Here is a 144179-nt window from a genome sequence, read left to right on the forward strand (position 1 = left end):
GAAACTGAATTTAGGGTTTTTTTTAATATCCCCCTCCCTCCTCTGTAGTGCAGTAGAGTAGGAGGAACAGTAAGATATTTATCTGTAGGTAAAATGAAATGGGCTTTTCAGACTGCTCAGTCCACCCTAGATGCGGCTTGATTTAAGGTGTCATAAATGATGAAGCAGCACAATCCAGCACTGCAGGAAATGGGGGTGTAAGTTTTTTTCAGAATGACTCAACTCTTCTGTTGTCATCAGCTCAGCAGTGACAGAAAGTGGAACTAGATGGGGCTTGAGTGGGATGGAAATAAATTGGATGAAGAATGTGGCAGTGTCTCAGTTAATCAGTGCCTTGCATGGAAAATGTCTTGCAAGACTAGTGTGGCTATTGTCATCTGGTGGGACATTTTCATCTCTGCTGGGCAGACCAAGACCACCACGTAGAGCAAGCGAGTTTGTGGACGCTTAAGAGACAGGATTAGCTGTTGGCCACCAGCTGACTCCTTATGGTCTCCGAGAAGTGAATTCTTTGTTAATACCTTAAAGCCACTGAGTAAAGTTTCCCCAAGAGTCCCTACAATTTGGTTGGGAAGATACGTCGGTTTATCCATCTCCTTGTTGGGTTTTCCCTTTCCTACCCCCCACCACTATGGAGGTGAGGAGGAGAAGGGGCAGAGGTAGGGGAGCATCTGCTAAGGTGACTTGGTGGTGTGTCAGGTGAAGGAGTGAGGCACAAGCATGCAGCTGATTTCATCTTCATAGATGGATGGTTTCTGATTTCCCTGAATGCCATCACTGCAGCCTTGCTGAGGCTTATTACTGGATTGCCTTTCCCAAGTCAGAGCCAGTCTCCTGTGCATTGTTGACTAGGACTAGTCATACTCATATGGTATATCTGTCTTGCTGTTGATGGCAGTGATTAGTGGAGAATAAAGTAACATGAGGAGTTCTTGCCTCACAAGGGAAGTATATGGATCTGTCATGTCAAGCCTGCTGGAGATGCTGTGCCTGTATTTTTTTCCATTAAAAATGTTGTGCTTTGCTGAAGTGAAAATACTGCCAAGAGTACTGACTTCAGTTAAGTTTCTCTGGGTGAAGAGTTCTTTGCGAAGGCCTTTTTCTTTGTTTGTTTGGGTTGGGTTTTTTGTTTGAGAGTTCCGTGGTGGGTTTTTTTGCTTGTTTTTTAGGTTTTTTTTATTCTACTATAGAAAGTTTCAGTTATTGTAGAGGTCTCCGTGATAGCATGATGGTACAGATACTGTGTAACTTCAGTGCACATTAAAATTATAGAATTTTGCAGAAAAATAAAGCAAACGAGATGACCCCAAACTGGACCTTTGACATACAAAATCAGTGAAAAAGTGTTTCTTCCATTTTGCAGGAGTTATCAAAATTAATTTTGTGCTGACATCTGAAAGAGTGAAACCATTTCACTTCTCTTCGCTGCCCCTCATGCTAACTGAAGTCCTTGGGCAGATTACTGTGGTGAGCTTTTCATTGCAGTCCCTGGTACCAAGTCTGAAGAGAACACATATGAGAAGACTCATTTTGAGATGTATCTGGAGTGCGAAGGCTCAGCCTGACTCTCCCATCTGGCTAGCAGAGCAGATCCGTGCCTGAGCAGGAGCCTCTGCTAGAAGCTGGGAAACCAGACCCAAAGCCCCACGTGTAAGGGTTGAGTTAGGAGGTCAGTGTCACCTTTCTGAGGCAGAGAACAGCTTCCTAATTGAGTATGAGTAATCACTTTAATAACAAAGAACAGCACCAGGCCCTCTGTGTGAGCCAGATATATTTACAGAATAAGTCGTGGAGATTTTTTTATTACATGGTATTGACGTAGTTTTTCTTTCTTTGTTGGGACTCCAATGACTACAAGTCTAACCACTGCAGCGTCACGGGGAGAGGCAAAAGGGAAGGAAGATCCAATTCCAAAATCCATTATGGAAAAACTGACAAAAGCTAAATAACGTCATTGGTTTAGTGTCCGTTCATTATATGCTACATCATATGGGGAAAGACGAAAGTACTAACAGCCCTTAAAACACCTCAGGTCTCCTGTACGGGGGGGGACGTTTCTGATCCTGGAAAGCTGTGGAGTGTGACGCTTTAAATGCATTCCTGTTCAGACCCAATGTTGCTTCTTTCTCTATTTGTGGGGAAAAATATAACATGTTTGTGGGGAAAAAAAAATGCTTTCAGGGCTGCAGAGCTTAGGAATATGTAAAGAATTATAAGAAAAAATGAATTGTATGTGAGGTGCAATATAAGAAGTGTGGTCGCTGGGTGTCACACAGTGTATGGGATGGCTGCCGGCAACACACCTAACAGCGCAGTGAGATGTAGCTGGGTGTTCGTATACAAAATTCCTAGTTTATCAAAATCCTTAAAACCTTCATTTTTTCCTATTTGGTACCAAAAATGTTATTTCTACTGTATAAATAAATGCAAAACAAGTGAAGAAAATACTGATGGAAGCAAAGACGTTTTCCTGTGTTATTAAGCGTGTCACACTTGCTGCGACTGAAGGAACACTAATGCCGGTGCCTACGTAGAAAAGTACATTTTGATGAATAAGTGAGAACAATTCTGATTGTACTGGGATTGTGAGTTTTGCTTGTTTTAGGAAGTTTCCCAAGGTACCTCTTCAACCCTAATACTGAAGGGAGCATGGGGGACTGGGACAGTGCGTCTGGGTGATGTTTTTTCTGTCTTCTCTTATTCCTACCCTCCGCTCTTGCTGGCTCCCACACACACTTTTTCCTTGTAATTCAGAACTGTAACAGGCATGAACTGCAGCAAAGCAGTTTCATAACTTCCCACTGTAGCAATAAGTACTAAAGCCTCTCTTCTTCTGCATAGCAAAGGAACAATTTCCCCCAAACCAGTGTTAACAAAATTTGACCAGATTTTCCTTGTGGCATATCTGTGCAATCTCAACACTAAGATCAGTTTAATATCTGTATCTTATGTCCAGGGGCTGCTTCTGCCCTGCTCCGAATCCTCTTGGTGTGGTTCGGTCACCCTCTTTGTGCCTCCACAGTAAACCGAGATGACAACTTGCTTTTGAAGGATGCTGTAAGGCAGAATTAACAAGTGCTCACTAACTGTGCTGGCAGGCAGAGGAGATGGGTCAAGATCTCATGTGTTTCGACTGCAGTTTGTAGAGTCTTCTCTTTGGTTCATATTTATCCTTCTTAAAATGACATGACAGGGAGGAATGGGTGCCTGTCCCCATTGAAACAAAGCACCGTTTCAGACCTATTCTAATGTATTTGTGTCTGAATCAACTGAAATTAATTTAACCTCTATGCCAAACAAATGAATGATTTGAAGTAAGTGGTTACTTAAACCTCTTTGGAGACGAAATAATTAGGTGTCTTTTTGTCCATTTGAGCTCAGAGACTATTGGTTGTATTTTTACATCTCCAAGGCCATCTTCCAGGATATTCTTCCTGCATCTTTGATAGGCAGCCATCTCAGCAGCTTGCGAGGCATTTTGTTCTATGGAAGAACTACAGAGCAGGAGCACAGGAGAGCTTTTTTTCCCCCCCAAATTAAAATTGGAGGTCAGGTCTTGAGGACACAGAGGTGACTTGATCAGAAACTCTAGACCTCTCACCCTTACGTTTGCAAAATACAGCAGTAGTCTTTAAGTGACCAGATTCCAGAGTGCCCTGGCTATAGGGCTTAGGCTTAGGCTTAGGCTATAAATAGGCTATAAATAGGGGCCAAATTCTGAAGGTTTCCACCCTCGGATAAAAACACCCTTTTGACTCGAGTAAGTTTTGCTTGCAAAACTATGTATAGTCTATACCTACTGAAGTACTAATTCTGGTAAACACTGAGCCAGACCTGGGTAGCGGGTGTTCATTTGCAGTGCAAACCTGGCATTGTATCTAGGAAGTCTGAGTCAGTATTATTACAGTCTTTTCTTTGAAGTCAAGTAACCACAACGGCATTATTTGCATTTGAGTTATTATTAATAGCGCCGTGGTGTGGCATTATCCTTGGCTCTCTAGGGACATAACACAAGGGGCAGTCAACAGTCTGAAGTGCTCAGAAACTTTTTCCACTGGATTAGCAGCAGCAAATACACAAACTCTTTATTAAGATGGTGCATTCATTTCTTTGGAGTCATGATGGAATTTTGATAGAATCAAAAATCCCATTAATATTTATATGACTTAGGGTTACTGGGAGTAAGTACATTTATTTTAACTTGAGCTGCAAATCATTTAGTTCTTAGTAATTACAGTACTGCTATTAAGTATTCATAAGGCTGTACAATATAGTGTCACAGGAAACCTATTTTAATTTAGCGGTAAGTCAATGTTTTAATTTTGTGTAAAAACAGAAACTGATTTACCAAGCGTTCTTGCTTGTGTTTTCCCAGCCAGGTTTTGCAAGCCGCCTTCAGTTGATTGCATTTAAACTACTTTTTTGTAGCTTTGAAAGTTTGGAAGTTACCATGAAAAGTCTTAGGTCCAGCACAGTTTACATGTGTGCATGCTGTCGCATGTAATTTTGAATGTAAGCATAGGCTGGAAGAGGTCACTTACATCACAGGGCTCAGCTCCTCGGTATCACCAGAATTGCAACATAACATATTTTCATAAACTTCATAAAAAGTTGGTCTTGGAGAACAAGTCTCAAGAATGGTACCTGTATTAGTAATTTATGTTGCTTGTACTTATTTCTAGAAATAAGACTATTTCAGCTGTGAGAGTCTTTGACAAAATATGTAGATGAATTTCTCTGAGGTCATTGGGAGTTTCACTTGCAGAAGAACAGGGCAGATTGACCTGTGCTATTTTTGTGTGTGCCCCTTTCCACACCAGCACCCAGAGCTCACTGGGTATAGCATGGTATGCTTGCTGTGTGCGCTGGTATAATGCTTTGGGTTCGTGCCTTTTGAAATTATTTCCCTACTAACTCATTTGTGGTAATTAGCGGGAAGAAACTTACCATTTGAGGAGGCACTACACAGAATGGGATTTTTCCACAAGTGACACAAGATGTCTGCAGAGGACTGTGACAGATACAGTCGTATATGTGATCTGTATCCTGTGCATTGGTTCTTACGACTTCTGCCTATGCAGCTTTTCCTCACCCCTATGGAAACTGAGTATTTGGCCAGAAGAGCCTTTTCTCTCTGTCAGTGTAGCAGTCCTTACAGTTTTTTACTACGTTGCTACAGTTGAAACAATCCTCCAGGAATCGAAATCCAAGAAGTGCCCAGGAGAAGTGATGATCACAGAGTGGATTAAAGGTTGATCTTAGCTTCCAGGTGAAGACCTGCCTTTGCTCATAAAAGGAGGCATTTTTGTTGTTATTTTCATTAGAGCCAGTGTTTCCCTGGGACCTTGAAGCTCTCTGTTAGCCCTAGGTTGTGCGTGAATGGGTGGTGTATACACAACTACAAAGGGTTGTCTATCACTTCAGCTTGATTTCATGCCTCCAGGCATGCACCTTAGTGTTGTGAGATACAAATATCGCAGGGTAGATAACAGAAAATTGTGTTATGACAGCTCTATGCAATGGTATGACTTCATTTTGACATGTCTACGTAACTTCTGTTTTCAAGAGAAGCCAGGCCAGAGGGGCAAAATGCAGCGTATGGGTGTCTTCACTGGGGTAAATGTGCACCTGTGAGAGATCCTGTAACTTACAGCTGTCCTTTCTAACTCTCTCCACTACAGGCCGAGGTCTCCTGTATGGACATTGAACTCCCAGCTACCTATGCCTATTGCCTGTGATGGAAGAACTTGATGTTAATGTGAGGTAGGATAAACTACACGGCTCCTCCTATCCCACATCTCACCCAGCTGGTGAGCTGCAGGGGGACAGCGGCCGTACGGTGTGTTTGCAAAGCTGCAGGATGGTGTTTTCTGTTTGCCAGCAGATGAAGGTCTCTGCTCATGCAGCAATGCCTGGTTTGGGGTTTCCTGGAGCTTCTGTGAGGATGTAGTGTTGCCCTGTTATTTGTGTAAATGTCAGATATGGCATAGCCGAGTCAAGGACTTCCTTGCAGTAGGATGGACAGGGACCTGTCAAAGACCAGGCACAAGCCCATCTGTGCCTGCTGAAAGTCTGATCCTAGGTTTTTTCTTTTTGGTGGAACGGTCTAAAAATTTACAACCTCAACTCTGCTGCCTTATACTGGGGCAAGCAACAGAATGACATCTGTGAAGTCATTTCAAACCCCTGGGCATACTACTGATATCAGTGAGAGACGAATTTCAGTATGGATCATTTTCATCCTGAAAGTGTGATGCCAACATAAATTGTTCAAAAAGCCTGGAGATCGTGTTTACAGCTGTCCCCGGGACACAAGGCTGGCATCAGCTCTGCCATTCTCTCTCAGGTGTGATCTGCAGGGTCTTTCTGTAGGACTAGGATTTGTCCCTTTTGTTTCTTGGCTTTTTGACTGGCCAGGCTGCCAGTGATGCTGAACTGTGTGTGGAGCTGAACTGAGATCCACCAAACCCACTTCACACAAGGACATCAACTTCTGACCAAACCCGTGTTGCTGGCCCGGACGCAGGAGGAAGCAATATTCCAGTTGCAATGAGGGGTGTATGTTTCCACAAAGGGTTTTCTTAAAATCCACTCAGGGAGTATCTTTTTGATGTCTCAGGTTTTTATTTCGGGAGGTAATTCTTCACCCTTCCCCTGCCTGGACACTCAAGTGGCAAGTAGATGGGGAAATGTCTTGGAGAAAATTGCTCTGATAGAGACAGATCAAATGTATGTACTCTGGTCTTCGGGGAAACCTTTCCCTAAGGAGTTACTGAACAGAGATCAGGAGGAAATGCAGTACAGAAAAGGGGAGAACAGGGTCTTACACCTCAAAGGGGATCCTGTCGTGCCACCCTGTCGTCACAGCTTTCTAGCTCTTGGGCTTTCAGGTTGGGATGTGCCCCTGTGCAAGCCACAACCCACTCTCTCCAGTTGCATGCACAGGGCGAGATAATACATTTTCAAAGACAATTTCTGCTCTCAATGAGCCTCATCAAAATGCTATACTATCAGAGAGAACATCTCTGGTCTTCATTTACCTACTCAAGTGTCAGGAAAGTCACCAGCAACTCCAGGTTGCTTCTTTAATGCACACTTAACAGGTCGCATTTATAATGCGGTAATCAATGCTGAGAGGTAATGTGTTTTGCTTAATGAAATTTGTCTTGCCTTTTTAATACCAGAAGTGTAGTTAAATGCGTAGGCTACTGCTGTTGCTCTGTAAAGGGAATTAAGGTGCTGACACTAGGCAATTTTCCCTACAATCCTTTCCTTCCTCTGAAGACACTAGGAAAAAATCTTCTGTTTCTCACTATGGTGAAAAAAAATTCCCCACTATACATTTCATCATTCATAGAAGGAAAATCTGCCAGTTCATAAATCCCAAGGGGCACAGAGAAACTGGCTCAGCGAGTGCTCAAACCACAAGTGCCTGGGCACAGGGAAGCTATACTGGGAGGGAAGTGTGACATTATATTTAGCTTACCCATATATTTTTTTCAGTAACGTGCTATTTACCACTGGTGGAGACAGACACTGAGTAGGTCTGACCAAGCATGGATGTTTTGAAGTGATCTGTTGGAGTTTTGTCATTCACTATTTGTAGGAACCAACAGATCATTATCTGTTTATTCCTATTTTTGAATTTTACTATAATTCCAACCAGCCCTAATCCTGGTCCAAAAAAAACCCAGCCAAAACCCCACGCTTCCCCCACCCCCCAAAACCCAAACCCAAATAAAACTGATTCCTATGAGAATTAGGCTTTCTCTTCCTACTTGAGATACTTTCCAACATGCAATGTAGCCTGAATGCAATGGGAGGAAGGGGGTCTGTGCGCTCAGGGGGTGCTGGAGCATGGGCAGAACTGGGGGGTCTCCTTTGGTCAGCTTGCTGCAGAAAATGCCCATTGCACAGGCCTGGGGAAAGGTTTTTTTGGAAAGAGTCCCTCAAGAGACTGCTTTCTCCTGGAGACTGGTTAGTGTGGCCGGCTGGTGTGGTCTGACCCTGGCAGGGCAGTGGAAGGATCTCTGAGGGGGAATTCTCATTTGGTGAATTATTTCACCTGGCTTCCCATTTAGATGTTAAAAGAGGCAACACAAGGTATTCCTGGGGGTCTGATGAATGAAAATCTATGGGAATTTGAAAGCTCTCCTGAATCAATATTGATTCACCGTTCCCCAGCTGTTTTGATCAAACACTGTGGTCAGATCTCACTTCGTTATACTTCAAGAATGATTTTATTCTTTTGTTCCTAGGGGCTCTTTGTGAGCTGGACAAAGGCAGCCCTTCATTTTGTGTGATTGGCTGCATAAACAGACTTTGTGGTAGGCACATGATTTTATTTTGACTCCACACTCTTCCAAACCATGAATTTTTGGTTTTGAGAGCTTTGCTTGTCAGCTACCAGTAAGTAGCTAATGTTTCTGCTTTATCTGCCCTGATTTCAGCCTTTTTGCTGAGATGTGAAATACTGAATGTTTTCTGTTGAAGCCAGGGGTTTCCACGTGTTGTTTTCCAGAGCTGCACATGGTGAGCCTGAGAGGTGGGAGCACTTGGTTCCCCCCTCCCCATCCCTGCGGGGCTCAGGGATGCTCCAGTGGGAAGTCTGCACGAGAAGGGGAGCAAAGCTTGGGGAAATGGTGGATGCTTTGACAACATGGGGACAACAGCGGGATGGGAGGAGAGAGGGAGAGGTTGACTTTGTTTAGAGCTGAGCCCTGTGGAAACTGCGTGTTGCTCTTTGGTTCAGAGCAACAAGTGCCGCAGTTGTCCCGCTCCAGCCAGCGGGAACGGCTGTGGGCGCAGGGCTCCTGCCCTCCATGGGTTTTGATGAGGTGCCCCGAGTGATGAGCGGCTTTACATCTCTGTAGTTACCTGAAGCACTGCAGGCAGATTCAACTGTACAAATGTTTTATTTCTGTGTAAAAATTAGGTTATGAATTTTACAAAGGCTGCAGTGTGAGTTTAGAGAGACATTCCTGGAAATTTTAGACAGTCTGCTTTGGGACTTGTATTTATCACAGCCGAGGGGGGTGGCAAACCTAATTTTCTCTAATTCTAGAGTAGAAAAATAAATGACCTCTCAAGTATTTCCGATTTATATTTTATAGAATTTTTTAATTTCATGTGGCTTGGTGATTGTTATTGGACACATTTATTATAGGCAGTAGGTTAATGAGATACTGTCAAGTGGTTTGGAGTGAAAACTCGAACCCTTGAATTGGTTAGAGTATGGGGAAAAAAAGCTGTTCCCTTTATTCTCTTCATTTCCAACAACTTTTTAAAAATGTTAGTTGGGCACACTACAAACGAGAGTACGGCGGTCCTTCCCCCTGACCCGCTCTGGCACAGCAGGCTGTTTGCTGCTGATGCCCTCCGGCCAAAGGGCGGGAGCTCCTGCAAATGCCTTCACCGCTACCCTCAGCGGCACAAACCTCTCCCTCCATCTGAAGGTTGTGACGTGCCACTTTGAATCTTCTGTTTGGAGCCAGAGCTGGCGCAAGGGTTTTAGCAAGCAGGCTGCTGCCCTGCCTGCTCATGACAAGGTGTTTGCCCATGGTTCTTGTAAATTTGTACAAACCTTCAAAACATGTTTGCGCTTCTCTTTTTCAGTTTCTCTGGGTTTTGGTGCGTTAGACAATTTCACTTTCATACAAACACAATGATCTTGACAGCCTTGGAGAAAGTGGAAAAAGGCTGAATCTCTTTGGGCACAAAAGGAAAATATGCACAGAGATGGCTTTGCTCCAGTTTGTTTTACTGTGCCTATGCTTGCATTTCGGTGCAGAACAGCAGTAAGGTGAATCCCCTGGTCATCCCCACACACGGTGTATCAGTGCTGATCACATAGTACTTAGCAAGGGGAATTGTGAACCTCATTCCTCTTGGAAGACATTAAACCATCCGCTCTGCACCACGCACTCTGCAGTCCACAATGAGGACTAAAGATTTTGAAGCATGGGCTCAAATCATGAAGCTTCCACACTCAGGCGTGGTGGGGACACTCAGGCAGGGCGACTGGGCTAAATCTAATCCAAAATATCCCCCCATGTCCTGCATAGAGTGGAGATGTAGGGGCCACAGTACCAACTGCTTTGATCTGCTCCCGGTGTGCCAAATTACCAGCTAAAATAGACATAGTTTGTGTGTGCAGAAGTCACCCGAGAGTCCATGGACTCTTGTTTTTCTGTGTACAGACCAGGCAGTTGGCTCTTACAGGGTGTGGGTAGGTACATAATAACTCTGCCCATGAAAACTGTGAGAGGAGCTTCCGTGTACCAAGAATGGCACCCGCAGACCTCTCTGAGCAATCTGGAGAGGCCCGAACATGGAGGACTCTGCTTCTCTTGGGCACTTGCCAATGTAGGTTGCAAATGTGCCGTGCATAGGGAGTGAGCAATGGGCTTATTAAAGACTACTAAAGCCTTCCTAAACCTATGGTAAGACTTCCATCATCTCACTACAGAGCCTTCCCTGTAGCCAGGAATGAAGTAAAGCTTTCCATCAGCATGCCAGTCCCTCTATCTTATAGCAGCTAAATCTGACTCCTTTACGTTGCTGGGAGCACAGGTGACTCAAATCTATGCCAGTTCTGAATGGTGTGGTTGGCCATTCTTGTGCATTTTCCCTTCTTTGAGCTCTAGCACTCATTTTTCATTTGTTCATCCCATTGCTATGGGTGCTGCATGGCAAGCCCAGCATTTCTAGCTGACCAGGCACCACAGATGACTCTTCGTGATGCAGCTCTGCAAATCTCCCACCACCCTAGAGCTGCAGGATGCTCAAATGCTTTATTCCCTTAACTGCTTGGAGATGCTCTGCTGACACAGTTTGAAAATCATTGGCTCGAGCTTTTTGAAAGAGCTTTTGGCACAAGCAGGTTCTAGTGTGGTTTACAGCAGTGCAACAGGTTGGGGAGTTGCAGTTACTAATGAGAGGCAATCTCAAAAGCTGCAAACTGATTTTTCATGTTCTGGCTGATGTTTCCATTGGGCAAGCACCCTACTATTGCATCCTAAATATTGACTACAGAATTGTGTTTCAGGCAGCTTTTTAAATATTTCTGTTAGCATTTTAATCCAAGAGGCTGTGCTTTGGGCTTTGAGAACTGGGTTGTTTTCCAGTTCTCCCACCAAACTCTTTGTAGGTCCTTGGGCAAATCTTCAAGACTGATTGATTCTCCCCACTGTGACAACTGGAGTCCCATACAAGCTCCAGCACTAGCAGCCCTTGTTGCTCTTCAAAACCATAGCTGGGAGGGAAGAAGTGGAAGAGCCGCTGCCTGGCATTTACAGCCAGGACCGGGCGAGTAGAGCTGTGGTTCCGCTGGCCGGAGTTCTTCTCATGCTCTTGGGCAACAAGGAGAAATCTCTGCTATTTGAATAGGTGCTTCTGGGTGTGGTCAGAGCTGTTCTGTGTACTTCATGCTGTATAAAGGTTTCTTGCTTCCTCAGGTCTTGGGAGAGGCTGTTATGCTCTTGAGAAATAAGCTTTTGAAAAAAAACCATGAGCATGTTCAGTGCAAGTAAATAGCTTTTATATAAGCTTTTTTATTGTAGCTGTTGGTGAAGGCAGACTCCCTTTGCTAAATCAACTATGGAGAAACAATGTATTATTTGAGTTTGTCACAACAGTAATTGCTTCTTATTTTTAAGCTGAGCCCCCAAAACAGCTGAATTTTAGATTGATGTTAATTGCTTCCAAACTTGGCTTTATCAGCTTTAGTTTTCTCAGTTTGTTGCTGAAGGTATTTTTGTGGCTTGAAGTACTCTGAAAAACGCAGAGCCCTCCAGCAGTACTGTGTGGGGTTCATTAATCTTGTCTTGAGTTTGAGAAATGAGAAGCAAGGTGAGGGAACAAGGAATCAAATTGGTTGAATTAGTTGTGTTTGTTTAGAAGCAAAGAAAATATTCCATTATTTAAGCCAGCTGCTGTTCCCAAAGTCCCCATACAGAGGCATAGTGAACGTTATTTCTGACAACAGACCTTCTCGATGATATGCCCTCTTGAGTCAAGTTGTGTGTCTGAGTGAGTCCCAAATCTGGAGCCTTGCTGTGTTGGCCCAAGAGGCTCCTTCGTCCATGGACCTCAAGAAGCGGTGCTGTTGATGGCTGGCTGTAAGATGGGTTCGTTACCTAAAGCTGACACACTGGCAGGATGGCTGACTGCAAAAAGAGGCAGAGAAGGTCTTAGGTCTCCTCTCCCCATCCAAACCTGGGGGGAAGCAGGGGCAATAGTCAGTAGTGGGAGAGAGAGGGACCCAAAGGGCTCCATCCCCAGAGCCCCAGCAGTAGCTAAGGGATGTCCTAGGAGAGGAGTCGGTGCGTGCCCTCGGTCCCTGTGCTCCCCTTGCTTAGGACACTGGCAGCCAGCAGTGAGGACTGAGGGGGCCAAGAACTGAGCTGTGAGGCAGGACAGGCAGAAAACTGGGCTGAAAGCTGGAGGTGGCAAGGGGGAGGCTGTGCTGAGTGGTTGGAACAAAACAAGCATCTGATTTAATGACTCGAAGTGTAGAAAACGGAAGGGTTTTAGGGAAGAGCTTGTGTGCTCTGAGTGCCCTGTCAGTGGGGATTCGTGGAAAGCAAACAGCTTAAGATTCCTCCGGCAGGTTGCAATATAAGTGTTTATTCTTATGTATACACAAGCTCTTTTCAGAACCTCTCCAGCTTCTACACTTTGAGTCATTAAATCATTGTTTATCTCAAGTTCTTTGATCACATTTCTGTTTAGGTGAGAAATACCAGGCTAAAATGTCATTTAACAGGCCAGAATCAGCCTAGAGCACTCTTCTTTTCCTAGTCCCCTTTCTAAGGGAAGATCAGCTCTAATCCTCCTGTAATACCTGCAGCATCCATCCAGAAAGGTATTTGCTCATGCATTTCTGTGGAGACAGACATACTGATTGAGAAGATTTCTACAGAGCCCTGTCTTCTCCACCTGCGTCCTCCAGGCAGGAACGGTGCAGCGATCAGAGGAGCACGTACATGGGAGCTGAGTGTTTTCATCCCTTGGTATGCAAGTGATACAGCGTCCTGTTCCGCTTGCTGAGCTGATGTGGATGAGTGCACTTTCTCCTGAGGATAATGGCAGGCAGAACACACAGTGCCAGAAAAGAGCAAAGTAAAACCCTACAGGCAAAACTTAACAGTATTGATTTACATCAGCTGTAGATATGACCATATATAAGCTGTGCTGTTGAACAAAATGAACCATTTTATAGGAAGCCATTTGAAAGATGGCCGGTTGCTGGTTTGGTAGGGTTTAGCCTCTGCGTGCTTGGGGGTGATGGGGTGGTCGGGCACAGCAGGGGCACCTAGGAAGGAGCCCACAAGCTGGGAGCACTGAAATGCATGGGGCACTTCTGAATCTGCAGCCGTAGACTTCACAGAGCATTTCCCATCTGCCGACACCGGGTGCAAGAAGAGGGGTGAAGCAGGAGGGCACAGGGAAACAAGGCATGGTGTAGAGGTTCGCTTTCCTATTTTTGTGCTACCAACCAAAAATCCTCGGTAGCCAAAGAAGCCCGGCAAAAGTAGTTCTCACTGCCAAATGCTCTCTGCAGCCCACTCAGCAGGAGTGATAGCTGTTATCAGTCTGGGTGCTTTTCGTATTGTTCAACTTTTTTCTCAGTTTCTAGGGAAACACTTTATAGCACTGTATTTATCGGAATGTCTTTCCAAACACCTCCGCCAACACTTAATTAATGGAATTTTTAAGCCTGGCTCCAGCCTCTGCAAATTAGTCGTGTGCTCCCTCACAGCAGCTGGGGAGCACGTGAGGCATACGTACTCCTCAAATAAGTTAGAGGGTGCAGAGGCAGAGGGGCAGCTCCACCATTTGTCTGTGCGTGCTGAGCCCCGCCTGGGAGGTAAGGCCCTCATGCACTTCTGCAATGTTTCACTCTGCTTTTATTAGTGTGCCCTGAGGACTCTGCACAGATGACAATGCCCTTGGCAAAGAGCTGGGCCATAAAAATTAACTTTTTGGTGTCTTTCAGCACATCCTTTCTTTAGCTTCAGTGTCTCTGCACAGAGTGGTAGACCTGGAAGAGGCTGTGGAAGGCTGTTAAAACAGCTCCAAAGCCTGGGATATCCTGGGGCAGACCTGGCTCCAGGGCTTGGCAAAAATGGGCAACTTGCCCTAGAAAGCAGCAGATTGCCCGGAGCAGGAAAATGGGCTGGACCTTGTTGCCAGCTTGTGCCCATGACGGCTGCCTGGAAGGGCAAGGCTGGCAGCTGCGGCACCAAGGGCTTTCCAGGACACCCTCCTTGACTTTTCAGGGCTGAGCCTCAGCATTAGGCTGGCAAAATTCAATTTGTCTCTTTGTTTGGGATTTCTTGAGCCAGCCGTGCTCAGAGGGTGTGAGTAAGGAAGCTGGGAGGGGGTATTAGGGTGTCTTAAGAGACAGGACTGCTGCAAAACTGGAGCTGTGGGGGAGACACGGGACCGGATTAGCTGTGTAAGGCTTAATAGGGCACCGTGAGTCGTATCGACAGAGCTGTGTTTCCTTATAGAACAGACATGATGTTGTGTCTGAGAACCAAAGGGTATTGGCTGTAGGTGGAAATCTAATGGCTTTTGCTCTCCTTTCAGTGAGTTAAAATTCCCTGAGTTGCTTTTGGAGAAGTGCAGAAAGAGAGTCCCGAGGTCCTGGGCAGACATTTCTTCTGGGAATGCTGTTTTGGGAATAAGGATGCGATACTGAGAGCTGCAGTGGGCTGTTATCTACTCCAGATCCTGCCTTAATAGTTTGTGCAGCTGCAGAACGAGCCATTCACTGCTTGGGAAAGAGCATTTCTACTATCTCAGATATGAAAGATGCCGCAGCAAAACATTCTGTGCTATTTGCTTGGCCATGTGTCTAGGACTTGGTATCGGGTAGTATAAATGACTGTTGATAGACTATTACCCTGGAGCAGAGTGCATCTACGATGAAGATAAGAAATGTGCTCCTTTTCTTACCCAGTTCAGTCTTTCCACTGTTTATTTTGCCCTTACTGTACTGTGGAAATGAATCACCAATGATGTGACCCCCTGGTGTGGCAAACAGTCAGAGGTCTGAACCTCAGTGGCTGGCTGAGCTTACTTTTCCTTGCTTTTCCAATGCTCCCAAGGCTTTGATGCACCCAGTATCTGCTTGTTCCTTCGCTATGTGACTTTCCCAGCCCAAGCGCCCTCCCTGTGGGAACACTGGGTCACTGCTTCAGCAGGTACCAGCTAGAGGTAAAAGCAGACTCCAGTGGTTATAGTGCTGGGCAAGAGCATGTCCTGGTGACTCCGAGTTCTTTTAAAAGAAGTTTGTTCCAGATGTCAAATGTGTGTGAACAGTTTACTTCACTTAGTCACCAGTTCCTTAGCCTAATCTGGAAAATCATCCAAGCTCCCAGTTGTCTCCTAGAGCTCAGATGATTTTTTTTTTTCCATCTTTGGATCTCCAGAATTATATCTATTGGCATTTAAGTTCTGTTCAACTTTGTCTTAAAGGCCAGGAACCGAAAATACAAAGTCTACTTGTTTCCAAAGCCTCCTTTCCCCAGTGAGACCACAGGGCTGTGGTGATGGGCCAGCTCATTGCTCACTGTCAGCAGAGTAGTCTGGAGGCCTGTCCCGGGCTTGCTCTTCTCATGAACTTCCTGAGAGCTCTGAGGACTTACCTGAGAACAGGCTGTTGTCTACTCAGCGGGGAGTGTAACAGGAGAATTAAAAAATCCAGCAAAAGAAGGTAGGCAGGAAGAACCTCGTTCATGTTAATTTAGTCAAGAAGTTCTTGGGACTGAGAGCTGGATGGTGAGGAAGCTGCCCAAGAGCTGTAACATGTTTCTGAGCAGACTCAAACGGGGACTTGGGTATTTGGAGGACTAGGGCAAGTAGAGGATGTCACAGGAGTCCAGACAGATTTTGAGTTACTCTGTGGAAAGGAGACGGTGGGAGGCATGGGCCATTCCCTTTGCAGCCTCTGCCAGAGAAGCTTTTCTGGGGCTTGTGCACCAAGATACAAACCTCCTCTTTGCTGGTAGACATCCCTGGAAAATTAATAGACTGCATTACTTCTTTGGGAATTAAACTGCTTTTGTGGTATTTTGGGCCATTCTAGAGTGGAAGAATGCATATTTTTTTTTTCTCCATTCCCGAGCAGCTGGAATAGATTTGGTCCCATTACTGCCATTATTTGCAATTTCCATTTTTATGGGCCATAATAGGGATGTGATTCTCAGGCAGAGCTGGCAGCTACAATGAAACATGGGGGTTTTATTTCTTGCAATTCAGCTACTGTTCAGTATGCTTTCCTGAGCCCAGCAGATCTGGGTCTACTCCAATGCAGGCACCTAGTGTTCTCGTACTGCTTATACTTTTCCCTGTACGCCACGTTCAGAGCCCTTGTTGATGCTGTCCCCTTGCAGCAACATGAGGATCTGTTTAGAATTACTCTTGGTGACACACTGTAAACCAGATATTTTCACTGGAGCTCAAAGCTGTAAACTGGTTCAGCTAACAGTGTCCCTCACCTGAAGTACCTGTTGAAGTTAGTAACAAAGTTTAAATGGACAGAAAAATTAATCACAAACCAAACTAGCTTTCTGTACTCATCCTCAGTTAAAATGCACTTGCACCAGCTTTCCAGAGGTGTCACTAATTAAGGTTTTCAGTGCTTTGTGATTCGCAGGTGCTATTGCGTTTCCAACAGCCTTGCAGACCCCTAAGCAGAGAATATAAGCCCAAAGGGAAGATGCTTCCCTGGTTACCCCCGGATGAGCAGCGAATCTGCCGACCCTGTGTTGGGAGCCAGTTGCCCTGCTCTGACATGGAACAAATTACCCACAAAAACAAATGGTTGTTGTAGTCTGTTGTCTTTTTTTTGAGCCGTGTGCCTCTATGCTTGGCCGGTCCCTCCTCTGACACTTAAGAGCATTGTGTTTGCAGTGTCATTTTCTAGGTGTATCTAAGATGCTGGGTGCAGGCACCTTTCCTCTTTCTTCTTCGCTCGTCTCAAAACTTTACAAACAGGGCTGCATGACACAGCTGACATGCCCAGCCTTTCTTCCTCCACAGGCTTTTAAACCCTCAAACTGACCCTGTGTTTCTGCTCTATTTTATCAAATCTCAGCTCTCCAGGCCATTGCTTGTTTCCAAGTCTGTCTGGGCAGTAGGTTTTATTTCCAATAGGGCTCTTAGCATGTCTTCCATTTTGATATGCAGCTTCATGGCTTATTCTCTGGTCTAAAGAACTTATCTGATGGTGCTGACCCTTGAACCAGGACACCATAAGCAGTATCATTGCGGTGCCACTGGCTTTATCTCTCTGTTTTCCCTTTGAGCTTTTCTTTTCTTCTTTTTTCCCCTCACAGTTCTTGGACCAGTTTCCTCGGTCAGTGGCAAGGAAAATAATAGACCTGTGGTACCCAGCACATTAGGGTGTAATTTGTTTGCAAGTGGTCAGTTATCAAACTGAAAGAGTTTTTTAAAATCAGCCTGCACTGAGATAGCTGGGAGAGTCAGTGGCTAGCTCCCAGCTGTGGATCAAACTTGAAGTTCATAGAACCTGTGAGTGGAGAATCCATACCTGATGCCACCAAGAAACCTGTAGGTCATTTCACTCATTTGTGGGGAAGAAGGTCTCTCCCTTCGCATTGCTCTCTTCTCCAGGAATGGCTGTTTCTAGGGATCTTTGTCAAGGGCTTCTGCAGACGAGCACGGTGAGACATTCCTCCTGGAAGCTCTTGCACTTGGTAGCCGAAGGAACTCACAGCTGAACAAACACTTCCAGAGCTACTTAGGCTGGCCTCAGAGAAATGTGCTAGTAGTGACTCCTGGGTGGGATCTGGGTTGCGTCTGAGCTGAGTGTCTGCAGTTACCATCTACAAAGCAGTCCCAGCTGTTTGTTTTTCCTCTGTCCTGGTGCTTGCCCAGGTTGACATCCTCTCTTGTTTATTTGAAGTGAAAAATATGATGAGACTTTTGTGGAGAGTATTCAGAACATGCACTTAGCTGGGGTCATAGAAGGAGGTTTCAATAAAACAAGAAATTTAAGTGCTCTGTTCTTGAATCAAGGACTTTCCATGTCCTTGCTTAGAAAGAGCACCTATCTGGAGCCTAAATACATGAGTGAGGTTCATACAAAATGGCCTGATGAACACGTACTCTGGGGGTGGAAGGTTTCTGGCTGCCACCTCTGGAATTAGCTTTACTAAACTTTGGACTTTATGGTAGACCTCAAATTGAGGTAGCAGAGCTGGAAATGCATGACATCTCAAAGATGACTTGTGTCCTGCTTGACTGATGTGTTTTGTGTCAGGGTACAGCAAACTGGTTGGGCAGTTCAGAAATTGTGGCACTGGAGAAGGGACTAAGGAGACACACCATTCCCTGGGGACATGAGGCAATCACTCAGTCAAATACTTGAAGGGTCACACACCCTGGGAGCTGAAGAGATGACCTCCACCATCCTGTGCCTTAAAAAAACCTCATTGGGACATACAGTCCTATGTTGTCTTAAAAAAAGAAGCAAAAGTACCTCTTGCTATTGTCGGGTAATGAGTGAGCTGGGAAGTGGTTTCGTGTGGCTCAGAGCCACACGGGGTGCCTGGGGGGTGTCTCAAATAAAATGCATTCCAGAAATCAATGTATTATCTTGTCTGTGCCAAGTCTTCCATTAGCAGGGGTAACAAGAAGAAACTCTTTCATTCCTCTAGATTCTTGAAACTGGGAAACTATCCAGGAAATATTAGAAGTTAGACAGCCAATAGCTGTATTTGTCTTTTATTGTCCAGGGTGTAAACAAGCAGTGGGAAAAGTACACAGCCTGGATATTTTAATATACAGCCCGATGCCAGGAGTCTTCCACTGGTCTTGACTGAATGCTTCTCATTTAACAATATTTCCCTTACTGCAAATATTGCTTGCAAAAGCAGAGCAGGACCTTCATGCTTATTGATTTGAAAGCCTTCCAACTTCCAGGCTTTCGGCAAAGACGGGAACACAGGTTTTCCCTGGTTTGAAAATGAGAACTCAGTAGGGGAATGCCAATAAAGACTAAGAACTACCATTACGGTGTTTTGATAAAGAGTTATCTTTGGGGAAACAAATGTGTGGGGTAAGGGCAGGAATTACTTTTTGGTTTTACGGGAAAGGTTATAATAAGACAGGAAAATAAATGCTTTTAGCCCAGGAGCAGCAGCTCACCCTTGAAGAGTAGTGGGCTCTGCTCGATCAGTCTCAGTGCACCCCAGTTTTGCACCTGGTTATTGCAGGAGGCGTCACACAGATTTCTGTGAGAAATCTGGGCACTCAGAGTATGTTTAGCGTGAAAGTGCAGAGATAAAGCTTGACATAGTTGTACATGTATGTGTAATGGTGATGTTGCTTATGTCTCTGTAAGGTAAAACTCTTGTACAATAACTGAATTACAAACATTCTTGTTCGAAAGTACATACAAGACTCTGTCTTCCACATTCTATAAAAGTGGAAGTGAAATGAATGATAATTAATGGGAATGCTGCTGGGAAAGAAGGTGCTTCATTAAACAGATCTCCTGAGCATAGCTATGTTGTATTTGTCACTTGAACATACAGCCTGCTCTGTTTAAGACTTCCGTATGACATGAGATAGGCAAGAGCCACTTATCTGGAAAATAGAGGATAATCGCATTATTAATATGAAACATAAACCAAAAGTCAGGTTTGGTTTTGTGCTCCTTTCATCATCTTCTGTTCTTCATTAAACTGACATGTAGTTTGGTAGATGCAGTGGGCTTACTTCTCAGAAGCAATTCTAATTAGGAACTGGTCAAGACATTTCTGATTAAAGGCACGTTTGATGTTTGGTTTTATTCAGCATTTACAAAGGAGTAATGATTGTTACAACATCTCTGCTGCACTTTGTGTGTGCCTAAATTCCTTCCTCTGCCTAAGCCAGAGATTTGGTTTTTTCATGGTTGTAGAGCATTTGGTAACCTTATTAAAATAAGTAGACCCTGCATATCCAAAAAGTATTGTTATGTTTATGTGAAAATAAAAGGGGAATATTCAGCATGTGAAGGGGGCGTTGGGAGTGAAATTTAAAGACTTGAAAGTATATTATAAGGAACAAAACATAGTGCCAAGGTCTTGCAAACTTGCAAAAGGTAGACGTGTAGGATTGCAATTTGTGATTGCACAGGGCTTTGCACAAGAGCTCTCCTGTGGTAGTTGTTAGTGGATCCCAAACAAAGTAACTGCAGCAGCTGCCCTTCCTCCATGTAAATACCGTGATCTTAATCTAATGCTAATTTCATAAGTTAATTTTAGCTTATATTTTAGCTGACAGTCTAATGGTTTTTAAGGATTGTACTTACATGCATCAGCCCTGCAGCAACATCCGTTCATATGTGGGTGTAAATTATGTAACACTTGATCTGCTGCCTGGGAAAGAGCAGAGCCAGGGTTTCATCCTTCATTGTATGAAAAGTAGAGATGGACGTGGCTGCTAGTAGAGATGGACTCCCAGCTAACTTCCCTGGAAGGGGAGAGACCCTAAGGCTGAGGCGGTGCCCGGGGACTCACTGGGTCTGGGTTTGTTTCCTACCTCTGGTCGCACATTTCCCTTATAACTGTGCAAGCTGCTGTCTCTCTCCCGAGGTCTCAGACCTTCATCTTTATGAAGATCATGGTAAAGGATCACATTGCTCAGCATCAGTTTTCAGCCACAGATCTGATTTCCATCCAGAAAAGGCAGGAACTTCTGCTGGTGTAAGTTAAGGAAATTGCATGGACCAGCAGAAAGCTCATTTCTTCTGGGTTTGTTAGTTGGACCCCTTGTGCCTTGCCTGTCAGCCCAAGGCTGGGCAGTCTCAAAGCCCAAAGTGGGTGCAGTGCTGGAGCCATTGCTCTGGCCCCGATGTCTCCGGAGGTCCCGCAGCGTCTGGCAGCTCCAGCACGCACCCGCTCCCACAGGGGAGCACGCTCCTGGCACGTCCTGATTGACTGCGCAGCCCACACATGGCAATTTTTAAAACATTTAAATCGCCTGTCTTCTTTGCTTCATCTTGACAATTGATTTTGATCAGTATTATCAGCTGCTTAAAACACTTAATTCTCTGAAGCACTATAGCATTCAGCCTACAGGAGATATGTGGAGCGGAGGTGCAGGATCAGTGATGTTATCAGGAGTTTTGTTCAGGAGGAGGTGGTCTGAAGTTCTCCTTTCATTGTTCATGGTCCTACTTGAGCTGCTGCTGTTTGCAGTAGTGTGGTGTCTTTTCAGCTGTGCACCATCAGTGGAAGCAAGTTACTTGCAGAACGTTTCTGAGGTTCAAACCAGCATAAAAGGAGAAAACCTCATCCCTTCCCACCCGCCCCACCACCGCAATTTATTTGGTTAAAAAAAAAAGCACTCAAATAAACTAATCATATGACTGAGTTATTTTGATAGGTGGCATGCTGTTTATTTCTGGCTTGTCAATACTTTAATTAATTTCAATCTGTTTCTAAAACAGAAGTGAAGTACGTAATTGATTTGAATCTGTTAGAAGTTGTCCTGCCATCTGCGCAGTCTGAAGCGAAGCAGCACAGGCAGTGTGGCATTTAAAGGCATTAAAAGAAATTGTATGTTTCTGGATTAATGCTGACTTCTGATTAATATTTTTAGGTGGCAGTAGAAAAGAATATGGTAACAGCTGGAAAGCCATAGATCAAATAATATCTTCCCTATTGTCATATTTCTATACTGAGACACATGTTGTTAGGTTAACTCATAAAATAACATATCTTGATTTTTAAGTGTTTAACAGTCAGCCTCTGATTTTATGCCTAGGAATAATCAAGGGAGTAGAAGGGAGGAGAGGCAAATGACAGCTTATTTGTAGTTAAAGACCTACATGAAATATCATGCCAGCTGGAGTTACAGAGTAAAAAGCCATGGCTTGGTTGAAAACAAAGCAGACCAACTCCTCCACATATTCCCCATACACTTTGAGGCCATTGTTAAATCAAGAAGAAAGCTGTTTTCTAGGCTTCCCTGGTAAAACTCACTGCTGTGAGCTTTTTTTCTTCAGTGAGAATTGCACACGTCCTTGTTATGAAGTGGTCACTGTGGTCCCTGGCTGCCTCCAGGAGATGCTCCAGGTTACCTCTGCAAGCAGAGTTATGCCTCTCCAGTTTGGAAATGGGCCATCCAGCCTCCTTTTTATCAGCTACCCTCCTCTGTCCCCAAAAGAAGAGTCTTATTTATTCAACCCTTACTCTCTTTTCCATCTCTCTTACTCCCGCAGGAGTGTCTGTGCAGTGCCCAAGGTGCTCTCAGCACTGAGCTATTTATTAGTGATTTTTTTCCCACTGCAGTGGCGGGGAGGTCAGGGTGTGACATGTGTAAGGAAAACCAGAGGAGCAGTGTGCGTGGTCTTACCAACATGACCGATCTATGCAGTTTAATTGCTGCATAAAATATGCAAAAGCACTTGAGGTCATTTAGAAAAGTTGGGGTGTTTACAGGAAAGTAGAAATTGAGCTTGAAAAAATAATTACACTTCCTTTGCTTCACATTAATGACTCTACAGAAGAGCCTTTTAAGTGTGTCCATATATGGGTTTTAAGCATTCATTCCACATCAGTATTTCACCTTTTTCCTTAAGTGATTTCTATATTCCTACTAACCAACAATCATTTTGTCTGAATCTCATTTCCTCATAATAGCAAACCCATCAATCTCTGCTTTATTAAACAGGGAAGCATGCTTGGAAGCCAGAGCACTCAGATTTGATCAAAGATGTTATGCAAACCATTGATTTTAATTTACGGCAATATCCACTTCTTCCATTATTAACAGCTTTGAATTACTGAGACTGAATAATTAACAAATATTCCTATTTGATGATAGATTATTCAAAAGGCAGAATTACAGAAATGTAGCCCAGATGAATATCCTTCCTGCACCCCCAGTGATGCATATCCCTATTTAATGTTCCCCATGGGAGCAATACAACACGGCACGAGAGGAATACTCTTTGGAGAGATCTTCCAAACGCTTCTGAAACTATTATCACAGCAAATGCTCCATAGACAAGTGTGCCAGTGTGTGTTTCTGACCGGCCTGTCTCCGTTCAGAGCCCGGGGCTGTGGCCAGCCAAGTCAAATGGTGCAGACCAGGATGCCGGCACCTTCGGGGCAGGGTTGCCTGCGTACACCGATGGGAAGTGTGGGCTTCAAACATTGCTCTGCTTCCTGGCTGAAGCTGAAGCATCCCTCCGTCTTCAAGCAGGGCAACATCTGGTGAAATGTGGCTCAATGCTGGCCTCCTTTGGCATTTCCAGAGATTGTTTTGATGAATAAAACTCAAAATCTCTGTGCACCAAAGACGACCTGTGGTGGGGAATTCTCTTCAGTGTCTGTTCACTTGCACAGCTCTCTGCAGCTGATGAGGCTGGAGGGGGTGGAGTTCTCTGTCCTGGGCAATAAGCTTGTTCCCTCAGGAGGACGTCTGGGAGCACAGAGCAGATCTAAGTCTTCACCTACTATTATGGTCCCTGTCCTTCTTCACAAACCAAAATGAGAGGAAAACATCTGGGATTCTTACACAAGAAGACGGCCAATACCTGCCTTGCAAGGACAAATTTTTCCCTTCCACCCAAACCCACACCCCTGCACTCCGGGTGTCATTGCTTAGCAAAACCCAGCTGAAACTCAGTGTCAGTCTTCTGCCCCAAAACACCAAACTTGGCCAGTTGTAACTTCAGTGTTAAAACTCCGACAGCTGCAAGGAAGTTATACCTTCAATGCAGAAAATTCTGCTGCGAAGGAAGAGCATAGAGGTGTCTCCAGCTATTTCTGTCCTAGCTGCACGGTGAAAATCATCATTTCTCTCCACCTCCAGAGCCCTTTTCTCTGGCATCCTGCAAGGTCCCTCCTCCACCCTGTCCTGCAGAAACTCCTGTGCCCATCCCAAGGGGAGCAGTGTGCACTGAGCAGTCAGCAGCACACCGGGGCACCCAGCTTGCCCCTACTGCGCTACCTCGCCCAGCTCTGCGGCACGTGGATGCTGTCACCGCCGGGGAGGGAGCAGCAGAGGGTATGCCTTGACAGAAGGGATGCGGCGCTCCTGAGGAGCGGAGGTGATGTGAAGAGCCTGCTCTGGTGCCTGGGGACAGGGCCATCCTTTTGGTGGCAATAGCAGGTGTCAGCCTTGACATTTGTTGGGGTTTCCCGTATAGGCACAGCAGCTTTCCAGCGCGAGGTGAGCGGGCAGTTAAGTTCACTCATGCACTTATTACATGTTGTCTTGATTATTGTGAAATGTTTATGTCCAAGTATAAACCCACTGCCATTAGGATCAGCGCAGCTCATTCAAGGAGCAGTTCAAATCAAAACGCCTCACTCCTCCTCTCTACCTCCCTCCATGGGATGAGACCTCAGGGCATCCTGATACCCAGTGCCTCTTGCTGGGCAGCACAGCCGCCAGCCTGAGAGCCAGTGTCCTTGCTGCAGGGAGGGGACAGGGATCTCTCAGCAGGCAGCCTCAAAACCCTGTGACTTCCCCGTAAAAAGAGCCAGCAGGCTCGGTCACCAGCCCCCCTCCCAAGGCATTGCATGTTGGAGTAAGAAGCCCCATCCGTGGCCCATGGCCAGCTCACCCCCTTGCAGGGCTCGGGGACGAGGATGGTGTCTCTCCCCCTCTGTAGATGCTGCAGAGTGCAGATTCAAGGTGCTCAAATAACGCAGTGATGAGAATTGTTTAGGAACAGCAGATGGGCAAAGCTAGATAAGACAAAATATAAATCTAACTCTCTGCCTGGCTTTGTATAAACTAAACCATCATCATCCTCTTTACCGCTGTTCCATCACGTATGTGCTGCCATGCTGGCTTGGGAAGAAAAGGAACATCTTTTGTATGGTGCTATTCAGTGTAGTTTGACATTTTGTTTCACAGACGCAGCCACAGAGCAATGTTAGCCTATTGTGAAGGCTTATTTAGACAGGTACAATTACAGTTTGGCAGTGAAGGTGCCTTTGATCTCAGCATCCCCATTGTTCCTGAGGCTTTTCATCCCACCCAGTACCCAGCTAGAAGGCCTGGGGCTGAGACCAGCCTTTGAAGTTGTTTCTTTTCCATTTCCCTTTAGTTTTCATGGTGTCTTCTTCTGCTGACGAACATTATTAATGAAGGCTCTGGCATTCGGTTGTGCACAAAATACTGATGCTTGGCAAGTGTCTGACCTTCCCCAGCTGTGCAGCAGCTGTCTGCAGGAGGAGGCAAGGATGGGCCCAGGGCACTCTGTGCGGCTCCAGCAGAGGAGAATCGCCTTGTGCATCCCGCTGTGCGTGGTGTCTACGGGGAAGGACCTGCTCCTGGCTGCTCATCCTTTTCCAAAGCACTTTACTGCAGTGCAGGTTCATGTGTCAGCAGCTCCCAGCTTTCTGCCTCCCAAAATCTCCAGCACAGGACTTTGCTACTGGGGAAACTGAGGTCATCAAGATGGATGGGAGAGGGGGAGAGTGATTTCTAGATGCAGGGAAGGCATGACATCCTTTTCTAGGAGCAGCCATGTGGCCAGTGACCAGTTCTGTAGAGTGGCTTGGGATTTTAGTGTTAGGGTAAGGAATTAGATGCCAGTTGCCTTTAGTTTTGAGGAACAAGTCTCTGCGTGCAATTTGGGGTGGTCAGTGGTGATCGAGAAGCACAGAAACTGATGCTTGATGCTTGCTTGATTTTGTGTTTAACATGTTACTATGAGACCAAGGAGGAAGTCTGCCCAGAGATAGCGTTCACCATGTACTGAGAGTTCGAAAGACAGGCCAGAGAGAGGGAAGGCAAAGGAATCCACCAAGAGCTATTAAACACAAGCCCACTGTGGCACAGACCTTTGTGTCATGAGAGAGCATGCAAGGGAGGCACTGCTGTATGCATGTGGGCATTTTGTCTGCTACAGGCCATGAGGCAGATCCTTTTGATCAATAGGGATTTTCTTCTGCCAGATGGGAGGAAGTATGACTGGACCAATGTAGGGAAATTGCAGGCAACAACTGCAGTGTAATTGCAAGAACCGCAGACACAAAACTCACTCGTTACAAGAGCTGTCCAAGAACTAATGACCCAAGGCATCAGGAAGCAATGCTCTCCAATAAAAACTGGGAAAGCCACATTTAGTTCAGACAGAGCCTTGTCAACATTTCTGAATGTGCTGAAGGATTTGTCCGGAGCTACCAGTTTCCTGGAGCCTTAATTGCCCTCACTGAAGTTATGCTAAGTTCAGTAGATAACTCTTTCTAATTAAGTGCAACTCTTTCAGATGCTGAATAAAACCACATCTTGACTTTGCCTTTCTCCTATTTTAGCATCTATAATTGGCTTGCACAAAAATAAGTGTCTTGCTAGATGCAAACCCATGGCTCCATCTGACCCCTTCAGCATAACACCAGAGACCTTCCTCCATTAAGCAGGAGTGGATTTACTGACAGCACTGAAAACCGGCAGGGCAACAGAAGCAGTCACGCCTTTGCCTTTGCCTCTGGGCTGGGATCATTCATTCCCACACAAGACAAAACCCGCTTCCTTACTGGGTACCCTTCGCCCTGAGCCACCTGTACCCCCTCTCCTGGTACCCTGCTACCCCAACAACCCACCTCCAGAAGGACACATGCCCTGGCAGTGCTCTGGGACTTTTTGCCTGAAAACCTTGTAGGGAGGTGGGATACACCCAACTATCCACTCTACGTGACATTTATTAATCTCTTAGTTTTAATACAGAAGATTATCTGGAATTAAACGCTACCTGTGCTCTCACAGGTGAGAAAGCACTGCTTGGCATATGGACATACATCTATGAAGCTAGGATATGCAGTTGCCTTGGACCTCTTATTATAGCCATATAAGCCACTTGTTTTTGAGGCTGCTTATATCTGTCTAGTGCTGTGGTTTTCTATGAAATTAGTGTGAGGCCAGGGCATCTCCTTTCCTCTTCCTTATTTGATCCTAAACATCCTCAACCATCTGGATGAACCTATACCCAGTGATGTATTTCCTTGTAAAACATTAAAAATCAAGGAATTCCTGAGATATTGTTCATACTCAACATGAAGAGTCCAACTTCAGCAGGCTGCCATCTGACCCACTGGTGCGTCTGGCAGTGGGCAAAAAAGTCATACTCAAAGTGGCTTCGCCTTTAGGGACAAAAATGGAGATTGTGATTCAGCGGATGTTCCGCAATGCAGGCTCAGGGTGAAGTCAGTCGCTAGAAGCTTATTAAAATGGCCCAGGTAGTGGTGACAGGACTTCAGCAGTCTCTAATCTTTTTTAGCTTTGTCAAAATCAGGAGAATTCAGTGAGATAAGGTGTAAAAGTCTGGAACGTATTTAGTAAATAGAAAATTACCCCAGAGGAAGTCAAAGTAAAACAGAATAACAGTTCAATTTTTCAATTACCTGAACAATCTCACAGAATTAATCCTGGGTGCTGAATACCAGCTCCATACGCTGTGAAGAAATTCCCCTGCTGAATTAGTGTCAAGTGCTGCTGTTAATGCCAGTTTATTTCTAGCCACACTTGATAACATGAACAAACACCCGTTCTCACCCGTGTAATGTAATAGGAAAAGTTACAAAAGCAAGCGAAGTTTTAGGACGCATTTTGTTCTGCATACGTAATTAGAAATAGCTTTAAAGGAAAAGTTGCTCAAAATCTTGTAATAAAACCAATTTCATTTTGAACAGTATTTATTGTGTGCTGTGTATTACCTTCCTGCTTTGCAGGCTCCAAAAAAAACATCAACAACTTTTTTTGAAACATTTAACAAGATATTTGTAGAAATGCAGACTTAAAATACGTCCAGCATTGTGTTTTCATGTTATCCTTCCTTCTTCTCTTCTTTCTCTTAATTAACTGAAAGAAATTATTGATGTCAGGGTAGGGGATAATCAGGCACTTCCGTTTAAAAAATTTTTATTTTCTTATCCCTAATTCTGGAAAATTTACCAAGTGAAAAAGAAAAACAAATATGCCAGACTACATTTTGTTCTGTGGCACAGAGTGAAGGGAAGAGAGAACAAGGGAAAAGATTATGTAGAAGATTTCAACATTTGAGATGTAAAACGCTCATCTTGAGGAAAACCTTGGGAAAAAATCGAAAAACGGAAGGAAAGAAAACCAAAATACTTCTGCATAGAAAATAACATTATTTATTGAGGTGAAAAGTGAATGAAAACATTTTCATCCAGAGGCTCTGAATTGGAAGGGACTTTCAGAAGTCAGGCACAGCGCACTCCGGCTCTCTGCCGTACGTGTCGGCTTCTCCGCCCCTGGGAGCCATGGGCGGCCGCTGGCGTTGCGGGTATCCTCCGCCTGTAGCCGTTCTGCTGGTGGACACATGCCTCGCAGCTTTCCCCATAAATATGGAACGGTCTTTGTGAAATGTGCCAAGGTCTTGGTGGGAAGGCTGCCTCGCTGCAACGGGCGTGGGGATGCTGATCTCACACTTGCCAAACCTTGGTGCTGCCGGGCGATCCCCTCCCGGCGCTGCTGCAGCTTCTTTTCTTTTCTTTTCTTTTCTTTTTTTTTTTCTTTGGTCTGCTCCCCAGTTCGACTGAGGGCTTTGGCGTAGCGGAGAAGATCGTGCTGCTCACCTTCATCTCCGCCGTTATACTGATGGCCATCCTGGGGAACCTGCTGGTGATGGTGGCCGTGTGCCGGGACAGGCAGCTCAGGTGAGCCCACCCAGCCGGCCACCGCCGGCCCTTCCGCGGGGAGGCAGAGGGGAAAATCCCCACCTAAAAAGCCCTGAGCCCGCAGCTGAGGGCATAAACCGCTGTGATGAAGGGTGTCTTGGGCCATGCATTGCACCACGGCGACGGCAGACTCTCACACTGGCCTCAGTGCATCCCCACTCAGATTTACACCGTGGTGGTGGGATCTGTTTAGTATCCGTCCCCTACATTTTCAGCATTCTTGGTTTTAAAAACCAGATAAATTGGTGAAAAACAGAACCAAGCAGCAATTCCCTGGAGAAGCAGGTTGGCCTCTACCCCTTTTCCATCTCAAATTTCCTAACAAGCCCATCAGAAAATCACGCAGATCACGGTCCCGTTACAGGTGCGCAGCGCTGCTGCAGCTTGGCAAATGCTGCCGGTGATTTGGGGGGGTCACAGTCAAAACTCCTGTCTCAAGGCTTGCTGCTGCCCCTGGGAGCTGTCAGACCTGCCTCAGGAGCAGAGTGAGAGATTCAGCAGCCTCTATTCATATGCTGCGTGGGATTTTTAATGGATTTAATTCTATTTTACTGTTATGATTTAAAAAGTACTCCGCAAGTTAAAATTACAGCTTCAGTCTAGATTCTTCTTAGTGCTTTCTGGAAGGATTTTCTCAATTTACAAGTTAAAACAAAGTCTCCGTCCTCCACCCCAAACTCTCCAATGCAAGCTGTGAGGCTGAGCCAGATGCAGAGGCCTGTGAGCATCTGTTTGCCTCTTCTGTGTGAGCAGAAAGATGTGTTTGTGCAGAGAACACGGTGGATATTTAGCTGTAAAAACCAGGAACAAGCTAGGGGTGACCATATAAAGTGAGGAGTACGTTAGCGAGGACCTTTCAGTGTGATGCAGCAAATCAGACCCAACCACAAGCTGAAAACTCTGTCCACGTGTAGAGGATGCTGCACTGAAATTATTCCCCCCTAATTTTGTGATCTGTCTTGCAGGAAAATCAAGACCAATTATTTCATTGTTTCCCTTGCCTTTGCGGACCTGCTGGTGTCAGTGCTGGTGATGCCATTTGGAGCCATTGAGTTGGTTCAGGACAACTGGATCTACGGAGAGATGTTCTGCCTGGTCCGAACGTCCCTCGATGTCCTGCTCACCACAGCGTCAATCCTGCACCTGTGCTGCATCTCGCTGGACAGGTATGTACAGAAGAGCATAGGGAATAATTATAGTTGCTTTAAGGTTCCTCAGTGTTGTTGCTCATCAGCAGTAGCCAAAACGCAAATATGAACCTGCTGGGAACTGTAGAGTGATAAATCTCTCTCAGTCGCTGATTCTGGAGGGAGCTCTCTGAATCCTCATCAGTGTAGAACAACTTTGAAAGGAATGAGATTTATATTGACAGAGCAAGCCAGGTTTTCAGCTGCTTTGCGGCACAGCTCTGTTTGCATTACTGATCAGACGCGGCACAGTTTCTTCTTTCAAGTATGGACAAGACACCTTAAACACGTATCCAAAGGGAAGACCTGCAGCTGTCGCAGACGGAGGTGCATCGCGCGCAGGACGTTGTTTTAGCAGGGACATTGCTCTCTGTTACGACGTCAGGCGTTGCTCACTGCCAGGGGCTGCAGGGGGGGCTTGGCTGGTGCCAGGCTTGATGTGTTGTGCTGAGCCCCGTCTTCCCAGGGCTGAAACACTACATTATCTGCCTTTCTCTCTCTTGTCAAAAAAATACTTGACATATCTTTCAAGTGCTATCAGAACTGCTCTTCCTGCTGCTAGCAGCCACACAGGCAGATGAAAACTGATATTACTAAATGACACATTTTGGCATAGATTACTAGATTACATGGAGAAAGAGCAAAAAGAGCAACCCTCCCATATTTTATGGGCTGTTCGTCCAAGGCATCCATTTGCACATCTCCACTAGTGACTGCTAGCAAGGAGGCAAATAAAGCTGGTGAAAAGGGTGCATAGGCTTTGTGGGAGATCCTAAAAACTTTCTTTTCTTTCAAACTTTTCTTGCAAAATTAAAATTAAACAAAAATCCTAAATAATTTATGGCAAACAGTTCTCTTTTACTCTTGTCTGCAGTTTTTCAGCATAAATGTCAGATCTTTCCATACAGAATAGCAAGAATTTTTCACAGGATAAATACTTAGAAGAAAACATTTTGACCGGCTATTCTAATAAGCAATATTTAGAGCTTTCATGTGAGTTCTGTGCAGATATTTCAATACTTTTAAAAATACTATTACTTAGTATTACTAATATGGCCAAAATAACCATAATCATTCTTGTCATCACAACAATTGATATTTAAATAGCATCTTTCATCCAAAGAGTCTGTACCCAGCCAGACTGCAAAAGGTACTTCACAGAATCACAGTGAAGTACTTGATTAACTTCTCCATTGATGGGCAGCACTCCTTTTTTGTGGGAGAGAGGGGCACCAGCACATGCAGTATTGTATCCAGAGAGAAGCTGATGTGCAACAGCTACAGCACATTTCCTTATCTGGGAGTTTAGATGGCTGGAACACAAATGGGAAGCTCATTATCTTAAAAACGTTGACAAATTGCCACTTTGAGCCAATTAGCAGTAAAGCAGATGTTAGGCACTGCGCTGTGAATGTGGCCGTGTTATATAAAATGTTGGGGTTTGATTCTCCAGGCTCTTAATTAAACACAGGGGGTCATGTAGAGAAGGGGACAGGAAGGGAAGATATTGTTTCCCCCACCTCCCCTTCACCCCCAATCTCTGACACCTGCAGGGGGTGGGGAACCCCGGTGTGGGGTGCACAGAAGGGAAACTCCCCCCTCTCTCCTGCCTATGCCACCCTTTGCCATGTCATGAGATCTTGCTCCTGCTGTCTGTCCCCGTCGGTCCCCATGCTCCCGGGACAGCCTTGGCTGGGGGCGGCGAAGGGGTTGAGGGCAGCCTTGGGACTATGACTGTCGAAATGCGTGGCTCAGAGTTAATTTTTTAGGGATACAGAACAGAGATCACAGTTTTGTAAAGATTTTCTTTATGTAAACAGCCCTGAGGCAAAGTTTGCGAACACCCAGCTCAGTAGAAGGAACTGGAAATGGAAAAAAACCCCAAGCAAACAAAAACACCCTAAAATGAGATGGATTAGATTATTCTGTACTAAATGAAACATTCAAAGCAGAGTGTGAACACCTGGAGAGGACTACAGCTCTGCTCTTCCTTCTGTGCTCTTTTATTCTCTAGCCCAGGGAGTCTTGAATTTTCTCTGCCAGATGCAGAGCTGCCGTAGCAAAGGGTGAGCGTCGCTGCCTACAGTAACGCATAGCTGGTCCCCCTTGTTGTGGACAGAGGGAAATGGGGAGCTGAGCCCGGGGACCCCCACTCCATCCCCCCATCCCAAGCCAATGCTTTAATCACTAGAATACTACACAGAAGAGGAAAACGGCTGTCTTGAAAGAAAGCAGGAGCTGTAGCCGTGTTTTGGAGGAGACTAATTCTCTAAGCTTGTTCCATGTGTGTTCTGAGAAGGTTTTGGGAAGGGGAAGCACCCCCTGCACTGGGGTCTGAGGGTGATGGGCACTGCACTTGAATGAGTCCCATATCAGCATCATTCCATTTAAGTGGCTTGGCCTTTTGTGATAAAATTATCCTGCTTTTAAAGATTTCTGCTTGCGGAGTGTGTATTTGAACCTGTTGCTTGTCCAGAAACATTCTTCCTATTTCTTCAGAATTAGAAAGATTCTTTAGAGTAGAAAGAAAAACAGACACACGCTGGCTAAAAAAAACCAACATCCCCCAATCTTGGTGCCAAACTGATTGGAAAAAAGTACTTATGGCTCTGAATTTGAAGGAGCTGGAGATCATCTTAAGTGTCACAGCAAAAATTTTTTTTTTAGAAAATGCCTGTAAACTTCTTCCTCGTGAATGCCCCGACAGAGAGAAATCCCCCAGTATTTGCCATCCCCCCAGTATTTGCCATCCCCCCAGTATTGGCCATGTTAGACTGATCAGCAGTCAAATTGCTTGAAAAGAAGCCGAGGGTGAATTCATCACTGAGTGATGGGTGTGCTGAAAACTTCTGCAAGCTCAGGGGTGAGGGAGCAGAGCGGCACTGTCTGGGATACAGAAACACAGCGGCAATTTTTGACAGCTGACAAACCTGAAATTGCCAGATGTCAGGGAATTATTTCAGGACACACAAATGCTCTTTCTCTTCCGCATGTGATTACCGTACATGTGCTGTTCTTTGGTCTCGGGCAGAGCAAGGGGAAGTGAAAAGGTTCTTCAAGGTGGTGGCTGGACGCAGCCTGACATGGATAATTATCGCAGCCTTTATCGTTTGCTTGATGCTTTCATGCCGAAGAATGACGCCTCTGCAGACTAGTTGCAGAGCTGATCTAAATTTTAGGTAATTCTCCGGTACTGTGTTTTTCTTGTTTCTCTTCTCAAAATGGCTTTATTGAGTGCTTGTTAGAGCAATGACCACCACAGACAACACCATTAGCAGAGCACTAACAGCAACATCCCCGAGACAGGCTGCTCCTCTCCAAAGGCACTTGAATTTGCTATAGAAACTTTTCTCTACCGTCTAATCTCTGCAGGGCATATAGAGCTCTCCTAGCCATTCAGTTTTGCTGTAGAAGTTCATCTTGGGTGCTATTTTGACTCCATGGGTAATCATTTGGACCTTTCCCACTGATATGCAAAAAGCCAGGATTTCATATTAGACGTTTCAAAAGGTATATTTCTTCTCCCAGTACAAGAAGGCACAATTATGACTGTGTTTGCTGACCATGTCAGCTGAAAGAGAAAACCCAAGATCTCTCTGTTTCATGTGAAGAGGAGAATCCCAAGTCAACTGTGTGGCTTTTATCACTTTCTGTTTGATCAGACTCCGCAGTATGAATCTGATTGAGTCCCAAGACTACGGGCTCCTGGGTTCTCCCAGGACCAAATGTCAAGTTCAGACTACCCACCATGGTACTTGAGAGAGACCAAGGTGCCTCCCGTAGCACTGGACTAGCTCTCCTGAACTGCTGTAAATGAAAATATTATGGAGGTGAGTCAGTCCCTAGTCATCTTCCTCTCTTAAAGCTGTATTTCTTCCTGTGATTGATTGACTGATTAACATGATTTTCAAAACGCAACTTAAAACGCACCGGTAGGGTACAGTAGCTGTTGCTGAAGTTGCTTAACATCCACCTGGACATCATCCTTGAGCACAGAAACAGTCCTAACCAGACCAGGAATTTCTGTGCTAATTCATGAGCTCTTTTGTGTCCCAAACAGTCTATTAAAAAGACTTTCTTTCTTCCTGAATTACCACTGTGTATGTTATTTTACATTTCTGCAGTGCTTGCTCACTGGCGTGGTCTGGCAGCCTGCTTAGGTAAATCAGAAGACATGTTGTATGAAAGAATTGCTTTCCACCACACAAGCAGCAGACCTTCATGCCTGCAGATACAAAACCCGATACCCCTTACCTGTCAACACTGTCAGGTCTAAACATTGACAAAGACCAAGGACGTTAATTTTTTTTCCTATTGGGCCTGTTTAATAAACCGTTTTCTGACTGAAGTGAAACATGAGGTCTTTCCCTCCATCTCTCAGAGGAGGCATTTGGGTGGAGGAAGACAAGGAGAGCATAGACATTTTGATTTTGGCCCCTACCACATCCCTAAGGACGTGCCATGGTCTCTTCCTTGCTGCATTGTGGGGGTATCACGCTTATGCCATGTCCTGCTGCAGGTCACCTGGAGCTAGTGACACTTTGCTCCTGTGTCCTTTTCACAGAGATTAATTCACTTTTGCTGCCATGAAGTTGGCTGCTATTCCAAACCTCCTCGGCAAGCAGGACAAGAGGGATTTTCAACACAGCTTGGGTGGAGTGGTGGATACAGAATAATAAATCCATTTTCTGTACGAAAAGAAGGCTAAACCCCACCTTTTAGATCTGCCTTTTTCTCTTTCCCAATGTGCCAGCCCCTTGCTGTGACTGTCCTGGGAGCATCACTTCCAGGTGTGGTTTGGTTTGTGATCATCCTGAGAAAGGCAAGGAGAAAATTTGGACCTCACTTCCCATCCGTGCTAGAGATGAAAAGTGAAAATATCCAGAATTCAGTCACATTTCAATAGCTACGAGTACAAAAATTTTCTAAATTCCACCTATTTCTTGAGCACTTTGCCAGTTTTTAAAATCCTCTTTCTTTCACGCACTGAACTCAAAAAGTTGTGCTGTTTGTAGTGCATATTAGTTAAAATGTGGGTACCTGACAGCGCAGTCTAATAGGGATTAATGACCTGACAGGGTAACCATCCTCTAACCCAAACGAGCAGTGTACCCAACACGTGCTGTTCACAGCAAGGATTTAACAGGCTAGCAAAGCCTCCTAATTTCCAGCTGCTGCACCAAATTTTCCTTTTGGGACTTGGACTACAGGCTTTCAAACCATATCTTGTCCTGCGCAAACATTAGTTGAAATTTGAAAAGACTTCCAGAGTTTATTTTTTGCGGTATTCTGCAGTCATCTCCAAGCAACTTTCAGGTCAGCTCAAAATACTCACTCTGATGTAAGAGCAACACATCTTTCTTTTCCCCTCTTGTCTGCAAAGCCTCAGACCTAGGCTTTAAAGGTTGCTGGCAGAAACTTGCATTTCTGTGACAATTTTTGTTTGGTTTGGGGCTGTTTTTTTCCGCAGTGAGAACTGACTCCCAAACAGTGTTAAGAGGTCGGCATAGATGGGGAGATAGTGGAGGATGGCCCTGAGGAGATCAGAGCAGGTAGATGGATGCCTGGGTTTCTGTGCAGGGAAGGGTGACGCAGCCCATCGTGGAGCTGTTCTCCGTCACCAGGGCTTCACCCGTCCTGACGGTTGGGTTGGCCGAGCACTGACAGCACTGCTTCCTTCACAGTGTTTTATTTAATTTTTGCTAGCTGTTGCCCTTCTGTTCATTCACACTCTATGGGAGTATGCTTTTTCTAGCTGGTGTTTTTTCTGTGATTCATATATTTCCTGCCTTCTGTTTTATTTCATGGCATACAACTGTGGGATTTTTAAAGAAACTGGGTGGTTAATCTAATCCTCAGGACTCAGTGTGGAAAGTCATTCTGTTCAACATTCTCAGAAAGTGTTGCTTGCAAAGACTTTTATCTGATAATATCTTGTATCTATTTCCATTACTGCCTCTGAGAAAAAAAAAAAAAAAAGCGTTCAGGCTTTAATTCTCAAAGGCATTTGAGAAAATCTGGAGAAATTGCCACAGGATAAACTGATCTTACTGGTTGGACACAGGGAGCAAAGTACTGCAGAGACTTAGAGACACTCTCAGTCTCATCTGAAAAAGTGTTTTTCCAAGGTATCAGAGGTACCTCAGGGCTCACTGAACCCAAATTTTGCTGTCACTGGGTTATGCTTTTTCATCACCTCTTTGGTATTCTAATGTAAAAGAAAGATTTAGCCTTGAATTATTTATTTATTGCAAGTTTTATGCATAGCTATCCATTCTTTGTGCCTATGCGATAAAAATAATTGCACTGCATATAAATAGAGCAAGCGGCTATGATAGAGTCTCCAAATACAGTTAACCTGTCAGGAAAGGCAATTTTCTTCTCCAATATTTGCAGTACAATTTGCAATACAATTACTTCTCAAAGTCTTGGGGGAAAAAAAAAACAACAGAGAAACAAATCGGTCCTAAAAGTCTGTATGTCTGTATTCTTGGGCTTGCACATCTGGCACCTCTGCTCTTCATGCAGCCAGAGCATCCTGCACCCTCTCCCTGCTCCATCCAGCTCTCCTGGCTGCATCCCACCCCGTGAAGCTTTCCTCCAAGCCTACGTCTCTGCTGTGCACTAGGCACACTGTTTGCCTGGCGTGTTCGAAACATTTGCAGATTTGCTATGTAGCATGCAACAAAACAGACCTAACTCTGTGTTTGTATATTCAACGCTAATCTTACTGGAATTCAAACATACCACATAATCACTGCTAAATAAAGGCTAAAGCAAAGCAGATGTATCCAAAGAGTGTTGGAGCACCAGAGTGACAGATGCTCGTTGCACCATTTACAAACATTAATTAACATTAATGTACTGTTCAGACATCAAATTAGCACAATCCCTTGAGAGAGATGATGTTTTAGAGATTCCCAAACCCCAGTGCTCTGCAGTGACAGTCCGTCTGCAGCAGAACCCTCTCCCTGTGCGGGGCGGGAGGGCACGCGGGTGCCAGAGCCCGTGCCGGGGGCACAGGAGGGACTTGCTTCAGGTGGTCACCGGTTCTGCCCGCCCTGCCCGCTGCCCCGTGCTTCGGGATGCTGCATGGCATCGCTCTCCGTGCTCGCCTCTTTTGCACGGTGTTACAGCCTACGCAGCCGAGGCGCAGGGGGAACCACTAGCTCGCCAAGGGATGCTTGGGCCACGGTGGGGCTCGAGGTCAGGGGCATGATGTCTTTCTCAAGGGTGGGGAGAAAGCAGCTGTGCACAGCTGTGCTCTGCGAAACTTCTGCTGCCTGGCCAGGGGCGGGGGAGGTTATCAGTGGGGGGACTTATTAGGTTTTAAATAGCTATCAGTAAGTAATGACTAGGCAGTCAGCAGTCTGATTATATGGCACAAATTCCAGCTATAGTTTTGAATCAGGCCATAAATCCCCCCTGCCCTTTTCAGCTGGAAAGGCGTCTGATCTTGTACAGCTCCTGGGTGCTTAGGTGGAGGAACAGAGAGGCAGCACGGAGAGGGGCTGAGCAAGGGCAAATGAGACCATCCACGAGGGCTGAAAGATGCGACACGTAACTGCGGAGTTATCCCTGTCAGCACTCGGCTCTGCAAGAAAACTAACACGGGATTTGCAGAATTCAGGTCCGAGAGCATTAAGAAAAATAATGGAGCAGATGGTCATGGCACAGCCCGAGGGATGCACTGTCCTTTATTAATTTTTACAAACCCTCTAGAAATATGGTAATTTATTTTGCCACTGTTGCTGCCAATAACCCCCCACACACACCAGCCCACACGGGGACCATGAAGAAGTCCTCTATCTCCATTTGGCAACATACGTTTGTTTGTATTACTAGCTAAATTTATCCAGTTCCAATTAACTGCTCTCTTTAGCATTTTTCTCAGTGTAATTATCTCAACACCAGCAGGCCGTTGTTTTTCTAATAAGAATTTAATTTTGTTAGATATAATCATTTTAGGACTTTTTTTTCTGGACCAGCAATGCATAACTTTGTTTTATTTGGCACAGTCAGAGACCATAGCTTATTTGCTCAGTGGGAAAAAGGAAAAGAGAAAGACCTGTTCTCTCTCAAAAAAAGTAAAAATCTCGTTATGTGTAGGCCAGAATCTGGTTTCACTGAAATACCGGCAAAGCCAGTAGCGCTGTTTTAATTTTACACGGGCACAAATAAATTGAGATCCTGGCTCCTTAGATTTCGTCACTTGGCCAGGGTTCAGCAGAAGACTCTGGCCAAGTCTGGGTTAACTGAGGGAGAGGAGGAGTGTGCAAAACCACGCTCAGATTGGGGTTTTGTGGAGCGCAGCAGCATAGGGCTCCAAAAAGACAAAGAAGGGGATTTTCCAAACTAGCCAAATCCTTATACATAACTCGTGTCCTGCGAAGAGGACAAGCTTCTGAAATAAATGTCCTTGTTGCCCGCAAGAGTTTGCCGTCAATACAGTTCGGTATCTCCAGCCCCCGGGAGCCCCTCTGCCGGGCTCAGCCTCCTCCCGGGGGTCGGGTTGGGAGCAGAGTCCCTGTGGCGGCAGCTAGCAGAGCCTGGCTCTCTCCTGTTGCGTTTCTTCGGCCTCTATTTCCTCAGGAAATGAGATACGAATCATTCACACTTTGGTGTTTAAGGCATGGTTCAACAGACACGTACAGGTACAGAGCCTGTGTGGATATGGTTGTTGCACCCTAACTTCAGGAGACAGCTAGGAGCACCCACAGTTTTCCCACCCTCTTGTCTTCTTTTTTATAGGTTCTTTAAGGGGGGGGTAAAAAAATTATTCAGTATTAGTATTCAGTAAATTTTCCTCAGCTCATTTTGGCCCCAGTGATAATAAAACATATGGTATGTATATAATTTTATACATGCACATGACACCAAATGGTTTTAAATGTGGGCCACCCCCAGAACCAGTCTGTTTAGTAAAGGTGGGTGTGTATTTGTCTGTCTGTGATATCTAAGGAGCTTCTTTCAGGGTAGTGTCCACATATCCGTAGCTCAAATAAAACTGTATTGCAAACCAGGGGAATATTTTAATTTTTCTCCAAGGGCAGGGAATTATCTAATGCAGCTAAGTAATTACATTTCTGTAATGTCCAGAAGGCAAGGCAACAGCAGCGGTGTGGTTAGAGCATCACTGATCCTGAGGCAGGAGCTGCCGACTCCAGGACTGCTCTCTGGAGATGTGCCCAGGGCAGCTTTTACACCACCATGGGCTTGAGGAGGCGCTTGGATGTCCAGGCTGATGGGTGGCCAGATGGGCTGGCTGCTGTGTCACTGCTTCCTTCTCTTTAAGCACAGAAATGTGTATGTTAACGTTACCAGCCCAGCTGGTTATCTAGATTCTTGGACTCTTGATTTCAGTCTTGACCACAGATCCCGCTCACAACTGGAGTCTCATCGTGTTGATGCTTGATGAGTATGCAGATAGTCACTACCATAAATAGCCGTTCTTGCCATGGACCACAGCTAAATTATGTTGCTATCAGATCTAGGTTGTGTTGAAATGCAATGCTGTTTCTCCACTTTCCTTTCTGGTCTCCAGGAACCTAGAAGCTATAAACTTGTAATAACTACAGGTGTCATCACTTAGAAGTTGATGTGCTTTTCAAGAATTGGGGTTTTTTAATTTTTTTTCCTGGAGGAAAGGCAGTGTATGATACAAGGAGTGTGCATACATGTGTGTGCATGTATGTGTAGGATTTTTCATACAGGCAAAATGGCAACAGCAAAGACCCATGATGTATAACACTTAAATTTCCATGAAAGCCTTGACCCAGCACAGCAGATTCAGCGTTCAGTCGTACAAGGCAAGAATATAACTGAGGTTCATTTTCTGTCTATTTTCTCTTTGGCTTCACAGCTTCCCTCTTATCTGCCATCTCCTGTCTTCACATACACACAAGTTTAACATTAGGCAAGCTGTCCATGATCCTGCTGCTGAGGAATGTGATATTACGTCTTCTCTATCCGAAGTGCTGAAGGCTATTAGGCACAAACATGCTGCTGGTGTACAGTCCATCAGGCATTTTTATCTGCTTTCTGGTTTTACATGTAGCACTGACTGTAAAGAGGAGCTCACCGGCAGGTAAAGCACAAGTCCTGTCAGGAAAGGATAAAACATTTTGCTCTTACAGCTCATGGACACTGTGTATATGAGGCTTCTTCATGTGACTGTGGCAGCTCCTGCTGCTGATGAATGTAGGAATATGGAGGAAAAATTGCTCCACAGAGTGGGGCACTGAATCACTGAACCTTGAGCGTCTTTTATAGCTTTCGTGAACATAATAGAGGTGCACCTGCATCCCCTCAGAGATGCTGGGAGAGTGTTGGTAACATATGAGGTCCACTTCTGGGAACTGGTCCACTTGGCACTAGTCGGTCCTCCCCACAACCATATCACTGGAACTTCCACTGGAAGACCAGGGAGTATCACATTCATGTTCCTCAAGACAGAGTCTGGCCAGCGCAGTGTTCCTCGGAGCCACCAAGTGACACCGGGCAGGTCACAAATCCTCAGTAGCTGGATGTTTCTGCAGTGGCCATAACAGCTATGGATTTGTTCATTTGAGCCATCTGTAAAATGTTAGCACTTGATTCATTCATGTGGCAAATGTCTGATATGGGGAGGGAAAAGTATTATAATAACCTCTGCTTTATGGAGCTACTTGGAAGATCTACAGCTCCAGGAAGGGACTCTTGTATTTCCCCTTCAGCGAAGAATGTCATAACAGAGGCGGAGGAGAGGATGTGTTTCGCATCATCTGCTCTGCTTTAGGTAACGGGGAAGTTAACATTTTCAAGAAACTGCAGAAACATGGATCTTGGCTGATAATAGTCAGAATTAATATTTAATTAAACTTGGACATGGTATTAATCATGTGTATGTATTACATTTTGTATTCATCCATCACACTGTCATACCAGTACAGAATAGATATTCCTTATGAGCACAGGAAAACAGCTCTGGCTTGAAAGGAAGCAGAAATGTAGAATAAGAAAATGTCTTTATTTCAGCTTTTGACTCAAACTATTGATAATCTTAGAGATATAATTACTTTTCTCTCAGTGAATAAATAGCTGCTTAAATGCCCAAACCATCACATACATCAAATCACCAGCTACTGCAAATATTGGTGTGACTTCAATGACTTCTGTTAACATACCCAGATTTCTATTATCTGACTCTCTGGGCCATTGAATGGAAATCCTGCTGAGCTATGGAAAAGTGGATGATGTGCTTCTCTGCCTCCCTCGCCATCAGCAAAAATTGTCACCCACACTCTGATTGCAGAACCTTGTAACCGATAACGCTGTAGGGCAGGAGGAACCCAGCTCGACTTTCTGAACACAAGAGAAGTCACGGTAGCAGCAGTTAGCAAAAAATATATATATATATAATCTTTTGACATGTAAGTGGAGGAAAATTGCTGCTGAATCACTGGAAGGGAAGAAATATGAAAGCTTAAGATGTCATTTTTACAGGCATAATTTTTACTCTAATGGCCTTTAATAGCATGTACAAGTCAGTGTAATGCTGTCAGCTGCAGCAGAGATAGAAGTACAGAAATGTAATAAACTGCTTGGAAGAATTATTTTCCTGCTGTAGTTAATTAGCAATGTATCGTGGTTTTCCTTTTCTGTTTGTTTATTCAACTTGTGAAGTGGTAGCTGGTGTCTTGGCGGTTCTTTCCCATTTATTTACTGAATTTCTTCTTTTGCCCTTTCTGCAAATAAATGTAGTCTGTTGTGACTTGCAGTAACTTGCCATCAGGCATGTCACAGGAATCCTTTGATGTCCAGCACAGGGTACCACTTTCCAGTAGGTGCCTCTCAGATAGTAAACAATTAAATATGACAGATATATCTCCCGTGTGTTCAGGGTCAGAAGAGCAGTTGCACGTAATGACAAGAGAAGCCTCATCTGTCCTAATAAACAGTCAAAAACGTTACCGCAAATACCTGTTTGAATTCAAAGGTCAGTTTTTTTCCTGGGGGAAGGAAGTCTGGAGAGCAGGGGGAAATCCAGACGCAGTAAGCTCTAGCAACACAGGACAAGGTTACACAAAACACAATGTGGCTGTCATGAGGAGGGTAGTTATCCTAGGAAGAAAGAAAATATTTGTTCTATCCTCTGAAATCATTAAGATACTGAAATCGGACGATGACGATCCTCATTGTCTGATAGACTCAGAAAAATGTAGGTTGGAAAGGACCTCTGGAGGTCTCTGATCCAGCCTTCCTCTCAGAACAGGACCAAACTCAAACTTAAATCTATCTTCCTTTAATTAGGTCACTCAGGGCCTTACCCACTTGAGTTTTGCATGGCTTTGAGGCTGGATACCCTTGCTTGTTCAACTCGTAATCCAATGAAGGCACGCTCCAAAACTAAGTAAATCCTGTTTCTGTGAAATATTCAGCTTCTCCTTCCTCGTGGGAGGGATGTGAGGGCTGTGTTAGCAGGGACAGGAATCAGACCCACTGACTGCCATCGCTGGTAGCATGAGCTCAACCCAATGCTCTACAAGAACAGTTACTGTCAAATATGCCATTTCTTTGAAAGTGAAACTTTTCAGAGGAATGGGCTGATTTTTCATGCACACACGAAACCAGAAGAGAATGTAGAAATTATCAAATTGAAATAGTTGAATGCTTGTTTCAACATTTTTCCCCTGTGACATTTTGAATCTTGTTTCAAAGAGACTTTTAAAAAATGTTTTCTTTTGACACTTTGATATTATTTCAACCCTTTGTGTGGAATATATCAGCTGATTTTATCAAAATAAAGCAATTCAGTTGACTCCACGTGACTTTTAAAAAAAAGTCTCAAGAAAATTTGCAAATTCTTAGGTTTTTGTGCCTGTTTAGCACAAAACTTTTGGTTTGCACTGAAATCTTGATGAAATAAATTGTGCACCTCAAGGACATCTCTCTAATACATACACATAAACTGTGGGTATGTGTGCATTCACATGTGGCTTATTTTAACGTGCTGAAGGCATCTCAGGTTAGTGGTCCAGCTTTAGTGTGTGTTTGCTAATTTAATGTCTCTAATTCATGGGTCTACTGCCCTCATAAAGTCAACTTGTATAGGCATTCAGTAGTGAGGCGCTCTCTACATACACATCATGCCTTGATGTGGGGCTTGACTCAAAAAAATCTCTGACAGAGGTCATTCATTCCCTTTATAAATAGTTTTTGAAACTGTGGCCACTTCTTCAATGCGGTGCTCATATCCTATGGGGCACCATATTGCATAATTTCTGTGCTGACCAAATCTGGAAACCACATCTACTAGATGATCATTGTTAATTTACTAAGAAAATACATTTATCAGGCACATAGCTGCATTACATATTTCATTATTTAGAACAGCTGAGAATTTATGGGCACTTCTTGTGTCTCTGGACCCCAGCTCCCTGCAGCAGTGTTGGGACATCAGTCTCTACAACGTGTGCTGAAATCCAAAACTCTAAAGGTCAAAACCATTTCACTGGGAACCTGAGGCAGACTGTCAGGTCAGGACCACCAAAAATCTGCAGTAGGATGATATGGGTGCTGCTCTGCTATGCCTATGGGCATATATTAATTTCAGAGCAAAGAGATTTCCAGTTTTAGGTTTGATACACCTTCCTGATGTAGAAATCTGCTAGCAGGTGGGTAGCCCAGGGACCAAACAGACAGAAGAGTAGATTTTGTATCTCTTTGAGAAGACATTTTCAGTTCATAGCTAGTTGGGTTTTTTAAGAGCAGGGACCTGTTGTGCTTTGAATATGTTGGATGGATCAGGAGGAGAAAGGAGAGCGCAGGGCATGTCCCCTTGATGGTGAAAAGACTAGAAGCCCCATGCAGACATTTGCCCTGTCCTTGTGGCAAAAGGTTAAAGCCCAGCCAGAAAGAGTCTGATTCCTGGGAGGTAGAAAGGGAGCTTGGTTATGGAAAAACACACTTAATTTTACTGACATTTTCACAGCTTTGAAACGCTTTGTTAATTTGCAATAACAGATTTTGCAATCTTGTCAAAATAAATGTCCATTGCAATTAGGAAAACCCCAACATTTACTCAGTTATGGCTAAATGGAAGGAAGGTGGATTCATTCATCATGGTAAGGAGGGTGCAGACAGCTTTGTGACTAAGTGCGGAGGGAGAGGAGGGCCGAGTATGAAGTCACTCCCTTGCTCTGCGACCTCAGACAAACCACAGCATTAGCCTGTGCCTCATTTTCCCTAGCTGGAAAACAGAAAACACCGGCGTTCCCCTGCAAGGCACTATGAAACCTTATTTACTCATGCTGTGAAAATATCCTGAACTCCTTGTGTGAGAGGCAGTCAATGGAAATAGGCTATAGACTCGTTTTTTTCTCTATTTTGAAAGGCAGGAGAAACAAGCTGGAGAAAATGCTTTACGGTTTTGGTTTTTTAAGACCTAGAAGTCTCCTTTGATGACGGTTGTTCTCTCACTTTTCTCCGTGCAGGTACTATGCTATCTGCTGCCAGCCTCTGGTTTACAGGAATAAGATGACTCCATTGCGCATCGCTGTAATGCTTGGAGGGTGCTGGGTAATCCCGACATTTATTTCTTTCCTCCCTATCATGCAAGGCTGGAATAGCATTGGCATCATTGATCTGGTGAGTAGCTAAGGAGATACACCAACCTGGTATCAAATATATTCGGTGCTGTATATTCTTCTTTAAAAAGCAATATTCAGAGAAAAGAAGGCAAGAGAGGCTGAAGGAGAGGCTTCTTGTTATCGATGCACAGGGGCTGCTGAATTTCTGGAGCGTGTCTTTAAGGGGGTTTGAAGCAACTCTGTCCTGGAAGGACTGTCACAAAGACAGTGGTGGCTGTAGGAGGGGATTTTGCCTAAGTCTACTAGTCAGTTCAGTGAGTAGTCCTTTGAAAACACACCAAGCCCCAGCTGGCTCCCGACAGGCACCTCGGGAGACCTCAGTTCCCCTTGGCCTCTGCAGCTCTCGGGGAGTGCTGGCCTCTGCCGGTTGAGCGCTTGGCCCTTCCTTGCTGTGCTAGTGATGTTTAGAGAGCCGGGAAACCCGGACCTCCCCAGAAAGGATGGTGTTTTGGGTCAGTCCCATCAATATCCCCTGTCTTGGTGTGAGCCTTGAAGGTGGGGGAGAAGATGGAAGTTCCCCCATGCAAGTCATTTCAGCAGGAGTCAGTTTTCCCCACCGCAGTCTGGCTTCACTTGCAGGATCCCGTTTGCAGGGCAAGGGGTTAAGAGCTGCAAATCTGCTCTCCTTCCAATCTGGAGACGCAGGAATTAAAAAATGGCAAACTGTGAAAACACCTTGTTTAGAAGAGCTTGTTTAAAGAGATGTGGCATCTTCTATGCCAAGTCTCAGTCAAGGAGATATGAATACTTTTTGGCTCATGGAAAATAACCGATGCAAGCTGCCAAGCATCTAGATGAGGCGATAAAGCCAAAATTGCTTCCAGACAAGCACCTTTAGAACATACAGCTGGTAGAAAAGGGAGGTGCATTTTGTTTATTTAACAAACCATGTCAGGTATCTGATTTCTTCCACTGATTTTTTGCCCCCACCTTTTCAGAAAAGACTTGACACCCAGCTGTCTGTACCAGTCTTTCTAAACACCAGTGCAAGCCCTTCCCTTCCTTGTAACTTGATGGCGTTCACCATGCAGATTTCAGTAGCTGCATGCTGAGAGGTAGTGCAAGGTGCAAACATCACCTAGTGAGAATGCTTCACTGTTTATTTTAGAGGTAAACTTCCTTACTGGCCCAATTTACGAATTATTAAATAAATAAATTAAATACCTAAATTCAAATTAATAAATTTAAATAAATAATTTAAATAATACATAATTTTGATATTATAGTTTTAAACAGGAGACAGGGTTATTGTCTTGTTGGAATAAGCACCAGAAATTATGGGCCTGATGGATGTGCAGTGACATTGTTTTGTAGCAATAGTAGCCTCAGGGAAATCCTGTCTGTCCCAGTTATGCCCCCTGCTCCTCAAACTCGCATGCAAGACCCCTTTCTTCCTCTGCTGTCTCCGTTTCCATCACAAGTCGTTGACCACATCTCAACCTACAGACTCAGCAGACTTCTCCTGCCCAGGCTGCTGCCCACAGCCCCTGTGCCTGGGAAGCTCAGTGTCATCCCCAGCCTGGAGCTGTCCCCCAGATGCTGCAGCCCAGTCCCTTCCCAGTCCATCTGGCCTCTGTGGGACTCGGTTGGGTGAAACTTGTGCATTGTTGGTGTAAAACCTGTTGAAGAGAGCAGTGAGCACTGCAAAAAAGCGTGGCATAAAGTGAAGTTATTCCCCTTTGCTGTGTCCGAACGGGGAAGTTAGGCTGATTTTCACTGGCCAGGTTGAGGCATGCTGTAGGATGCTGGAGCTGCAACGTGGGCTGGTCCTGTGGACCTGGGGAGCAGCAGGTCCGGAGAGCCCATGGTGTGAGCAGAGGCAGCAGAGGCAGCAGTGGGTGAGGCAGGGACCGCGGATGGGAGAGGGGAGGGAGGAGAGAGAATTGGAAACTGGTGGTGAGGTGTCCTGGCAAACAGACTGCTGGTATCGGAGGAGCAGTGCTGAACTTCTTTCCTTCTCTGTCCTTGTCCTTCCTCCCCCTGCCCCAGATTCAGCAAAGGCAGTTCAACAAGGCTTCCAACTCCACTTACTGCATATTCATGGTCAACAAGCCATACGCCATTACCTGCTCCGTGGTGGCCTTCTACATTCCCTTCCTCCTGATGGTGCTGGCCTACTACCGCATCTATATCACGGCCAGGGAGCACGCCCGCCAGATCCGGCTGCTGCAGCGGGCCGGGGCCCCCGCCGACGGCCGTCAGCACCACCCGGACCAGCACAGCACACACCGCATGAAGACTGAGACCAAAGCTGCCAAGACCCTGTGCATCATCATGGGGTGCTTCTGCCTGTGCTGGGCCCCCTTCTTTATCACAAATGTAGTGGACCCTTTCATAAACTATACGGTGCCGGGGAAGCTGTGGACAGCTTTCCTGTGGCTGGGCTACATCAATTCAGGGCTGAACCCTTTCCTCTACGCCTTCCTGAACAAATCTTTCAGACGTGCCTTCCTCATTATCCTGTGCTGTGGTGATGAGCGATACCGAAGGCCTTCCATCTTGGGGCAGACGGTCCCCTGTTCCACCACCACAATAAATGGATCGACTCATGTACTAAGGTGAGTGTTTCTCAGATGCTGCAAAATGCCTGGAGTCACTAGAAAGAATACTTCTCTAGAGTTTTCATAACGGATTGGTTTCACTTTGCATTTTAAATGTCTGATGGATTAACTGTTTAAAAAGGGAGGGGGCAAGAGAAGCGTCCAGAAATCCTCCGGGTCCTCAAAAAAACTGCATTTGTAGATAACAGATAAGTGTTGGCATGCGCAGCTTCTCCAGAGGCGCGTTCAGAAAAGAGCTGGGATAATGCAGAAGCAGCGTATGCATTTTGGCAAGCCCTGCTGTTTGGTCTGAGGGGAACAACTTGACCCCATGGGGAACACCTTGAGGGAGGCTGCCTGCTCCGTCTTCTCTACCAAAGGGATCATGACCCTCATTGCCCCTTCTCAGGGTCTGCCTTTGTAGCTCCACCAGCCACTGCTGCATCTTCCAAACTAATGAAAGGCAGAGGATGAACTTCCCCAAACGCCTTGACCCTGCTGGGGCACTTCAATGGCTCTCTGGGAGGAGGGATACTTGCTATTGTGTTTTAGCAGCTCAGAAAATGCTGGGGTGTCTGCCTTTTACTGTAACCCAGTCAAAGCCTACCCCTGTGCATGGCAGCGGCACCCAGTTCTGCAGGAGTCCCGGGAGCTGAGCGTGCCTCACACGGGCTACAGGACGTAGTCCTGCTGGTTGACAGTTTGGGGTCCCAGTGAATTTGAACCCCACACCTCACCCTTCACCGAGTACCACAATGTGTTCATTGCAAGAGGGAGCGTGTGGGCTGTGCACAGAGGGGTTTGGAGGGCTCTGTGGTATGAGGCACCCTCTGCGGTCTTCCCCGCACCAGGCGGAGAGGTGGGAGGCAGAGCATGGGAGGAAGGCAGGGAAGAACAATCATCTCCCCTAATATCAGAACAAACTGCAATCTCTGAAAAAAACCATAGGTGTTTCTATGCAACTGTCTAGAGGAGATTCGGTTCTTCTGGTAGATGCCTTCATGGCTCTTCACATGCAGATGAGGACTTGGTAATCATATTTGTGTTCAGAGCTGAACCCATCCGGAGACTAAATCAGACACTGAGCACTTCCCAGCTGAGTCTGAACTGCTGGTTTGCCCCAAGCTCCCTTCTGTAATGGTCTCTGAAGTTTTGGAAAGAATCCTGAGATGTATGATGGATGGGAGACGGGGCAGGGCTTGTCACAACCTTGAGACAGACCTCTCAAGCTTTTTAAGTCATGAAGGACATTACAATATATTTATCTTCTGCTGATTAAAAACTGTTTGGGGGCTATGGTTCCAGAGCCCTCTGCCTGTGATGGATGTGTGCCATGCTCAGCCTGTATTTCTATTGGGACTGTGCTCCCGGGGACAAACCAGATGCAAGCCAGATGGTTAGGAGGATTGAGAGGGCAGCTCTTGCTGGACACAGCTCACCAGCTGGGGAGCTGCAGGGCCAAACGCTGGAAAGGTGTCCCTGCGCAGGGAGAAGGGGAGGGAGGGCTCCCTCCCATCCCTGGTTAACCAGGGCGGCTCTGTGCTCTCACCACAGGACCAGCCTGGTGGCCTAAACACAAAGAAAGAGAGTGTGGCATCTATTTTGGCTAGTAAGCAAAGCAACAAGATACCTTTTGTTAAGTATACAAGGCAGAGAGACGACGGGGAGCCTCTCTTAGGTGTGGGTTTGAGATGTGGAAGGCAGGGAGCACGTCAGCCCAGAAGGGGAATTGCTTCAGTCCGTGCTGATGTTTGACCTCCAGGTGTTGCAGATGGCAATGCCTGTGCCTCCTCATGTCTCCCAGTTGTCTCACTGCTTTTGCACTAAGTTATCTTGCTGTGAGACCTCATTGTCCTGCCTGTGCCCTGTGGGAGAGGCAGGCTCAGGCCAGCGCTGCCCTGGGGACGCTGGGTGCTGGAGACAGGCTTCTGAGAGAGCGAGCGGCCAGGGAGGCTCTGCACACCTCCAGGAGGGCTGAGCTGCTGGGGGTTTCCTTCATTCTGTGCTGAGTGTCCTGAGCTGACAAACTACTCATTCTGAGACTCTTTGTAAACATATTGATGTCCATGCGATGGCCAAAGCAAACGTGAAGAGCCATTTCTCCTCCAAAGCTAGGGGTGACCAAGGTCTCGGGCACCCCAGGCAGCTGGGGAGGCTCTGGTGAGCTGCAGTAAATGGTGGATCCCACCATGGAGCTGAGATCAGGCTTTCTTCATTTCCAGCTTGTCCCTCCCACTTGTACCACTTTGCTCCCACATACAAGTTAGTTACCCATGGAAATGCGTAACAATCCTGTCAGTCTGGATGTGACAACCATTGCAAAAGGCCCCATAAGAACCAAACCTGCACAGAGCATCTTGTCCACTTCTAGCTTTTATGAGTACTTTTATGGGTAAGAGCACGTTGTCTCTCTTCAACATGCTACAAGTGCAAGTCAGATTATCTCCCGCCTTTCCATAGCACTCCAGCTCTGCAGAAGGCACTTGCTTCCTGCTGCCGCACCCCCTCCTCCCTCCGCGTGCCGGAGGGACGTGGCTCTGCACATTGGCACTTCAGAGAGCAATTATTTTCTGTTTTCCTCAGCTTTGTAACTGATGAGAAAAGCATGACTTCTTTCCCTGGTGCAGATTATGCACTGATGATGATAGAGGTGTGGGGATTAAAGGAAAACCGACTAACTGTAGTCTTTGGACAGTTAACCTCACTGGAGGAATTTGTATTTCTTCAGTGCTTCTCTCAAATGCAAAAAAGGTTGGATTCAGCATGAGTGAAAGAGAAATTCAGTGAGGCAGGTTCTCTCAAGGTTTAACATACATTTGCTTTACTAGTATGGAAATACAAGGGGTTTGTGCCCAGCAGCTGAACTATTGAAACCTTCCTGTAAGGGCTGGCTTCATACCAACCCAACTGAGAAGCTGCATAGGGGCTGGACCTGGTTCACACACTTCTTCTGCAACCTCAAAGTTGTTTCTTGCCGACCAAGAGCTGCTGCAAATGGGGAAGTTGTGCAAGTGGGATTTTACAGCTGCTCTTCTCACCCTGACAGGGAGAGAAGTGAAGAGCAGGACAGACCTTATGCTGAATCTAGGGCAGAGTTCCTCCCCCCAAAACCGCAGAGATTTGCAATTTTGTGTTAAGCTGACGTGAGTCATTTAGCGTCAAAGGGAGTCAGGAGTGGTTAATGGTAGGACTGGGATTTCTAACTCCTCTCTACTTCCAATCTTGAGACGATCGGAACTTTCCTTCAGCTCTACCTGTCCAAACCATTCTGTCCTTCCTCATAATCATCTCACTGGTGTGTTTGCAAGTGCAAAGAATGTTTGTCACAGTTAAAATTCAGACTCTTGCTCTTGGATGCGTCTGACCTGTGAGAGTGCCTTGCAGGGAGGGAAGGCATTTCTTCTTTTTTTCTTCTGATAACTTCAGTGTCAAAATGTTCTGACATTCCCGTTTTGGGATTTTTCACATTTATATTAGGAATGGGAAAAAAAGAAGAAGGAGGAGCAGAGTGTGATAAAACACAGCAGTGAGAAGAGGCAGACACCCTCACCACACACAGACTGAGAGACCGCTTGGGAGACAGTTCTCATTCTTCCTTTTTTTTTAATTTATTTTTCAAGTGATCTGTGAAGACTGTGGTGCTCTGGGTTACCCAGGCAGGGAGAGACTTTTTACAGCACACCTGGGGCCAGATGCAGCCACAGTGGCAATGGGGCGAGGGAGCAGACTGCACAGTGGCTCGACCATGATATGAGGGTGACCTCAGCTTTCTTAATCCCCTGGCAACTACCCCACTTTATCCCTAAATCATGAACCAGAAGATGGGGAAAGGATTTCCTGTCACCCATTTTGTTCTTAAACTCTCCATCAGTTGGTGTGAGAGACATCCATCCCCTGGGTGGGGTAAGACGTGGCTCAAAACATGTTTTGAAGATGTCATGAACAGCCAGGAGATAGGATTTGGTTAGAGCTGGATCTGTGTGTACAATGGGAAAGACTATTAGAATTAAATATTCAGCTTTGAAAGAAAATTTTGATTTGCCTGTTTTCCAAGTTTGCTTTCTGCAAGTGTAGGAATTGCCAGAACCCTTTTTTTTTATGCCTGGATATTCACCTATTTCAATTCTGTTGTGTACCATCAACATGTGTCAGGCAGGACACATGCAAATGGTGAATTGAAATCTGCAGATGTGGCTACAACCCGAAATTCATGCCCTATTCATTTTTCAGTGGCTGAGATTGCAACTCACGTGCCACGTACAAAGGTATGTTTCTCTGGTTGCAGCACAAATTGTATAATTCATTATAAATATTTGCAATTCATAGTTCTAATAACCTGTGGTTTGGAATGTCATTCATTGAAAGGACTTGGGAATCATTCTGAATAATGAGTGGATAGGAGAATTTTCAATGAACACTCAACTAATGTATGGCAAAAATTAGTACAATAATTAACTGCAATAGATACAGGTTTCTGGATGGCTCTAGCATGTGTTCAGGAGCTCTGGGCACCACGAGACTGAAAGCAAAATGCTATAATCATCTGAAAAATGCTGTCTTCCCCTTTAAACACATTGCTTGCATATCTTTTGTCATGCATAGATATTTATTCAACACAAAACAACAAACTCATGCCTTCATGAATGATTAAACTCTTGTACTGCGTAAGTGGATGGGAACCCAGATCAGCATTGCCTGAATTCTTGGATAAAACAAATTCTGAAATTTTGCCATGGCGAAGAAGATGACTTTGGGTAAAATATAATTGAGCAATGATCAGAGTAGACAAACTCTGGAATGTTTGGGTCAAGGAGGCTGCTTTGGTATATTCCCCATTTTCTCTCAGAAGTGCACTGTTCAGCACGGTGCAATGTATTAGCCTCTTCAGGGAAAGCTATAGTAAGTCGTTTATTTACTCATTTTCCATCACAGAGAGGTCTTCTCAGGCAGGGCTGATGCCAATTTTATTTCTCCAAAGTAAACCACATCCTGATTTTCCTTTTAGAAGAGCCAAGAGACACAAAGAGAAAATAAAAGAAGTGTGCAGCTTGGGGGGCTAGAAGTTCATCATCTTCATAAATACAAAACTAAATTAATAACCCAATGAGCCCACGCTCATGTCAGCACTCCGAAGATGCACAAAACTCTGGGAGAAGTGTGCAGTAAATCATTGCATGCAGCCGGCACTCAATGCCAGAGCACTGCTGTGGAGTCTTACTGGTCCCTATAGGGAACATGCGAAATTGTGCCAGTAAATCTCCTGAACTGCAGCGAGCCCCGCTGCTTCCCTGCTGCGGTCGGAACAGGCAACGCAGCAACTCGGGTCTCCGGTTTGTAGAAGCTTAACAACTCCACAGCTTACAGATCTGTTGCAATAAAAGTAAATCCACCCTGGTTGCAGGGAAGAGAAGGTCAGAACTGCCGTGGGGCGAAGGAAGATGTGGTGTGTGCCTACAGGTGATGCTTCCCCAATGGGAGTGCACAGGGGCGCTCCTGCCCCACGGCTCAGTCCCCTGCACATCCCTCCCGTGGAGCTGCCCCAGCTCTGAGCTGGAAGCCCCTCCCGGCACATGCATACTGTGAAATGTCTGCTGTAATTTGAGGGGAGACCCGTAGCTGCGCTGGCGGTGTCTGCACAGTCAGGGGAACTCCACGGGTGCCCAGTGCACCCACTGCCCCCGCTCCCTGCGGCCAGACCCTCCTGTTGCAGGGGTTTGACATGTGGGATTGGCAGGAGGGTCAGGGCTTCAGGGGGAATTTGCACCTGGCTTTAGCTTTGTGTTACCACTTCCAGTCCATAAAGGCAAAGGTAGGAGCTCTTCCTTTCTCCTTGCCTTTTCCTGGCCAGAAGCAGAGGAGACTTTGGGCTAAAGGCCACTACCTACAGGTGGGATAGGTGGGCTGATGGCATTGCATTGCTTTATGCAGCTTCAAAACAATGAGTAAGTTAAAGAGACTTTCCCCCTCTGTTTACGAGGCAGCTTTTCACAAAGGTGAGCAGCCATCCTGAAACCCTCCTGGCTTTGCAAGGCTGCCAGCTCAGAGCTCCATCTCCCCTTTCTCCTGGGGGTCTCCCCGGCACCCCGACATGGAGGACACCCCTGCCTGAGCGGCAGCCTGGGTGCTGCCTGCAGCAAATACACATCAGGATGCCCAGATGCCCACTGCTGTGGAAGCAAAGCAATTTGCATCTTTTCGAAGATGATTTTGAATGACCATGCCTTTTCAACAGCTTTAATTGCACAAGGTCATTAACGCCATCAGTGCTCAGTTGCCTTCGCACAAGTCAAATCCTGGCTGGCCAGGTGTCCCTGTGCCACCACGCACCGTCCCCTTCTCCTGCAGGGTCACCTTCAGAGGAATGGGCACCTTCGGTGGCTGTGGTGTTACAAATCCTCCGGCTGTTTCTGAGCTCCCGGGCTCAGAAATGGCTTCACAAGATGGGTTAAAGAGCGCTGTGGTTTCCCTGTGCACCCAGGCAGTGAGTATGGGCTGAATCATGCAGCAGGTTCAGTGCCTGGCGTGGGTCGTTGCCCTTGTGTTCATAGGGCGTGGATGGAGCGGCAATCCCATCCTGCCTGCGATGGTGGGATTTGTGGGAGGCAGTTGTGGCTTGACTAAGAAAACACAGAGGTTAGTTACTGAGAGCTGCTTTCTGATAGAACTGTCAGGGCTCTCTCCAGGATCTGGGTTTACAAGTACAAAAATCTCCTCCTGTTCTGCCTCCTCCTGTTCCTGTTATCCCTTATCCTTCCTTAGGCACTAAGACAGCCGCAGAGCCTGCAGAGCTTCCCGAGGCAGAATAACACACTTGCTGCCCAGGGTCGGAAAGCTCCGGCGGCTCCCGCCGTGCCGCTCCTCCGCAGCAGCAGCCACGGGCTGGCACCAGCAGTGGGGCTTTCCCACCCCACCCCAGCCGAGCCTCCAGCACAGCCTGGCCAGCACAGCCTCCCTCTCCTCTGCTCGTGTGCCTCCTCTCCAGCTCCTCTCCAGCAGAGCTGTCCCTTGGCGTTCGGCGAGTCGAGAGCTCTCCCAGCACGGGCGCTTCATCAGCAAAGGTGCATTTAGCCTCAGACGGGGAGGACACGCGCCTTCGTTAAGGCATTTTCCTGTGGGACAGAGAGGTGGCCGCCGGCATCGGCAGAGGTGTTTTGGAGGAAGGAGGGACCGTGGCAGTGAGTGCGGGGGGACAGGTCAGGAACGGCCAGGACACTATCTCAGCCCTGCCTGCTGAAGTCCCTAAAAGCCATTTCAGTAGCAGCAGAGAGGAATCTGAGCCCAGGTCTGCTGCTGCTACGTGATGCTAAATATTTGTCTCCCCTCTGTTTTCTCTTTTTCTCTCTCACACACGTGCATGCATTCATGGAAATGACTAATTCTGTAAACCAGAGGGACGTTATTTCTGGAAAGGAGATGTTTACAGGCTGTGTTATCAGGGACGTGTCACACCCTGCTCTGTTTGTGATGTTGGAAGGAGTGCGGTGTGCGAGGGCTGCAGCGAGAACCTGGAATTCAGCTCCAGGCTGCAGCAGCAACTGGCCGGGCTGGGCAAGGGAGGGCTTCAGTGCTGCTTAAAAAAAAAAACAAATGAAAGAAAATGAGATATTTCAGTACATACACAGCTTTTCTTGGACAAAGTTGCAGAAGGTTCTGATCTTCAGCTGGCCCAGAGGTGAAAGATTAAGGTTTGGGTTCAAACTCAGTGTCCTGACTGCCCTCAGCTTCAAAGGCAGCTATTTGCATTCCTCATTCAGTCTGCTAGGCTGCCTGCAGGCTCCAGTTGAAAGGGTAAAATCCAGTATTTATTGTTTCTTCCAGAGTTTCTGAAAGGTTTTTTTTGGTTTTGCTCTTAAGGAGAAATAAGCAAGCAGCAGGTAGGCACCTGGGTGCACAAAACTCACAAACAGACCCAGCAAGGGAACAAAAACCATGAAAAACAAACATGCTATTTTAGCTTGGTTTGACCAAATTTGAAATTCATGTGGAAGTGAATCTTCACTGAGACTCAGTTTTTAAGCACAAAGGATGCACGTCTTTGATTCAAAATGCATTTTTTTTTAATTTTAGCACTAACTACATGAATAACTTTCTAAAAGGCTTTTTTTGCCTTTACACAAACTGACCAGATTTTTCTGTAGATGTCCTGTGAGTTTTTTCTCATCGCTAAAGTATCATTTGGAAAAGAATTCCAGTGGCAGGATACTACTGCCCAAAGCTATACAGTTATTTAGAATAAAATCAGGCCATTAGGGTTAAAATTTCTGACTGGCAAGAGCTGCCTGGGAATTTTAATGATCCTGCAAGGTGGATCAGAGCTTTGACATATGTTACCATCTTCTTCACTACAAGTTCATTAGCCCCAAGACGGATCATTTGGACTTGGTCTGCTCTTTCCTTCATTGCCTCATTGCTCGCTGTTTCACACTGGATTTCCATAGGTCATTTTGGAGGCACAATGTAAGTAGCATTTCTTTTGCTGTGCTTGTGAGACTTGGAGCAGTTACAGGCTGCTAAGCTTTGGGACGTGTGTTGTAATTTCTCCAGCAGTCACCTTATTAATGGGACCAATAGGCAAGAACTTCAGCCCTTTGTGAATGTCCTGGTAAAGCACATTCCCACTAAGTTCTTTTTAGCAAGTTTCTGAGCAAAAGCTTGAGAAACACAACAAATGATGGCATCCCCCTGACATCTCCAGCCCCTGCTTTTTTATGTAATTCCACTTTTTGACAGGAGTTTAGCAGAAACTCACTGTTGAGAGACACAAATAATTTTTGTTTTCAGAGAAGCTGATGAAATACTGCTAGGGTGCAGCTAATATCTTTGTATATGTTTGGGCTGGGATTTTGATTTTTGTTCTTGATGGTAGGGATTTATTTTGCTCCGTCTTAGCAAATAGATGCAAACCTTATGTTTGCATGCAAACCATCATGCTCCTGTGATTAAATTACTCCCACAGGCAGCCACCCTCCGCTGACTGTATGCTGCAGGCACATTATCGCATTGCTCTGTGGTGGCTGGAGGACCTGAAGGAACATCCTCTTCTGTGCCTGGGAGGGCTCTGTACTTAGGGAACCTCCAGTGCTTAGCAAGAGGCATAAGAGAAGCTAATGAAATTTTTCATTTAATAGACATAAATCTATTGGTGGACTTGACTTTAAATTGCAGTAGTGTCATTTTTCATCAGCTGCAGGTTTCTGGATAAGCCATGCTGACATCCTTGGGTGCTGTCCAGCAGCCCTTTTCACCAGTCTTGCACACTTTCCCCCTTACAAGTCTGCAAGCGCAGCATTGGGCATGGCCAAAAGCGTACCCCATACAGAATGAGCACTGCTGGAAGGGTATCAAGCAGATGGTCCTGTGGGTCACTCTGGAGGCTGCTCTTCCCACCATGGTAAAGAGCCATGCCGAGGAGAGAAACCTCGTGAGAGCTCTCCATCCTGAGGCATGAAATATTATATCAACCAAAACAATTTAAAAATGGTGACTTCAGGGGTGACAAAGAGTATTTCCTTCATTTTGGCACAGCCCCAGGACTGAGCCCTCTGGGCAATGCAACCAGAGATTGCTCAAGATGTGTTTTCCACTCCAGTAGTTTCAGTTCAAGTATCGGTTCCCCGTGTTGGCAGGAGCGGCACCGCACGGCTCCGTACCACAGCCCGAGCACGGCTGGCTTGTTTTGCCTAGCAAAATGGAGGCTGAGAGGGGATCTGATTACTGTCTGTAAATACATCGGGGGTAAAGACTGGGAAGGGAGAAGAGTTATTTCAACTAAGGAATAATGCTGTCACAAGAACAAATCATAGAATCATAGAATCGTTTAGGTTGGAAAAGACCTTTAAGATCACCAAGTCCCACCATTAACCTAACACTGCTAAGTCCACCACTAAACCATGTCCCTAAGCACCTCATCCACACGTCTTTTAAATACCTCCAGGGATGGTGACACAACCACCTCCCTGGGCAGCCTGTTCCGGTGTCTGACAACCCTGTCAGTGGAGAAATTTTTCCTAATATCCAATCTAAACCTCCCCTGGTGCAACTTGAGGCCATTTCCTCTTGTCCTGTCACTTGTCACTGCATATAAAGTGGCCAGGAATAAATTTAAGCATGGAGTTAAATGAAAGTTTCCAGCCATCATGGCAGTGACAGTTTAAAACAACCTCTTAGTAAAACTAATTTGAGGAGGAAACCGTCTAATTTTTAAGAAGCTGAAGCTTGATGAATTTACAAAAATCATCTCATTATATGGTATGACTGTGACAGCAGGAAACTGCCTCAGCACCCCACAAAGCCCCACTTTGGCCTTAATTCTGACCCTTGTGGAAACCAGAAGCAGAGCTGAACTGCTTCGGGTCTTGTTGATACCTGACCACACTGCCTACGTAAAATGCAGCTTTCTTCCCCATCCTGCTGATTTTGCATCCCTCAGGGAACATCAAGAGAAACAGAAATTGTTCCCATTTCCCAAAAGTCCTAATGTGCTGGGTTCCCGTGCTTCCTACCTCACTGTTCCCCTCGGGGCAGCGGCTGCAGTGCAGTGTTTCCCCCCAGCTGGCAAGTGGGCTTTTCAAGACCATAACCCTGTGGATCAGCAGCTTGGTATCCTGAGATTGCCTCTGTCTCATTCCCAGGATCTGGGTTTGGCACAAAATTGCACCCAGTGATAAATGGGAAGGAAGAACAATGTCTTTCAGTGATAGTGTTCAGACTGTTTGATATAGAACATGATACAAAAAAATAGGAAAAGACAGGGTAATGTCTGTACCACTGGAAAAAAAAGATTATGAAAAGTAGATCTCAATTCTCCAAACTAATTTTACAACATTGCAATTTGCAGGAAGTGTGACACGTTTGACTTGGTACCTACATCAGCATGGCAGGTATTAACTAGATCACCCCCATAGTTTGTAAATCATAATAAAATTACCATCTTCTAGCAGGTGTCTTTGTAGATTCTTAAGGAACAGGTCTTGACCATAAGCTGTTTACTTTTAATCTCCTCTCTGGAGAAAAACAAGTAATTTCTGCTAAGATACGCAGATAGTACAAGATTAGAGGACTAACAGTAATAAGAGCGAGCAGCACAGGGCTACTTTGCACTCTGAATTACTCTGTTAACTGAGCACAAGGGAAATGTTTCCACAGAGTTACAGAAACATGGTCTTTATGGCTGTGCCTCTATGGCTGCGCCTCTTGGCATGCTGAGCACAACCTCAGACCACAGGTTAATCTAATAAACAGCCGGTGTGAAACAGGCTTCGATGCTGAACGTCAGCTCCCGCTTGATACTGAGCCTGAAGGGTGACGGTGGCCATTCCCGCAGACACGGAGCCGGTGCTGCCCGTGTACCCAGCCCGGGCGGAGCTGGCAGTGGGGTACCACGCTCCGGAAGGAGGCTGGAAAAAATGAAGAGTGATTGAAGGTTTCAGAAAGAGCCTGTAACAAGTAGTCCTGGCACATGAACTATTTATTTTATACTAGAGAGGTAGAGAGATCAGTGTCTGTTTGAGTACAGACTTCTAATGCGCAGATGTGTAGCAAGGGAAAGACCTGGAAGTTTAAAGTGCACAAACTTGCTTTAGAAACACAGTGTTCATTTTTAACAGTCAACATTGTAAGCTATGGCAACAGATTATCACATGCAGTTTTCTACCACTAGAAATTTAAGATTGAAGATTGGCATTCCTTGTAATAAGCTCTCTAATTCAAGAACGGGTGTTGAACACAAAGCGAGTGAGTTCAGGGAAGACCTGCAGCCTGTTTTGTTCAGGACATACTGGGTGATGACAAAGGTCTGTGCTGGTTGAGTGACCTGGTCTCCAGGACAGGGATGTCCTCAGCCCTTTTGCTTTCAATCCATTGCTTTGTTGTAGTAGCACTGAGGGCACCCAGCCAGGCGCAAGTTCACCATTTTGCTGGATGCCACACAATTTCAGAGGGTAAAGGCAGCCCGAATGCCCGGCGGCCGTGCCTAGGACAAGCGAGGGACAGGTGGTGGCAGCTGGGGAGCAGAGGGACACGGCACGGCATTGAGCTGGCAGGCTGGACCACAGCCTAAGCCGATCAGCTCCCAGCAGTGTGTGGCTTTGTAGGGAGGCGGAATATGTTATTGCAGCCTGGTGAGGGTGATGAGTGCAAGAAAGGAGAAGACAACTTCCACCTCTGTCCCTGACGTATTAGCAGAGGCAGCACAACAAATGCAATGGTTTGCATTTGGTTCAGCACAAGGGCTCTCAGAGACCTTGAAATAACCTCCACTACTTCTCTAAATACATTTCTTTTGCCTTTGCTTTTATTTCCCAGTTTCTTCTTCAGAGTGGGTATGTGATGGCATGTACAGTACATACAGACATCTCATCTCATTCTGCCATTTAAAGCTAGACTGGACATAATAGTTAAAAATAGTACAGGGGGACAATCTTATACCAGCGAAAAGGCTCAGATGGGGAATTAGAGTATAGCACTTATTAGGTCTTCCCCTTTGCTAATGTTGTTAATCTCACTCAAGCGATAATTTGGTTTTCACTGAAATGTCATTAGCTGCAAACCTGAAAAGGTATTCTGTAAAAATACAGGAGATCATTAGACTCAGTAACAACTGAAAAAAAGAGTTTTGTGATTTCTTGGAGGAGCTTTCCTGTAATTTTTTATGAAGCTTTGCCAATATTTACAATCAAACTTATGTTCCAACTTCCCTGGCATGATTTTACAACTTGGCATCAGTCTTCTCCACAGTAACAGCCTTCTAGTGTAACATCCACAAATACTGTGACTGGGAGTTGTGAAGGATCATGAGCAGGACACAGAGAGCTATAAATATCAGGAGGTACATGATAGCTCAAACAGGAGATACGGGCTGAGTCAGGAAGTGCAGGGTGAGATTATACACTCTGCTGTGCAGGATGCAAGAGCAGAGAAGCCCTTGGGTCTGGGAATTTAGATGTTCCACAACAGCAGAAGTTATCACCATAAAAACAGAGAGTTGCACGCATGGCAAAGGGCTTGGCCATGTGTTGTTCTGTGCAGCATCAAACAACCTACAGACAAAACAATGGGACATCATCATCTGCACAACTGTCTTGTCCCTCCTTTCCCCACTCCCTCATCTGAAGAAAGACGTGTGTATTTCTGTATCTCCTGACTTCCACAAGCAGGTGAAGGCACAGGGCACCCTGTGGCAGCCGGTGGCACACAGAGCTCCTCCAGGCAGCTGATGTGCTGCCCACAGAGGCTGAATCCACCCTGGGCAAAAGCATTTGCAATGGCCAGGACATACATCCAGCATGGCAGCGCACACGGGCATGTGCGGAGGGCAAAGCAGCCGCAGCCATGGCTGGGCTGGTGGGACGCTGCGGTAAGGGCTCCTTCCCTTCCCTTCCCATCGCTGCCTGGCCACTTCCTCCTGCCGGTCGCCTGCGCCCACCTTCCACTGACGCTCCCATCGCCAAGCCCTGGACCACTCAGCCTTCTCAGCTCTCCTCCAGCAGCTTTCTTCTCACTGTTGAAGTGCAAGGGTTAAAAAGGAAAACTGGGGAGAAAGGGTGGAGAACCAAGGCAAGTGCTAGAGCCCAGCTGATTGCTTCAGCTAGTGAAAGATGCACACACACGTGCATCTGTGCATAAACGGGAGCCGGTGCCAGTGGAGGTTTTGGCCCCCTTTACTTAACGGTGGCACAGACACATCTCCAGGCTTTTTCTGTTGTACTGTACCATCACCCCACGGGGAAGGGAGCAGGAGCTGCTGAGAACTGCCGGGCTGTTTGGCACGGCGTTGTCTTTGGGTTCCTGCTGCACAAAAGCCCCCAGCCAGCACCGCGATCGCGGGTTACCAGCTGATTCCCACGTCATGTAAAAGCCAAACGTCAGAAAAAAGAATCCCGAAGGCCAAGAGCTGCAAAAGAGAAAGGGAGACTCCAGCACCACCTGGAAAATAACGAGCAGAATTTGCACCATTAACTGAAGCCAGCAAAGCTGCCGGGGGGTGGGAGCTTATGGCAAGACGTGGTAGTCGGGACCCTCTCTGAAGCTGTGCTCGCTGTCTGAGATACAGCCCCTGCTCTGCCCCTGTCGTGGTTTTGGGAAGGCAGAGCATGTCTGTGCTTACTGCAGCAACAACCACCAGCCTTACCACATACACTGTATGCGTGGGGGCGGACTTAGTTTTTATTGTGGGTGTTTTCTAAAGTTATTGCTGAAGCCTTTCTTTGTATTTGTAAATGCAATAGGCTTTTTATTGAGGTTGGGTTATCCCCAGGGTAGGAAGTCGAGACACTAATTTCTTTTCTCTCAGCTGTCATCTGTGAAGTCAGGGGTAAGGTTCCTCCTCCCACACCTTCCCTGCTTTCCCCTGCTTTTTCATTCCTAGGGATCTGTGCTAAATTTGAAAGCTGAACAGTTTTAAGATTTTTTTTTCTTTTGACACTTCAAAATTCTTCTGCAAAAGGGTTAAAGTCTAGGGAAAGGGTGTGGGGCGACCTTGGCTCCCCTCCCCTGCTCGGCATCTCACGGCTCCCTGGGACGATGAAGCACTGCCGGCATCACCTTGGGCTGTGTGGGCAGCGTGTGTGCGCATCGCCCCTTCCCTGCTCCTCGCTGGCTGCACACCAGTCCCACCTGCCAGCCAAGCCCCGCCGCCAAAGCAAACTGCCCATCCCAGTACAAACCCACTCCCACGGGGCCTCCTGCCCTGTAAGCTGATGCCGCACCCTGTGTCGGGGGAGTCTGGTACCTTCCTGCACCCAAAACCCACTTGGCTTGCCAATAATCAGGACACGGCTTAAAAAAGGCCTCACCAGAGGAAACAGAGAACTTTTGATAAGAGAAAAGCTGCTTGTAATTGTATCGAGTGAAATCAAGATACTTATCTTACTTCCTATGGAGGAAAGAGGGGATTAGGGTTTTAAAATACCACAGCTTCCTTCAGTTTTAGTAAGGTGATCTCTTTCAATATGTCTGTATACTGGAAAAAGAGATTAAAGCCAAGATAACCCCCTTCTTGTTATTTGGCTTAATACAAGATTCAAGATCAGAACTTCTCTTCTGCATTGGTTTCTTTCTGGTAGGGAAGCCAAGGCACTGAAGGGCACCTTGAGCTTGCAAGCAACTGAAATATCAACTCACTTTTCTCTATTTTTAATTGCATGACTTGTGCTTTGGGTAATGAAGGCAATTGATGTATTCTGGTGGGGCAGGTTCCCAGTTAAGGCTTTCTTTCTGATCTGAGATTTACTTCTGCTGTTCGTTGCCTTGGTTTAGATTTCCCTAGGGAATGCCTAACCCCTGGTTCAGTAGCTCTGCATTTGGGGTATGACCCATCTAATTTGGAGGTTTCTGGGAGAGCCCTTTCTGCAGGGAACCGTGGAGATTTTGTACTCCATGGGCCATCCAGGGAAGCTGGGCTCAGTTCAGTAACTCCAGGAGCTGCCTGCCCACTCCATCCTGCATCCTGCTCAGTCTTTCTGTATATCACCAGCAAAGCCTACATAACCAAAGCCCTGGCTCAGCCCTATTCCTCTGTGCAAAGCCTCTCTTAATCTGTTTATTGTTTATGAAAAATGGAAATTAACTTGGTTTACAGAAGTTTGCGGTGATCCAGCTGACAGTAGCCCCTCCAGTGCTGTCGGAGGACGGTGCTGGAAGGAAGGGTGCCGTTAGGAAAACCAGAAGAGGGGAAGAAACCACAGGGACGGCCAGTCCTGCTGCAGGTCAACATTTCTCTCTGTGCAATTAGTGTTGGGTTTCACTTCGCTGTCTCTCTGATTCAAATGGAAACTTTAAGTAACTTACATTAATTGTTGTCTTTTCCAATTAAACCTCTCTGGTCTTTGACATGCATGACTGTTTCTTATTTCTCTCTGCTTTGCGCAGCCAGTTTGCATAATGAACAGCGTGTCCCCAGCATTTTGCAATCGCTGGCCTGGAACAGGAACACGATTTCCACACAGAGCCCTGGAGAGCTCTGACAGCTCTCCCAAGGGCTTCAGAAACGCCCCCGTTGCTGCAAAGCCTCGGCACCTACTGCCGTTCTCCCATCTGTTCCCTCCCGTCCAGCATCTGCAGCTTTCCTCGAAGTTTCTTTTCCTCTCTCCTGCAGAAGAGGAGACAGCAAGGGAGTGCATGACAAAAATAAGAATGTCATCTGTCTGGTGGGACTCACTCAGTAAAGATGAGCTAGGTTTCCACACATTTACTTTTTCATCCTTCTAGGTCTCCTGACAGTAAAAGCAAGCAGCTCCTGTTCTGCACAAAGTTATTTGAATGGTAATTTTAATTGGTTTGGAGGCCTTGATGAAAAAGAAGGACATTATCTGTTGGGAAAAGCTCTAATCTGATTTCACTTGAGTCCTTACTGATACGGAGCACCATTATTGGACTGCCTAATTTAATCCAAGCTCTGCTTCCTGAGTCAACAATACAATGCTAGATATTTATTCAGGTTTATACACTAAAGCTGAAAGCTTCTGCTGAAAAATGAATTCTCTCTCATGTAATGATATTTAGCTGAGCTTCTCAACAGCAATGTGTCCTGTGTTGGGAATACAGGACAGGTTGAAGAGCTGGTGCTGGGAGTGGTGCAATGAGATGGACAAAAATGCACGCAGATTTTCTGGCTTCCAGCTGTAATTAGGAGTCCGTTGCTTGTTGCACCGGGAGCTGGGACCCGTTGCCCAGAGAGGAGCACTGCTGGACATAGCACTGTGCTCCCTGCAGCTGGACTGCCTGACATCTCCTCCTGTTATGTGGCAAGGCTATTGAAAACCTATCACTTAAATAACTGAATGGAACTTAAACAATTACATTTAGGTAAATACATACATCTCCCTCCTAACACATACCAACATACTGAATCTGATTCCAGGTCCTTTGGGGACTCTCTCCATTCATTCCAAAGGGCCCAAACAGGGTTTAAAACTAATTTTGGTATCTGAATAAATTCTATTATGGATAGAAATTTACTGTCCAGCTACTCCCCTTCTGTTTCAACTGCAAAGCTCCCAACCGAGACCTTTGCACAGCTATGCTGAATGTGTTGGGCTGTTTCCCTCCTCTCCAGAGATTAATGTTTTATCAGTCAGAGTGGTTTTAGACAATGCGCATCAGCATTTGCAAAGAGCTCCACATGCCTTAGGGCTAGAAATGCTATATAAATCTAAGCAATTATTGTTATATTCTATTATTCATTGTGGCAGCACACATCTCTCAAACTCAGGGCTAATTGTTTAAGTGCATTTTAATTTTAGGTTAACTTTTTTTTAATTTTTAAATAACTCTTCCTTTCTGACTGCTGTAGGAGAATTTATTTAAGCATTATATGCACCACCTCTTTCTCTGTAAACTCACACCGTAGAAAAGCTTCCCCGCTGCTGTAGTTAAAACTGCTTCTAAAGCCTTTGGTGTATCTGTGGGAGAGAAGAGCCCTGTTCTTTGCAAGACATTTTGGCCAGCTCTTTGATATCTCCAGGAAGATGTCAAGGACTTTCACTGCATCTGCTGTGATTTGATTGCCTTTTACCGTTTCGCCACTTTTTGTATCCTTAACCGTTGCCTGTATTTCTGATTGCTGGGCAGCTGCTGGTGCCAGCCTGCCTGGTTTACGCGTTTCATCAAATTCAGGTACCTGCTTAGCCTGCTGTGAGCCTGCCTGCAGTGCTCATCCACCTGTGATTTCAGTTCTTAGTCAGCTGGAAGCGTCTTTCCATCTTAAACTTCACATTTCAAAACAGTAAATTGGCCATTTTGAGATTTTTGGGTTTATTTATTTGGCATAGCAAAGATTATAGTTGCTGCTAACATCTGCTGCTCAGTATGCATTTGCATCTTGAACAGATGACCTGACCTGTGAATTGATACAGATGTGGGTTTGTTTTGGTTTTGTCACCAGTAAAGATGCAATATTTCTTTATGTATGCATTAGCTGACGATTTCCAGTCCTTACTTCTGCGTTACTCTTTCTGTTCTTTGGCTATCATAGGCTACTTCAGCATTACTATCATCCATCACAGAAGACAGCATTTTTAAAATTCAGGTACCTTCATTTAGGAGGCAGTTTTGGAACTCAACTTTACTGTTGTTGCTATGTTTTGCTTTATGGTTGCATCTTTATCAATGAGATTTATACCTGTCATATGATGCCCTCGTTGATCACAACCCTATCAGTGGGGGATTTTTTCTGGATTCTCCCTTTGACTCTATGTCTTCATTTAATCCCAATTAAGTTATATGATTTCTCTTGCTTAAAGAGCTCATTGAACCCCACATGTTGCTTTTCTCTTACTGGTGACAAAGTGTGGTCCTCTCCTTTGAGATGTACAAGCTCCTTAATATCTGAAGTATTTTTCTAACATTGCAGGAATACATCTGGATGTATTTTCTTACTACTGATGTCAAACCATCTGAAATTCTATAATCTGAAGACTAGTTTCACTATGAACCTTTGTATTTTGCAGATGTTATAATCAGAAGAGTAGTCATACCTTAAAGCGCGAGATGATTAGTAGCTCCTGGCTGGAGGAACCTGTGACTGACACATGTCAGAGGCCCAAGTCTATTTTCAAATCTCCAGAGACAAAGCAGATTCCTCACCTTCTGGGGGACCACTTTCATGATGTCTAATAGCTTTTACTATTAAGTGTTTTTTAAGTTCTGATTCTTCTTTAAGAATAAGTCTTTCTTTAGTTTTTCCTGTTACACCCAGTTAATTCATTTACTAAAAATTCCTCTCTTGATGTTCGTATCTTTGGCACTTATACCCAAAGTCTACATAAGTAGTTAGTACAAGGCAAATTAACCACTCTCTATTTTACAAATTCATAGTTCAATTTAACCTATAAACACTACTTCAACTTCATAACCTATGAACTTCCCAAGAGGTCACTGAAGCATGGAAAATGTTGCTAGCCCACTCCACATGGAGTGTAATTAATTGCACTGCGAGATACTAGCAGAAGGAAAGACTGGCTGTAATCTCTGTGCAGCTAGAGTGAACTTCTCTAGTAATGATGTCTGCTATTTTGTATGAATTTAACTTCTTACTGACCACAGGCAACAGGCGAGCAGGAACAGCATAACAGATCCAAGCGTGAAGGATATTTGAAGGGTATTAGGAGGTGCTGATCTACATGAAAAGCTCAGAGCTTTCCTGAGCAACACTGCGAGGTTTTAACTGTGCCCTGGCAGGAGCCTGCTGCAGGGCTCCAGACCACCAGCAAAGAAGTTTGAGGGTGGACTGATTTGTTTGGATTAGAAGAACTAATATCTTCTGGAAGCTTAAGAGGTCTCTGCTGGTATCCCTGATGTCAGTGGTAACTGGTAAATCTACAGTGGGACTCAGCCACCACTGTCTGTGGAGAAATGTGCATTTTTTTTCTGAAAGATCATTCCGAGGGAGTAATAACATGTAAACATCTGGTCATAAAGAGGCAGATGGCATCCTCCACAGATGTCATATACTTGGATCAAAGTGAGCTTCAGCATTTTCTATGTAAAATGTTTATAAATTAACTCTCAAGCACAGAGGCATTCTGACCCTGGAGGAGAAATGGCGTAGGCAGTGTCGGATGCAGAGCTGCCTGAAATTGCCTCAATCTCATACTTGCACTGCAGAAAATGTGGGGATTTTTAAGAGGACAGCTCCAACAGCTTTCCCTTCTTCCCGCAGAATGAAAGTTTATCCTATTAATATAGTGAGGAGTTAACTAGCAGATAGACTTACTGATATTTTTCCTCTTTTTCTTTCATCAGGGGAGGAAGACATGTTAGCTCTAGCAGAAGCTCCGTTTAGCTTTGTGTGCTCGCACACATAGCAGAGTCAGGGACTCCTACCATGGAGTCTTCAGCTGGACTTTCTTTAAATTTAATTCCAGAAAACACAGGCGCATTTTGAAATGAGTTTTGTACAGCAGAGCAATCCTTAGGATACAGCTGAGCTGTATTAGTTTTCCTTGCTTGAACAGTACCATGCTGGCAAGGAGGAACATTGCTGTGGTCCATACTGCGTTCTTCCTTTTCTCTGATGCTGCTTTCCCTGACAGAAGTCAAAATAACCATCTTGCTTTGTTAAACCTTTCTTGGCAGTGACTGAGCCACTAGTTTCAAAGTAAATCATGTCCCTTAAGGAAGCATGTTGATTCTTTCTGACACTTGTTAAGTGTCACTGTCACTAGCAGTCTTTGAAGAGATGTTCTTGCAGATTTAACCCAAGGGATGTTAATTAGGCTGTTGATTTGTGTTATTCCATAGGCCCATCAAACACAGCACAGCACTTAGTAACTGAAGAGGCACATGGTACTAAAGAGTATTTAGCTTTATCGATAAAGTGCTGTTTATTGCCTGGGAAGAATGTCAGGTATAAGACAGTATTTGTTAGATGTTGTGGCAGCAGCCACCGCTGCCTGCAGCAGCCTCCTTAAATAACGACATCGAAAGCACCCGCGCAGTGGGAATGCACTCTGAGACTCATGCAGGCAGTTGGACCACCTGCAAATGCTGCTACCTCTACTATGAATCCAAGTGCAGCTGGATGCATTTACTTTCAAGATCATAACTTTGTTCTAGTTCACAAAGATGCTCTTCCAGGTCAGTTGTTGATCCTCTTGAAGCTAGTAAGACTTCTGTCAGTGAGTTCATTCAGTCCCAGGAGGATTCAGTGTTGCAAAGGATCACTGACCCATTGGTCACTAACCTGGGCATTACCCTGCCTATACGTGAAAACTGGCAGGTACTCGCATGACCCATAGCATCAGCCAAGCATTGGCATGGCATTTGCAAGGGCATCAGCCTGCATTTTGCACTCTCCTGGAAGAAGGAGGCAGGCTAAAATAGCTTGGGAAACACCACTGTGAAGAATAACCCTTTCTGGACTGCTTTCCAAATCATCCAATACAAATATGTTCATGTTAGACTGAATTTAGCTTATCTTCACATATGCCCACTTGTATGAAGGAAAAAACGAAAAGGTAGTTCACATCCCCTTACATCCCATCATATCTTTTTCTCCATTTTTGTGCTTTGCCTCGGTATTATGTCACACATCATATAATGTGACAACCTCGTAGGAGCATTATACTGCTCTGAAATCCTTACCTTGCTCAAAATGAAGTATAGTAATTCCTTCAGCCTCAAAGTCTCCCAAAGGTCTGAGTCTTGGCAGTGCTTTTTCCGCCTCTGGAAAGACACGTAACAGTTGATTAATTGCAAACCACAGTAATACACGTTTTTTAAGCAGTGAAAACACAATATGGATTTGTCACTTTGGAAGGATGCAGCATTGCTACATGAAATGGAGCGTAGCCAAAGAGACAAACTTGAGTACTTGTACCAAAAAAAAGACAAATCAAGAAACTGGTAGTATCTTATGTTAATGATGTTATGTACGAATAATTTTATCATTGATTGATCTGTAAGCTGCCTGGTAGTGCACAGAAACAGTAACAGTTTACATTAATGTATTAAAGGCACATATAATTTATTCAGTGAGATTCATGCCCTATGGTGCTTTTTTGACAAGTTTTTATAGCACCATAGTTAGTATTTATTAGCAATGAAAGCACTTTATAACACTTTGATACAATATTTGAGGCAAGAACTGCACAAAGCAACTACTTTGTAGGCAAGAAAGCAATTACGAATGACACTTCAAGAAGTGTTACGCCAAGAGATCTTCAAAGAGCTCAGTTTTGTACCATCGACAACACAGCAGCCGGCAATGGCACAGCGCTGTCAGCGCAGAGGATGGGAACATTTGTTCAGCTCCACCCCAGCAGGAGTGTCACATCCACCTCCCCAGCAAGGAGATGCACCTTCTGCAGCGCCTCGGCATCCCTGGCGCTCCCTCGTTAGGCACAGCCCCGTTCAGCTTCCGTGATCATATGGGGGTGAAGAAAACAGGATGCAAGAGAGGAGTCTCTAAAAAAACAGCTCAAAGGACTTAGGGAAATGATGCACTTCAGTTACACACCATTTCTTTTTCTGTTTTTGAAAGAATCTTTGCTCTTAATAAATTGTGAAACAAACTCATAAAAATCCTTTAAAATAAGCTGTAGGCTAAATTAATTTCCTTGAAAATCTCTTTCCCCTAGGCACAGGTTCACATAGGTTTGCTTTGGAAGATTTGGCTGTAAAATTGCGTACACTTACCTTGGGCTTCTTATTGTCAGCTTAATTAACGGTTGAGCAGTACAGGCTGCCGTGCTCCTCTGGAGCTGTCCTGCCTCTCCTGCGCATCTTGAAGTCAGGAGGCAACACACAGAGTTTTACAAGCAAGTGTTTCAGAGCGCCCCAGATTAAACGAAAAAGCTTTGATTTTCAGCAGTGCTTCTCCCTTTGGCTTCCAGTACAGACCTGGGTGCTGAGTGTTTTGGAGGCAATTAGATCCTCAGTGATCTGCAAAAGCCATACGTGCCTTTAAGTAAAAAATACGTATATTGGGAAGCAGCAGAGAGGCAGTTGGACAGAGACTGGTCTTTGGAATATCGCTCAGAAACATCAGGCATACGTTAAGGGACAACTCTAAATTTCACAACATAAGGAAAGTTGTCTAATTCAGATGAATTTATAGATGCCTGAAATTTGGTTTCTTCACCAATCCAAATTTTCAGCTGTTTGTTGCCAGTTTTTGTCAAACTATGACACGGATAACACAAGCTCAGAGAGACATCCCTTGTGGTTAAATCAGCCTTACAAAGCTTTCGTGCCCAAACAGGATAATTTTCAGCTGTTAATTATGTTGTCACTGCCACTGATGCTACTTACACCACTACTGCACCCTCTTAAGCCAATTCAGTGGCTTTTAGGGGAGGAAAACCAGGCAGCTCAAGCAATAGCCAAGCCTTGGGGTGTCAGAAACACGTCTCTTCTGTAGAGACAGGCAGAGGTGAGCCTGCAGTTACCAGAGGCGGGTAGTCCCACCGCCCCGGTGAGGTGCCTAGGCTGGGACATCCCTCTTGCCCCAGAGAAATTGGTGAAGACAAGCTCCTCCAGAAGGCAATTCAGGGTAGCAAAATGCCTGAAGCTGGGCTCTGTGGGTACTCCTCCTCTGCAGTCAAGTGTATCACACAGGTGTATTGCAAAGCCTTCCCTCCAAACCCTGTTTTAAGTCAGCAGAAGGAGAATAAAACCCTGATCTAAACATCATGCAACTCCCGGTATGATTCTCTCAAAATACTTGATAGCAGGTGCAGAAGTACAAGGGTATTGTTGGGCTGAAAGGAAAAAGCTCTTATTAAATTAGAGATGTCAATAAAAAGCAAGGAAATGCAGAAAATAAGGCAGGTCGGTTAACTGTTTGTGCAAATCTTTTCCTTCTTCTCACAGTTGGCCCTAATGTGTAATTCTTTTCTTCGTCATTCAGTGGAGCTGCTAAGTCACTTGTGTTTTGCACTAACCTCCATGTCTTCCACAGCTTGTGAAACCTTCTTCAAACCAGCAAAGTACCTCATGTTTCCTGACTTGTTCTGTCCTTTTCTGTTTGGCAAATAGTTTCTACCGCACAGTCCTCTTCCCATATACACTGATTTACAATTTTTTTTTTTTTAATGATTGTTGAAGAATAAGGTCTAGATCTGCTACACCTCAGAGAAATAAGGGCTACAGCTGATGCTTATATTTTTTAATAAGTATGGGATAAAAATCCCACCATCTCATGACTTTCTGATCAGGTTCTTGGAAGTGTACCTGTAATGACCTGAATATATGGTGGAGATAATCCCCCCAAGGCTGCAAAGGCAAACATAGGTAGTCTTCATTCCACTACAGCTAGATTTCAGCTACCTGCTTCTTTTAATTCCCCCAAACTCCCTTTTTGGGCAGGTGTTGGAGGATCAGAGTCCCCTTTTCTGATCCCCATGAGTTGTAGGTGGGGGTCTATCAGGGAAGGGATGGGTCTGCGGAGGATGAAGGTTGTGTGTAACCAGGGATGGGCAACTGAACGCAAATCTGGCAGCTCAGGACACCCGTGGGTCAGGAGGGCAAAAGGTTCTCTCCTTCTTTCTCTCTCTCTTCATTCTCATGAATGAAGAAATAAAAGGAATATCAAGTAGAAATAAAGTGACCTCTTCATTTGACATGGTGTGGTCACAGGCTATGCTGTAGCCTGCTCTGACATGCCCAGATCAGGAATAAAAAAAAAAAATCAGAAAATTCAGGGAGAACAAAGCGCAAAATAACTGAAATATTTGAAAGTCTGCCTTACAGTGAGAAATTCAGAGATGATCTCTTATTTAGTGCCTAAAGGGGAAGCTGGTCTTTAATCAAAGCTTCCAGAAGACAATCAAAGACAATCTTCAGTATAAAAGGCAGTGAAAAGGATCCTGTGACTGAAAGCTGAAACTGGAATATTTGTACTGAAAATCAGGCACAAATTTCTAACAGTGAGAAACAATAGAGAAAATGACCAACTGCAGCATGGCTTTTCTTTTACTTATATCTTAAGAAATTAAAGATTCCCCCCCCAAGGATACAACTGGTTGAAACATGTAGCAAGGTCCTGTGCTGTACACAGGCAACAGGGTGTTTTTTATCCCTAGGGCAGCCCAGGTGAAGAGAACAGTGACAACAGGGACCAAAGTCTGCCTGTAAATCTCCAGGCACCTTGCCAACAGGGAAAAACCAAACAAATCCATCAAATCCAAGGAAATCCCCGTTTATGAAAAGGTCTGAGAAGCTCTCAACTTCTCCACATCAGAACTGCTGCTGTTTATAGAGGAAACTTTTCTTCTCCATTTGCACATTATCAGGCTCTTGTCGGCCGGTCAGGAGAAAAATGCAAGACTAGGAAGAGGAGTTACGGGTGTTAAGTGCATTAAGAGGCACTGGTAATTCTCTGTTACACTTCAGAGGATTGGTGAGAGACCAGTAGTACCTTGTTCACAGCCAACAGCAGTATATTTTTAAAGTTAGCACTGGGGGCTGGCTAGCAGCCAGGTATAGTTATAACTTTACAAAAATTAAATAGTAACTGCCGTATTCCTGCACTGCAGTCTGAGAAAATCAAGGAGCGCAACTACTGCTCCCCCATCTGTACTTAAAAAAGCAGATCAACATTTCCAGCATACTAGAGCTGTCAAAAGGCTCAAGGATCACCAGCCAGAGATCTACGGCAGGTCCGCCTTGCCTCCATAAATCAAATGTCTTCGCAGTGAACATGTCAGTTATCATGGGTAGAAATTAAGTGACCTAGTTACTACTCCCTAGACTTTTGTTTAAGAGATACAGGCGGCTTCCTCAAAAGAGGATCCTCAATCAGACCAAATGGGCTGGTGGTACTTGTGAAATTAGCAGGAGGAAGACAATATGTAGCTACTAAATCCCCTCCTAGAGCAATATTGAAGAGCTTTTGGAAAATGGGCTCAGCAGAGTCTTCCTGCCCAAAATCAAGTCAGTGAGACAGGAAAAGGATATTCTTGAAAAGCTGAAGGATTTCCAAAATGGTTTATGAAAAAAGGACCCCACCTGATGGCTCATACAGTTCTAACCCAGTTAGACCAGTATAAAAATCAGGTTTCCCCTTTAGTGGGAGGTTTGGGGATGTAGCTCTAACTTTGACACTACTGGAATACAACTCCTTGGTGCTTAATGTCGGGCTAGCTGGAAAGCATTTTCCTATTAACTATCTCTGTTTTTTCCTTTCTCCCCTTACTACCTCACTGTGTCTGTCTTTCCTCCTTTCTGCACTAAAAGTGGCTGTTCCTCTGTCTCCAAGCTCCTCCTGCTCTTCTGCAGTAGACCAGCTCCTGTCTAACCATGAACATGCTCTGTAAGTCCTTTCTTTTATTACTGCAGCTCTGTGCGTGTGTCTGTTCAGTATCTATTGTAACGCAATTTAAAGCCTCATTTAATGTATAGCTTAAGATTTGTGGGTTAGAGGCAGAAACCCCAGCTGAATGGGGATGTTTCACCACAGTTGGTGACGGTTGTTCTCACTCAAAGGACTGTGTTAGAGTAGTGCAGGGTCTCAGCAGTAGGTACCACACAAAGGAGTAAAATAAGATACAGCAGACTGTAGCAAGATGGGATTATTTTCACATTAGAGCTGCAGAACACCATGTATCACAGACTCTGCTCAGGACAGAAGAGCTCTCTGTGGCCCTTGGCTGGAACAAGCCTGACCCATGAGTAAAGCATACAGGACTTTTAATAGAGTTTAGATACAGCCATGAGAGGTTCTCATAGGAATGTGGAAAACTCCAGTACCTGTCTTCACTCAGTTAAACCTTCTGACTGCTCTGAGGCTTCCTCTTCCCTCATATGGCATGTAGGGTTCCAGCTGGGTTCCTGCCACAGTGGGACAAGCGTCACGAGAATGCTCCAGAAGCCAGGCACTTCCAGACACGCAGCTCCAATTAGCTCAACATTAAAAATAGAAAGGGAATAACTGTGAAATTGGCTTCCTGCTCAAGATGTTTCTGGAAAGAGGGTAGAGAAAAGGAGCAGAGCTCATTTCAGGACCAAGAAAATCCTGGTGGTCACAATGACAATCTCCCTACCTTGAAACTGAGATGGCAAGTCACAAGAACTGATACTTGACCAGCCTTTGGCATCTTCCATCAGGAGACACACAGAATGCATCCGGTCCTTCAGCATCACACACCCACAACTGCTCCAGCATCTCCATGTTACACATCCCTCCACCTGCTCGCCAGACCATGCCCTCTGCATCCAGCCGGTGAAGCCACAGACCCTGGGGAGACTGCACCTCCCAGCACCCATAAAATCTCCAGTTATGCCAACAGATCTATGGCAGGCAGGGGGTTTCGCTCCTTTTTCCTTTCAATGCTTTTCTTTATTAGGACACTCAGATTTTCAAGAGAGGCAGCAGATTTCAACAGTTGCCTTAAGACAGCAGAGTTCAAAGTGGAGAATACAGTTTCTGTTTCTGCCATCTGTAACTTTCTGTAGCCAGGTTCCCTGGATAGGATGCAGCATACGCAGAGTCAGAGCTGTGATCAGTCTGCTCCCTGTATCGGCACTCAACCAGTTTTTGAACTGCAGCGCTGCAGAACTCCCAACCACTGATGGAGAACTGGCACCATCGCTCCAAAGGCTGTAAGAAATAAAGGACATTCCTCAGCAACAAGGGGTTGCCAGAATACCTTTTTGAAAGCAGCCAGTGCAAGCTGCAGAAGCTGCTAACTTAAAGTAGACTAACACAAAGTAGGGACCTCAGGCACAGAGGGAGCATCCCTGGCTAAACAGGAAGGGAATGCTGAGCACTTCTCTGAGAGCACGTTACTAGAAGAGAAGAAAAACATCAGTAAATTCCTGCATCCCCCAGTTCCTGGCCATCACTGAAACTTAAAGGATTAGGAAGACACTCCAGTGTGTTTCAGAGCCATTGGGACTATGCCCTGGATACACTTGCAGGTACAAAAGCACCCATGAAGCAGAGCTCCTCAAAGGAGAGATCTTGCCTTTTGCAGTATCTAGGGCAGGGAGATGGTCTCCCAGCAATGACTGCCAGCATCACCCAGCACCATTTCATCCCCAGCGGACTCAGTTCCTGCCCTTCAGAGGCCACAACAAGCAGCTCTGGTTATCAGCAATGTTCAGGTCCTTCCCCAGCCCTGCAGCCACCACAGCTATTTACAGCTAGACAGGCAGAGAGGAGAGGGAGCACCGTGTCTCACTTGGGAGAGAGGAAAGACAGAGGGAAGCACTTGGAAGAACCCGGGTACACATACCATAACTCCCAACCCACAAAGATTTCCTCAGCTGAAATAACTGTCAGTGAGAACAGGATTAGCACAGGTATCACTCCCTCTCACAGCTATCTTCTGTAATGTCCTTCCCTCACCTTTTCAATGCTCTCCAGGATAACCAAGCACTAACAGAGCTCCTTTAATCACCACACCCACTCCAGCACCCAGAAGTGCTGCTCTCCCACCCTTGCTCTTTTATTTCCTCCTCCTCACCCAGGCACTTGGTGCTAATGAGGCTGTTAGGCTTCCACTGCCCATCTCCCAGCTGCAGGGACAGCTTCTCTGGTAACCCTCTCCTGGCCAGACTCCCTACACGAGCACCCTGCAGCCACATCTCAGCTATGAAAAAGACACTATTCTACAGCATTGAAGGACACTGTAAACAGGCAGCATCTCAGTTCCGGCAGAGCTCCATTGCCTACAAGCTTTCTCACTGAGGATTATAATTCTGCAATTTATTCCTTTACCTAACCACTGCCTAGGACCAGCTGGCTGTCTTCTTCAACTCATTTTTGCACGTCTGCTAATAAGCATGCACAGAGTGCAAATGCAGTCTCGGGCCGTCAGACCCTTCACCATGTCCTGTCACCCTCTGGACGGCCCCTGGGCTCCTTCATGGGTGGGGCAGGAGCTGTGCTGGCCCACAGGGCAACAAGAGCAAGGTGGGGTGAAGGAAGAGCCTCATTCTGCTGGTTGGACTCCTTTGAGATGTTTTTTTTGGATGAGGTGCAGAGGGCAGGTCGTCCTGGTTCTTCTCAGTTGCTGATGGCGTACTTGATATTGCCATATTTAAGCAGTCATTGGCTTAGGATGGCACTCGCCTCATCTTCCTTTTCCTAAGCAGTGGCATTAGCCACAGAAGTTAAAAAGTCATCCTGCACTGCATGCGCATTTAAATGCTTGTGCAGAATGGGAAAACTCCAACAGAATACAGGAGCAGGAACCAGTACTCAAAAGCAGTTACTAGGCTGGAGGTGGTGGGTCACTGTAGCATGGGGGAGGAACGAGTTTGACTCTCTGTGGGAAAAAAGGGACCTGAAGGGTGAACTCCAAATCCCTTTCTGCTCACTGGGCTGCTGTCACCAATGCCAGCCTGTCTGAGCCGACGGGATGGGGCTGGAAAGCTGAGACTCACTCGGACCAAGGTTGGGAGGCTCCTGCAGTTTTTGCATGAGGCAGGTTCATAGCTCTTCTGGGTTCTTCGCATTTAGGGATCTAAGAGACTTTACTGGGTGCACATAATTAGATGGGGTTGAGCACAGAGTTCAAAGGTCTAAATTTCAGACGTAGATGTCTAACATGTCTGCTATTCCCTCAGTTCTTCGTGTCAGGTGTTTGTGAAATGTCCTCATGGGAGTTTTTGTGTCTGCTTTCCTCCCTCTGGCAATTTCTCCACTGTCATTTCCCATCATATGGTCACACGCTATTATCCCTACACAAATGTCACTTGGCATGTCCATCATTTAATTGTAATACATCTTGGTTGCAGTTCTTCCAAAAAGCTCAACTGAAGAGAGCAAGCAAAAAGTGATCTACAGTCTCCAGCTCTGTGTGCTGCTATCTCTGCTTTATGGTGAAATAATTAACTCTGCCTGGAACAATCCAAGCTGAGGTGCTGCCAAATCCTGTGACCCACTAACACTTGAACATAACACCTCTCCACTTGCTCTGCTAGTCACAGAGAAGAAAATCTTGATTTTCCGTAGTGTAGTTAATTGTATCTATGCTAAATAGTTACAAAACCTTACCAAGCTGGTCTGGTAGGATTTTACACTTTCCTCGTCAAAGTGAAAAATACCTCCCTAGAGGTCAGGACAACAGCGAACGTCGCTCAGTTTCGGAAAGCAACAAGGAGCAAGGACAAAAAAAGCAAAATGCTGCTGGCACAAGCCAGTTCATGCTGGTGTAAATCAGCACAGTCCATTGCCTCTTACACTGCTCTACCTCACTAGCAGCAATCGGGGATCTGACCCCATGGCTTGGCAGGCTCCTTCACAGGATGGACTCCTATCCTGGTTGTAAGATGTGCAGTGCTGTATTTCACAATTTGACATTGATAAGGCCAGTCCTTATTTATCACAGTCTTCAAAGTCACCACTACTTTGATTAGGGTCTGCAAAAAATCCATGCAGGCTGCCAAGGCAATCTCTGAACCGCATGATTCATTCGGAAGAGAATTTAGCTGTTCCAAAACATGGAATTGTGATGAAATGAGAAGCCCTGGCAGGCTGCAATGAGAGAGTTAGCTAAGAACATACTTTGGTTGGGGCTGCCTCCCCATTTAATATGGATTGCTCTGTTTCTTTTGTTAAGGAGGTGGGAGACTCTGCCTTGGTGTCACTGGTGAAAGATAATGAGAGGTTCACTTTGTGACTCAGAGCACAGATCTGGAGCATTGGGGCAGAATGAACCTGCACTACAATATGTTGGTACAAGTAATTGCTGTTAAAAAAAACTTGGTAGCTCCTTTGGCCAGGAAGCTATACTTTATGGGGTCCCCAGATGAAACTCCACAGGGATGGTCAAAGGCAGAAGTTTTCCAACAGATCCATTAAGCCATTGCTGAACTTCCACAATTACCTACAGAGCCAGAGCACCACAAACACACTCCTACATTCCTGGTCCCTTCAACAATTCTTTACGAAGTTTTGACAGCATACATTTCCTGAAATACTAAAGAAAGCAGATCCATAGCCCCCAAAAAATTACAGTCAAAAAAGAGGATTGACTGTGCTTCTGAACAATGATTTTATAAAACAATACAGCACCTTGCTTAAATACATTCTTTCCATGGGCCAAGTAAATTCAAAGTATTGCCAAGTCTTTAAAATCAAATTGCCACTTAGAAAATCCATGCTCAAACCTATGCAGATGTATTCTCTAAGATAGTGTTGTCCTCTAGAACCCTTTATATTATAATGTGAATAGAAAATTAAGTTGTTTATATTTCTATAAGATAAATGGAGTCCCTAAATGCTATTTTAGCCCTTGCATTAAACTTGCTCTAAAAACCTGAGTTACTCGTGATGCCACCCTGAATTGTTAAACTGAAGGTAAAAAATGTACGTGGTAGGGATGCTCTATGTAGGCGAGCGTGAGGAGCTTAGGGAGGGTAAGCAGCTCCTGCTAATGAAACGCATGAGAGGCAGCGCGGTCCTCCAGTCAATCCCCAAGGCTGACGTAGGTCGTGGCTGAGAGCTGTGCTGGAGCTGTCGTGCCCATCCCAGCTGGTCTGAAAGCCAAAGTCGATACCCAGAGGCTGTCCCAGCCGGCGAGCGCCTTTCCTTTCCTTCTCACGGCCATGGCACAGGCAGCTCTGCCAGAGCGAGGCAGTAGTCTTCTGGCCAACCGTGTGAGCCACTGTCAGCCCCACAGGGTATATCAGCTCTGGGCCTATTTAGCGTGGGCTAGAGACAGAACTGGGATGATAAAACTGCTTCTTGTTCTTCTGCTTCTCTTTTTGTCCTTGTTTATGTCCCCCGGTTGATTTTGTCACAGTTGTTATTGATGAGATACTCAGTGAGGCTGAAGAAAAGTTATGTGAGATCCTGCTGAGGTCTTTTTGAGGCTTAAAAGCACTGAAAGGAAAGCTGTCAGTGCCTGTCATAGAAACACAGCTGATTCAAATGCTTCAGACATCGGAAAAAGTATTTTCAGCTTGTAACACAAACCTTTTCCCACAATCATCCTTGGAGAGCGCAGGTAGGACGCCACTGCCAAGGAGAAGGAAAAGCTCCTTTTTGTCTTTCTTCTTACTTTAACAATGCATTAGTGTGATAAGGATAAGCTCTGGTGGGAGTTATTGCTGTAGTCATACAACAGTTGTCTTAGAAAGATGTTTCAGCAACACAAATGAGGGGCTGCACAATTTTCCAAAGCATAAATCGTTCAGTTTTGAAGACTGCTCTCAAAAAGCAACTGGCAATACCCAGCCTAGAACTGGCTTCCATCTGGAAAGGGCAATAACAATGATCAGTGCTTCATTGCAGGCAGCACACTGGGATTAATTGGAAAGTGGATATCTGGCGATTTGCTCGGGTGCAGTGTGTGCATCGTGCCCTGCGAATGCCACGTGCTTGCTCTCCGGGAGAGATTAACGTCCAATGTTGTGCAGCATTTACTAACTAGTCTGGGAGGGGAGTGCAGTACGCTTCCACTGCAACATCTTGACTTCAATCAGAAGCGAAGGAAAGAAAATGTGCCAGTTTATGGGAGGAATCAGGAAAGAGAGGAGGGCTTTTTCCTGTTAAACTGCATAGTAACGGAGGAAGCTGGCAAGTGTGTGTGCGTGTGCACGTGTGCTTGTGTCACTGTATTCCACTTGCACCACTGCAACAGCCTCCTTAGTGTTTGCAGGGAATAGTGTGCAGGGAGACGGTGCTTCCCCCGACTGCCAACTGCAGCAACAGCAGCAGAAGACTGTGCAGCCAGCACCTTCTTGTCTTTTCCTCCAGACAACCACAACGGGAACTGCTTTTTTTTAAGATGGCAGGGATTTCTCCACCGAAATTGCGCCTCCATTCTCACTTATTCCAACTAACGACCCGGGAGTTGTGCTGTTTTAGCAGGACACCTGAGCACGTAGAAGAGCAGGGCACGGGACGGGTCCTGCTGCAGAGCCGTGTCCGGGGGATGAGAGCCGCTGCACCATGGTGCAGATGGCAGCGCCATTTTCAGAGCTATAAACAGTATCATTGTCATAGCTCTTTGAATGGTACTGCCATATGTACCGGAAAACCAGCATTTATGCTTGTAAGGGCTTTGGGCCAGCTGGATTTTCTCCCCATTTGGATGAAGCTGATTCCTGAAGTATGAATGAAAGCTGCATGCTGCTTTGGAGTAATTCCCCCTCAGTACTTAATTTTGAGTCTCCAAGGATCACCACATTCTCACCAGCCTCCTAACCTGCAAAACCCAAGTGTCCGGCACGTGGAGAGATTGCTGATGCATCTAAACCTCCCTGCTTGGTTCAAGAAGCAGCAGAAAGTTCATGGAAGCTTTGATAGCAAACCAGTCAGGCTCTGCATGTTTTTCTTTGGCAAGTATTGTACTTTGATGGTCAAGTGCATTTGACTGAGTGCATGTGTCTGCGTGAGTGGGTGGGTGAGCGGAGAGAAAGCGCTCATCTTAATCAGTCTTCAGGAGTTGCATACCTCGCCTGGTTGCCAGTGCAGCTCACGTGCCCCCCTCCATTTGTATTGCTGAAGGAGTAACAGCCACGTGCAGCAAAATGAGAAAAGCATGATGGCAAAGGGTGCCACAAATCCAGTTGATGAGCAGAGCAGAGCCCAGCGGTGCAGCAGCGTCAGGGCCACACTGCCCTGGGAGCTCGGGTTCTACGTCTGCTCAGGGGGGTCCCCTGTCTTTGCTCAGCTTTGTCCTTGCTGCAAGCGCTTTGCTGTAATGTTCAATTTTTTGCTGACAAGGCTTCTTTTTGGCAAAGGAAAGGGGGAGGCCAGCAGCTCTGGGCTTTGCTGAGAAAAGAAACTAGTATGGCCCTGTAAAGATATGCAGGCAGGTGGTAGGGAAGGAAATGTCCTGTTTGCCGGGAAGCCATCGCAAACACTGAGATGCTCTTCCAGGAGCAGTGGTCCTGCGTTGTGCTGGTTCTGCTCTGGCAGGAGTTTTTGCTGGTGCACCAGATTGCCCTGGGCAGTCGGTCCCTTTTGAGAGGTGGCTCGGACCATAGACCATAGCTGGGGATGCAGAGAGGGGCCAGTTCACAGGGAGTAAATGTTTATGGAACGAGAGCGAAACTGTAAACTCTCCCGGGCTGTGGCCAAGCCTTTCAGCTGACAAATGCCAGATATCTCTGTTTAACATTTGTCTGATCCCTGCTTCAGAAGAGCCTACAGAGAACCGTGGAGAGCCACGGAACCAGGCAATGTGTTTCTGATTCTGTGTATATAATATCAGCACTAGATTACGATGACTAACGAGTCCAGGCATTTGTGACAAACGTGAAGTTTACTTGGCCACCCGTTTAGAGACATATTCTAAGAACTAATTAATTCTTTCAGTTTCTGGATTAAACTATTGTGTAAAACATCCCATCAAACAGAGAACATTACATGGTATGTTACTGTAATTAAATAAAGAGATAACTGGGCTCAAGAGATGCCCGCAACACTTAATTAAGATTAATTAAGCAACATGATTTACAGCTGGAGAAGATGAAACTCAGCAATTCAAAACTGGCTAGACAAAGTGGCTGTGACATGCTGAATTCATGAAGGCACATACCAGGAACATGTTGTTCAGTAACACTGCTATGGCAGCCTCACCAACCAAGTTTATTTCATGAGGTTGTGTTTAGCCCCTGGAACACACCCATTTTTTTGGCCAAACACAGGCTTGCCCGTTAAACAGCCAGGAGTTAAGACCTTGGCGGCTGGAGGCTTGGTAGCACAGATAAAGCACTGCCAAAATATACACAAGATTTCCCTTACAAGCCCTCTCTTAGACAGCAGCTAGATTAGTGTGTTCTTAATTTCTCTGATCTTTTACTCTGATAGCAACACAGTTTATCTGTGTAACAGAATTATCAGACTCCAGGCACACCAGCTGTATGAAATGGTTGGGAGAAATTAGCATTTCTTAGCCTATTCAGTATGAAAGGATGATTCCAGTAATTGCTGTCATCAGTTCTTACGTCAGGAGAGAAATCCTAAGTTGTCGGTCCCATAAAAAGAAAGCAAGAATCTTAGTTGTTCTGGGTCAAATAAAAAAAAAAGTAAAAGCAAGCTAGAGATTTTTTTTTAGAAGAACTGGGGAATCCCTGCCCAGAAATCCCCATTTGACCTATTACAGTCTCACACCTTTTCTGCCGCAGCTGTGATGTTCTCTTGCTATACATGTGCTCAGGGCACATCCATGTCCCAGGCAGAAATCTGCAGCTATTCTTGGAGCTCCCAATACATTTTTTTCCTCAGCTTCTGGTTCTGCAAACCTAATGCATATATAATAGATTATCTCAATAGATAGCCTCTCTCCATATCTTATTTCTCAGCCATGACAGCCGCATTTTTTTTAAATAGCTGTTTTGTTAAGCCATGCATCCTCCTGAATAGTCTGAGGTCTCAGTACCACAATGTCCTGGTTTTGTGTCGTCATGGCTTGTTCACAGCCAGTTTGGGAATTCCCACCAGAGTTAAGTGGCAGTATATTACCAAGTTTTGTAGCTGAACTGTTTTTCAGACTGTTGTTAATCACCGTGAAATCTTGCTTAGTGCTTCTCAATCACTCAAAAGCTGTAAAGCTCAGCAAGAAAAACACTCTTTGCACCAATATAGTCAGCTGAAATTACTTCGATGTTGGTAACTGAATTGTTTTTGGATCGTATATGAGGTGATGAGTCAATCTGGAGCCACCAGATCTGTGGTCCTGTTTGAAAGTAATTTCCTAACTGCATTAGAAACACAGGGACAGTACAATCGCCATCTCTGCTTGCTAAATAAGGCTTATTTTTCAGGTAACCCATCCTAGACTCCTCTGCTACACTATTAGAGAAAACACTGAGAGATTTGCCTGCAAGCTCAGTGTGGAAATCATTCTTTTAGTGTGAGCGGCGGGAGTAGAAACTCAGACCTCTCAGGGTCACATCTATCTTCGAAACAGGAATTTTTAACCAGGAGCTCAGTGTTGATATTCTCAATATCACAGGGGATGTTTGGAAACTTTTAATTTCATTGCTATGTATGGCTGAAATCACACTTCTCAAATGTGCTCATTAGCCAAGGGTGTGACAATGTCCTCCCCAGATAATACTGTTCTCAGATATTAGCTTTAAGGTAGCACCGTTCTGGATGGAAACCAGTGCCACAATTTATACACCCAAAGGTAAATATTTGGGTTTGGTCACTTACAAATAACAAGTGATGACTAGCACAAGCGAAGGGCTTAGACGCGCAGTGTGTGAAAACCATATGCTTTGGCCAAATCAGAGGTCTCTGCTCTAGAATAAATAATTTCACTTTTAAAAATATTTAGTACTGTCAGACCATTCTAAGAAGTGCAAGCAAAGGATTTAGGATGAGCATTGATAAAATAATAAAGAACAAATGTCTGCGAAGGCCAGTACACCTCTTATTATTTCTCTTGTAAGGGCTAATACACCTTCACATTTTTATAGAAACAGAGATGAGTTTATATAAAAAGAGGGCAAAACCTTGTATTTTATACATGTAGCAAGTATCATGCTCATCATGCAGGCGTGTGATCTTTTGCTAAATTATTGGGCAAAGTGCATCTTAGATTGCCTTAATGTAACACAAAGAATTGTAGGTACAAAACTGGGTTGATTTCGTAAGAGGATGGACCAGTGATTGCTGTAGTTGAGCCAAAACTTAAGTCAGTTACATTTGAAACTTGCTGGCTAAAATGCAATTTTCTGTTCCATTTGCTACATGTATCATTACTTTGCTTTTCCTCGAAAAGGGGAACAAACATAAATCTGAGCAACATTTATTTACCAAAGTAGAGGCTAAGGCAGAGATTTATAGACTCTGTCATCTCCTCTGAAGCGGAAAATACAGAGGCCCAGGAGCAACCAAGGAAGGGGATATCACAACCTTCAGAAGTTTGAACTTATTTGTTTGCTTCTGCACTTCAAATTTGAAGGCAATATATAAAGCAATGGATGGGTAGGGTCTGCCAGTTTTGTGAGCCCTGAAAGTTACTCATATCTGCAGAAGGAACTAAAAGAAATCAGAAAATAGCAGAAGTAGCCTAGTGTTAACAGCAGGTGTACGCAAATAAAGTATTTAAACACACAAGTACAAACATGAAGAGGCACAGACAGAGGGTGATATTCCACCAGCTTATGCCAAGGCTCAGAAAAGCTGCAGTACGGTGTGTTCAGTGATGCATCTGAATGACTGTACAGCATAGGACTGTGGTGCTCTGGACATCAGGTTCGTAGGTTGAAGGGCTGGGACCACCAGTGAGAGATTCACCAGTGAGAGGGGAAAGAAATTGCCTCTGTGGTTAGCCTGGCTTAGGAAAACCAGCTCTGCCTGAAGGAATCAACCTCCAAGGCAGCATGCACAGATACTCTCACTGCAGCGGCAAACAGCATAAAAAGGCACAATCTGATCTCTCAAAAAAAGTTCAAGTCCTTATCTGAATGTTCCCAGCATGCTTTCATAGCTGTGTTTGACTGCTGGAGCAGCATTCTGTCTTTAAACATCCTCCTTCAGTCCAGGAAGCCCTTGGGCAGCAACAGCCTCTGAGATGCTGCTAGTTACAAAGACGGGGCAGAGCTCAGCCAGGTAAGCAGATGTCTTCAGGGGAAACGCTCAAGGACATGGCCAAGGTCCCACCCTGTAAAGCAAACCTGACCAATACAACCTCGTTGGCTCAGGCTGAAGGTCCTACAACAGCATAAGCTGAGGAAAAACACAGATGGGGTATTGCTTACTTCATGTCTGTTTTCGGTTTTACATTTTAAACTTTCTTTGTTTAAATAAGATACTGATATTTCTTGTGCTGGATGGACTATAAAGAAATTCCTTAAGTAAGCTAATAGCAATTCTCATGTAGACAGAAGTTTCATTTGTGGATCAAAGGGAGATTTTGCACCTGAGGCTTGCTGGGACATCCAGTCTTCTTCCCAGGCACCCGTGCTTGGGTTCTTGTGCTTTCTGAACTACTTGTGCTGTGGAGAATGGTTGTACCTGTGCTAGGAAGTGATGAGACTTTGAAAAAGCTGATCTTGCAGAACAGAATTTGCCACAAGATTTGGTGACTTTGGGCTTATCTGTCCCATCTGAAGCAAATCAGTCTCCTGATTCTGAATCTGTATGATATTTAAAACGTACAATGACTATTGCCACAGCACAAATGACAAGTATATTTATGATCTGTCTTGACAGTTAGCATTAAGATTTAGGTACCGCATACTGTTGTGGTTGTTCTCTGTCATTTGCAGGTGTAACTGTGAGATGTCACTTGAATGCCAGTGAAAAGATATATTCCACAGACCCATTCCAACAAACTCCAGAGCTTCACATATGCTTAAAGGACTCAAACTTGGCTGAGTCAATCCAAAGACTCAATAAAATATTTTGGGGTTGTTTTCTGCCAGCATTTCACTTTACATCAAGTAGAATAAATAACTAGTTTCACCTGAAGCTTAATTTCCCCACCTTGTATTTCTGCAAGGAAACTTAATTGTGTCAGCAGGGGAAGGAATATGACTTTATCAGCGATTATTGTGTGCATTTATCCCAGCTGATTGCCAGATATTTTGATTGCACTAGTTACCTCCTCCTATGATCAAAATCAATACATTGATCAATACAGCTCTTAAGTGTCATGTTCCAATCCACAAGGCATTTATGTAATAGAGGATCTCCAAAGGGATTGCCTAGGGCTCTTTTTACTTTCTGAAACCCACCAGAGAATAAATATCTGCTTTGATTATGCTCCCTAGTTTCTTGGATTCCCCTCACCCTCCCAAAAACTAGAAACTGTTTGCAGCTATGCTTTTTCCTCTTCAGATTTTTGCCTTTCCAGACACTTGGAGAAATGTCCTTGGACACGGTGTATTCAAATGTTCAGACTCAGCTTGATATTTTTCTTTTGGACATCTTCAGAAGAGATGAGGTTCTGCTTGTTATGAGGCACAGATGAGAAAATTTTTTCCGTACTTTCTTCTTGCGCACAGAAGTTCAGAGGGTCCCTGAGCCTGGAGGGGAGCAGTAGCTGGCATCACTCGTACAAGATCCTCACTAGCAGATGCCCAGGAACTACTCCTGTTGAGATCGGAAAGGCTGAAGTCAGATAACAGGCTATCATCACAGGATGTTTGGGGATATAGCTAACAGAAAATGGGGATTTAGCAACCTCTGAATCATATTGAAACGAAGAAGCTGTCAAAGGCACCTCCTGTCCTCCCCAGCACACTCCTGAAGACAGTCTAACCTAGCTGTGAAATAGCTCTTGGCAGGGAAGGCAGATGAGCAAATGAAGCATCATCCTTCCTGAAGAGCAACAGGGGAATGAAAACACAGCCACCAAGCAATATGTACTTACTGGCTTATTTTGGTATTGGTTTTAGCCAAGCTAAAAATGAGGAGCAACTGTCTATGAAAGTGATGCAGGGAATTAATGTTTGCAAGTGGGGTGTATATAGGAGGACAGAGTAGAATGGGGAGCACAGAGGGTCTGCTGCTGCCCTTAGCGCACTGCAGGAAAACACGATGTGCATTTATCAAACCAAGGCTGTACGGAGGAGAACATGGAGATTTTACTCAAATTAAGCACCCACTTCCAATGTCACCATCTGTCGTATGACATTTAATCCTAATAAAATTCTTACAAAGTAAGACTAGTTATGAGCACAGCTCAAAAGTTTGCCATATTAATATTTTTCATAATATGATGTATAAAGTTTAACAAATTCATAGCCAGTGGGCTGTAAGGGAGAGGCAGTCTAAAGTCAAGAAAGTGCTAGTTAATGCGTATCATAGAAATATTAACTGAAAAACCTTGAGGAAGAAGGAAAGAGGAATGCCAACTCCCATTCAACAGAACATGGTGAAACATGGTGATTGCTATCTGAGCCGTCCTTCCCTGGGAGCAGGATGGATAGCTGAGAAAAGGCAGCAGCTACTGTAGCCAGAGAAACTTTACCGTAAGTTAGTAAGACTTACTACAACTTAACTTAAAAGAAAGTAGATACTAGTTGAGATGTTAAAGGCACCAACAAGGATCTTTATTACTAATTTTGTTCTTAATACTGTTTTTTGTTATTTAATTTTTGTGTCATTGTTCCATTACCAGAAAATACAGTTTTCGGATCTTACTATTAGGTGCCTTAAGATATGTACAGCTTCACAACACCACTTTCAGGGTATCCAGAAGTTACCAGGATACAAAACCACAGACATTGCATGGGCACATGTGTGAATTGGCCTTACCAAAGGCAGGAAAGGATGATATGTACCCTCGTGACCAGAAGACTTACCGGCAGGCTGTAGAGTAGGAGGGAACATGCATGAGCCCCAGATGCTGTGAGGGAGTTTGTGATAGTTTGCTATTCAGAAAGCAACTTAAACTAGTGACTGACATTAACAATGTGCATATGCTAGGCTTTTGTTATAAAACACATAATTCTTTATAGAAAGTCTTGTTTTGACACAAAAAAGTTCTGCTATTGCACACACAAAGTACACACATGAAATGATGAAGAATTTTTTGCCAGAAGATTTCAACAAACTGCAATTGTCATTTTTCACTGGATATTTCACTGCAGAAAAGCCACCCATTTCCCAGATAGCTGCAATTCTAACACTGTGGCACATGTTTGAAGCCTGACAAACAAAAGTTGGTCTTGGGGCTCATGGCTGCTGGTCTGCAATGCATTTGGAAATTGTGGTGTCTCCATTGCACAAGGAAACGGCTCCAAGTGTTTTTGCCACTATTTCATTCCACAGCTTTGACAAATGGCTTGTGTTTTTTTCCCAGCAGATGAAAGATCTAATTATGCCAGTTGCGAGATCTCCATTTATGAAAAAACATTCATTATCTTCCATTTGAATATTCTTAATTGATCCTACTTGTACTTCAGTAATTGAAACACCTTAGTTAAAAACCAGAAGCCTATTATGAGCTATTCCATCTGCGGGTAGTTATAAACCGCTCTTAACGTGATTCTGTGTATTTCTAACGTAAGCGAGCACTTCCAAGTGCTCTCATACTTATCAGATTTGGGCCTGTTATGAATGTTGCATTAATTATGGTGCAAAAATGAACTGTAGGCCAAAATCTGCAGGTAATTAGAGCGTATAATGTAGTGCCAAACTTAACATTAATGAGAGAGAAAAGGAAATACAGAGTTAATGTGAGAAAAAGGGGAAAGTGCCCATCTTCTGCAGCATGGCACTGAATGGCCTCACTCATTTGTCTACTTGTTTACCCTGGTGTTTGTAATTAGCAAATGGATTTAGAACATGGAAAACAAATAGCTCCTTCATTGATTTTAAAGTTACCTTAGTTTCTGTCCTTCGGTGCCCACATTTCTGTTTCTCTGTGGAAACATCAATTATTACAACATGAACAAGTTGCAAATCTGTGATGGAAGAAGTCAACGTCTCTGGACTGACTTCATCATCTTGGTTGCTGTGTGGATCCCATGTTTTTCATCACGATTCATTGTCACATTTATGTTCATAATATCCAAAGTCCAAGGCCTTTTGCTAAAGTTGAGCAGAACGTCCTGCAGTGGAAAATAGGGAAACTTATAAACATCATTCATGTCAAGCAGCTGAAAGACAGATGCATAGGGAGGCTGGGAAAAGAGAAAACTCCAAGCTGTGAGATAGGACAAGCATAATTAAGATGCACAGGAAGTAGTCTCTTGAGGGAACCACTGTAGAAACACCCTTTGGATGACCAAAATTAGGCTGGATCAAGTAATGGCAAGTGGTACAGCCCCGTATCAGCAAAGAGGTGGCATGGGGTAGCTGATAATCTCTGTCATATCTCTAATGCCTCCACTGGACTTGTTAGAATGAGGAAGAAGTACCTTTCAGCCCAGGTGCCTGGCGACCTTCCTGATGATGCCTTCTTCATCCCCTGGTTCACTCTGACATGACATCCAAGGCTGCTTCCCCAGACAGTGTCTCAGCAGCTCTAAACAAAAAGCAAAGCAGGCTTGTTTTTAAACTGTTGCACCATACGCTGATATTTTTCAATAATCAAGTTCAGCAATCAAGGTGAGGGGGGTCTTCAGCCCCTCCAGCGAGGTCAGGAGGGGCATTAGCTAGCATCATCTTTCTGTTTAAGATCCACAGCGCTGCTCAGCACCTGGAGCTGTGGGGGAGAGAGTTGGGGGTGCCAGTGCCCCAGCAGGTCTCCATGAATGGGGCGGAGGGAGCAGAGAGGTGGCATCCCGCGCACATCCCGAGTCGGGTGTTTTTCTGCATAGGGGTGCCTGTGATTCTCATCCTTATGCCCAGGAAGAGGTAAGATACAAACTGCTAATCTTTCTAGTGAGGGGAGAGTGAGATGCATTTGGGATGTGCTGGAGAAATGTGGCAGCTATTGTTCTGACAGGATGAAAACTAATAACAGTACAATGAGGCTGATTATTTTTGAAGTGAGTTTTGCTGTTTGAAAGCTGCCATGTTTGACAGCTCTGGAAGGCACAGGCACCTGCTTGAGCATGAAAGGGAAAATGCGATTGGGCCATGGGAGCACAGGGGCAACAGCAACGAGAGTTTATCAGCTCCCGGGAAAGAGACACTTCATTCTCAGTTGAGCATTGCTGCTTGGGTCAGGCTGGCAGCAGAGAACAACTCTGAGAACAGTGATGGTGTGTTTTGGATATTTGGTTTATTTAAGGTCCAGTTGAGCCCTGTTGGCTCCTGTCCGAAAAGCCACCGAGCCAGGAGCTGCTCAGTGATTCTGGCTCATGGAGGAGGTCTAGTAACCATCTCCCAAAGTATTAACTTTCTCAATGGTGACACTGCTTTATGCCGAAAAAATTAACCTGTTCAGCTGCTTGCTACTGAAGGTTTGGTTTCATAAGACAAGAACTAAGAAATGAGCAGGCAGGAAGATATACAAGCTATACAAACAGAGTCACAAATGTATATGCTCCAGGGATCGTGTCCTGTATTTCTTGCCTCTTCCAGGCCCCACTCAGAGATTGTTTGCTGCTCTTACTTAAAAAGTTACTAAAAATCCCAGGCATATCTTAGCAACATCCATGTTACAATTAACAACTGGCCAACGGTAACAAACATCAGATGGACGTTCAGAGGAGCCTCCGCTGGAGGCAATGGAAAATAAACCTGTTCAGCGTGGGTCAGGGCCAACAGGCATGGTGCCTGGCCAGTCTCAGCCTTGTCTGAAATTACGTCAGGTAAAACTGAGATGATGAAGTGTAAAACAGGACAGCAGTATTACACGGTCAGCAGAAGAGAGGACAAGTGCCGGTGGGTGCTGCTCTGTGCGAGGGAGCGTCCCGTCCGGACGCCAGCTCAGCACTACAAGCACAGCGCTGCAGAGCTGCAGGGTGACCTTTACAGCACGGGGAGGCTTCAGCCTTCTCGTAAGCATTGCTAAAAGAACCAGAGGAAAGGTGGAATCTAATTATTGTGACTGTGCAATGAGAAACAGGAGGTCCAAACCAAACTCAGTCATCTCCCTGTTTCAGTTTCACCAGCCTGAGAGCATCATTACGGTCAGCGACCCAGAGGCAGGATATTCCCAGCCTCTAAGGGTGCGAAGGATTTAGTGGACGAAAGAAGTTCTTCAGTAAATAGCACACCTTTCCTACAGCTGTAGGTTGTTTGGTCCTGGAAAGCATTTCTGACATTTTAAAATTGAAACAAACTATTTTTATGTGATTAATTGCTGCTGCTGGAGCACCGCAGCCCAGAACCAAACTATGATTTAGTCATACCAGACACTATTTGTATCTGAAATGACACAATGTTTGTTCCAAAGGGGCTAAAATCTAAAGACAAGGCATACAAAGGAAGTATTATTGCCTCTATTTTATCCACAATGAAAGAAGGCTCAGAGAAATGGCATGGTTTGCCCACAATCAACAGGAATTGTTGGAAAAGCCACCTCTGAAGTCTTCAGGTGTCCTGAGTCCCTGGTCATCTTCTGTCAACAATTTCTTAAAATAGCTCACTGAAGAACTTAGCTGATCTTTGTTTTATTAGCACGTGTTTAGCATTTATCTATTTGCTTAGCATTAAAGTATCTGTAGTCATGTTCCTGTTTTTAACTTTTAATGTCTATCAAGAATGTAATTATCACCTTAAGAGGTTATTATTCAATACAACAATGACACTTCATAGCATCATGCAAAAGGTTTTATCCAGTAGCCAGAGATAATGACATACGAAAATGTGTTCCTTCAGCCGTATTTTTTATTGATTTCAACTCCTTGCTTCTTTGCTGATCTATGTAAAATGCCTTGGCTGACTCAGGCCAGGTTCCCAATTAGTCCTCCATTAATCAATCTCAGTCCAATCTATTTCCTGTGGCAAGTGACGGGTTGTGTTCAGCACTCTACCAGACACACCAACATGATTTTTCTCCATTCATGGAACAAGAGTCTTCTGAGCAAAGGAGCAGTGTGCTGGGATTAGCTCCTGTAGCTTAAATAGGTTCTATAATTTGTCTTAGACCTAATTCATTAATAAAGCCTGGCAATAAAAAGAATAAAAAAAGAAATGTAATGAGCACTTGCAGTTCCACGGAAACAAACTGATTGGGTCAAATTCAGCAAATGTTTTCAGCAGGAGAAAATAAAAAGGAAACAAGATGCTGAAGTGTTTTGACATTTCATTTCAAAATCATATTTCAGTTTATTATTTGCCTGCACTTTTAAAAGGAGTTAAACATCCTCCTTAAAAAAGATATGCTTCTACTGTAAACACAAAAATAAATGAACTGGAAGGGATTTTGGTCTTGTTTTGCCAGAAAAAAATACGAAACATTTCTACTGTACATCAACCTAAAGCAGTAGTGGCTGTGTGTCGGTGCGGTCACATATCCACTGGGCATTATCTGCACACCTCCGCTTCTGGAGACGAGGGCATCTCTCGCATAGCTACAGTGACTTTCCTGGCACTGTACGGGAATGCCTCGGCCCACGTCTGACTGAGACGGTCTGGGGACATGTCCTGGAGCGGCAGGTCGTTAGAGGAAGTGGCAGCCAGAGCTGGCTTGTAAGAGTGAGAGAACAGGCGGGCTTCAGCTGAGGAAAACATCCTTCAGGAATGATGGAACAAAGGGAAAAGAAAGGAGAGAAACAAACATATTGATAGATGCTTTCTTTGTTTTCTGTGACTTGTCAGATACAAAGAAAGTAATGTTCTTCTCACTCAAGGGCTTTGCTTACTTGGAGAACTGTCTGCTAATTTTATATCTGAGGAGGCATGTTGAAGTCTTACAAAATGTACTGAAGGCTGGATTATGTGGGCTGGAGACAGCTGTTTTTAAAACCTCTAACTGAAATTTAGTAAAGAATGATGAGTGCTTAATTCCAGCTCACAAGGTCTGAACAGCGTTATTTGATTTAAAGATAATTAAGATATTCAGCATAACTGCTCAAGAGTGGAAAAAAATAAACACTTGTTATGAGATAGAGACAAATTTGTGTTTACATTTAACTACAAAGGACTTTTAAATCAATATTGCTCTCATATCTGTATAATAATTTAGCAATCCAAATGTTTTCCTGAGATCTGGATTTTCACCATTCAGCTGCAATGGGAAAATTGAACTGTTGATGATATTTCTGTGAATTTTACCCATGTTTTCCCAAAGGACTGCATTATCTCTAAAGAGGAATGGTCCATTGGTATTTGCTCCTCTTTGTTTAAAAAAACCATAATTAAATAGTAAGACTAGGACAGACTTCAAATTTGGCTAGGACCTTTTAAGAATTTGGGAATATTTTCTCTTTGGTGCTGATGCTACTTGAGATATCAAGTGCACTGACTAGGTGGGTTTTGCACACAGATAAATGACGATCCCTCCCCAAGACTGGAATAAAAGACCCTGAAGGCAAAGGAAGGTCCCTGTTGTAAGGCTTGTTGCAGAGGATGGATTTCATTTTCTTTGCCGCATCACTGTGCTTTCCTGGTGCTGGCTGCAAAGGGACAGGCAGATACCGACCGTGGCTGGTTGGCTGTTTCTCCACCAGAGCTCCAACAGGCGATTTAGCAAATCATCTACCCCAGCCACTTTACTCAGATATCGTAGCGTATCTTTATGGGCTCTGCAGGCTGTCAGCTTGCAATGAAGAGAAATAGTCATAGGAGGAGTGCATGGAGACATTCGTCTGCCGTCCAGACTAACTCAGCTCCCAGGCAGAAGCAGCAGCTAGCCATAATGACGGCTTCACCATCCCCACGCCTGGGTTCGCCTGGTTTGAAATCCAGCTTCCTCCAGCCTGCTTGGATGGGAGCCTTGCGCTTGAAAGCACCCGAGAGACAAACATTAAGTGTATCTCTACAGAGTTAAAGGATATATCTGATATTTGAGGGAGTTCTCTTGGAGCAGTTCTTATTATGTTTTCTGAGTTCATGCACTCTTTTTATATTCATTGGTTTCCCACACAGTCAGAAGAGAAATTGTCTCTGAATTGCCTTCTGTCGGATAAAGCAGATCACAGGTAGTCATGCGCAGGTGCAGTGAAAGACCTACATTTAGTAAACTCACCTTTGATAATGAGCTGGTCTCCTTCGGGTTGCAGGTCAATCAGGTGCAGCACAAGGACGATGCACAATAAGCTTAAACCTTATTGCTAGGAAATCTTGCAAGTATCTTGCTCATCTCAGAAACAGGAAGAAATGAGAAGCCCACAGAGAAACAACAGGCGCTATTAATCCTAGAAGTATTAGATATATTGCTAGTTTTGCAGCATTGAATATGAAATCTGTTTATGTTGTTCTGCATGTTGATACATATCAACAAAAAGACAGAACGAGCTTGTAATTTCTGGCTCCATTTTCCCCCAGGAATTGTGTTGAGTAGGTAGGGGATATTCTTCTTATCTTGCTATAATGATTTTCTATTGATGGCCAAATGCGGAAGTTCACTTTACTGGCTGGAAGCATGAGTCTTTTGGCGCAGAGATTACAGAGTTACTAGAAAGCTTTTAATTTTATGGAGTCTATGAACCTGGTAATTGTGAGAGAAGGACAATTCTGCACTGACCTTTTGAAAATTAAATATGCAGCTCTATTAACATCAAATGTATTTTCATGAAAATACATTTAATTTGTATTATGTGTATTCAACTTTTTCAACAGAAAACGGGAATGAAACAACAGTTTGTTCACATTTCATTTTGACATTTTGTGTATTTCAGATTAAAAAAAAAATTTTGCCTCTTTCAAAATGAAAAATGTCACAGATTAAAATAGCAAAGTCCAGAGATTTTATGTTTACAGTCTTCTCAACTTTCTGACTGTTTCCCACGATCTCCCAGTTTTCCAAAATGTCAGAAGCATCTTTTCAGGGAGACAATAGCATTGTCATCTTTACCCTTAGCTGCTGTAACCCCGGAGGGAATTCCAACACCACAGGTTCTTTCCTGCTGTTCTGAAAAACATGCTCAAAGTTTATTCCTGGCCCACTGGGATTCAGACTGGTCTCTGTGATCTTTCTTGGGTGCTTCCATCATAGACATGGCTAAATAACGATGCCAACCAGAAACTGTACTGCACTTAATGACATCTCTATAATCTACAGGCAAGCGTTTACTGTGCATTAGTGACTGCCATAAATACAAAATTAGAAGACTGTTTTCTACCTGCTCCTGAAACAGGAATAAAGTAAGCAGATGCATCACTGTCTGGAATAACGAACAAACAGTCTTCTTAAGCTGTTCTCTCTTTCCCTCTCTTTTATAGTGCATTTATGAATTATGTTGTTTGCATTTATAATTACGGGACTGAACAGATGGTGGAAGGCTTATTTCAGAATGATGTGTTCATTAAAATAACCTACTCTGGTCTGCCAAGTGATTGTTAACTGCAATCCCAATTTGATATTGAGGAGAGTTATTTATTCTTTCTCTTTAAGTTCATCTGAAAGAAATGGAGCTTTGACAAATGGACACTATATCGAGTGAGAAGCTACAATAATGGTGCAGCATATATTCCAGATGGGAAACTGCTGAAGAGTTTTGCAGCTGTGAGAGAAAGAAAAATGCAGGCAAAGATAAATTGTGGACCAAAACAATTTTCAAATCTAAGAAAAGTTTCAATTCTTTATTCAATTTGGAAGCTCAGTTCCACTTAAAACATGGCTCCAGCCAGCTTCTACCTCTGCACAAACTTCCTACGGTCGACCATCTTAGGTAGTTGAGTTCAATAATGGTAGTTTCCATTATTAAAAATGGGACTCTCTGCTCAAGCAAAATGTTAATCTTCACAGTTTATCACATCTTAAATAGTAACATCTTGTCTTCCTCTAGTCCCAACAAGTGTTTACTGGGTGCTTCTGCAAATACAAGAGGTTTTCTGATATAACTGGGAGCGATCATTACCTGTTTGCCTTCCTTCTTGGAAATCTTACTGTACCAGCTTCCCTTTACCAGCTTCATCATCTTGCAAGGTGTGTGATGGGTCTGGAGACAATTCTTTGCACTTCAACTCCTTTGCAGTATTTTATTTCTGAGATCTCCTGCTCCACTATTTTCACATGAAGACTTCAGGATCTGGTCTGAACACAGATGAAAGCAGAGACACAGTGTCAAGGTTTCTTTGCTGAGATTGAAGGAGTCTCTATTTCTCCAGTTCTGGCCATTACCCAGGTTCTAATTCCTGTCCCTCATATCTCCCCTTTGCATATGTCCTACCCAGGCTATCTCAGATGCCACCTGTGGCAGATCTTCTTCACTCAGTGGGCAGTCGGAGGGCTGTGCTGCTGGTGAGCTGCTCAGAAACACAGTTTATGGCTCTCCTACAGCTGAAAGCTTTGCTCTTCTGCACCAAAGCAATTGGCATCACTTGTACCCCACAGCTGTGGCACCACCATGGGGTCATCAGAATTTTGCAGGCAAAACTCAAGAGAAAATAGTGGAGCATGAGATGCAAAGGTGCAGGACTCCTGTCTGCCTGTCTAAGCCCACTGGGAGCAGAACCAAAGGTGGGAGGAATGGGAGAGCAGTGGAAAAGTTGATTGTGTTCACTAAGAATAACCAGAAATAGTCGTGTTTTCCGGGTTGCCTCTGCAACCATTGTCACAACCTTCAAAGGTGCAAATTGGCTGTACAAAAGCTGTTACTGAGAAGTTTTCTGGGGTCCTGGAGGGAGTTTCTAGTTGCATATGAAGGCAGAAACGTGTTTTGAAATGTTTCATTTGGCGAACTGGCAATCAACAACCGGAAAAAGGAGAAAATGAAAGAGACAGGCAGATGAGTGCTCACTCATACAAAATTGCCAATATCACAGTGGTTACATCACTCACCTTGATGAAAGGCAGAACAAGACCTTGAACATGAATTGGAGTCTGCTCTTTTTTTCTTTTTTTTTTTCCTCTTTTCCATCTCATGAGAAGTTGCAGACTTGCTCCAGATCAGAAATGGGGAAAATATTTGAAACTCTGCAAACTTTTGGAGAATGGGAAAAGCATTTTCTATACCACTCTGATTTTAGCTTGAAACTCATTATTTTTGACCTAGCAAGTAAGTCTTTATAATTGCATGTTTCTCAGATGCTCTGACCTCCCTTAAACATCCACTCCAACCTATTAAATCTCCTAGTTGTAAACTAAATCAGCCTGTACATTTTTTCAGGGCATGCATTATCTTCAAAAGGAGCTTGCCAGAGCTCAGCACAACAGATTTCTGCTTTAGTTTGGACTACAGTGTGCTACTGTCAGGAAAACATGAATAGATTTAGACTTTTCAGAGTTTTGGTTTTGTTGAAAAGTAATGCTTTGTTTAATTTGAAATCTTTCATCTGGAATGCAAGCAGCTGACAAAAAAAAAGTTAAAATAAAAATATTAATAAAGGACACTTCCCCAAAACAACAACAACAAGTTGCAATGCCTTTAAATGAAAAATTTCACTTGTCATTTTTACAGAATTATTGCTTTTTAATTTTTTTTTAAAAGACAAATTTATAGAAACTGCCACAAACTCAGGAAAACTTTCAGTGCCATAAAACCTGCAGATTTATTTCTTTTCTTTTTATTTCAAATTTTTAAGAATGTCACAGTTAAAACTTGCTCCTTGCCTGACTCTGCCATGCCCAAGTTCCCTCCATCAGTCCAGTAGGGAGTCACTAATGAATTGCTGGCAGCAAACCCCAAATCCCAGTAGAGGGATGTCCGAGGACCACAGTTCCGTTTCAGTTAGGGGTAATTTTCCTGAACTGTGTGAGTGTGGGGTCAGTAGGAGACTCTCACAGGCTAGCACATCTGTGAGGTCACTGTTGCAGCCAGTGGTGGAATATATTACAGGCTTCAAACAATTTAATATGAACAGCTAAGAACAGCACTTATTTCAAAGAATTTGATACAAGGTTTTTATCTTCTATTCTTGCATTACCAGGGGGTATTTAGAAACTCCAGCAGCAACTATTCTGCATTTATAGTATAAAGATTATCAAAAAGATTTGCAAATACAATGAAACTTGGTGCTTATCAGCTTTTTGTATAGTTCATGTCTAAACTTCCCCAGACTTTGCGGCCATTTGTGTACCCAGCTGAGAACCGAGCTATCCTGGCGGTACCAGTAACAGACATATATACCATAAATGCACCCATCTACCTACTTCTGCAGCAACATCGACCTCTCGGTGTCTGAATGCGTGTACAAAATTTCTTCTCTACCTGGTGACAATGTGTCCTTCATTTTCTGGGCAGAGGGGGAGTGGATTTTGATGGCAAAAGTCCAGGGGAGCAGAGGTAACAGCTCCCGGTATCCCCCGCTCCCGCACAAAAGCAAACTCTTCCCAACCTAGTCCAGGGACAGCTGCAAAACCTTACCTCAATCTCCAGTGAATGTCAGGACAACAGGAACCACCGTCTGCCAGTTCAAAAATGGAAGCAATTAATAATGCAACCAGGTGTATTGGGAAAGGATTACTAAACAGAGAGCAAAGACAGCTGTGCACCTACAGCGAGTTTAGGATGGCTGTGGTTTCCTCCATTAATCTGCCTTCAGCCTCACTGAAAGCTTCACTGTATGTGGACAGTTGTGGGCATCTATTTTATTCATTTTTTTTCTCTGCTGTTATTATGACCCTCTAGGTAAAATTATTTCTTCTGCCAGGGTTAGAGGGACAGAGGCAGCTGAGGGAACACTAAGCCCAGTGTTTGTTCAGAGGCTTTGGGAAGTGCGGGAGGTGCTGCCACACAAGTGCTTTAGCCCATTAGTAATTCAGCTGTAGCTGGGAAAGGCCGTCTTTGCTCTCTCTTTGTCAGTTTGTTATTAATGAGCGGTATCTGCTAACATGATCCAAACCCTCGCAGTTTCTGTACCTGCGAGGGGCCCCTTGCCCTTTGCAGCAGCCACCAGGATTAACTGCCTGCAGGCTGATGAGCTCGAGTTTGCAGGGAGCTTAGGGAAGAAGGATGGGTACGAGTATTCAGAGCAAGGACTACAGTTAAAAACCAGGGGAGTAATTCACAGGTAGAACAGCTGCAGAGCTCAAGCTGTGCTTCCCAGGCACTTCTGCTGGTGCAGAGGAGCCGTGGGTATGTGCAACCAGTGTAGGCAGCTTTACACAGATACTGCAAGCATGAAGGGTTGGTAGGAGGCATTTTTGGGCAAGAACAGATACCTTCTAATTGTCATCTGTTCCCTGCTGTCCAAAGGACCCCAGGCATTGTCTCCAGACAGAGGCTCCCTTCTGGAATTGGACCGGTAGCTGCGAGCTCTGATAGAGGGGTGGCACACACGCCAATAGGATATTGCTTCCCCTCCTCCTGGGTCATGCTCTGCAGAGAAAATGGATGCAGTTAGCTTTTGTGTTCAGAGCCAGGAGCCCTGCCCCAAAATTGCACTGCTTTCTGCTTTTCAGCAAGACAGGCATGATCCCAGGGGCAGAGTTGGAGGCCGGGGGTTTGCTCATCAGCAGAGGACTAAGCAGGGACCTCAGGCTCTGTGAAAGCAGTGAATGTTTTTCATTATGGTTGGGGAAGCCAAAGACCAGCAATTTTTCCACTTGGCTTCCTTAATAAATTGTATAAGTAGCATGGGGGATAGCTCTGCAGGGAGTTAAAGTGGGAAGATTACAAACAGGCACTGCACCCCCTTGGTGTTTTCTCCCTGGCTCTTGCCGAGTTCCCAGAATAATGCTGGAGCTCCTTGTTCTGGTCATGGGCCTACGGAGGGTAAAACCACACAGCTCCCCTCCGCTGTGCTGAGAGCTAATCCAACCAGTTAATTAAAGAGTCCGTTGGACTGTCAGGAACAGCAGGAGATGCAGAAGCAATTATCTCCAAATTGGTCATCATCGCAATTAAAGTACCATTTGGCAAGTATGTGAATAGCCTGCAGCAGGGTCCCTTTATAGGTGGTAATGCCTTTTCATTATTGCGCTTTATTGCTGGGTGGTGGTGTTTATGATCTGAGTAAAACTGTCAGGTAAAATGACAGTAACGTTCGCCCCCAGTTCTGGGAGGAGTTGGATGCAGAGGGCAGTGGCAGCCTGGGATGCTGTTTGTAATTGAGTTTGGTAGCTTAATGTGCCAGCATATACAAATCCCATCGAAAGAATCCATTATTGGCAGGAAAGCTGAGCAACTAATTTGCTGCAGATAATTTATTTAACGCATTTAAACCTTTTTAATTTTTTTTTTCCTGCTCACAAATTATGGCTTCCTCCAATGTATTCATTACTCAAACCTACTTGATAAATTTCTCTTGAAACATTCAGCCCACACACGCAGGGTCCGAGTGTTGTTTTCCTCTTGCAGTCGGTAAGATAAATCCCGCGGTGCCTGGCTTCTCAGCTGGGGGAGAGCTGAGGCACATTAGGTGTGCGTTCCTGTAGGTGAGGCAAAAATGAGTTTCAGGTGCAGCTGTGCTTTCTCTCTGAAACTTGCTTCCCATAGATACTGATGCCTGAAAAATGAATGTTATTTTCAGAGAGCAGATCAGTTAAGACATGGTGGTGTGAAAAAAAGCAGGGCTGTTATAATCCTGTCTTTGATCTGATACTAAATTGGTGCCCTGGAACTGGCAGGTAGCTTTGAACTTTCGCTTAAAGGGAAAAACTACAGTATGTGAAAAAAATCCCGGTAACACAAAAGCCTGCCAGCAGAGGACTCCTTTAAGAGTTTCCTGGAGACGTTGGTAAGATTTTTAGGAATGATGTGCCAGCACCAGAACGAGCCCTCACCCCTGCAGTGCAGCTTTTGCACCCTGACTATGAATGCTCTTTCCTCCTCTCCTACCAGTCCTCTTTCCCCACAGGGTAAACAGCTGGAAGTGTTGAGCTAACTGCCAGAGGCTTCAGACAGACACTTTGTGCCACAAGAGATCCTGGGACACCTTAATGACTTCTCTTTAGCTTAATGCATCTTTGTAACAAACGGCATCACCTGCTAAGTTGCTGATCTTGCACAACTGTTTTCTGACTACTGCAGAAGAAGAAGAAGAAAGGTTTGGCTCTTTAGATATCCTGTACGCAGTCAGCTTTCAGTGCCTGTCTGTTGTGTTTCTGAGCAAGTCCTGAGTTGCTCTGAACGATGTCTGCCTTGTTCACAGAGCAGGGGGTCTCCTGGCTCTCATTCTCTGTATCGCCATTTGTAGCAGAGACTTTGCCGTGCTGGAGGTCTCTTTGGTGGATTGCCTAACACAATGTGCCATGTCTGACTTGGTATATAAAATCAAAATTACGTTATGACTTGTATGCTTCATGGTCATCTAATCGGAGCATCTGTTCAGTGTTAGATGCGAAATGTCTTTTCTTGTTTCTTACATCAAGTCTGTATCTTGTTGGTAGAACTAGCACATTTTTTGAAACTTATGATCATTATTTAAAGTGATGGAGTACAAGGGAGTATGTTCGATGGATATTTCTACACGTACAGTGACCTGTATTAAGGCAACCAAGCCTGACCATGTTGAAAAACAGCATCTAGTACATTACAGGGTAAATTCCTCCAGGAATATTCACCAGGGCAAATTCAGACAGGCAGTACAGTTTATACCCTGGCTTTCATTTTGAGTCCATGGCTGATCTACTAGAACTAGCGGATACATCATTTGTAGGATATTCAGATCATCTACTTCAGACATTTCAGTGGCATTGTAAGCACCTTAATTAGGAGCCTAAGTGCCAAGTATACTCAGTAGAGAAAGAGATGCATCCAGATTAATAATGCTAAGTAAATTAATGTCATAGTATCAGTTTTTGAGTATGTAGACAATGAGGAGTTCCTGACCTTTTTTCTAATGATTATTCAAACAAATCCTGAGGCTGAATAGTACTTCTTTTCCCTCTGCTAACAGCAGGAGAACTGATATATTCTTCTATTTTCTTAGGCTTTTTTCTTTTTTTAATCTTTATTGGGATGCAGGTATTTCAGGTATGTCTTGGATGTTTGTTACTAAGATAAATAATATATCTACATCTCTGAACACTCAGGAGAAGAAAGTCTTAACAGAGACCTGATTTCCCCAATAGACATTTGGACTAGGGAAAAATACGTTTTTACAGTTATTTTTGCAGCTTCCTACTTCTGGACCTACTCAAAGGATGGTTTGGTTCAGCTTTAGTTTAAATGAAATGGACTACCAAGGGAAGATACGTGGCTTGCTCTGTACCCTTCAGGGGGTTTGCAAGCAAGAATGATTAGATGTGAAATTCTAAAAGATGTGCTAAATCAGTTTTACTCCAGTTAGCCAGCATTTTTGCTATCACCTCAGATCTGCACTAAGCATTGCACGCCGCTTAGGGAAAAGAGCTGCATATCATTAGCAAACTAAATCAACAGTTCTGTTCAGAAAGCCATGTTGAGACGGGCAGCAGGAAATGAGCTGGTAGATGAGGCACAGGGTACGAGATAATGTGGAATTCCTTACAACTGAATTCTGCTTTTCTGTGTCTGGCCCAAAGCCTGGAAAAACATCAGAAAGGTATATACATGACATGATACCTCCAAAGGACATAAAACCTGAACAGCACTGGTTTGATAAGACATACTAGAATTGGCACTGAACCCAACTTTGCAATAGACAGAGACTACTTTCTTTTGTAAGTGGAAATGCCCTGAAATACTGGTCTTGGTTTCATCTTAAACAGCATTCACTGTCCAAGCTAGTCTCAAAGGATTCTTTAAATGCTTGCATTGAAGACATTAACTGAAGTGCCTTCAGCTTAGTCCACCCACAGATGATCAGTGTTTCTTAGTTCTTTGGTCTGGTTTCCTCTCATTACCAGCTGCAACTTAGATACACGAAAATCGACAGGTTCTTGGTTTTCAGGGATTGCCTTGACTGCATCAAACTGAAGATTTGGTTTCCTGTCATGGAGCAAAGTAGGGATTCACAGTTGCTTAATGTGGGATCTGGATATTTGGAAGATGTACTGTCTTAAGATGTACTTCGTGGTTTTCAAGAACTCGTTTTACATAAGCTTGTCCTTTTAACTAGCACTAACAAATCTTTCTTTATGTTTTTCCACTCCCAGGTACACTGTTTTACGTAACGGGCATCATCAGGAACATGAGAAGCTTCCCATCCACAATGACCCTGAATCCCAAGAGTCCTGTTTCTAGTCACAGTCCAAGAGGAATGACCCAGCTGAAGGAACAGGTTCCTTTTACGATACCCAACAGATTCACGGACAGCAGGACTTTATGAAAACTCATTCATCTGCGTTGTCATGGTGCCTCCTGCACTGACTTCATATGAATGTCCTGCTGCATGTGTGTAGATTGATGGGGGCATGGGAAGGTACATGAGCAGAACGGCTGAGGAGACTTTCCTGTATCTGCAAGGACAACTGGACTATGTGACTGCCTCAGAACCTTACTCCAGGAGTGAGCTGATTTCTGTCAACGTAAGGAAACAACACAGATACAAATCACTCAGCACAGGGACTTCTGTTAATCCTTTCCAGCTGCCATCTGTGTACAAGCCACCTCTCTGTCCTGTGATATCATGATCTTAAAATATTACAAGTTCTGGCTAAAGCCCTAACATGATGTGAGACTAAATGCCTGCTTTATCTGTGCAAGATCCTGCCCGCTGGTGACCAGATGCTGTCAGCAGAGAAACAGCACTACATTTTCTTCAGCAAATTAAGAGGAAACATTTGGCCTTTGATTACAGTTACTGGTGAAAGGTCAGCTTGAGCTGCTGATTCACCCTAACCTGCAGAGCTTTCTTTGTAAATGCTTTTATTGTGTTTCCTGGCCAAGTTCATTGGTAGAAGACTCATAGGGTGTATACAGTGCCTTGCAAGCTGGAGTGGGACCTATAGAGACATTTCACCGCTAACAGAAGGCCCTGCAAGCGCTGCTTCAATCCAGCCCAATTGCCAAGGACAGTGGCCATCCTCTGCCATTTGGAGGCCAACGGAGGGATGTGGCCCTCAAACCCCAGGCAAGCTACCAGTGCTATCCTCATCTGAGCAAACTTTGGGCATTCTTACCAAGAAGAAAGGTTGGCCAAGACACAGAGTCAGTCTGTAATAGATCACTAAGTGCCATCTTGAAAAATATACCATCTAAAAAACTTTTCTAGCTACATTAGGAAGACAGACTTCTACTTACATTTTCCATCTTTATTTTTCTATTTGTTTCTGTTCTCTTCCAGTTGAGGCAAGAAGTTTCAAGACTTTCAAATATCACCATATGCACACCTCTGTTTGCAAAGATCTCAGTCCTTAGCTGCTTCCTGCATGTAGATGTTGCTATGTTCCTTGTGAGCTGTTTCCACCTTTGCATGGAAAGGGTAGGCAAGGCTGTAGACTTCGCAACTTTGGGAAAGTGACTTTCATGCAGTGGAAAATATGCAGGATCAAGACTACAGACCTCTACCCTTTTTAGATGAAGATCTAACCCAGAGATGCCACCCTCAGCCTAGAAAAGAAAATTGTACTTTGTTATATTGTGTAATCATGTACAGGTATTTTTAATGTAAAAAGAAAAGGTGACATTATTTATTATTTTTTATCAGGAACATGTGGTTTTTTCATTAAAAGCTTCTAGACCCAGGAGCTTAACATTATATGTATTATTATTTAGTAATATTTCTGTTGCTATGTGACAGGTATTTACTGTAAACAAACAACTCCTGCTTTGAACAAACAAAAATGTTGCTCGGTAGGAAAAAAAATTTGTGCACGGTAAGAACAACTGGCTTCCTTGCCATGGTGTCTGACTCTTTAAATACTGCTTCCACATGAAAGTCACTGATAAAGCTTCACATCAGTTTCCTTTAGGATTCAAAAGGACACTGGGCAGAAACAGCCCTAATTAGAAGAAGCCAGACACTTACCAATGTAGAAAATTGCCAGCAGTTAGAAAGAGACAAACTATTGGTGTTTGTGGTGATAGGTGCTGATGGGAAGGAAGAACACGAGCTATTTGAAAAGAGAGGGTGAGACAGTTTGAGCCAATTCCTAGTTCATCATTAGGAACAGTTCGGCAATGACCCGTTCTTGCAGGGCTGTTTCCAAAAGAACTTGTTATCACTTCAACTCTATATAGAGCAGTGGGTGAAAAGAACAGGCCATTATTGAAAGTTTGGAAAAAAAAATCCATCCAGAACCATGTCAGTCCTATGATCTACACCTCTGTGGAACTGCTCGCATGGGTTTTTGTCTGGATTTGGGTACGCAAGACTGCAGAACAGGTTGTCTTTGTTTCACCTCAAGCATCACATGTCTTAAAGAAATCCTAGAAAAGCTTTTCTCTGTCCCCATTAAAAGGCATCAAAATATTGGTGTGAAATTTCTCAGAGTGATATGGAACCAGCAGCATGGGGATGCTATAGTGATTGTGTTCTTTGTTTCTGCTGTTGTCCTTGAAGTGTTGTTTTCTCCTATATTTTTATGTGCTTTAGTAATATATCTCTTCTTAATTTAAATTTAACTTCTCAACACTGAATTTTCCTCATGGGCAATGTTCAGAAGGCTCTATCAATGGGATCAGTAGCTCACTAGCCAAAATGGTCAACAGCTCTGATTGGAAAAAAGGCTCCAATTCCAAACACTGTGTTTGAATGAAATACCAAACACGAAATGTTCACGTTCTGTGTCATCTCTGGCTAACTGCTTGTTGGACTCAGTAAACCTGTCATGAACCACCTGGCAGCTCCTGCTTAATAAGTCAATAATCTCAGCAATGCTTCTGTGAACCCAGCAAATGACATTGTCCATCATCAATAATGTTAGAATTTCTATGGAAAAGAAGCTGTCTCATGGAAAGGACCTATACTTGATTTCCTTTGCTAAAGGTAGCTGCTCCTGTAGCCTCTGAGTTCATCTTCCCATTGACCACTTTGGCTAGCGGTGTCAAGAGTCTTTGCCTGTGCTGAATAATGTGTAATGCATTGGCTGTTTCTAAAAATAAAAAATCCTCTATGTACATTGCAGTAAACTTCAGATCATGCTCATTTCTTGTACTGTTTTCACACAAAACATAAGATGTTACCAAGTAATACTTTCCACCTGTCTCACAATATACCCAAACAGCTGTAACAGAAAGGGAGAACCTGGCCCCATTGCTTTGAAAATACCAATGAGCTCTTGGGTTATAATACAAGTTCCCAATATTTATCTACCAGAACAATCCTGCCTCCTGCACCAAGTTCTCATGCACCAGCTTTCTTTCTCCCTTACCTGTGCTGTGTCCACCTCATCTCTCACTATCTATGCTGAAAGAGGTCACTGCTATGGGCATCATGCTCAAGACAGGCATTTGCAAATGGGGAGTCAGATATAATTTTTTGTAGCTCTGCTTCTCTGAGTTTCCCAGTGAATTTGACTGAAAAAAGATGATCCTTTCTTCCCTCCTTCCCATCTCTTTCCTGCCATCTCTCACAGATTCACTCTAATAACCATGTATTTATTTCTTCACATAAATATACTAGTACTCATCAGCAAATTATCACACCACCATATTTATGGTCTGGGAACACCTGACATTTTTTTAAATGCAGTAAGCCTCAGAAGCATTAAGCATGATGCCTGCTGTAGCTGTTTTCTTGGATTACAACTGATTACGCTTTTCCTCACCAGAGGTAATGTGCTAGCAGAACAGATAGCTAATATTGGCTTGCTGGGCCTTTGCTAAACTGTCTTCAGGAGGCTGATCTGTCAACACAGTTGTATTTCCGTATTTCTGTATTTTTCTAGGCTCCCGAAGCATTTCTGAGATCTTACATGACATTTGATGGCAGGGCATGTGCCCAGACAAGCAAATCCAAAGATGCATTGAGGTTACTTGTGCTGAAAGAGGGAAGCAGAGCAACAGGATGACTACTTCCAGAGGCAGATTGAACACCTAGCCTACCAGTAAAACTGTGGGCCATCTGACATTAAGTGGGCCCTAGACAGAGTCAGGGTGCACACCAAGAGGTGAGCCATCCTTTCTACTGAGCAGCTTTCCATGTCTCTAACACTCAATTTACTCCTATAGAAACTAAGTCACAGTCATGCTGCAAAGTAAAATTCGTAGACATAAGAAACACGTCACCAATGGGAAGCTGTGTTCACAAAACAGAAGCTCCAAGGAAGAGTGCAGAAGAGGCCATACACTTTAATTAGCTGATGATCAAGACTCTCTGGAGGGATGTGAAGCAATAACTGGATGATACACGTTCTGTAAATGTCAGTGCTTGAGGCAGTCAGCAGCTGTGTTGCTTAGTGAGATGTATGGAGATATGGCTGCAGCCCAAGTGTACTAGCAGGTCATGCTCATAAACACCACGCAGACAGATGAATCCTTATGGGGAAAGGTCCCTTCCACATTTACCCTTCACAGTTCTTTCAACACTGAATATATTTTCAGGTTTTAGTCTTGCAGAGGGCAATGAAAAAAAAGGAGAAACAGTATCTCAGCAGAACAATTAGAAAAATGCTTTCAATAAATTCTCAAAACCCTTTTCATTTAGTTCAGAAATGAAATACGTGACCTGCTCCTATTGCAGGATTCAATGCCTGTCTAAGCACAATAAGAAATGAAAACATTTACCACAGTGGCTTAAAAATGAAGGCAATAGCTTTCATTTGCATTACACCACAGTACATTGCCTTTGTGCCTACATTCCAGTTGCGGTATATTAGCAGAGCTAAGAAGGGGCTCACAGTGGAAACAGAGGGACTGACAGTGTTGGATCTGAGGGGTATTTGTAGAGATGCGTGGGAAGCCCTTACTCACTTCTCACCCACGTAGTGCCTGGCTCCAATATACATTTTCCACATTCAGCTTGTTTGAAGGCTAAAATGCCCCCAGTCTCAATGTAGAAGTGTATGCTTCAACGAGACTCCGTGCACATAGTACGTACATGCAGAGGACTTGAACAGAAAAAACAAACTTCAAACACTGAAAACCTCTTTCTCAATGCTGTGTTCTCTGCATGTTTCTAGTCATAAGCAGATAGCGGGGCACATACAACCACCATTTGCTTACAAAAATACTGTTGTATTAACAAGCTTAATTCATTACTAGCTATGATTTACTTGCAATCCTAGGAGCCCACACCTTGCCCTAGCACATCTACCTGAAGTAGTCCCAGGTTCGAGGGTCACTGTGATGCTGGTCTAGCTTGCAGAATGAGTGCAATCAAAATAGACTCACATGAGCAATGAAAACCATTATTAGGGTCATCTTGATTTTGAGCAGTATGAATCCCTGGCTCCAGAGAGTCTCTTTCTTTTTGCAAACTCTGGTCCTCCATGAGTGTCTGTTATAACAAAGGACACTTCAGGGAGAATGTACATTGGAAATGTGTTAGGTAACAACTGAACTTGAATACGAGTCAGAGCTTAGAGGGCTAAATGATACTGACCTTACCTTTGACTTTAGCACACTTCAAAATGGCTTTTATTTTACCCTGCCTTCTCCTACTGTCTCCTAAGTGGGATCAAGAGCTCTGTGACTAATCAGTAATAGTGTATTAGTTGTACTTAAATGCTTTTGTGCATCTCAAAATACCTCTCAATTTAGGTATTACTAACAAATACCTTCAACCTAAAGATTATCTGACCAAAGGATTGTGGCTTTTAGACTGGAATGCACTCAAAAATGGCTCTGCTCAGCAAAGATAAGGAAGAATCAAAAGGTATTTAAGGTATTTATTAGCATCAGCCTGACTTAATAGTGTGCAACAGAACTAACCAATTGGGTCCAAATCGTGTCCATTTAATTCCTAGCACAGATGAAAAATACGTAACAACGCCAGTAAAATGATGGTTTCTTGGAGCAGGCAGCCCACATACGGCAGACTCTGAGTCATTTGGAAGAGTCTTCCTCATCCATCTTCATAAACGCTAAAGCCAAGGAGAGTGTTTTCATCCTGTAACTGTCAACTGTAAATCCTTCAGTAGTTTAGGATCCAGTCTTTTTCTCTGCATTAGATTTCCTGAGCCATCTGAGTACTATCATGCCAAAAGGCAATAAATCTGTTGTTTTTTTCTAATATGAACTCAATAAAAATATACAAAAGCTTTTAGTTCATTCAATTTTTGTATAGCTTAAATCTTTCTGAATCCAAAATAATCACATATTCACTCAGCGTCTTATAAAAACTTACTTTATCACAGGAACTTTCTCACCTAATTAAAAAAAACAGATATAATTTAACTAGGCTTTACCCAATATCTGAGTTCCACTACTTCCTGTTAAACTGAACTGAAATTGCCTATGCTATTAGGAAATCTAGTAGATTTCCTGTCAAATATATGCTTATTACTTATAGGATTTCAAAGATTTGGCAGAAGAGCTTAACATTATTTTAGCATATGTTATTTGACAATTTACAGAATTCTGTAATTTTTTAATTATTTTTCATTGATCTTCTGAAGTTCTTGAAATCAGTGGTTAAAACAACTCAGAGAAACCCTAAATATCTTTCCTGGACCACAACAGAATGGGAATGCAATGCTAGCTGATGTTCCTTATGCAACAGCTGTAGTGCCAAGGCCTGTACTCTCTAAGACATATTGTGAAGGGGGCTTCTCAGTCCTCCAGGACAAGGAGAAAAGGTATTTCCTTGCTGAGTAAGTAGGACATTTTACTTCCTTGAAGCTTTCTTCCAAGTCAAGATTAGGGAGACCCCAAATGAGGACCTCCAGCTGCCATGGGGTGTTTCAGTCAGGCAATGATCCAGACAGAGTATCAGAACTAAATCCTTTCCCAGCAGCCTCAGTAATGAATCTGTTTTCATATTCCTGACAGCTGTATCCCACCCACCAAACAGGGCTATTGACATAATGACTATCTGAAAGGGCTGCCAAACTGTGTCAACGGTCATCTTCATATCACTAATCTCTAAATCAACCCTATTCAAGGGCATCCCTCCATATGTAAAAACTAGAAAACAAAAAGGAGAGTCTAGAGTATTATTACAGTAACTACTGCCAGTGACTGAACAATAGCTATTAATCCAGGGGTTACTTTTAAGGACTACATAGATTAACACATACACCTTTACTCCATACCAGTTTCCATGACTGTGCCCCACTATTACACTCGATTGTTACTCTCTTTGAAAGAGTCAATTCACCTTTACAGCCGTCAATGGCAGTCCCAAGATCATTATTGGTAATCATCTTCACACAGAAATTCAAGCTGTGAACATCTGTGCTCCTCTTGCATAAGCTTAGAGCAGCCAAGAGAGGAGTTATTTACCCCTGAGAGCCTACACCGAGTTCTGCGCTGCCAGCGCTGGCTCCCTGTGGACAGTCTCACCCAAGAGCACAATTCAATTCCCATTTCAAACTGCCACATTTTTTGCCCTTTGCTAGAGCAGGCATGTTTAAACCGATAACCTCCACTTGCTTGCTCCCTTCCTTGCCCAACTAACAAGTTGGAAAGAGGAGTGCAGCAAAGCCACAGTCCAACTTTAATGTAAAATCTGTGATTTTTGTCTCTCTTTGCTCCTGGAGGAGGAAGAGACTGAGAGAGAGATAAGGAGATTAAACTACATCAGGAAATACCCTCAAGCAGAAATCCACCCCAGTTATGGAGCTGGCCAGCATAGACCACCAAGAAACATGATCTTACGTTTTGAAAACTGAGTGAAAATGTTGCTGCTCGTTTTTACAGCAGAAGTGTGGCCCTCATCTAATAAACCCTAAAAGATGACCGCTGTACTCCCTCCACAAACAGACAGCAGCAGCCAAAGCGGGACTGTCGTTATGCTATTACCCTCAGACTCTTGTCTGCAGACCTCCAGTTCAGCCACAGATTTGGTAGCTTGTCCACAGAGCATAATTATATGCAGCAGATAAACCCTGCCACCTCCCTCTTCTATACCATAGCTCCAATGAACAGCTTTTCATGTGTCCTTTACAGCTCTATTTGTAAAGGCTCACATCTAAACTGCAGACCACCTCGGGAAATATTTGCTGAAGGAGAAAGGTGGCCTATCCTCTGTTTCTGCTTTTGATCCATCTGTCCTGTGAAAGCAAGGACAATTTCAACAGCCCATCCTGTCACAATCCTGAATATTTTCTTGCAAATTACTGTTCTGCAAGCACCTCCCTTACCAGAAATACTTCCATTTCTCAGGTAGCTCTTCTTCAGAATGGATTATCCCTGAAAGCAGGGGGTTGCTGTGGGTCTTCATAAACGAAGCACTGGAAAAAAATGAGTCATTGTACTGAAAGCTCCCAGCCAAAGGTTTTCTTCTGGGATGAAGCCAGGTTTTGGGGTGATACCTACAGAAAAGTCAAGCACTTCTTGTACTGCTTTGCTAACATGTTTCATCTTCCTGCCTCACCTTTCTTTGGAAGTGTGTGATGTAGCTGGGCTGGCTAAACCAAGGTCAGCATCCACAGTTTAGGTTGGGTAGTTCCCAACACTGAAATGTCTCCCTACCCCTTGTCACAAACAATGTACACCTATGCATTCATACGTATCTCACACTCTCATACTAAATGGAGTGTTTCCAGCTTAGATAACTCCTTTGGAGCATCATACCATAGGAAGCACAAGTCGTCTCAGACTCACTTTCCAATTAGTGGAGAGCTAGTCAATACCTGCCTTTGGCCAGCTGAATTAGGCCCTGGAAGCGCTTATTTCTCTTCACTGACTGAAAGAAGAGATGCCTCTGACTAGTGCATCTGCATGCATCTACGCTATAGGCATATAAATCTAACAAAGGTACATCCCACCCAGGAAGTGTATTACTGAGCAAGGACTGTTAAGTCAGAGCTAACCTAGGGAAGATAATCCTTCTTGTTTAATTCTTTCCCTGAAGCCACATGCACGCAAAGCACATGAAGGACGCAGGGGACAGAAATTACACAATCATATCAGAGTTTCCTTTGTCATTTCCCTTACCTATCAGATTTAATGTTTGCAAAGCTGCCTTTGAACTCCAGCAAACAGCTTGCTTTGATATCCAGATGCAAATATCCCTATTTGTTAAGTGGGCTGTAAATGGATTTCATAGTCTATTCCAAAGCTGCCACACATGAGCACAGTAAAGCTAAAAGCCCCAGCTGGAGTTCTCTCTGTTGTAGAAAGATGAACAGAACAGGATCACTCAGCCATCTTATTTGCAATGACAGCAGCCTGCTTCTCCTGCCAGAGACCAAAAGAGAGGTGTCAGACCGGACTTCAGTGTGAAGAGGGAAGCCTGTCACATACAGACAGAAGGCATCTGGGCTGCTTCCTGAGGAAAGTTTAACAACTAGGCAGACCAATGGAGACCCTTTCTCGCCCTCCAGGGCTTGACGTGGCAATTGAATAAGAGACTGGCCAAAAAGGAAACAAAATGGAGAGACAGGGGAAAGCTCGGACACAAAAGATCATATCCCTTTACAACCTCGAAGCTGCAAACCAGAATTTGTCAAGCCTAGTATCTCTACATCTGCTTCTATAAATGTGGTGACACTTTTCCAAATGGTATATAGGATCTTTTGGAGATATACATAATTCTTAAGAAAATGAAATGAACATAAAGTATCACCTTTTCTAGATACTGCATCAAACTCTCTTAAAAAAGATTGTTAAAACACTCTGTGGCACGCAAGAGATTTGGCATGGTACAATACATAATGCTTTTCAATGCCTAAATACACTCTATTGTACCTTTTGTGACCTCCTGGAATCAAGGTGCTTAAACACGAAAAAAAGGAAAGGAAGTGATTGATTTCTTCTTAGTTTACCTAGAGCTCTGATAGAAGAGGATTTATTTATTTATAACAGCTGTTCTTTGCTGATCTTAGCTCAAGAAGGTTATGAACCCGTGTCATGAAAAGGACTTGCATCTCACACAAGGAAGTGAAAGTGTTTCTGAAAGAAGAAAGTCAAGTTCCATTTAAAGTAAAAACAAGAGAACAACTCTTGACTGTAAATGACTTCACTCTAAGCCATAGTTTCCCCTAAGTGGTCAAAAAATTTATGCCAGAATTTCATAACGTTAAAGTATCTGAAACTTTGCAAGAGATACTGCTTTACGTAGAAAGCGCTCCTGAAATAGCCTTTGCACATGAACCTGTCTTCCAAGAAACTGGATTCAGCCTGGGGCCAAGTTAGTATGACAAAGCCAGCTCTTACACCGCGTAGCACCACCCCAGCCCGCCGAAGGAACCCCGGCCTCAGAGGCGCGGAAGGGACACTCCCCGTCCCCCCGCCAGCGCCTCCGCCGGGACGGGAGGTCCGCAGGCGGGACGCGGCTGCCCGCGGGAGGAGGAGGAGGAGGAGAGGCGCGGGCAGCCTTGGCGGGCAGCGCCCCCTGCCGCCCGCCGAGAGCCGCGCAAGCCGGCGTGGCGCTGCCCGCCCCGAGCCGGCGCTGAGGCGCGGCGGGCGCCCGAACCTGGGTGTCCGTCAGCCCCGGGCACGTCACGATCTAACGCTCACGCCCAGTCGTTGCCAAGCGAGCCAAGCAACGATGGGCTGCATACCCCTGCCGCGGCGCAGAGGAGCGTGAAAGCAATCCGGCCGTTTCAGTTGGGTTAGACGGGCAAACGCTCCTAAAAATTCCAATTAGAGAGCACTTGTAGGTTCCAACCAGTTCCAACACTGGTGAGGATCCAAGTCCTGCAAAGCAGAAGTAACCCTCATGGGAAAAGATTTGGTGTAATGTAAAAATCTGAGACAGCTTAGCACATGAACGAAGGGTATGAATCAAGTTCACGCTCGTCACCAGGTTTCAGTTCCCTAGCTCTTGCAGGCAGTTGTTTGATGTAGTTAATCCTCTTCAGTTAGTTGACAAAAACAACTTGCAAAAGAAAACACTCATGACTACTGAACACCCCATCAGCAAATTTGGGCTGATGTCAGAGCAATCTTTACTGTAAACACACATCCCCTAGTGCAGAGACTCAAAGATCCACAAAAGAAGAAATCAGAAACCCAAATGACAACCACAACTTTTTGTTCTTCACGGTGGAAAACAAATCAAGACATTTTTGGCCCTTAAACTGGGACAGTTTTTCAACTGGGAGTTGATGCCGTACTGAGTGTGTATGCTCACCATGAGCAGAACACCACTGAAGCCAGAGACTGGCACGCAAATTATTGTTTCTACAGCAGCTCCTGCTGACACGAACTATACCCGCTCATGTACTAGTAGTAATTTTTACTTTTTTTTTTTTTTTTAACTAATGAAAGTTGAGCAGGAAAATAATTCTTTTCATCTGCTTTGCTCCCTTCCTCAATTTCAGATACTGAACTTAGTGAAGAGAGCACATTCCCTGGCCAGACCCCAGATACAACATCAATACAATCTCCATCACCCAGAGCTCTTGTGAGATGGACACAATGAATTTACTCACTACATTACCACTATGTGTAAAATGGGTGTAATGTTTAAGAGGTTAAAACTACTGCAGGTTCAACTGCTTACAGAAAGAAATACTGACTATAAATAAGTACATTGTTTGTATAAATACTTCTTCAAACGGCTGAAGTTAGAAATACCAGATGGAGATCTGGTGCAATACTCCAGAAACGCAGTAACATTTTCCTGTACATGCTGTATTAAAATGGTAAACATGACTGAATCAATGACTCAGATTACTTGAAACACTTCTAGGAAGGGTCACAATTATGTTTTGTCTGAATATCACTGACTATGTTATCTATGGTTAAATATATTTTTTACAACTAAACCATTAACTTTGATCCTGCATTAAAGCAAATTTAACAGCATTCACATCATTATCTGGTATTCAGCACTCCACCGCCAGTTAGAATAAAGAGAGCACAGGTGAGAAAATGCTACTGTACCAAATCTCTTGCTGTTTCCATTAGGCACTATCCTCTTCCTCTTATCTAACATATTTCTAGTTCCACATTACCTCAAGACTTTCCACAGAGGGACAGATGTGGAGAAAACTAACACTGGCTTTGCTGTGTTGAACAGTTTTGCCTCTTCATTTTACAGACCTAAATGTCATAGAAATCCCCATTAGTCACATTTATACCAAAGTTCAAAGAATTAAAATCATTAACAATAATGTGTAAAATTGTATAATGGTATAAGCTAATCTGCTCTACGGCTTTTAACACAGTAAGTTAGTAAACTGTCATTTGTTAGGCTGGTAACTCTGCAGCTTTAAAAAAGCATGAACAATAGATCAGGCCATAGTTGATCGTATGGCGCATCTAAAGGTGCATTTGTGCAGTTGCAGCTGTGTACGCATGCAGACACCGTTTCACAGCACAGCAAATCAGCCTTTAAGAGGTCTCCCACCCCTCCAGGGCACATTACTAACAGCACACAAGCCAGCTAGTTTAATACTAACTGGTGTATTTTTATACCTGTACACTGGACTTGCAGCAAATTCTGGACATAGACGCAAAACATCTATGGATACTGTGGGAACCAGAGGCATTTTCTATACACAATAAAAACAAGTTTTCAGGTGCAAAGAGCAGCAGTATTTACTGACTGTATGGAAAAATCTGCATTCATGAGTAAGCATGAATCAGCCTGAAAGCTCACTGTTTTGAGTCAGATGGATCCTGTACTGACACAGCTATAACTAAGCAATTACACATCCCTTTTCCTGCCTGTCTTAAGGGAAAATTCAGCTTTCAGACAGTTAGTATGTGCAGATTTATGTTAAAGAGAGTGGAACCAGCAATTAGCAACTTATTTTTCATATTACACAGTCAAATACACTATTAAAATGAAATCTAATGGTACAAAATACTTCAGAACATATCTTCTGTTTCCAAGGTGCTAAATGTAGGGTTTTTTCTTTGCCAAAAATGTTTTTAATGAACTCCAGAAACTACCACAGATCACCAGCTTCACTACTTTTTTTCTGCCCTTCTTTGCAACAGCTGTAGAATAATTCTCTCTCTTTGAAAAATGCACACAAGACACAAAGATTGTGCTCAACAGGTTTACTCAGACTGGACTCTTAAATGCTCAAGAAAAAGGCACAGATTAAAAGAGACTCTGATGACTCTTTTGAACACAGCAAATGGGATTCTGTTTATAAGAAAAAAAATACTGCTATGAATTGTATGGGCTGAAAAATTCAAATATTCTTCCCTGTTCCTAATTATTGGCCTTCATTAAAATGGAATTTAAATTAAATTGTATAAACATATGAAATAAAGTCTCAGTATTAGGAAGTTTTTGTTTCCTCTATGTACAAATCTTAGTATACAATTTTTACTTTTCATTATACATTTACTACATACTCTTTTCCAAACTGTGTGAGAGCAACTGCAAAGTATGTGTTTCAAGAAAATGCTTCGCATTCAGAAAGAATCCACCTGCTTTCTTGGCTGACAGTGCCAATCAGAATTTAGGAAGAGATGACAGGTCAGGGAGGGTATCCACTCAAATGTAATCATCCTCTACCGGTTCACCATTGACATCACAGTAATGGATGAAGATAGCCACCACACGTTGGAATACACCTTTTTTCATCTGGCGCAGTTCAGAGATCTCTTCTCCTATTGTTTCCATACAGATGTCTGCAGACAATTGTCCTTTCCTTCGCGGTGCATAAATAGTAGCTGTGGAAGGCACATACGAATAAAAACTAGAATTTTTCCTATAAAGAAATTCACAAGCTAATCTGTTTTGCATTACATGAGATAGTCTTGGAAAACAAAGCAAACAGAAAAATCTTCCACTGAGCAACCACGTTTAAGGAATATTATTCAAGCAGAAAAGGCGGTCTGCCTTCCCCATATTTAAAGCTTTTGATAGCTCCAATACTCATTTAATGTAAGCAATGCCCATATGTCTGCGAGTGAAGGGAATCCCAGCGCATAACAAAGCGTTCCCCCTGAGACTTATCTGACATGCTTTCAGGTTATCCATTTCAGTGATCATTTAAATGTTTTATAAACAAGAGCAACTAAGGACAAAGCAGCAGTCTTTTCTTTATTTTTTATGGCTTTAACATCATCTTTAATCTAATTACTCTTTTAAATCAAATACATATCATTTTTTTTATAATTCAGACTACATACTGAACTACAAACATTAAGTCTATGAATCAGTTTCAAATAAAATAAAAATAAAATAAAAGATCAGAGAAAGGTATAACCAAAAAAGATTTCTTCCTCATCCTCCTGAGCTTCATCCCCTTGAACTGGAGCTAGGTAAGAATATCCAAAATAATGTCAATTAAAAATACCTCTAATGAAGAAGATTCCAAGATTTTCCTAATTAATTAGTGGAAGAATATGTCTTTCCCTGCTACCAGGCAAAGTTCTTAATTGAGCCCCAGGAACTGCCCACTATAATATTTTATAAGACAAGCTCCTAAACAGAAAGAGGCACATCTATCCCTAACTCTAACCCACACCATCTCTGTTGCAGAGTTTTCAAGTCCAGTGCTCACTTCCCTTTGCTGGACTCTCTTCAGCCTACCTTAAGAACCTTTCATAAAGCAGAGGCAGCCCTCCAGCCAAGTTTTCAGCAGGAATGCCGGTAAACTCTGCAGAACGTGAATTGCTGGGACTACACATCACAACATTAGTTTTGTGTGTGTTTTAAATGCGCTCATTCTTCTGGATGTGACAAACCCATCACATTTTTAGACTAAGCACCAGATTGGCTCTCTGATTTTGTCAGTATTAGGGTCTCCAGCTGGTTGAAACACTGTTGTAGTACTATGGCCCTCTCCTCTGCTAGACCCCTCCTCATCCAGCTCCCAATACTGCCACAAGTAGTTATTTATAGTCTACCAAAAATAGCATAAGAATTAGAAAACTGAAAAATAAAGGAATGCATTGTCAGCTTGGGACTAAGCAACATGTTAAAGTTCTTTGAACACATCGAAAAAGATTACTCACTTCTCTCATCATCCTCGAAGTCATATCTAGCATAGCTGTTTGGCTCTGCTGTTCTCAGTGATCTCAACCATGGGAAGTCAGTAATCATGGAATAAGGGGCGCCATCCACAATGCCTAGAAGACAGACAAGATGAGGATACAAAGAGGACAAAGTCACTCCTCAAGCATCAGCACTCTCCATCAAGTAAACTGATACCACATAGATGGGTGACTCTAATACAGGAAAAGCACCTCCTCACCTCAATTCCCCCACTCTGTGCCAAAGGTCCTCCACTTCCCTCACAAGAATTATTATTCATGTCTCTTGAAATTTGATGCAAAGTTACTTATCTTAGCAAAAGACTGATCATCAGCTTTCAGCTCTCTATAAACACTCACCTTCTAGAGTGTAAATATCTCGTCCCCAAGGGTACTTAGTGTATTTCTTCAGGTCTTCATCAGTTCGTGTAGCTTCAGGGAAGAACTCATATTTAATAAGTTCTCTAGAGAGAAGGAGGAAGAGATTACAGCCAGTAGTGATCGGAAATGTGAAGGCGGGAGGGAGAAAAACCAAATGGGAAATCCTGTTACACAACCTTTCCTTTAATGAGCCTGAATCCATAGAAACACTCCTCCAAGACCCTCACACAAACTCGGTATGCAATCCCTTCACTTCTGAGAGTAACCACAGAGAATATGTAGTTTAGATGAGAAACCAATTAAGCTACCTTTTAAGCACAGCTTTCTATCTCTAAGGAATAATCCAACATAGCTGCAACTAAACAAAACTTCAGAAGTAAATTTGTTCTCTTAGTCATTTTAGTGAAAAACCAGGACACCAAAAACACTGGTTTAATACAGTTGGATGAGAGCCGCTGTATACAATTCCCTGCTGCTGGGAATTTTTTCTCCTCAGTGAGGAGCTGATATTGATTGCACATCATCTTCCCCAGAAACTAACATTATTTCTTGGAGTAAATCAGTCTTTCTCTTTTTTAATAAAAGAAACTTGTTTTCAGATTCAAAGATGTTCCTCAGCCATTCTGACTATTTCCATGTTCAATTACATTACTGCTGGACGGAATAGAACTGGAAAAATCTACAGTATTTTTCACATGGTTAGGTTTGTTTAATCTAGGTTTTGTATTACATACACCTTGACATTGAAATTCTGTACTGCACCATCTAGAATTTAACCTTCACTGGTCAACAAACCTTTTTTTTTTTTTTTTTAATTTGGCTAACAGAATACAGCAAGTCTACAGCTTGACTGGAGCTGTAGCTGCTGAATCAGGATTGAATACCTTTTCTGCAAAGTTACTGTAGGGCAAGTACTCACTGGTTGATATTTGCTATTGTGTCCATCCAGCTCCGAATGCGCACCTTATTGCGGACATTAGGTGGGTTACTGAATTCATGAATTATGCAAATGTGGTATGGGTAAGGGCCACTAAATATCTTTTGCTCGAGAGTCAACGTGTCAACCTGTGAAAGGCAGCAAAGACAGACTTGTAACCAAGAGAAACAGAGATGTGATTTTAGAGTCAAGAGCAGACATCTACCAAATCCCCCAAATTCTGGGGAAACATGTCCCATGAAAAGAAATTTTTATGACACACATAAACAAATACATGATTAGGTAGAGTAGAGCCTTCCTAGTGCAGCCTTGCCAATTAACCTTTTTGAGTAGTGGAATTTGATAGGAAATGTCTATTTTCTGATGTGTTTTGCAACTCCAATATGCAAGTAAACTTTCATAAAATTACATAATGGTCTAAACTACATTCACTTTCTCAGAATTTGTCTTCTCTGGCTTGGGGGGAGGGGTTGGGTTTTGGTTGGTTGGGGGGTTTTTTCCCTTTTTTTTTTTTTCCTAATAGTCTTATCACCATCCTCTAAGAGCTAAAGCAAGAGATCTGGTTTCAAAGAAAAGCCAGCTTTTATATCAAATCAGCCTTCCCTCATTGGTCAGGCAAACCGAGCCAGAAAAAGCATTACTTTGCATGAGAGAAGCAGCATGACAGTATAATACAGAATGCTCTGGTTAGAGTGATAAAGTTGAAAAAACATTCTGATCTTAAATTAATCTGTCTTATTTACTTGTCAAAGGACCTCAACAACTCACTAAATGTCAGTGCTTACATCTCCTACACGTAATCTGGGGGAGGAAAGGGTGGCTCCCAGTACCATAACTGTCTTCCAACACTGTTTAACATCAAAAGATAATGCACCTTTCAGCAAAGTAGTTTTCAAAACACTAACTGCTGTTACTAAATCTAACAGAACATGTGTTAAAGATTTCAGATACCTATGCTTATGTCATGCTTCTGCTTATACACAACTACAAATTGACTTAGGAGCATCTAGGTTCTTACAGTTACTTTTAGTTATTCAGTTTGGAATTAATTCAATGCATCATGATTTTTTACAGTATCTTCTAATGCAATGAATATTGGAGATGGTAACACTAAGTCTTAAAATTCAGTATCATCCAAGTTCTAGATTCTGCAATAAATGCCTTGATGGCATAAAGTTTTAATAAACAAGTTTCTCAGAGTTGTGTTATTGTAACATTTACATTTCTTGCATTAATTGAAAAACACATGAAGCCAAGAGTGGTGAAAGAATACAAGCAGAACTTCAGATCTGTTCATGATTAAATGAAAGTTGGTTGTGTACCTGCTGCATCGGACGAAGATAAATGATCCGGTTTCTTTCCGGTGGCATCCTGAGAATCTGATCCAGAACCTGATCCATGTTTAACTTCTTGCACTGGGCATAGTCAAACCGATTGACAACTGGTGCATTTTCTACTTTTAAGTGTTTCAATACACGGCACCTTGTAGCTATAAATCAGCGAACAATATTATTAAAAGAAAAGAAATATAATACTGAAAAGACCTTATGATCACATTATGATCAAACTTTTAATTTGTGATGAATACAAAATAAACAGTGGACTAACGTTAATTCTTTCAGAAGTTTCTACTAATGCCAGATGGAGGAGGTACACATGACATTAACTACATACCATGTATGAACATCATTTTGGGGCAGTCTTTCAGTACCAGATCTGTTATTCCACAATTGGTCAAGGTGATTCCAACAAGGTTTTTGGATTTCAAAGTCAGTACCTGGTGAAGATGGAAAAAAAAAAAAAAAAAGAAATAATCTATGACAAGGTAAAAACAAAGAAAAAAAATTAAAATAAAAGGAATTTTAAAAGATACTGACAGATACAGAAAGATATTAACTGGATACTAATCAATATAACACAGCTTCTGTTCACAACAGGTATTTGAGATGACTAGGCTACTGATGGCAGTGAGAAAAAAAGACTTCCTGCTGATCAGCAACATCACAAAACACAAAAGAACAACTTCACAAGACTAAAAGAGGACTCATATTAGAAAGCACAATTTCTATCAGAAAACCTAACTATCATCTGTCAGGAACTTCAAATCTTCTACTATTCAATTTCTATTTTTCAAGCACGGTGACAAAAATGGCAATTCTGGACAGTAACTCGTGTTTAAACACAGAAAGAAGGTATGGCAGAGAATCATGGTTTGAACTTCCCATACCAATGTACTTTAACAGTGCTGTCTCAGAGGAAAACATCACACGGAAGGTTGAAAATTATATACATAACTTACTTAATCCTCTATGTCCACTATCAGTGTCAGAAAAATAAAGCACGCATCAAGCTCAGGGAACAGATAAGCAGAATCATTTCCAACAGCATGAGCAGAGGGAGAATGTAATAAGAGAGGATCTTTTTGGTATTTTATCTGATTTTTTCAAAGTTTTATCATAAAGAATTCTAGCAAAATTCAGCAGCCCAAGAACGAAGCTGACCAATTATACAAAGAAGACTAAACAGAGTTCTATTAAAACAAAGTAAACATGTCGAGAGAAAAAAGAAGCATTCTGCAATGGGTTCTTTCAGTTCCAGCAATTTAAGTTGTTCCTTGTAACCACGGATAGTTAAAAAAATTAAAACCCCCACAATACTGTTCTTTCAAAATGGCATATTTTAAGAAGAAAAATCATGCACCCAAAAATATCTTTTATGCTAATCATAAAAGCTGTAACGCATCTTAGTGACCAGAAAAATATTATGGGATGCATTCACAAAAGCTATCTTAAATTAGTGAGGCTAAGTTCTTCACTGGACAGAGAGGGGAAAATAAATGCAGGCAGGTTCCTCTACAGCAGCACTCAGAAGAGAAGCTTAAGTTAGCTGCTCACAGTCACCCTCTGAAGCAATCTCATGCTTGGCTAGAATATGAGCCTTGGGTAAACAGCCCCAATACAGTAAGCCAGACCTTGCGATTTCTACTTTCATGACTGATCTTCATGCAGAAGAATTAACTCATGTTATTTATATACTAAGAGAACCTTCAGCCTGCAAAGTAACAGCTGAGTTGCTGTGTCCAGAGGTAATTACATATCCCGTGTTTCTTTTAACAGCAGTAGCCTATGCTGTCATTTCAAAAATAAATGCCAGAGAATAAATTGTTTCCCTGAACATCAAGGACACTGTGGGAAGGCAAGCAGCACTATAGCCATGAGCATCTGACAAACTTCAAGTTTAGCTTTAGCTTATACTTTGCTCTTCTCAGGCCAGCTGGAGTATCACTGCACCTAATACAGAAATTTCCTGTATATGGTTAAGACCAAAGAGAGCAGCAACGTCAGTTACAACTCATCTGGCTCTACACGGAAGACAAGCTTGTATAATTCTATCGCTGTTCATGAGCATCCCAGCTGATAAACCTGTAGCAGGTGAGGAAAAAGACCTTACTTGAACATGATCATCTTCAATAACCGGGTCACTTGTACTTGTGGACTTGTCAGCTGTCCTTTTCCGCTTTGTGGTTTGCCGTGGCTTTGGCTTGGCCACCTCTGGAAACAGAAAAACAGAAAAATCTTTCCACTGTTTACATTTCAGGAGAACAATAGAGGCATTCCCTAGCTGAAAATGTCCAATAAGAACATACATTTCTTACATAAGCAGGTCAAAAACCTGTCTGGCTTGAAAACAAGTATATCTCTCTTGCTTGCACAAAAAACACTTTCAGGTCTGTTGCTCAGAATCATTCATACTAAATAACTTGGGCCAGGGGGGTGGGCTGTTTATAGATAAAAACACAGGAATGCTGAACCTACAAGTTCAACATCATAGAAAGATGTGGAGCCAAGAAAAGAACAGAAGATGAATCGTTAGGTTACACTCGGTTCTCTGCAGCAAACAGAACATTCTTGACAAATACAAGAACCAAAATAGCTTTACTGTTTTAAATAGCAGAAATAATCTCAAACCACTTGAAAGTCTGCTCTTTCTAACTGTCACTAAGTTTCTCCTAATATTGCAAAGGATGCCCAGGTATAAAACACTTTGATGTTTCCAAGCTGCTTCTTACTCCGTTTCATGCACCAGTGACATCAAATTCCTGCTTGATTTAAAAGATGAGGCTTTGAAAAGAAATTATGATAGATGATCACCCTTACTTCCTACAGTAAGAGAAAAAAAATGCCCTACAATTAGTTTTCTATGATTAACAGATCAAAACGAGAAATTATTTTACTAAAATTAAGCTTCCTTTGACTTTCTTGTTAAAACATATGGCATGTTCACAAAAATTCACAATCAAGATAGAAATGCAAAATATTAGAGACTATATATGAACTACGCCATCCTATACTACCATTAACATTAAAAAATATCTCTTTTCCTACTTAACATCATCAAATTCCACCAATACATGTAAACTATTAATTAACATGTGACATTCAGTGGACCTATGAGCTCCAGAATTTAGGCTACTGCTTTAGGGGATCCACAGGTTGAAAGATGTAATATTAAGTACTCAACTTGTGGCACCCAGGAATCATTATCCCCAGTGAATTTTTCTGACAGTTCATAGAGTATCTGCAGATAATGAAATACTTCCTAGCTATATTATAGGAAAAACTTTCAATTTTGTGTTGAATTGTTCAAGGTGTAGCCCAAGGTTTAACATAACATGCATTTTAAAATGTGAAAAGCTTGCTTCGCTACCAACGCAAACTAAAACAAGTTTAAAAAAAACCACCATTTATTACAAGAAAAAGTGTGGTTTACATTTTTACTAAAGTAAAAATCAAAATTACACACTTGAGTCATCCTTTAGCCAGCTAGTCTGTGGTGATAATGCTTTTAAAATTTCACTGTCTTTAATATTTCACTTCTTCTACTGTTTAATATGAGTAAATAATCTAAGGGAAAAAAACCAACCTTCTACTATCAAACATAGGTTTGTTACAGAAGCCGAAAACCACAATGTCATTAATGCTAGAATAATAGAATGCAGTCATATTCAAGGCACATTTTTAGACTATTTATGGAAAAACATTTCCAACTCTGTAACAAAGCATTTTCAGGTTATACTCTAATGAGTTATATATCCTATCCTAGTGAAGAAAAGCACTGTAACAGCCAGGCAGAAGCAGCCTCACTATCCTATGTATTAAATACAGATTTAAAAGATAAAAATGACACATCAAGTCTCAAGCAAAAACGACACATTCAGCCTCAAGCAAGAGGAAAATAAGTGCATAAAGACATACACATAATTGTATGGAGCTGAGAAAAATAGTTCTGACTGTTAGTAAGCTAAATATAGGAAATACTGAGACATTTCTCTCCATGAGCTGAACAGATCTTTTTCCTGACTAACAACTGAAACATGAAAATGGAGATACTTTCAGAAAGATACCTTAATTTAACACTTAGATCTGACTGACTTCACTTCATGTTTTGGTAATGGATGAGGATAGAGAGGAAATATTTTCTTTTGATTTTTGTAGACTAATTACTAGTCATAATGGAGCAAGGTAGAAAACAAGACATTTTGAATTTAATAGCAAGATCATTTCTTCAATCTGAGATGCATCTAGCTACAGAACAATATCCTAGCTGATTTAGGTGTCGTTAACACTTGGGAACATTAAGATAAACTGGAAAGACACTTGGACTTACGGTGTTTGAATCATTCCATGTTAACAGAGATACAAATTTGTTATCAATCTTTTCTACCTCCAACACATACAGTTCTGTAACTAGCACATTTCATTTTTCAGTTTCATTCTACTTGCCAGATATTCTCAGCAAAGAATCCTGGATATATGAGGTAATTATAAACTGTGCTATGCCAGACTAAGATGATTATTTTGGAAAGCAAGTATATTTGGAAGAAACAGCAAGTTCCCCTCTCACATCTATTATTTTCTCCCAACATTTCTGGCTTCATTCCAACCCTTCATGACTTTGTTTTTATTTTATTGTTTGTTTTACATGATGTGAAGCATGAACCTACTTAATAAAAAGACAATTTTCAACGAGTTTGATCACCATGCCTTACACACTTGGAAGTAAAATCCAATATGCAGGTGCACAAGACAAGCTTGGCTCAATTATAATTATGGCTTTCTTTATTGGCTGATAAAGTACCAGTTATTAACTTTTGCCTTCTTGCTAAGATCTGAGCGTACCTGCTGTCTTCTTCCTTTTTAAGGGAGAATTTTAATGGGGGAGACAGTCTTATGTTTCAATGAATAACAGCCTTCACAGGAAGAGAGAAGCTGTCAAAAGAAGTTGCATTTGGTTTTCAAATGAGTAAATCAAACACTGTTTAATATGTATGGATAACACGCACAGAAATACTTGCATGGAGAAAAACGTCACTGGCACTCTTTCAGAGAGATCTGTTATTTTACCTAGCTATGGCAGTGAAGTCAGCCATTTCTGTTCCATCAATATCCTGTCCCTTTGACAAACCACTTAGTTTTAAATTATTAACCAATAAACTTCACGTTTAACTTCTGTATTATCTGTGGGCATTGCTGTTGTTCAATACTGTCTCATGCCAGCACATTAGTTTACTCAGAAGTTAACATATGCATATAGGTCATACCTGACTCTGACACCAGAGGGACATGGGACAGCTTGCTTCTAGCTCTTGTTAGTGGTCGACGAGGATACTCTTCTTTATACTCCATCTCACAGCTCTTTTGCTGAGAGCCCGTGCTCTCCTCCTCACTGGCAGGCCCACAGGCACTCCCACTAGTCCTCTCATTACTTGTCTCTCCTGGAGGCCCACAGTTTGGCAGAGTCCTAAGTGCAAAATCTGACCCAGCGCTATTTGGTCCATTCCTGCAGGCTCCACTTGTGGATGGGCAATCCCCATCGCAACACCCACTAGTCCTCTGTTCTGCGTCCTGTGGCTTGTAGCAGGAACACCTGGAACAAACAGAGCTCTCCTCAGTCTCTCTCTCGCTGGAACCTTCACTTTTACAAGGTGAGCAGACACACTGCCTGGAGTCATCTCCAACTGCTGGACTGGTGCCAGCAGAGTGGCTATTAGCTGTCTGTGCACAGTCAGGGCTAGCAGAAACGGCACTGCAGGAGCTGGATGTTCCCGTTGATCCTGTAGCATTACTGCAACCTGGGTAAGAATCTTTGCTTTTGTTCCTTTCAGGCATGTCACTTGCAGCTTTCATGTCTGCTTTAATCTGCTCACTTGTTACTTGACAACCTTTCTCACAGCTGCTTTCCTCGGTATGGAACTGCTTTGTCTGGCCCACTTGGCTGGCACTACATCTCTTGCGCAGTGGTGTCTTGCCTTTACCGCTCACTGGAAGAGTTAAGCGAGAGAGAACGATGAGACAACCTAATACACAGTTTAAATAAATGCTAAGTGCTAACTCTGTTAGAGACTACTTAAAACAGAAGGCAGCCTAGAGGGCAATGACAAATCTCACCAGGATCATGCTGCTATTCACATATTATGGGAATTAATAATATTTCTAGCAGTTGCTGAATCCCTGTAATGTCTTGCAGCTATTTTTGTAGTGATGTGCTGGAGTGTTAGTCAGTAGATGAGATACATATTTACGAGAGAGGCTAGTATCTTCAAAAAGCAGCTAACTGGTTAAAAAGGCCAAAGCACAAAACCATGAAAAACACACTGATAATAGGCTTCTGTTTTCTTAAATCTGAGGAATAAATCTGAGGAATAAATCTGAGGAATAAATCTGAGGAATAAATCTGAGGCATTAAATAGTAACACGGATAGGACTAAAGTTTATGCTTTCAATAACAATCCTTAGCTCCCCCTCCTGGGTATGGAAAGTAGTGTCAATAGGTAACAGTAGTCTCAGTTTATAGATGAATTAAAAAAATGATAGCGAATAGTGTACAAATCACAATTGGAACTTAATGTCTACTGTCTTAATCCTCTCAGCTAATTACACTAAACCAAGCCCAAAACCACATTATTGGCACTATAAAAGTTTATGCCAATTGTCTCCAAATGCACGTTATTTCAACCCTCAAATTAGAACCGACATCTGTGCTATAAGCACAGCACTCTACAGATTTCCAAGTTGAAACTACCAGTCTTGTTGAAATGTACTAAAATGACGGGGGCGGGGGGGTGAGGTGGTGTGTGTGTGATGTGTAGGGAGTATGCTAGTTACAATAGGAAGATACGTTATCCATTACAGCTTTATTATGTTCTAGGCTTTGCAGAAATTAAACCAGTACTAGACTGGTACATTTCTCAGTCCTTCGCAATACGAGATTTCTATGTTAACTGCTTAGCTAAACATTCATTAAGGCTTAATACCATATGCACTTCACCTGTCAATTACTTATAGATTACAATTCAACTTCAACTTCCTCCTTTCTTGTGTACGTATGAAACTACTTTGCTTAGAATACAAACTACAGGAAATAACATGTCATCTCTGTTGCTGGAAAGGCTATACGTCATATGGCATTGGACCCAGGACTTGGACTTGGTGCCACAGATGTGCAGCTTATAGCTGTAAACTCAAAAGACGGGGAATGTCCTTTTCTACGTCTATTTATAATTGTCATACTACCATGAAGTTCTAGGCCTCTGACTCAGAACGAGTCATAATAATATATATACACACTACTACTACTAATACATATACACACTCTATAATATTAAGTGTTGTTCAGAAGTGAAGATGACAGTACTGAAGATCACCCTGAGAATTCCAACTAACCTCCAAGGCTCCCATCAAAGTAAAGTTGATCTTAAAGTGTCCCCTTCAGGTCACTCTCACAGGGCCCCCACGAACCAAAAGATGGCTACAACTCATGCATTTGCCCCAACAGTCACATTTTATTTCAGCAGCAACGCTTTGACAGATGAATCTTATAGACAACATAGCTGCAAATTTGACTTCACAGGCATGACAAATTCTGTGCACTTGGAAATCCAAAAAAAGGAGCTGCAGGTTTCTGCACACAAAGCAGTGCAGCATCACTATTTTTGTGTTTCTGTATAGTGACTATGTGACTGGAGCTCAAAGAGATGTGTCGTTACACCTCCATTCTAGATTTACAACAGGAAGAAAAGAGTAGGGGGCAAACAAACGAGTATGTCTTTTACAAAGCTAGAAATAAAACTGAACAAGATGGAAAGACTGAAGCTTAAGAATAAATTTTGCTTAACAGTGCCCAGGAACCCATCTGTTCCACACCTGAAGGTTCTCGAGTTTCCACTGGATCTCTGCTTTTCTCTTCTCCATCTGAGTAATTCTGTGCAATGCTGTTAGAGATGCAGGCTCTTGAAGTCCCCATGTTTTCTTCCTCATCCTCACTGTCCGAATCATGCACAGTAATAGGTGCTGCTTTTACAACAGGCTGAATGCCACTTGGTCCTGAAAACAGTAGAAGAATGCCAAAAGTTGATGTAAAAATAAGCCAAGCATGGATTAAAGGGATGAAGAACTTTTAGAACTGCTTGAAAAAATGACAAAAGATTAATTTGGGTCAATTTAGCCACCCATTCTGTGGCTCCTTCGTTAAAATCCAAATACGAGAAGAGCGAAATACTGCATTTCAGCATTAAAGCATTCTAGTTTGGAAGGGGAAGAGTGTCACAATGTAAGACAAACACAGGTTTTCTGTAATGTTTCTCTGCTTCAGAACAGCTTAAATGTTCTTCCACAATAGTAAGAGTAACTGCACAACTACGTGTTATAATCAGTCCCTGAAACCTTCACCAGAAGGCAGAAATGTCAGTCAGAACATCTACAGTTATCCTTCTAAATCCCACTAGTAGAAGTGGGAAGGAGAAGCATGAATTATCAAGCTTCAGTATAAACATGCTTTGTTAGTTAGCTCCCTTGGCTACTAATCGAAGGCATCAGCCAATCACAATGACTTATCTGCCTGTCAATAATACAAGAAATTAACACAAACATGAAGTTAAATAACATTTTCAGGATTTATCTTGAAAAAGCGAACAGATCCAGCATACGTGTATGTTACCTCATGCTGTTGGTATATTTAGTAGAAAATGATGTTGTCCAGCAAATAGGGGCTATAAAAGAAATCAAGACTGCCTTATGTCAGTAATGTGTGTCACTAACGATGTCACTACTACAAATTAAATTAACACTGGAACAAGTTGTTCTGGCTTGAAAAAAAAAGGCCAAAAAGAATCCCCATGCTGCAGTGAAAGAAGTAAGGACATTAACAACAACATTGGAACATGACAATCTCATTCAGGCCTTCTGAGTCTTTTATCATGCTGGGCACACAAATAAGGCTTTAAGATAAAGATATTTTACTCCATATGCAAAAGAAAGCTGGGGACTGTAAAAAAAGACATTAAAACAGAATAAATTTCTTCACAGCAGTAAGCTGTGCTAGCATCATTATTCCAAACACACTGGACAACCCAGCTGAAGAAAACCATCCAAAAACAGACTGAAAAATTTAACCCCTTAAGAAGGGCATACCCAATGGCAATTTCTTTCCAAAAGTAGAGTTACCTGCTTGCTCTTCATCGACCTCCATAGGAACAACAGCCTGGCTGGGAGCTGGGAGCTCATTCTGGCCCTGCCCAGCAGCCATCCCTTCTTCCTGTGCCACCTCCTCCATCTCATTGAGTGCTGAAAAGATTAAGATGAGGTCAAGAAGAGGAAACAGAAGGAAGAGAGCCCATAAGCATAGGAGGAATTCAACTGGCACCCACAGAGAGTCAGAGAATCCTCAAGAAATAAGTAATAGCTGCCTTGATTCCTTCAGTGAGTCTCTAGGTTGCACAAAGTCTCTCACAGATCTGTTCTACATCTCTTTAGCCAAGGCCCCAGCCTAACTTCTGGGGTTTACTTCTGCCAAATTTTCCACTCCTCCTCAGAAGTCTTGTTCTAGTGCAGTGAGCAGCATAACCAAGATTTACATATTCGTTCCCTCCAATGACTTCTGCCTTTTCTGGGGAAGTTTAAAAATACACCATCCAACACTGTGATATACTCCAAGCTCTGACCAGAAGAGCTTAGAAAACACTTCACACTTCCACGGGTGAGTATCACACTGAAACTCTACGTTGCTAACATCTGTACTGACATATATAATTGAATTGTAATGCACCTGTAACAGCTATTAGATACACTACAAAGATAACTTTTATCACACAGGTATCAGAGATGTGTAGACAGCCCTCAGGAAAGATTAAAGTTACATACCAGGAGCTGAAAGAGCAACAAGCTTTCGATGTATATTTGTATCTTCTCTAGGACCCTACATAAGTGGCAATGCAAATAAAATCACTCCCTACAAAGGTTCACAAAGATCGGAGATTACCCTCAGCTGCAATCTGCTGCTCTTCAGCTTGACCATCTTGCCGCAGCTCATTCTCCTCATTCTGGTCATTTGGGTGTTGGTGATTGTTGTGGTGGATGTTTGGATTATTGTTATTCTGGTGGTTATTGTTGTTGTCATTGTCATTGTTAGAGTTCTGATTGCTGACTAGGGCAGATGAAACACCAATTCCTGTGCCTGCACTTAGGCCCACACGAGCACAACCCTGAAAACAAAGAGCAATTATTAAGATTTGAGAATACAGTCACATTATCTCAACAAGATATCCTAATGCCAACCGAAAAAGCATTCTGTCAGTAGTATCCAGGATAGCAGAACAATACACATGTGAAGAACAAGGAAATTGTCCCTAATACTTCCTTATGCTATACATTGCAGTTTGGCAACCCAGAAAACTTACACTCGGTTAAACTCCATAAAGCATATAATCTTACTTTACTAAATGGTATTTCATTTGCTATGAGGTCATATTATATCAATACAAACAGCAGATTTTATAGTCTTCTCAGAACACCATAGCCTCAAGATAGAATTAATCATCAAAGAAAGCAGTTTTTTACATAGGCAGTTTTCATTATGTTACAACAGCTGTTACAAAGATTTGTGTTACAGTGTGGGAGAGGGGACAACATGAAGAAATAAAATTCCCAAGCTTTGAAAGCACTCCAACAGGGGAAAAGTACCCCCATTTCAACAACTACAAAATCATAAAAATTCCTTAGCATTGTAAGCAGATTCCTAAGCATGAAAAAAAGCTTATAAAAAGCAGCAGCAAAATGAAGTAGCAGCAGAGACCTCAACAGAAACACAGAATCGATGTGAGTCTTGTCTCCTGGTCACACATTCATACAAGACCATACCTTGCCACTGCTCCCATCTGTAGAAGAAGCATCATTCTCCCTAACATATCATGATAATAGCAACTGCAAACCAAAGTCATTTATTTACCAAGCTATTTAATTAATTACAACTTTTAAAAGAACACATAACAGCTGGAGCTTATCATATTTCCAATGAGCTGGCAACAATAAAAAGCAAAACCATTCCCTGAAAGACTCACCTTAGGAGGTTCACGGAACATCTGGTCCAGAGAAATAAATTCTAAGCTTGGCAGTAACTCAATGAACTGACTAAAAGAATCTAGCTTTATTGCATGGCATCGCACCAGGGTGAGGTCAACCAGTCGGGTCCACCTTGAATGATCTGCGGAAGAGAACAGATGCATCTCCTGAAGGATTCCTATCTCACTTATTTGTTGTTATACCCTTTTCAGATTTGAGAGTAGGCATCTTCTGTATCTCCATTCTGACTGTTACCAGCATCATTATGGTTCCAAACCAAGCATCATCTACTGTACTTACTAAGAAATAGAACAAGCAGTACTATGAGCAGAAAAATTCTGTTTTAATATCACAGCAATTCATATAATATATCTAAAATTTCAAAGGTCTGCAATACCTGTGATCCAATTATTTGGGTTATGTAGATGTGGGCAGTTGTAAATGACCAGATACTTGATGCAAGAAAAAACTTCATTTACAGCTTTCATACCAATATCTGTAATAATCCCTGGATTTTCAACCACATCAGCCAAGCCGTACTTCACCAAGTCTCCATTTGTCATTTTACCTATGAAAAAGACAGTAGCAAACAGAGCAGTAGATTTCAGAAACTTGTGTTTTATAGCATGATTTTCTAACTCCCTATTTTAGTCCAATTTGGCAAAATGGATCAGATTATTACTTCAGTTCAATAAAGCTGAGACTTTCCCAATTTCAGTAAGAGTTTCAGGAAGTGAAGAAAAACATGTTTGGCTGTATGAGATCAGCAGCCTCAATATGGATACATTAATATTCTTTTTAATCACTCTTAGAAAATGCTTGAAAATATATCAACTTATTTAATCCTTGTATTTGTCAAATAATTTATGTATATAAAAAATGTCATACACTGTAGTAAAAACTCATCAACATATCCTAGATGAAGAGTTTCAAACTGTGGAAATTCCAGTTCAGCCATCTTCAAAGCAGAAAAAACACCATCTTTGGTCAAGGAAGGCTGGATCCGCACTTCATGCAACCTGAATGCAATTAAGAATTTTTCCTATTAAAAGGCATGCCAAAACACAATTGCCATAGAAAGCACTCAAGAAGATGCCCTCTTGTAATAAAATGAAAATATTCTTTCAACAATGCCAGGATTAAGGGGATATGTGTTGTATCTTTATGGCAGTATTTGGCAGTTACATAGCAATATAGCTGTGAGACTAACGGTACCATGCTTTTCAGATATAAGTCTAAGAAGTCTTATGACACAAAGTGATGCAGAAACAGACATAACTCCAGTTATTTTAACCACAGAATACTACTGTTATGTAAAGTTTAAATGTTTATTCCTTAAATTTTTGAAGGTTGTTCTGCTTCATGTCCTTGGACTTCATTACTAAGATACTTATTTTGAAAAAGGAGAAGGGGGAAAAGAAAGATCTAAAGGCCCATACCTTCGTGCAGCAGTTATGATGAGGTAGCCAAGATCCACTTCAAGTGCATTCTTGCAAGCTCCCAGAACTATAGTGTGTAAATTCCTAAAACCACCTGACAAATAAAAAAAAATATTCTTTCACTTCAGTCACAGATCACAACCTTAAGCCTTACACATTTCCACCAGTGTTGTCTTGACAAGTGAATTAACAAAACACATCTCTTTTAGCAAATCAATAAAACACATATTTGCAACCAGCTCCCCTCCAATCCTGCTAGTTCTACTCACCAACAAATGCAACTGGAAGGTTAGCTTATCAGTCAAGAGTTAATTGCAGTTAAAAGTTCAAAACAATACTCAATATAGAGCTATATTTAGCACCACAACCATAGTTCCAAACTTAATACCTTTAAAATAATAATCAAGAAAGGATATGCTACAGACAAAAAAACTAAGCTTCACATGAATCCAGTATTTGGTAATATTTTTATTTGTTTGTTTGTTTTAAGCATGAGGGATAAGAAGTTTCATACCTGATCTCCAGCTATCTTCTACCACATGCTGGATAAGTCCTCCAAGAAACGGAACACGAACCAGTTCTAAATGCTCCAAATTTCGAGCAGATGCCAGGCCCGTCACTAGGGGAACATACTTTAAAGAATTTGTGGGTCCTACATAGAATGAACCAACACAGACAAAGAAGGCTGTTCACTTAACAATATTGAATGTATCATGTTAAAGAATTTAAAAATGTCCACATGTATCCATCTAGATCAGGAAGTCAACAAAACTACATAGCACCAAGTAATGTACAAAAGGGGGATACATTTCTATCCAACACCACAAATAAAACAATGACTGTTTTCAGAATCTTGTCTTCTAAGATTTCCATTTACAGTTGGTGCCTATGCAGCATTAACAGAATTAGTAGATTTCCTACATGCTAAAACATCCCCTCCATATATGAATCCCTCTTACCAGCACAGTTCCTCATGACAAAAGTGCGTAAGCTGATACAAAGGAAATCTTTAAAAGGCTGTGGTTTGGTGAGTCTCACCCACTTCAAATAAAGGTGCCTCAGCATTGGGATACAAGGAATCTCAGGGACATTCACCCCTAATAATACAGAAACAAAACATTTTAAATAAGCTTTAAACTATAAACTCTAGGATAAATTTCTTTGGATTAACATTCTGGCTTTAAAAAGGAAGTCTTTGCTATGTGGCATGTGAGAGAAGCTGTAAACATTTTAAACACAAATTCTTCACCTCAGTTTGTTAACACGTTCTTTTAGAATTTGCCCTTCAGACCTGCTATCATACATATAGCAACTAATATTTCAAAAATGCCACATGCCAAATTCCCTCTCCTAAAAAGAATTACAATCTTGAAGAGTTTCAGAGCCTTTAAATTCACCTGTGTTGAAGCCAACTATTTCACCATTACCACACTTACCTACTAAGTGCAAAGTCTGAATTTTAGCTCCTATAGGAATTTTCAGTTTGTTCTCAGGAGGAATTGGAAAAGCACCATTACGATTACGAAACTTCCCTAAAATGTGAACTTGTGGCATGTATGTCCAAATAGCCTCCACCAGCTCTAAATGAGAGGTCTCAACACCCTGGATAAAAGGAAGCAAAGCAAATGCTCTAACACCAGTTCAAGCAACAAAATCCTCTTAACTTCTCAATAACACACTATACGTAATGCAATGTGTTATTTGACTTTAAATTTGTAGCAAGACTTGTCTTTTTAAAGCAGAGGGATCAGAGTTTTAATTAATTTCTGGACTTAAGGGCACCTGTGATTCCCACTGGCGCAACTAAAAATAGTACTAATTTGCAAAACTGTTCACAATTAACTGCTACTCTGTACAGGCAGATCTGAATACAAAGCCCAGGTCTGAACACGAAGCCCTGTAAGCAATGAGTCCCTGCCACATTTCTTCTGCTCTGTTAACATGCATCACCTCAGCTGCTGAAGGAGGTTCTCTCTCCAGTCTAACCACTCACCAGCAGATTTGGACAGGCCTGCAAAGCCTCTAAAACTCCAGGAATGCTGAAAGCTTCATGGCCACGGACTCTGCGTCTTTCAAGATACCTGGGATGAAGACCATAAAGTTGTTCAATGTCTGGCATCTTCCTCAGCAGCGTTAGGAAACTGGAATCAGTGAAACCTAAGATGACAACAACAGATTTGGTATTTGTGTGACAGCAGACACCTAGCTGTAAAGGGAGAGCCAAATACATTGTTCTCTTTATATGGTAGTACAAATTCTACAATGTCAAAAGATGTACACAGGGAAGCAACAGCTTGTCTTCTACTTCCAGATTCTAGAAATCATGACCTACATACTCTTCTGCCTTGAATTTCGTAGGCTGGCTATAGGTTTCCTTCAGTGGAGCTGCACAGCTACAGGGTTAACTAGACTTTCTCCCTTCTCAGGTGAAGCAGTTCTGCAGACTGTCAGGCTTTGTGTCTCTGTCTTTCCTGGGATTCCATTTATCAAATACATGGCTCAAAAATGCCCAGCTGGATCAATTATATGCACTTCATCACTACTCACCACAGCTCACAATTCTCAAAGAAATTAAACAGTTTCTTAAAGCAAAGGATTATTTTATTCTAACATAAGACAACACTTAAAAAGGATTTTAAACTAGTAAGTTACCTGTATTTACATCTATTGTAGGTTAGGTCTAACCATCTACCTGATATAAGCCCTAATAAATCTAACTTTGCAGATCCTCTAACTTCTGGAATTCACTCATTTCAGCTCTCTCCCCCAACAAATCCCAGCAGTGTAATTTAAATCCAACAGAAATCCTAATACTCACAGGGTTGACCTAGGTTGGCAAACTTATCTATTGATCTGAAGATGGCTTGACGTGTGACATCAAAACTTATTTATTCTTACATTGTTAAGTGTTGGCAGATGAGTTGCTCTCTCATTCCATTGTATTTTTTCCTGCCTGCATGCAAACAGCCTCTTCTTGGATTAACCTTTGGATTAACTCCCTTACAATAATCAGACAAACACAGATTGTATTTACAGATTGCTACAGAGAATCCCCATTTCTGCTACAGTAATATCCAATAGATATATATATATACAGACACACACATACACACTGACACAGATAAATTTTCCAAACCACATACTCAAGGAAGCCACCCAAATCTCACAAAAGTCAAAAGGAATTAAATGTCTAACTCCTTTTACTGCTTTTGAAAATTTACCCTGCATGTGTCATTATAAAAACCAGGATAGCATAGACGGTTTTGCTCAATACCACTTTGATGCCATAACTTGAGTGAGTGCATTACTCACCAGTGGGCATGTATTCCCACCAACGGCCTGCACATAGATCCACAACCTTCACTACTCGCAGATAAAGAGTGACTGCTTCCTTCAGCTTCCTGGACAGGCATTCCATGCACATGATATCCTGCAAGGGAAGGTACCTTTGGGAGAGGAAAAAACACCCCTCTGATTTATCAAAGGTGGATCCTTTTAGACTTCTTCCAAACTAAAGAACGTCCCAAACATGAGTACACAAATTCCTATGTTTCTAATGCCTAATAACATTAATTCAAACAGAATTTTCACACTGTACTCTAATAAAGTGTGAAATTTTGTTAAGCAGAATGACTCACCAGTTTTTGACACTGAATACAGGATATTTAAGGTACAAATATAATATTAAAATGGAGATATGCTTTAGTTCTCTAGTAAATACTGCTGACCAAACCATTTGCCACAATAGTTCCTACGTGGTTTAATTAAAGATACTTTCGTTTTCTAGTACATACTAGCACACTCAATTTGCAAACATTTTTGAGAGCTACTTTTTTTAAAGAACTCATCAGTAAGACATTATGTTTCTAATACAATAGTTATGAGTGAACATCTTGGAGAAGGACTGTGCTGTAGGGAAGATGATATACTCATCCAAGTTCCCTTCTGCACACTATGAAGCAGATGCAACAATTTCAAAACATGCACCTCAACTATGTAATACCGGAGATACACTTCCGCAATGAAATCAATATTTATACACTAGTTACCACACACCGGCGAACAGAACTAAAACACTTTTATTTCTTCTTCCTTCTACCATTCATGACATTCACATAAATTCATTTTCAAAGTATCCAAATTAATTCTGGGACTGAAAAAACATTTCTCACCCCTTTTTATCCAGTTTGTATCCACCAGTTCACTCATGGTACATCTACACTTTCTGAATACTATGTGACACAAACATCAATGGAGGTAAAATTGGGAAAAAAATAGAAAACAATAAAGTAATAAACAATAACTTGACTTCTGACAAGCTGCTCACCTAAAGATGTGGCAAAGCACTTCATGAGAGAGTTGGTTCATGTAATCTTTTGGCTCGTCAGCTTTGGTAGACTCGGAGCCTTCCCTGTTCACTGAGCATGCCTTCACATTTTTCCGCCGGGGACCCATATTTGCAATGATTTCTGATTAAAGGAAATGTTCACAATGTTATGCAAATTCTGTGCAACTGAAAAAGAAAAGGGACAGAGAGTAGAGGAGGACATACCAGTTAAGCTGCATTTACCGAAAAACTAGCCAAATCTGCCAATAAAGACAAGCTCCAGTACAGCTGAATTAACTAAGATATAGAAAAATTCTTCCAACAAGTTATAGTTTGCCTCACACATGAGGTCTCAGACATAACCTGATGATTATTAGATAAACTAGAAAGTCTCTCTGAGCTAAGGGAAACTGACAAAGAGGAAAATCACCACAGGTTTAATAAGAGATCAATTCTTTTGCGTGAATAGAATGTCTTCAGAGATACCATCCACACACTAGTTGATCAAGACAAATCACAGCAAAGCTGTGCGGACACTACATAGGTTACTAAGTAAATACCAACCGCGCATTTTCCAGTGAAACAGAAAGTCCAAAGCCTCTCTGTCTAGCAGAAAAATAAAAAATTTTCCTTTTAGAAAAAACGGACTCCTACTGATCATTTCCAAAAAATGCCCTATTAAAGGTCCCCAAACTAGCTCTTCTTAGAGGTTAGAATACCAAATAAAATATTCAGGTTGCTTAGTTAAAGATCAAAGCCCCAGAAAAACTGAAAGACCTTGCCTCAGCAGCAATCTGCAGGATATCCTCTCCTCTTTCCCCTTACTGAATTAATGTGTTCGTGTCTACATTGCTCCTGCAGCACACATACAGGCATAGAAGGACTGAAATAACAATAATATGTTTCATTTAAAAACATATGAATTGATTACAAGAAGGAACAAATAAGTAACTAAAATAAATATGAACCTAATGTTAACATTAGAATAACTGAGGTAACACCTCATGCAGATGAACGGCATAAGAAATGTCTTCACTACTGCTATTTAGCTGAGGAATACTTTCTGGTAAGTAGGGTAAAGCATCATTAACTCAGTAAACCTGTTTAACAGGTTGAATACCAAAATTCAGTGGATGAGGAGAAACAGCTTTAAAAGACGACAGATTTTGGAAAACTTATCAAGAGACGCGTCTGTTACGGCATTCACTGCAATGTAAATATACCACAGTGTTTGCTTCACATTATGTGGAAGTGGCAACTGAGAAGAAAAACAAAGTACCTCATAGAAATGAAAAAGAAAAATTTTGTCTTCTTCAACACAAATAATTTATGTGCTGGCATAAAGTTTGAAATATTGATAGCTTCACTGCGATCTAATTATTGAAAAACATGTGCTTTCACACATTTTCATATGCATTTTAAATGAACAACTGTACGTTGTCATAATTAATTTTCTTTAAAATGGTAATATTAAAATACCTAAGTTAGCACCTTCTGCCTGTGAATAGCAAGAAATGTATCTCTACTCCTTTGGATTGGCTGGGACTTCTCCAGCCAAAGCTAAAGACAGTTTGTTGCCTGCACGCATTCTACCCTTCTTTTTGGTGCATGCTGGAAGTGCGCACGCTGGAAGTGTTATGAAGTATGTTCATAACACTGCATTGTAATGTTGTTCAACTTCATGAGGCCCAAAATTGACTTCAAACTACTTATGAGATTGGATTCCGATGAAAACAAGTATTACATGGATTCCCAGTGAATGTCACCTGATGACTCAATTTGAACAGAGGGCAGGATACAACACAAAAAATTCTAGATTGATGCAGACACATGATGGAGTACAATACAGCAGTATTTAAAGGACAGCATTAAAACGACTGTGACAGAAGGTAAGAGAAAGAAAGATATTAACAAACAGACCAGCATATCAGGAAAAAGTCTGAAAGAATCCTGTAAAATTTAAATGCAATGAGCACAACCTGCCCTCTGAGTTTGGGCTGTAGTTTAGTTTGGCTCCTGCCATTAAGTACAAGGGAAAAAGAATGACCTAGTCTCTTATGAGGCAGCAGTTTCTGCAAAATACACTCTCCTCTTGATACTATTTTGAGCTAACGTGTGCAGCTTTAACATCTCATTCTACATTAGGACGCTGACCCCATTTGCAAAAAACCCCACCTCTTCAGATATTTAATAAGGCTGATAAAAGAGAGTTTTGCTCTCCCCAACTCAATTAATTCATGAGAGCCTTTGTATGAAACAACAGCTTGATGTGTTATCTTCTCGATTAGTAAATACTACACTGAACTTAAGCTTAAAAAGCCACGGGGAGACCTGCGCTGCCCCGCAGAAACGACCGCTGTAGAGAAAAATGCAGCGAGAACAGCTAGGGACAGTCTGGCAAGCGCTGATTTAAGAAAGGTGTTTCCTTATGGCGAGAAGAAAGAAAAAGAACAAGTTTATTTTTGCTTGGATAAGCGATATAAAAGCAGGTTTCCCCACAGCCCTCTTCCCCACAGCCAGCCCTAACGCCGCCGTTCCCTCGGGGGGGGGGGGGGGGGGGGGCGGGGGGAAGGGCGGCGGTAGCCGCCCCTAATGCGGCGTCTCAGGGCTTCCCCCTCTGCCCCGCAGCAGCAGGAAGGACAGCAGTTCTCCTCAGGGCCTGCCACACCGGGGAACGGCCCTCGCCGGCCCCAGGCCGAGCCGCCCCGAGGCCCCAGTGCCGGGCAACGACAGCCCCGGCCGGAGAAGGGGGACAGCGACACCGCTCCGCCGCACCAGGCCCACCGGCCGCAAGGGGACGGGGGGTGGCAGCCTCCGGCTCACCGAACCGCACCGTACCCTCGTCGGCTCAGCCCCCCGCCGCCGGCCCGCGGCTCCTTACCTGCCCCTCAGCGCCGCCCTGTTATTGTGGCCGCGGGGGGAGGGTTAACCCCGGCAGCCGCTTCCTGCGCGTCCCCTTCCGCCAGCGCCACCGCGCTTCCGGTCCTACTTCCGGCGCCCGCGGGGGGCGGGGCTTTACTGCCGACATCTTGAGTGCGGCGTCCGCCATCTTCAGTGCGTCGCCCAGAGGGCCGCCATATCGGTGGTGGCTATAGCGCCGCAGCGGCCGCCCCCTCGCAGCCCACGGAGTGGGGCCCAGCGCGGCCCGCCACAGCCTCGGCCGCCCTGGTCTCACCTCGCCCTGAGGCAGCCGGCAGGACGCGTGTCCGCAGGCCCGGTGACAGGGCAGAGATCCCCTGGTCAGGCCCCTGAGAGCATTAAATGCCAGCTGAGGTACAGGGACGTAAATTGGGTATTTTGAAGGAGGAGGAGCTGAGGAAACCTGAAGGATTGGTGAGGGGCACAACAGCAACCACACCTGTGTGGCAGTGTACCCCGAGGTGCTACCAACTGAAACAGCTCACAGTGAGACGCTGAGGTCCCTCCACACACATATGGAGAGGAATGTAATTTATAAAAATTGTGCCACAGTTCATATAGAACTGAGAGGTGACAGTGATACATTATCTGCAGAGGCTTTAGCCCAGCCCCAAGAGTCCTGCTAGTTGCCTTTGCCACAGTGTATTCACAGCATTTTGTGGGTCTATCTTTAGGCCATCTTTTAATTAGTGCGTTTGGATTGATTCCAGCACAAATCACAATTTACTAAACATCTTGGAGGCACATTTCATGCAAATCCCAAGGAATTGAGTAACAAAGCCCATTTATTACTGAGCAGACTATTTGTGGTTTATTTTTTGTGAAGGCCAACATGCAAAGTGTCAGTTACTATTTTAATCATCACCCCAGACTAATCCACAATTCTCTGCGATGAAACATGAAGTAACAAATTTTCAGTTTGACATTACAGAATGAACAGACTGAGTCACAGAGACGCTATTAGGAAAACCCACACGTACAGGATGCATTGAGACCATCTTTTTTGAAGTATGATACAGCAAATGCATGCGATAGCATTCACATTTAGTCTGTTACTCATATATACTTCAACTGTGAAATGGCTTCAGGAAGTGTTCCTGTTTAGCTTTTCCTCTTGCATATTAGAAGCAATTCTCATGACTACAAAATCAACTAACTGCTCTGTCCAAGTCTTTTTTCTCTTTATCCCTCAGCTAACTTCTCACATCATCACTGCTACCTACAGCAAAGACAGCAGGAACTCCTATTAGCTAATACCTCATACAACCTACCCACAGCCTGGCACATTGCATTCCTGTAAGATTCTTTCAGTACAGAAGAAAAGCAGGAGAAGGCAGCATACAGCAGGAAAAGAATGATCCAGTGACAGGAACGCATGCAGGATACAATGAAATGAAGCTGGATTGCTGAAGGAGAAGAACTGGTGCCACTGATGCTAATGCTGAACATAGAATGGTTGGTAACAGCTGTGCAAAACAGGGACAGACGCTATTCTTGGGAATCAGTGTGGATTTTAGATGTGTTAACAGCAGCATCCAAAAATTTAGACCCCAAAATATGAGGAAAGTAGGCAAGTGAGGCCTCCTCTGAAAAGAAAACAAGAAAAGGGAAACAGTAGTTCATTCAATAGCAGGATTCAAGTCTAGTAATGCTTGTTCCTGGCCACACCCCTCCCCCCCCCCCAAAGTCAGGGGCCATGCATTTAGCAGCAATAAGAGAAGGTTGCCGAAAGGACACAAGAGAGACTAAACTAAATTCAGGAATTTGGGCAGGGCAGTTTGGTTTAACTGTCTTTTAAAGTTATGTATAAACAGTCAGAATATAGAAATGGTTAGGTGGTTACAAGACAGACAGCAGAAACCCAGTAACTTATCACATAGATCCATTATACGTGGATCTTTGAAGGTAGTTTGATGGTTCTATTTCTTTCTCTCTCCACTGCTACATATGAGAAAGTTTAGAGTTTGAGGCACTCGAAAACATCTAAACTAAAACTCAGGCAAAACAATTAGAAACTAGGGATGCTGAACAGCCATCAGAAAAATGCTGTTCTGGTCTTGATCAAATTTGAAATGAAATAGCACACTACTAAGAAGTTTACAAAGTTAAGAGGCTGTTGTTTCTTAAACTAATATTAGAACATTGGCTTTGCTTCCTTTCATCCAGGGTGTTGAGACCTGTCATTTACAGCTGGTGGAAACTATTTGGACATACATACCACAAGTTTATATTTCAGGAAGGTTTCATATTCTTATTTCTGTAACACAAGTATTATTGAATCAAAAAATAAGAGATCTGACAGAATTAATACTGCATTCCTTTATGCTTTAAAGAATAAAGTCTACAACCCACAGACTTGCAATACTTACCAGTCTCCCAAAGAGATGTTTCTAAGCTTTAATATTCTGAGACAATGAATGCTCTCCATCCCAACTGATGACAAAATTAGGTACCAGCTACATATAAAATGGCTAGGGAAAAAACTCATCAACATTTCAAAACTTAAAGCTTCTAAGGGAACAACTTATTAAATACCTATCTAGCTCCAAACTTCAAGCTGAGAAAAATCTTCTAAACCCAACACATTTACTATAACTCCTCATTAGCAATTTATGTATCACTTTTCTTTTATCTACTCCTACCCCAGCAACATAATTCTTAAAAAAAAAAAAAAAAAGTCTTAACATACCCTAAACCCCAACATGTCACTATTTTCTTCTAAGGGTCTTTCTCTCAGTATTTATAAGAAATCGGTACCTAATGTGTCTCACCTGCATCACTGAGTCAGCAGTTAGTATTTTGCTCCTCTCTCCACAGCTGATACCTGCTAAAAGTGAATCACAGGGATTCTGACATACAGGGTTCCTCTTACATGTCAGTAGTATTTTCACCAAAGTTTAAATATCTAGCCTCACATTTTTGTGTCTTCTTCACATAGAAATATTCTCTTTTAACAAGATTAAACTTTGAAAGAATGAGTTCTGTTTTCTGATATTCACATGACCCTCTTCACCCTGAAAAAGCACAAGAACATTTTATAAAAATTTTGGGATTAGCATAGCACTGATACTGTAAAAATATTTACTTCTAATTGCTAATACTTGCTGTTGTCTGCCTGTTTCATTGAAATGCTGCCATACTGTCTGTATCCATACCTGGATGTTAAAACTCATAGCTGCACTGGCCATGTGCTTGGCCATGAGATGTAATTTAAATATATAGGATTCTGGGACTACATGTCTTTTCCCTTTAGGGAAGGTGGTCTCAGCTTGGACAATTACATACCTGTTTGCAATAGTATAAAGTTACCAGATCCGTAGTGCTGTTGGCAGTCATGGAGGTTTACAAAGTCATGAAATCACTTCTCACTAATTATTTAATTATGGAAGGATTTATGGAAAAAATGATGCATGCATTTGTAAACCAGATTTGGTGCTGTGAACTTGAAGTAAGTTCATTCACAGGAGAAAGTACCTTTCTAGTGACACTTGGACCCTTCTGAATTATATTTGTGGTTTCATAAATGGGAAGTCTATCTGCTGCCAAGGTGTTCTGGTTGCACTGAGTGGAACTGTCTCGTCTTCCCTGACTATAAGCCACCAGGGCTGTCTTCTGTTGACCTGGCTGATGGAAGCTGATGTGATTTCCTCCAGTAAGAAAGAGACAGTTCAGCTGCCCAGTGAGCACGTTCAGAATAGCCATGTAACATGCTTTGGTTGCTTGAAAACATGGAGGCATTGCTTAGAAATTCGTATAAACCACTCACTGTTTAATTTCACACAAGTGACAAGGCATATCAGTTTGTGTCAGTTTGTGGAAGGATTACAGGGACCCCTTTGTGGCACAATGTGCCAGTGGAATTGAGAGGTGTGGTCTGCTGACAGTCACCAAATGCACCTGTCCTCTCCTTTAAGAGGGCATGGAGTCTGTTAAAACAACAGGCCTAAGAGGCTGTGCTACAAGTCAGAATTAAAAAATAAAAACACCTTCCAGAAACACAATAAATTCTTAAATAAAGTATCTAACAAAAAAATCAAACAGTGTAGCATCTCTGTGTCTGCACTCTTCCTTCAGGCAGACGTAGGGTGAAAGGCAACAGGTACAGGGGTGATAATTTGTGATTTCACAGATTTACAAAGGGAGCAAAGGAAACTGTGTCCTCCGCTGAGCTTCTGATTTTTTTTCCTGCTCAGATAGGAAAGCTGTAATAAGCATTGGACTCAGAAGGGAGCTATAGTTAAATATATATTTGGAGTTGGGAGGCGGAAAGAAATTCACAGCCCTCTGCTTCAGATTAGGTAGGGTTAGGATTGGGGTAGGGAACTGAAGGCCTTCAGAGTGGGAATTAAATTGGGGTCCTGGTCATTGTGGTGGATGGGTGAGGACTGGGGCCATGACGAGCTATAATGCAACGCTTGTTGGGAATGGGGAGGGAACTCCCTTGTTTTGTCATTCCCCTGTTTGGAAGGGTGTGAGTCCTTCCCTGTCAAAATCCTCAAGCTCTCCTGTGCTGCCCTCCTACACTGAAGTGTAGTCTATGGAAGTAACAGCAGCTTCAGTCCTTGCGATGATGGGCTTGTCCACTGAAGGAGCGGAAACCAGCCACGAGAGTGGATACAGCAGCAGAAGCAAACCTGTCCTTTTCTTATGCTCTGTGTCACATGAAATCATCTTCCTTCCAGCTGTGCTCAGAAAGGGTAGAGGTGTGCTGGTGGGAGGCCAGCAGCTGCAGATGTGCTGTGCTTCTCCCAGGAGGTGGCACCTCAGTGGCGTGGATGGGAAAACAGCCTTCCCCATGCCCACATTCCTCTACCTTCAGGCTCTGATTCTGGGAGGTCTGAAGGAACATGGTCATAGCTTGGCCAAATTAGCATCAGGTTTATGTGACATACTTCTTTGTCAAGAGGGGCTGCTGTTCTTCGAGGAATCATTAACCTTTGGGAATGAGATACTAGAGCTGTCATGCTTGTAGCTGATGCATTCTGATTTCCTGCTATGTCTGAGAATATCTAGGCCTAACAAGGGGAAAGCTTCATAATTAGTGATCCCTGTGACCATCTCATGTTGGAATTTTAAAGTTCAGTTAAGAAGGGGAAGAAAATTTTTTAGATCTCAGGTTTTCAGATTTTAAATGTG

At 43.4% G+C, this 144179-nt stretch overlaps 2 protein-coding genes across 5 annotated transcripts; one reads left to right on the forward strand and one right to left on the reverse strand.

Moving 5' to 3' along the window:
* Positions 1–22745: 22745 nt before the first annotated feature.
* Positions 22746–101954, forward strand: HTR4 (5-hydroxytryptamine receptor 4). Its single transcript, XM_009820850.2, has 6 exons — positions 22746–22771; positions 28542–28667; positions 29654–29854; positions 44350–44503; positions 46495–47063; positions 101867–101954. The coding sequence occupies exons 1-6, from the start codon at positions 22746–22748 to the stop codon at positions 101952–101954; spliced, it is 1164 nt and encodes a 387-aa protein (XP_009819152.2).
* A 12781-nt stretch (positions 101955–114735) lies between these two features.
* FBXO38 (F-box protein 38) lies at positions 114736–136252 on the reverse strand. Of its 4 annotated transcripts, none has more exons than XM_009819902.2 (21): positions 136125–136252; positions 135110–135243; positions 133791–133954; positions 133234–133399; positions 132757–132894; positions 132312–132449; positions 131798–131891; positions 131247–131377; positions 130756–130926; positions 130358–130500; positions 129280–129502; positions 128466–128585; positions 127167–127346; positions 124790–125284; positions 121414–121514; positions 119638–119740; positions 119286–119452; positions 117946–118091; positions 117006–117109; positions 116628–116741; positions 114736–115337 (listed from the first exon to the last, which is right to left on the reverse strand). In XM_009819902.2, the coding sequence occupies exons 1-21, from the start codon at positions 136250–136252 to the stop codon at positions 115159–115161; spliced, it is 3339 nt and encodes a 1112-aa protein (XP_009818204.1). In that variant the 3' UTR covers positions 114736–115158. The 4 variants fall into 4 exon arrangements, with proteins under 4 accessions (XP_009818204.1, XP_009818203.1, XP_009818205.1 ...); XM_009819901.2 differs by having other exon boundaries at positions 124565–125284; XM_009819903.2 differs by lacking the exon at positions 124790–125284.
* Positions 136253–144179: the final 7927 nt, after the last annotated feature.

Source organism: Gavia stellata, chromosome 16 (genome assembly GCF_030936135.1).
Source record: "Gavia stellata isolate bGavSte3 chromosome 16, bGavSte3.hap2, whole genome shotgun sequence".
In the NCBI taxonomy this organism is placed as follows: domain Eukaryota; kingdom Metazoa; phylum Chordata; class Aves; order Gaviiformes; family Gaviidae; genus Gavia; species Gavia stellata.

What these genes read in the sequence shown, in the direction of transcription:
- HTR4 (XM_009820850.2), top strand. Translation starts at nt 22,746, where the DNA reads ATGCAAACCATTGATTTTAATTTACG. An exon ending in TGCTGCATCTCGCTGGACAG is followed by an intron (nt 29,855 to 44,349) that starts GTATGTACAGAA and finishes TTCTCCGTGCAG; the next exon opens with GTACTATGCTATCTGCTGCC. An exon ending in GCATTGGCATCATTGATCTG is followed by an intron (nt 44,504 to 46,494) that starts GTGAGTAGCTAA and finishes CCCCTGCCCCAG; the next exon opens with ATTCAGCAAAGGCAGTTCAA.
- FBXO38 (XM_009819901.2), bottom strand. Translation starts at nt 136,252, where the DNA reads ATGGGTCCCCGGCGGAAAAATGTGAAGGCATGCTCAGTGAACAGGGAA. An exon ending in AGGCCTGTCCAAATCTGCTG is followed by an intron (nt 133,400 to 133,790) that starts GTGAGTGGTTAG and finishes CCTTTTATCCAG; the next exon opens with GGTGTTGAGACCTCTCATTT. An exon ending in ACAATAGCAAATATCAACCA is followed by an intron (nt 117,110 to 117,945) that starts GTGAGTACTTGC and finishes CCTTCTCTCTAG; the next exon opens with AGAACTTATTAAATATGAGT.